This window comes from Haematobia irritans, chromosome 1 (genome assembly GCF_050003625.1).
Source record: "Haematobia irritans isolate KBUSLIRL chromosome 1, ASM5000362v1, whole genome shotgun sequence".
NCBI lineage: Eukaryota > Metazoa > Arthropoda > Insecta > Diptera > Muscidae > Haematobia > Haematobia irritans.
Window position 1 is genome coordinate 180,801,092 of NC_134397.1, and position 144,179 is coordinate 180,945,270.

General features: G+C 30.4%; 4 protein-coding genes and 4 long non-coding RNA genes across 13 annotated transcripts in view; 3 read left to right on the forward strand and 5 right to left on the reverse strand.

The window, feature by feature from the left end:
• The window catches only part of Hexim (Hexamethylene bisacetamide inducible), a 12,546-nt gene extending 290 nt beyond the window's left edge, over positions 1–12,256 (reverse strand). Inside the window, exons 1-3 of the mRNA XM_075292230.1 lie at positions 12,069–12,256; positions 7,782–8,486; positions 1–6,690 (exon numbers count right to left, since the gene is read on the reverse strand). The exon at positions 1–6,690 is cut by the window's left edge and continues 290 nt beyond it. Coding sequence (XP_075148345.1) covers positions 6,047–6,690; positions 7,782–8,486; positions 12,069–12,099 — 1,380 coding nt within the window. The 5' untranslated portion in view covers positions 12,100–12,256 and the 3' untranslated portion in view covers positions 1–6,046. The remainder of the gene's footprint in view (positions 6,691–7,781; positions 8,487–12,068) is intronic.
• A 989-nt stretch (positions 12,257–13,245) lies between these two features.
• LOC142222216 (uncharacterized) lies at positions 13,246–14,080 on the reverse strand. The gene is made up of 3 exons (XR_012718279.1): positions 14,025–14,080; positions 13,855–13,960; positions 13,246–13,789 (listed from the first exon to the last, which is right to left on the reverse strand). It is a non-coding gene; the product is annotated as an uncharacterized LOC142222216 (long non-coding RNA).
• A 9,718-nt stretch (positions 14,081–23,798) lies between these two features.
• On the forward strand, positions 23,799–24,307 carry LOC142242931 (uncharacterized). Its single transcript, XR_012724257.1, has 2 exons — positions 23,799–24,036; positions 24,105–24,307. It is a non-coding gene; the product is annotated as an uncharacterized LOC142242931 (long non-coding RNA).
• A 14,480-nt stretch (positions 24,308–38,787) lies between these two features.
• On the forward strand, positions 38,788–101,106 carry l(3)L1231 (zf-C3Hc3H domain-containing lethal (3) L1231). Of its 3 annotated transcripts, none has more exons than XM_075292231.1 (7): positions 38,788–39,196; positions 80,860–80,979; positions 81,040–81,502; positions 89,155–90,923; positions 93,598–94,742; positions 94,800–94,901; positions 99,993–101,106. In XM_075292231.1, exons 3-7 carry the CDS (start codon positions 81,314–81,316, stop codon positions 100,274–100,276), a joined length of 3,489 nt encoding a protein of 1,162 aa, XP_075148346.1. In that variant the 5' UTR covers positions 38,788–39,196; positions 80,860–80,979; positions 81,040–81,313; the 3' UTR covers positions 100,277–101,106. The 3 variants fall into 3 exon arrangements, with proteins under 3 accessions (XP_075148346.1, XP_075148348.1, XP_075148347.1); XM_075292233.1 differs by having other exon boundaries at positions 89,158–90,923; XM_075292232.1 differs by lacking the exon at positions 38,788–39,196 and adding an exon at positions 80,787–80,805 and having other exon boundaries at positions 80,877–80,979.
• On the reverse strand, positions 75,934–76,728 carry LOC142222219 (uncharacterized). Its single transcript, XR_012718280.1, has 2 exons — positions 76,602–76,728; positions 75,934–76,350 (listed from the first exon to the last, which is right to left on the reverse strand). It is a non-coding gene; the product is annotated as an uncharacterized LOC142222219 (long non-coding RNA).
• An 8,727-nt stretch (positions 101,107–109,833) lies between the features above and the next one.
• On the reverse strand, positions 109,834–115,516 carry Coq2 (ubiquinone biosynthesis protein COQ2, mitochondrial). Its single transcript, XM_075292234.1, has 3 exons — positions 115,236–115,516; positions 114,171–115,174; positions 109,834–110,414 (listed from the first exon to the last, which is right to left on the reverse strand). The coding sequence occupies exons 2-3, from the start codon at positions 115,146–115,148 to the stop codon at positions 110,187–110,189; spliced, it is 1,206 nt and encodes a 401-aa protein (XP_075148349.1). The 5' UTR covers positions 115,149–115,174; positions 115,236–115,516; the 3' UTR covers positions 109,834–110,186.
• Positions 115,517–116,940: 1,424 nt separating this feature from the next.
• LOC142242932 (RING finger protein narya-like) lies at positions 116,941–117,782 on the reverse strand. Its single transcript, XM_075314408.1, has one exon. The coding sequence runs from the start codon at positions 117,709–117,711 to the stop codon at positions 116,968–116,970; it is 744 nt and encodes a 247-aa protein (XP_075170523.1). The 5' UTR covers positions 117,712–117,782; the 3' UTR covers positions 116,941–116,967.
• Positions 117,783–119,965: 2,183 nt separating this feature from the next.
• On the forward strand, positions 119,966–123,485 carry LOC142222221 (uncharacterized). 4 transcript variants are annotated; one of them, XR_012718284.1, is made up of 4 exons: positions 119,966–120,483; positions 120,554–120,970; positions 122,394–123,237; positions 123,296–123,485. It is a non-coding gene; the product is annotated as an uncharacterized LOC142222221 (long non-coding RNA). The 4 variants fall into 4 exon arrangements; XR_012718281.1 differs by having other exon boundaries at positions 119,966–120,469; positions 120,531–120,970; XR_012718283.1 differs by having other exon boundaries at positions 119,966–120,469.
• The last annotated feature ends 20,694 nt before the right edge of the window (positions 123,486–144,179 follow it).

The window sequence follows — 144,179 nt, forward strand, 5'->3', positions numbered from 1 at the left end:
GTGAATATTTGGAAAATAAAAATTTCTATAAATTAAGAATATTTTTGGTGCAGTTGAAAAATCGAAATCTAATAATGATGAGAAATAGAAATCTAAAAAATATTTGTTTGGAATCTGGAATAGTCATTTACAGAGATTTATTTTATTCATTAGAAATTTTAATTAGTCAACAACAATTAGTCATGAAAAATTCTCAAAGTCAATAAATATATTGACTTTTAGGACTGAATAACAAATTACAAACCCAACCTGCGTAATACCTACACGCAGTAAAAGAATATTAACACCTCAAGCATGTTTCAAGAACATAATGGTATATTTGAACGGGGGCCATGGAACATTTTTATCGTTTCTCTCCAAGCAAAAAGATGCTTGCCCCAATTCAAATATAAAAATTCTGAAAAATGTCCTCAAATAACATTTTGTTCTTAAAACATATTTGGGGTGATCATATCCTTCTTTGTGTATACTCGATGGAGTTGCAATGAAGATTGCTTCTGAAGCTTCGATAGACTAGTTCCGTTTCGAATGTCAATATATGCAGTTGGTAAAACAATTCCCATTTCGCACTCAGTAAAAAGTAACGATTTCGAACAAGCCCTATTTTATAGATAACCCTATTAGGCAGTTTTGCCATGTTTGCCGAATTGTTCACAGTCATGCGATCTCCTATGCTTCTTGTAGTAAACAAATATTTCGTTAAAAATATATACAAACTATAAATTCATTAAAGTGAATTAGCATTCATTGTACAAGCCCATGGAAATATGGATTTCGGTAAAGGTATTCACCTTATAAATCTGCATCGTCTTATTATCCCATATTATGAAAGTATAGGGGATTTTCAACTATCTCTATTATGCGCTTTACAGACTATCAGTTATTCCGGACGGACGGATACGACTTGTCGGCGATGACTAAATAAGCGGTAAATGTATTATCGATCCCATAAACATGCAGCAGTATCGGTTATGCCTTCGGACTTAACTTATAATGTGCACAATATATATGAGATATGTTCGACACGAGCACTGTCGTCCGGAATAACCTGATAGTCTGTAAAGCGCATTAGGAATGCTTTGCTATGATGTCAGAGAGGCCTTGTTACTGTTTTTGCATTGCCTAGCCATAAGAAACACATGACCAAAGATTTATCATGATACGGGATATAAAAACACATCAAAAATTGTTTTATGGGCACCGTGTTATCGGGCAATGATGCTGTTTCATGGTTTGTGTGTTTCGAACACATAAGAATTTATACTGCATTATCGACAAGTACCAAAATCACGTTTTCATACGAAAAACTGTTAATACTCCATATAAAAAGGGTTCCCAAGGAATAATTACAAAATCTTTGTATTGAGCTTTATCGTACACATATTGAATATTATTTCACAGAAACGAACTTAGTACTAAGCCTTAACTGCAATACAACGTCCAAAGTTTTACGTGGCGTTATTTCATGCCCACTTCGGTTATTCACTTTTTTGGAAAACTATATTTTGTGAGCTTCTTTCTTATCAATGAGGGGCTGCCCTATAAACCTACCCTGAGAACCCTTTTTCTGTTCGTGGCCACCGTATGAATCGATGGCCACGTATGAAAGTCTAACGAAATTTCTGCTACCCATAAAAATACAAGACCGATTTATATTAACGATAATTCCGATACCTTTCGTTATCAATTGTTTAGAACCGTTCATGGGTCGATAACAACGTTAACAAGACCTTTTTTCTAGTATATATCCATATAAGTTTATAGCGTGTAAAGAAATGTGTAGTGATAGTTTGGTCATGCCTACTTTGCGGAATCTTAAATATTCCAAAAGCCCGGTATGCACCTCTAGAAAAAAAAGTTCATTTGAATATGACAATAAAGAGGGAAATTGGTGGAAATTACCACTGCAATAAAATATTCTTCAACATGAAAATGAAACATGTTCTTAAAAAATTTCGAAGAGTAGTTCAAGTCTAAGTTATATCCCATTGAGCTTAACATGGAATCGGGCAGCACTCAGTGATAAGAGAGAAGTTCACCAATGTGGTATCACAATGGACTGAATAGTCTAAGTGAGCCTGATACATCGGGCTGCCACGAGTGCGAACGGCGTTCCACATTGCAGTGAAACCACTTAGAGAAGCTTTGAAACCCTCAGAAAAGTCACCAGCATTACTGAGGTGGGATAATCCACCGCTGAAAAACTTGTTGGTGTTCGGTCGAAGTAGGAATCGAACCCACGACCTTGTATATGCTAGGCGGACATGCTAACCATTGCACCATGGTGGCTGTAAAATTATACGTCTTTGATGTAAATTTTGATATAACTTGATGGGTAATAAACCAAAGCAACTTTTTATTATTCTTTAAAATTGATTAATTAGGAAAAGTAATCGTGAAAAAGGAGGATTTTAGCGGCTAAACTCGAACTTAATACCCAAACAAAATTTAGAAAATTTTTAAACATTTTAAAAATTTTGCGAAAATACTTTCGATTTTTTGATTAATTTAATCAATTCAAATTCGACTATTTTTTTTTTTTTGCAAAACGTCAACGTTTCGATTTTGATTTCTAGACATTATAAAAATTTGTAAAAGTAAACTTTCGACTTTTTGCTAAAGTTCAGCATAAAAAGAGCTAAATTGCATTTCTACATCATTTCAAACTTCTGTAAATTTAAGTTCGACATTTCGATTAGTCGATTTTGACCAACATTAAAATTGAAAAGGCGATTTTTAAGATTCCAAAAAATCGCACTTTCAACTTTCTTATGGCAAAAATTTCGAGTAGTCGATTATCAACTTTTGTATTCAGCTCATATATTCGACAGAATTTCACCCATGTTCCGATATCCACTTCAATTCCACTTCCACTATTCACGTCAAATCCACGAACGTGAAAATTTGGTGTTCTTATTTCCACGTTCTTTTTTGAACTTTTCTGTAACCAGCTGGGTTGCACAAATTACCCAAAAATTCACTAAGGCGGAAATCAAAATAAGTGGAATCAATAGACTTATTATAATTTATTATTTTTTTTAATTAAAAATGACGCCGCTTTAATAAAACTCATGTATTAAATATAAAACATTTCAAATTTTTTACGCGAGTACTTTTTTTAACCGGAAATACACCCATCTTGGACATAATTCAACTTTCACCAAGTGAATTGATTTCACGAACAGAGAATGAAGCCGACCCATTTTTGTCGGCGGCGGCTTACACTAAATATTTGCCTCCGACGGCGGCGGCTTGACGGCTAAGCCGATAAAAAATTATCTATTCGGCGGCGCAAAATTATCTATTATAAAATCAATTTTAAGTTGTCCGAATTGTAATGAGATTAGTTGTACAACCAATCCTACAATCAAATTTACATTTCATTCCAATTTTTTGAAAACTATTATAGCAACTTGATGTAAAACTATTATAGCAACTTGATACTAATTCATTGAAGGTGGAAAGTTCAAAATTTTGGCAAAAACTATAACAAATATTATTAAATTTTTCTGATATAAATCAATATTTTAGATTAATTGGCGGCTAAATTTGAGTCGAGATGAGTCGACATATTCGGCGGCGTCTACTGCTAAAAACTGGTCGGCGACGGCTAAAATCGGCGGCGCGACTCGGCGGCTTCATTCTCTGTTCACGAAAATTCCGGTGAAAGTGGATTGTAGGACACGAAAATCGTGGAATCGATTCACATTCACCTGGAAGTGGATTTGGGAAAATGGGCATTTATGATGGAAAATTATAACTTCACGTACAGTTTTATCAACACCTATAGAAATTTTCTCTATCATATTTGTCATACAGATTCGAGTAGATCTAACCATAGACCCTATATTATATAGATGATCCACTTGTCTCCGGGGAAAAAAATGTCTCAGTTTCAAAAATTAATTTTCTGACATTTCGTTTTGATTTTTCCGGCATTTGCTTTTGTGTTGTTCGTAAAGAGCAATGCTGCTCAAAATTAAATTTCGTATTTTCGCGGTTTTGGTCACAATTTTTTTGTGCAAACATTGGCTTTTAATTTATTTATAAATCCTGTGGTGTATCGTCAACGTTCTTATTTTGTGTAAAATTGGCAAACTACAAAAAGTAAAACGAAAGAGAATGTAATTCTCCGGCATTTGCTGTTGTGTTGTTCGTAAAGAGCAATGGTGCTCAAAATTAAATTTCGTTTTTTGCGGTTTTGGTCACAATTTTTTTGTTCAAACATGAGCTTTTGAGTTTTTAATTTATTTATAAATCCTCTGGTGTATCGTTCTTATTTTGTGTAAAATTGGCAAACTACAACAAGTAAAACGAAAGAGAATATAAAGCGTGCTCTTATTTTCTTCGTTTATTCTTAATCTTTGGAACTGTCAAACATCGTTTGACACGGATGAACCATCTATATAATATAGGGTCTATGGATCTAACAAACTCCATTCAAGGGCATAACCATAAACCAAGAAATGTAGACATCTCAAATCAATTCAAAGTTTATGGCGATTTCGATTGGGAAAAAAGGTGCAACATTCTCGAAATTGATTGTAAAATATCAAGGACACTATCTTAGATTTTGGATCCGGTATCCCTCACAATATTAATATTATGCATTAACAATAACTTTAGAATGACAATATCATTTGGGCGAAAAAACAATGAGGGAAAAAGTAGTGTAACACCAAGGCAACATATTTTTTGCGAAACGAAAACGCCCTTAGTTCTTTGTCGGCGCACCGTAAATGGCGCTTTTCTTCTGTAAAATAATGATTTTTAATTTATCTATAAATTGTTTTTGTTCCTTTCTTAAAAAAAAAAAAACAAATACCAATATAAAATTCTGCATATCCACATCATTTTTAACTCAAATCTCTGTGAATTGACTTGAGACATCTATATATTTTTTAGTCTATAGTCATCTATATTTTCTTAGTCTATCTATCGATTCTCTCAATTTTTTTTTTTTTTTGAGAACAATAATTGATGTACAAATCAGTCAATTTGCATTTAAAAAAAAAATCGGATGTGAGGAATACTTTATTGGTTAATTTTTTTTTTTTTAATTAAAAAAAAATAAGAGCAGAAAAAATTAAGCAAAAATTAAAAAACGATAATTGATGTACAAATAATTCAATTTGCATTTAAAAAAAACGGATGTGAGGAATACTATATTGGTTAAAAAATTTTTTTTTTTAATTTAAAAAAAAAATAAAATAAAAGCAGAAAAAATTAAGGAAAATTTAAAAATAATTACAGAAGAAAAGGCACAAACAAAGGCCTTTTTTATATCGGTCTTTCTTGGTCTATGGTATAACTGAAACTGAAAATTTGTTGTTGTAACGAATGGTCACATTGGGCCAATATTTGACAGAAATCGAAAAAGATTTCGTTGCCACAGACAAACCATCGAACATTTTTAGCTCATATTGGATACATTACATCAAAATAGGAATATTTTCCAAAAGCAATATACAGATATTTCGAAAGTGCTTCAGAAAAAAAAGTTTGACACTCATTTTGGGCAAATATTTGCCTATAGTCTGACCATACCCTAATGAATATTTTTTTGTTTTTGTAAATGATTCCATTTTATGCACAAATATATTTTTTAAACAAATTTTTATACAAAAAAAAATATAAAATGCTTTTTAGGGATGTTTACGAAAATATAATAAGCTATATAATATTAAAAAAAAACACTTTTTTGTTCAATCATAAGGAAATAAAATCATATTTGGTTAGGTGGAGCTAGATGTTGGGTAAGGTGGTAAAATGACTGTCATTATCGATTGGTGAATATTCGAAATTAATAATTTCTTAAAAGCACTCAATCCATTTCTTTGTTAACATGACAATGAGCTATGATTAAATTCTAAATAGGATGTTTAGTAAACATTTTGCAGGATCACATATCAGTTAGATGAAAATCTTTTATTGGAAAGGTTTGAGGGTGGATGGGGGGAAGCAAACGATAATATAGCTTCTTCTTATTGGTGACTATGGATGTAGCTGTTAATTCTCTGAATGTAGGTCACCTTGAAAATATTTACTAATTTCCTCCACCATCATTACTATGGTCAACATTATGGTTTGATGCCTGAACCCCATTAACTTCGTGATTTACCCCATTAATAATCCTTGCATCCGCAATTGGAGATGAATTTACTCTTGGTGGTGAATGTGTTTCTTCGGCATGAAAACCATTTGTTAAATTTGATGGTTTTGGTTCATCACCTTCGACATCAGCCGCATCGTCATCATCATCCATATGATCGTCATGATTTAATAGTAAACCTTCTTGTTCATTGTCATGATTTAAAGGCATGACAGCTGCAGCAGGAGATGTAGGCTGCTGTGCGGCAGCAGCATTATTATTCCTTACAGCACCACCATTATGTATATAATTGTTTTCTACATAACCATCATTGTTACCATCATACTCACTTAAAGAACTTCGAGATGAGCTATTTCTCCTTCTTCGTGGTTGGCGATCATCTTCACATTCTTCATTATCACTGCTCGACGATGACGACGATGATGATGAACTTGAACTGGAATCACTTTCACTATCTTCACTTGAAGAGTCCATAGGGGTTGGTTGGCAAGCCGAACCTATGGGAGCAGCTGCTGAGGGTGGCGACGCCGATGCAGCGGCAGCAAAAGCTGCCGATCGCATAAGTTGAGAACGTAGATCTATGAAAAGAAAACAAAACGAAAACGTGTTTTTGATTATTCGCCCAATTTATATTTCAAAGTTTAATTAGAATAAGGGATGTATTTGTAACCATAAACGACTAACTAAAGTAACAGTTGAATGAGTAGGTCATCACAGTCACGATGTAGAACCAAAGATGCTCAAAAGCTTTTATCTCATGAGAAAAATTGTTTTGAAGATGCGTCGACTTTTTGATCGATTTTTCAAAATTTGGAAAACGTCCACTTATCAAGTTTTGGACTTTTTCGACTTTTGGAAAATCGAGTTATCGACATTTTCAAAATTTATAAAAATTGGCTTTCCGATTTTTTTTTAATTATGAGTTGCTGTTAAACCGCAAATTTAGATACAATTATTTTTAGTAAATAATATTCAGTGAAACCTTTTAGAATTGGACAACTATGGTCGTCCATATTTGGAACATGTCCACTTATTTTATTAGGGGTTAATTTTAAAACGAAAATATAGCAAAAGTGTCACGAGAATTACCCACTTTTGAGGGGTGTTGTAGTCTACAGATTTTCTCAGAGTAGCCATAGAAATATTTCCATAAATTTCCCCCCATTTAATTCAAAGTCAAATTCTCCACCACGTCGATTAGCCGATTTTTGCCTACATGAGAAGTCGATTTTAGTAAATTTTCAATTATATCAAATTTGGATTAGTCGAATTTAAAGATAAGAAAAAGTCGATTTCGAATCGTTTTGACAAAAATTCAATAAGTCGAAAAATCGATTTTTGACTTTTGTATCCCTAGTGGCGACTATGAGCGATACTCTTGTATCAGGTGATGATTTATTAAGTACTTTTTGGACCACCCACATATATAAAACATACTATGTATTGTGGGAACATATTAGTACTACATATATCTTTTTGGAGAACCAGCTTTTCAGGTTTAAAAAAACTAAAAAAATTGGAATTGAACTGTCAGCCTGGTATACTGTCGAGTAGCTGGGGTAACCCCTACCTACAATAACTTAGGACATGTCAAATTATGTCTCTTTTTTTATATAAACAAAAATACTATATTAAAATACTATACTATTATATAAACGAAAGTACTTACTATGATTTTCCCTTGTCAATTCCCGCACTTTTTCATCGAGCACTCGTATCTTAGCCATATATTCCGATGCCACACGTTGTATATTCAATTGTTGTTGCCTCTGATTACCCTGGTCCTTGGCATAACGATCTTCGATTTGCAGACATTCTTCAATTAATTCCTGTTTACTTAAATTCTCCAAACGTTCTACCCTGGCCTTTTCATAGACATTGGCAAATTCTTTTGTCAAAAACTCTTCTTCGTCTTCGGGTAATGAAAAGAAATAATTGTCTTCCGAATCCATGGAAAAACTGGAGTCACGTGTACGTCCAGATGGTGTAAAGAGAGCATTTGGGACATCAGCTAAATGTTCTTCCATAAGAAATTTATTTGTATTATATGGTACTAATGAACGAGAGCGTTGCAATTTATCGCGACGATTTCCAGCACCACCTCCAGACGAACCTCCACCTGGACCACATTTGCTATAGTTGAGACGTGGCATGGGAAATCTCCAATTATTTTTCTTGTAAGGCTTATTAATGTTCTTTGATTTTGGTTTGCCTCGACGATGTTTTCGTTTAGCTTTTTGTTGACCTTGAGGGAGTTGCTGCTGTTGTTGCTGCTGAACATTAACTGGAATTATTGAGCCATTTGACGGTCCATCCGCCTGCTGTAGCTTATCATTGGGCGATTTCGGTTGGACAGAAATTCCTGATGAACTTTCTAGAAATGTACAATACAATTAACAAATTATTCGAGATCTAAACGCAAGAAATGCATTTAAACAGTTGCTTTAATTGGATCATTTTAATCGAGGACACAAACAAATTTCCCTCAAGTCGGTTGAAAATTGCGCTTTCCTTGGCCCTAAGACGTCAAATTCTTGATACGATCGGTTTTTTTGGAAGATTTATGGTCATATTGACCGGCACGAATTTGGGCTATTCGCTCTTTAGATGACAAAAAGGAAGATCAAAGCGTGCTCTTTATGGGCGCAAAATGTTTCTAGATTCCCAAATTTCAAGCAAGTGGAATAAAAATTGCGGATTCAATGCCCCCAAGAATTAAAATCCGGAAACCAGTCTATATGGAGGCACGTGAACCGATACAATAAAATGTTGACAAAATTTTTTATAGAAATAAAATTTTGACAAAATTTTCTATAGATACAAAATTTTGACAAAATGTTCTATAGAAATAAAATTTTGACAGAATTTTCTATAGATATAAAATTTTGACAAAATTTTCTATAGAAATAAAATTTTGACAAAATTTTCTATAGAAATAAAATTTTGACAAAATTTTCTATAGAAATAAAATTTTGACAAAATTTTTTATAGAAATAAAATTTCGACAAAACTTTTCTATAGAACTAAAATTTTGACAAAATTTTCTATTATTGTTGGAATTTTTTCTATGACCAATTTATTTGTTTTAGTTTTGGATTTTTTTTTTCTAATAGGCTTTTTGGTCAGTAGTTTTTAATTTTTTAGTAAATAAAACGATGTGTTTTCATTTTCATTGACAAAATTTTCTATAGAAATAAAATTTTGGCAACATTTTCTATAGAAATAAAATTTTGACAAAATTTTCTATAGAAATAAAATTTTGACAAAATTTTCTATAGAAATGAAATTTTGACAAAATTTTCTATAGAAATAAAATTTTGACAAAATTTTCTATAGAAATAAAATTTTGACAAAATTTTCTATAGAAATAAAATTTTTGCAACATTTTCTATAGAAATAAAATTTTGACAAAATTTTCTATAGAAATAAAATTTTGACAAAATTTTCTATAGAAATAAAATTTTGACAAAATTTTCTATAGAAATAAAATTTTGACAAAATTTTCTATAGAAATAAAATTTTGACACAATTTTCTATAGAAATAAAATTTTGACAAAATTTTCTATAGAAATAAAATTTTGACAAAATTTTCTATAGAAATAAAATTTTGACAAAATTTTCTATAGAAATAAAATTTTGGCAACATTTTCTATAGAAATAAAATTTTGACAAAATTTTCTATAGAAATAAAATTTTGACAAAATTTTCTATAGAAATAAAATTTTGACAAAATTTTCTATAGAAATAAAATTTTGACAAAATTTTCTATAGAAATAAAATTTTGACAAAATTTTCTATAAAAATAAAATTTTGACAAAAGTTTCTATAGAAATAAAATTTTGACAAAATTTTCTATAGAAATAAAATTTTGCTAAAAAATTTCTATAGAAATACAATAATTGACAAAATTTTCTATAGAAATACAATAATTGACAAAATTTTCTATAGAAATAAAATTTTGACAAAATTTTCTATAGATATAAAATTTTGACAAAATTTTCTATAGATATAAAATTTTGACAAAATTTTTTATAGAAATAAAATTTTGACAAAAGTTTCTATAGAAATAAAATTTTGACAATATTTTCTATAGAAATAATATTTTGACAAAATTTTCTATAGAAATAAAATTTTGACAAAATTTTTATAGAAATAAAATTTTGACAAAATTTTCTATAGAAATAAAATTTTGACAAAATTTTCTATAGAAATAAAATTTTGACAAAATTTTCTATAGAAATAAAATTTTGACAAAATTTTCTATAGAAATAAAATTTTGACAAAATTTTCTATAGAAATAAAATTTTGACAAAATTTTCTATAGAAATAAAATTTTGACAAAATTTTCTACAGAAATAAAATTTTGACAAAATTTTCTATAGAAATAAAATTTTGACAAAATTTTCTATAGAAATAAAATTTTGGCAACATTTTCTATAGAAATAAAATTTTGACAAAATTTTCTATAGAAATAAAATTTTGGCAACATTTTCTATAGAAATAAAATTTTGACAAAATTTTCTATAGAAATAAAATTTTGGCAACATTTTCTATAGAAATAAAATTTTGACAAAATTTTCTATACAAATAAAATTTTGACAAAATTTTCTATAGAAATAAAATTTTGACAAAATTTTCTATAGAAATACAATTTTGGAAAAATTTTCTATAGAAATACAATTTTGACAAAATTTTATATATGTTATAAATAAAATTCTGACAATTTTTTTTATAGAAATACAATTTTGACAAAACTTTCTATAGAAATAAAATTTTAACATTTTCTATAGAAAAAAATGTCGACAAAATTTTCTATAGAAATAAAATTTCGACAAATTTTTCTATAGAAATATGGGGGCTATAAAAGAAACTGGACCAACATAAACGACATTTGGCAAAGCTCTTATTGACAAAAAATGTGTCTGGATTTTATGGCTTCCGGAATACGAATCGCGAGATCGATATACATTGAACGCCAAATTCTTATATTTAATTTAATACAAAGCGGAAAATGCGGAAAATCCCTAATTTATTATTAAATTTTAAAAATTATTTTCCACCTTTTTATATGAGTATATATCTAAACAAATTGCGCATTAAACGCAAAAAACGAATTAAGAATTCAAATACATTTTTTTTCTTATAAAACCGGTATATAGCTCTTACTAAAATTCTTACCATTCCGATAATGCAGTTTTGTAAATTTTTCGATGGGTGCAAATGCAAACAATCGTCTTGTAACTTTCGGTTAGTTTTATGGTGGTTTCTTTTCTTGTAAAAAAATGAGCACTTTTTTGCATTTTGCCCCTAAAATGTACTTTTTAAGATCTTTTCTAAAAAAAACAGACAAAAGTGCGAAAGGGCTTCGAATTCTATTGTGAAATTGGGCCACGCATAGTTGCGGGCTTTTTCAGCACTGCCGATAGACGAGAGTGCTGTGTTCTTTAAATTCTTTTCTGGCCCCTTAATAGATAGCATTTTTTGTTTGCTGGTAACGTTTTAACGTTTAAATGCGCATTCTGTACAGACATTTTCAAAATGCGCATTCTGCATTCCACTATACCGACAATTTTGATTACATATCGTTAAAACCGTTGTATGCCATGCTTCTTATGAAAGCAAAACGTAAAATACCAGTAACAATGTCTATAAGAAATGTCACTCCCAAAAAGATGGGTAAAACTCTCTTATCGATGTACGGCATGTTGAAGCAAACATTTACCATTAGTACGGTTTTAGACAACCATTAAAGAAATGTCAAAAGCACGACCTTCCCATATGGCAACCCCCCTAGAACAAAAATAAACTGACAGCTTAGCGACAAAACTACAGAAATATCGCACTATGGAAGCAAAACAAAAAAAGAAAACCATTTTTAACTGCAAATACTCGATTGTCGCCATTTGTATCAAACGGGGGTCTCATCTTCATTATCCTATTTTTTTGGTATATTTACCTGATTTTACTGCCACTGTTGTTGCATCCATTCTGAATTTATTGCAATTTTCTTTTTAGCACTTTGTAAATTCAATCAAATTTTTAACTTGCACAATTAATTTTTTTATTTATTCAGTTTACTACTTGAAATATTAATATCCAAAACTCCGCGACGGTTTGACTCTATTGCCATCATTTTTCTCAATAATAAAATGTTGTGTGAAAAGTTACAGTAAATAGGTAATCGGTTGCGATCGAAATTGATAATCAATTATCGATTTTCTAAAATCGAAAAATATCGATTGTTTTCGGTAGGTTAAATCAAAGCTCCAGCGTATACGTATTTAACAACGTAAAGAATTCAAAACACTTTTCCAGTTTTTGTTTTGTATCCTACTCGGACGAAAGCATTTGCTGCAATTTTGTGTATCACAAGTTCACTATTAAACAAAAATATCAAAATAGATCTCCCAACAATATTACAAAATTTATTATTTTTTGATTTATTTGCTTTTAATATTATCCCAATAAACACAAACGTTTGAAAAATGCAAAATTTCAACAATTTTTCAAACATTTTTTCAAAGGATTACGGTAATATTCAAGTTTAAAAATTGTTGAGAAAATCGCATTCTCAACAAAAAACAGACATTACACTCAACAGTGAAATTCAACACATTAGCAATAATATCTCAAGTGTTATCCTCAAATTGAAATGCATCGCTACTCAATAATTTGTCAAACAATTTTCGATGCGAGTCAAATTCAAAATTAACACCGTTGCAAATACTTTTCAACCTAAATTTGTATGAATGATGTCCCCACTTCAAATTGAAAGTCAAAGCCAAAATTCTATGAATTTTGTATAATCCCAATAAACACAAACGTTTGAAAAATGCTAAATTTCAACAATTTTTCAAACATTTTTTCAAAGGATTAGGATAATATTCAAGTTGAGAAATTGTTGAGAAAATCGCGTTCTCAACAAAAAACAGACATTACCCTCAACAGTGAAATTCAACACATTAGCAATAATATCTCAAGTGTTATCCTCAAATTGAAATGCATCGCTACTCAATAATTTTTCAAACAATTTTCGATGCGAGTCAAATTCAAATTAACATCGTTGCAAATACTTTTCAACCTAAACTTGTATGAATGATATCCCCACTTCAAATTGAAAGTCAAAGCCAAAATTCTATGAATTTTGTATAATTTATTAATTTTCATCAAAATAAAATATATAATAATACACTACACTACATAATACACTACAATACCAATTGATAAATAATAATCTTATTAAACATATCAACAAATAAGAACAAAAAAAAAAACAAATAACAAAACTTTAAATATCTTAAACATTATTAGTAAACACTTTTGCATTGATAATTCGATTTCCTTCCTTTTGGTGTCATAAAACAGCATTAACATTTATTAACATGCGGGCAATTTGAAATTAGGAACGTACTGGACCGCGTGTTAGAATTGATTTCCAGCAGAAGGAATTCACAAAATATCCATTTTAAACTGATAATAGCATATGAATTAAACTGACGATGTGATGCACATTTACATCCAGAAGTTGTTGATTTCAACAATTTGTTGCTTTTAACAATTTTAATAGCTTGCACTTGTAATGTTTCTGGAAACTTTTTCTTGTCGATAAGCCACTCATTTTTCATTGGTCAGCTTCTTAATGTTTGTAAGAATGTAGCATCCAAAGATTTTAGTTTTCTGCAAAGAGATTTAAATTTAGTGACTTCTCTAAAGTGTTGATTTAATTTTTCATATTGACGTACTAATTATTATAAACTATTTGAAGCAGTTCCAGTTAATTGTCCACAATTTTTTCATCGGCCAGCTTTTTAATGTTTTCAAGAACGTAGAATCCATAATTTCAGTTTTCTGCAAAGAGATATACATTTCGTGACTTCCTTAAAGTTTTATTTCATTTTTTATTTTCACTTACCTATTTTTATAAACTATTTGGTTATTTGTCTAAAATTTTCCATTTTTTTTTTTATTTCTTCCAATTGACCATGAACTTCGTTGCACAAAGAAGTATTAAAAACCACATGGTTTTTTCGTTGCATTTTAGGGTAGTGTTTTGTCAAAGTTTTCTCATATTATCTTCAACACCTTTTCAAAGATTTTGTCAACATTTTGGAAAATTTGAAGTAATTCGCAAACAATTTGAAGATGTATTGAAGATGAGCAGTTTTCAAGTCAAGTTGAATTTATGCTGAAAATTACATTTACCCTCATACTGAAAAGTTGTTGCATTTGAAAAACGCTCATCCTGTGTTTATTGGGGTGTAATATTTTTATTTTATTTATTTATATTTATTGTAAAAATAACCAAGCCTTTAGGCTAATATGAAGCCGAAATTCATAGAAACAGCTGATTTTTGGTTATAAATTAAGCTGTTTTTTCCCATTTCAGTCGATCGATTTAGCTCGATCTACAAACGGAAACAAGCTGTCAAGTTGAGAATATGTTGAGAAAATCGCGTTCTCAACGAAAAACAATTCAACACATTAGCAATAATTGGCTCAAATTGAAATGCATCGCTACTCAATAATTTCTCAAACAATTTTCGATGCGAGTCAAATTAAAATCGTGCCAAATACTTTTCAACCAAAATTTGTATAAATGATATCCCCACTTCTAATTAAAAGTCAAAGCCAAAATTCTATGAATTTGGTATAATTTATTCATTTTCGTCAAAATAAAATATATAATAATACCCCTGCCACCATTTCAAATTTCCATTTCATCCTCATCGCTACCACAGACTCGTGACACTACAACAATCGCCAACTGTGATGGGGGAAGCGTATGAAATGTACATGAATGTATTTGCCATCACTATTGTTACAAGAGCCATTTTATATTTTGAAAAATACCAAGCGCAACTAGCTTCTTATAATTTATTTAAATAAAAATGATAAAGAAGTGCTGAAAACATAGTTATTTCGCTTAAAATTGTGAATGGTGTATTGGTGAACAATTTTTGACTTTCAAAATGAAATAAAGTGATTGTTTTTTTCAGATATTTTAAAGACACGCTGCCTCCATAGAGAATAAAAACACTGGCTGATAGACGCTGCAACATGTATGTAACTTGTAAATCAACATCATTCTATCATTAATGAAAAAAATTATGTTAAATGTTTTGTGATAGTGGTATAAATGTTATATTTATAAGAATTTATAAATGTTTAATCAAATTAATAAACATCTAAACAATCGTGTTTTACTTTAGTGTTGGGAAAGTAACGAGTATTTGATTACAAGTACTCGTTACTGACTAATTTTTTGAGTACTCGTTACGAGAAAATGAGTACTCAATATCTTCAATGCCAGTTTTTTTCTTCTAACGGTAAGTAAGTTGGCGGTTTGGAAGTAAAATTCTTGACTTCTTGGAAAGTATTAATTGAAGTTTTCGAAAATCGTTTTATCAGTTAAAATGACACGAAAAGGATATATGGCTTCATATTTGAAGAAAGTGAAAAATTTATCTGATTTCTTAAAAACGTTTGCATTTGAAAAAAAAAAAATTGCATTGGGTGTAGGTGGGAGCTTTAATTTAAAGAATCACATGGATCACGTCTCATGCAAATAGTATGAATAATAATGTCGTTGATTTCAGCTGGTTCAATCCAATTGTTTTCAGAGAAGGGCCCAAGCTTATTCAAAAACCCATGGAAGATTTAAACATTGGGTCTCACGATAAAAATGATCGCTAAATATTTGTATCCACTGTCAATGGTGGATTTAAAAAGTTTGAAAATTGCAAGCATCAGTAATACACAATGCCATCTAGATATACCCTGACGAAAAAATACCGAATATTGAATACGAAGTTGTAATCTGCTTTTCTATACCGTTTTTAATTTTAAAAAGAAGAAAAAAAATTGCCCACAATGTCTTTTTTAATTTTTTTTTTAAAGTAACGAGTTGTAACGAGTACTCAATTCAAAAGTAACGAATAGTAACGAGTAGTCAAAAGTAATCAAAATTTACAACACTATTTTACTTGACCACAATGATTCTTTTACAACTATCTTAAAATGTACTTTTTCTGATTAATTGAAGGGGCTCTTATTGGCGTCATTCTAAATCTAGTAAAAAAGGCACCTAATGATTGCACTCATGCGATACTTTTTTGTAGTAACTTTGCGTGGTACAACTAGTCAATAGTGTCGGCGCTTTTCCGACGAGCTTTTGATGTCGTATATGATTGTTTTGGACGCGGTGGGGATTCTCAGAAGCGCTGTCAAATTCAAAAAAATGTTGGCAGGGACACTACACTATATAATAATTGAAAAATAAATATCTTATTAAACATATCAACAAATAAGAACAAACAACAAAACTTTAAATATCTTAAACATTATTTGTAAACACTTTTGCATACATAATTCGATTTCCTTCCTATTGGTGTCATAAAACTGCACTAAAATTAATTAATATGCGGGCAATTTGAAATTAGGAACGTGCTGGGCCGCGTATTAGAATAGATTTCCAGCAGAAGGAATTCACATAATATCCATTTTAAAGGTGGGTATTAAGTTCGAGTTTAGCCCCTAAAATCATTCATTTTTTCACTACAGTGAAAACTAAATCAGTAAAAAAGCATAAAATTATACATATTTGTTGCAGATTTCATTATAACTTGATGAGGAATAGCCCAAAGTAAATTTTCACAAAGTTTTTTCCCCCTTAAGGTGAGTATTAAGTTCGAGTTTAGCCGCTAAAATTGCTAAAGTGAAAACTAAATCAGTAAGAAAAATGCATGAAATTATACATATTTGTTGCAAATTTTATTATAACTTGATGGGGAAAAGCCCAAAGCAAATTTTCACAAAGTTTGTATTCCTTAAAATGGATTATTAAAGAAAAGTAATCGTGAAAAAATCATGTTTTTAGCGGCTAAACTCGAACTTAATACCCACCTTTAAAATGGATTATTAAAGAAAAGTAATCGTGAAAAAATTACGATATTAGCGGCTAAACTCGAACTTAATACCCACCTTAAGCTGATAATAGGATGTAAATTAAACTGACGATGTGATGCACATTTTCATCCAGAAGTTAATGATTTGGCATAATATCAAGTTTTTAACAATTTTAATTGGTTGCACTTTGAAATGTTTCTGGAAACTTTTTCTTGTCGATAAGCCACTCATTTTTCATCGGTCAGCTTCTTAATGTTTGCAAGAATGTAGCATCCAAAGATTTTAGTTTTCTGCAAAGAGATTTAAATTTAGTGACTTCTCTAAAATGTTGATTTAATTTTTCATATTGACTTATTAATTATTATAAACTATTTGAAGCAGTTTAAGTTAATTGTCCAACATTTTTTCATCGGTCAGATTTTTAATGTTTTCAAGAACGTAGAATCCATAATTTTAGTTTTCGGCAAAGAGATATACATTTGGTGACTTCCTAAAAATTTTAATTCATTTTTTATTTTCACTTACCTATTATTATAAACTATTTGGAGTAAATTCAGTTATTTGTCTAAAATTTTCCAATTTTTTTATTTCTTCCAATTGACCACAAACTTCGTTGCACAAAGCAGTATTAAAAACCACATTGTTGCATTTTAAGGCCGGTACTATGTTCATTCTTGCGAAAAATTTTTATGGAAACCATTATTTCGCACATAGAAAGCGGCGTTTTTTTAGGTAGCTTGGAGCGCTATTTTACAGAGAGCGATATTGGATTAAGTTGGTGGTTGTTGCTTGTTTTTACAAAATAACATTTTATTTTTCCTTGGGCAATTGATCTGCTATTCCTTTGATCCTTTGTTTAGTTTCGGAACAAAAATATGGTCCGTGTTTGATTTATAAACCCGCACAAATAGTTTTTAATAAATAAATTATTTCTTAATTCACATTGCAAATGGCGCCATGCTATAAACGTCAGTTTTTCAACACGAAAAAACAAAGTATCACAAATGGAAAAAATTTCGCAAATTTTTCGCATTTTTTGGTTTTGTATGGAGTTTCAACGCGAAAACCGAACAGAGTACCGGCCTTTAGGGTAGTGTTTTGTCAAAGTTTTCTCATATTATCTTCAGCACCTTTTCAAAGATTTCGTCAACATTTTGGCAAATTGGAAGTAATTCGCAAACAATTTGAAGATGTATTGAAGACGAGATGTTTCAAGTCAAGTTGAATATATGTTGAAAATTACATTTACTCTCAAACTGAAAAGTTGTTGCATTTGAAAAACGCTCATCCTGTGCAGAGAATGAAGCCGCCGAGTCGCGCCGCCGATTTTAGCCGCCGCCGACTAGTTTTTACCAGTCGAAGCCGTCGCCGAATTTGTCGACTCATCTCGACTCAAAGTTAGCCACCAATTAATCAAAAATATTGATTTGAATCAGAAAAAAATCATTAATAATGGTTGCATTTTTTGTCAAAATGTTTAACTTTCGACCCAAAATCCGTCAGTATCAAGTTGCTATAATAATTTTGCAAAAATTTGGCTCAGAACATTTGAATTATGTGTATATATGATTGTAAGATAAGTTGTACAACTAATCTCATTACCATTCGGATAACATCAAATTGATTTTATTATGGAAAATTGTCCGCCGTCGATAAGACAAATTTATATCGGCTTAGCCACCAAGCCGCCGCCGCCGGAGGCAAAAAATTAGTATTAGCCGCCGCCGATTAAAATGGGTCGGCTTCATTCTCTGATCCTGTGTTTATTGGGTTGTTGGACGATATATCGCACAGTGTGAGTAACCGCCATTTACTTTGTGACACACTTGGTCGACGGCACGATGATCATTAAAATATCGATAATTCCGTCCTATCGATTTTATCAATCGATACAAAATAAACAGGGTAACAATATTTATATATAACATTAGGGCAGGGTTGCCAATTTTGCCGATTTATCGGCATTTTGACGATTTTTTACTCAAAAAATAGCAAATGCCGATTTTCCGATTTTTGCCCCAAAAATGACGATATTAACTCGGTTCAAAAATTTGGACTAGAAACAGTTCGTTTACACATTTAGAGCCAGCAAAAGAGAGAATACATTTGACAATAGTCAGATAGAGACATTTCAAGTTTTTGCTAGAGTTCATACATGTAGGAGCTATACCTCATCTACAGTATTAGTATCACGGTTGCCACTCGTGCCAAAAAATTATCCACCAAAATTTGAAGAAAATTTTATCAAAAATCTACCAAATTACAAAAATATCTTGAAGTTAAAGATCAAGTTTGTGGTTAGTATATACAAAAATTTTGTTTTATTCGAAAGAAATGTTTTATATGGAATTTAATGACAATTTTGTTAAAATTTTATTTCTACAGAAAAAGTTGTCAAAATTTTATTTTTATAGAAAAATTCAGCAAAATTTTTTTTCTATAGAAAATTTTGTCAACATTTTATTTCTATAGAAATTTTTGTTAAAATTTTGTTTCTACAGAAAAAGTTGTAAAAATTTTATTTCTACAGAAAAAGTTGTAAAAATTTTATTTCCACAGAAAATTTTGTAAAAATTTTATTTCTATAAAAATCTTTGTTAAAAATTTATTTCTACAGAAAAAGGTGTTAAAATTTTATTTCTACAGGAAAAGGTGTTAAAATTTTATTTCTATACAAAATTTCGGCTATCATAAACCTTTTTTCGTAAGGTTCAAGTGTGGTTCACTTTGGGTTTAGCGAACTGCCTGAATTTATTCTGATAATTGGTTGATAGTTTTGCTGTAAGTAGAGGATGCTGATGAGGAATGTAGTAATTCCGAAACGTGCGTCCATCCAACCATCTTGCAGTCTATAGGGCTTTGTCCAAATAAATTTGATAAACATTCGTTTCCTCTGTTGGTTAAGCTACACTTGTAGTTTAGTCAATGCATGGTTTTAGGCTGAAATCAAAAACGACAACAATGATTAAAGAAACAACCAACAATAACAAAACAAAACGAATGGCAAAATTTTATTTCTATAGAAAATTTTGTCAAAATTTTATTTCTACAGAAAATTTTGTCACAATTTTATTTCTATAGAAAATTTTGTCAAAATTGTATTTCTATAAAAAAAATTGTCAACATTTTATTTCTGTAGAGAATTTTGAAAAATGTTTTTTTCTATAGAAAGCTTTCTCAAGCCTTTATATCTGTAGAAAATTTTTGCACATTTTTATTTCTATAGAATATTCTTGCAAACATTTATTTCTATAGAACATTTTTGGCAATTTTTTTCTATAGTTAATTCTTGCAAAATTGTTTTTCTTTGAACATTTTTGCAAAATTGTACTTCTAAGAAAATTTTGCAAAATTTTATTTTTAATAAAATTTTTGCAAATTGTCAAATTTTGAAAATCGGGCAACACATATATAAATATTAAAGATATTTATTTTTATTTTTAAATAAAAAACTTACTGAAGTAAAACTATATATTAAAAAAAAAATATTTTTTACATTATTATGCAAGACTGAATTCACTATGATTTTGTAGTTGAAATGCATAGTTGTGTTAATTTTCTGTTCTTTATATGGAATAAATATTTTTGTTTTTAACCAAAAAATTAGCTTGGTTTTAATATTATTAACATTGCAGATTTTTTTGACGATTTTTAAAATGGAAGTGACGATTTTTCTTGAAATTTTATTGGCAGCCCTGCATTAGGGCTGTTTTCTTTTAGCACTGGATGCAACATTTGTATGGGCTATCCAGAACTTCGTTGCACTGGAGTTCTATCCAGAACATCTCATTAGTACAAGTCGCGCCGATGTTGCCAAATTGTATTTTGATAAAGTGACCAGAGAATGAAGCCGCCAAGTCGCGCCGCCGATTTCAGTCGCCGCCGGCCATTTTTTGCCAGTCGACGCCGCCGCCGAATATGTCGGCTCATCTCGACTCAAATTTAGCCGCCAATTAATGAAAAATATTAGTTTAAATCAAAAAACTTTATTAATAATTGTAGTAATTTTAGTCAAAATTTTGACCCTTTCACCCCCAATCAATCTATTTCAAAGTGTTATAATAATTTTGCAAATATTTACCTCAGAAAATTTGAATGAAATGTAAATTTGATTGTAAGATTGGTTGTACAACTAATCTCATTACCATTCAAATAACTTCAAATTGATTTTATAATGGATAATTGTCCGCCGCCGAAGGGACTTATTTATATCGGCTTAGCCGTCAAGCCGCCGCCGCCGGATGTAAAAATTTAATGTCAGCCGCCGCCGACAAAAATGGGTCGGCTTCATTCTCTGAAAGTGACGCTTCTTCGATTCACAATAGCAATTTATTGTGACTAATTTATGGAAAAACATGAAATTCAAAGTGATACAATGTCATAAATAATCGCAGCAATAAATATTTATTAATAATTGGAGCATTTCATACATTAAAAATGCAAGATTTCACTTCTTTTCTGTGATTGTTTTTAAACAGCTGATGACAGTGTTGCATATTTTTGTAGATGTCCTGGTTTTCTTTTAGTCCTTCAAGGCTTAGAGTATCCAGTGCTAAAAGAAAACAGCCCTATTAAAAAATAAAAGTACACCAGCAGTGTGACCACATCTAAAATAGTTTAAAAGAGAACTCACGAAAATGACTGTATTTGGATCACTCCTAAAGAAGCAACGGCTGTTGAAATGGTGGACATCCGTCCTATGACAAGCCATGTTAAATTCATCGCTTCTGCACCAATTTTGCACCACTTCTGGATCCAAGAAGAACATTTTCACTACTTGTTTGGCGACGATTTTTTTCTCGATTAGTAGACATCATTGTGTTAACATAAACCCACACAAATAGTGTTAATAAATAAATTATTTCTTAATTCACTTTGCAAATGGGGCCATGATACAAATGCCAATTTTCAACTTGAAAAAAACAAAGTACCACAAGTGGAAAAAATTTCGCAAGTTTTTCGCATTTTTTGGTTTTGTATGGAGTTTCAACGCGAAAACCGAACAGAGTACCGGCCTTAAAGTCTTGAGTTTTTAAAAATATTCAATTAAAAATTTAATTGATTCAACAAATTTTTTAATTGAAACAAAAATTAATCACAAAAATTAATTTTTCAATTGGATCAATTATCTTTTAATTGGATCAATTAATTTTTTAATTGATACTATCATATCTGTGATTGAAGTCATTTCAATTAAAAAAATTAATTGGATCAATTATTTTCGTGACTCAATCAAAATTTTTTTGTGTGCAGTATTAAGCTGAGTACTATGTTCAGTTTTCAAGCTGGAAACCAGCTTGTTTTCACGGTTACTTTTTTAAATAAATTAAACTATAAAAATAAAATGGTTCACAATCAATTCCTTAGATCATTTCCTTTCATTATTTCACAAGGCAAGATAAAAATATAATCGTCTTCATATAGATTTTTGTACTTTTAATTTAGTGTTTTGGTGAAAAATACGAACATAGTACTCACCTTTACTGAGAGTTGATAAACCACCGCTGACAATCTTTTTGATGTTCGGTCGAAACGGTGCACAGTGGGCCAAATGACAGGTTTTTGACGTATTAAATCAACGGAAGCACCTAGAGCTCTGAAATTTTGTACATGTACCACTGGGGATGAGAATAAAGTATGATCAATATTTCGGACCGATCCGTCCACTGCCACGCCCACTTTCTATGTAGTAACATTGGGAACTGAAAATCTAGATTAGAACTGACGCACACTGTTACTCCATCTTGATCACTACCATAGAGTGTATATGATTTCAGCAATTGTAGTTCAATTCAAATTTAGTTCAATTGAATCTCTTACACTCTCATTTTAGCTAAAAGTTTTGAATACCATTACTTCTGCAACACTATGTAGAAATGGGAACATATTCGTAAAAAAATGTCCAGATTTTGCCAACCCTGTATGTATTTGTAGAAAACAAAAAAAAAAACATTTTTGCGTTCCCACTCCAAAAATAACATTTTGTTCTTGAAACATGTTTGAAGTGATCATATTACTTATATACCCTGCCAACATTTTTTGAGAAATCCCCACTACGTCGTAAACAGTCATATACGATATCCAAAACTCCTTGGAAAAGCGCCGTCACTTTTGAGAATTGTACCACGCCAAGTTACTACAAAAAATATCGCATGAGTGCAATTATTAGGTGCCCTTCTGGATACATTTAGAAGGACGCCAATAAGAGTCCCTTCAAATAATCAGACAAAGTTCATTTTAAGATAGTTGTAAAAGAAGCATTGTGGTCAAGTAACACACGATTTTTTAGATATTTATTAATTGTATTAAACATTTATAAATTCTCATAAATATAACATTTATACGACTATCACATCACATTTAACATATTTTTATGCATTAATAAAAGATTGATGTTGAGTTACAAGTTGCAAGTTACATGTTGTAGCGTCTATCAGCCAGTGCTTTTATTCCCAATGGAGACAGCGTGTCTGGAAAAATATTTGAAAAACTATCACTTTATTCCAATTGAAAAGTCAAAAATTGTTCACCAATATACCTTTTACAATTTTAAGGCCGGTACTATGTTCATTCTTGCGAAAAATTTTTATGGAAACCATTATTTCGCACATAGAAAGCGGCGTTTTTTTTAGGTAGCTTGGAGCGCTATTTTACAGGGAGCGATATTGGATTAAGTTGGTGGTTGTTGCTTGTTTTTACAAAATAACATTTTATTTTGCCTTGGGCAATTGATCTGCTATTCCTTTGATCCTTTGTATAGTTTCGGAACAAAAATAGCCCTGCCAGCATTTCAAAGTTCCATTTCAACCTCATCGTTACCACAGACTCGTAAATGTCACTTCAACCATCATGAAAAGGTACATCAAAAAGTACATGCAAGTAATTTGCCATCCCTACTGTTAAAAAAGCCATTTGTTTTTTTGTGAAACGCCAAGCGCAACCAGCTTGTTATATTTTAATTAAATAAAAACGAAAATATAGTTCTGAAAACATAGATTATACGCTTAAAATTGTGAAAGGTATATTGGTGAACAATTTGGTGATTTTCCAAATGGAATAAAGTGATTGTTTTTCGGATATTTTACAGACACGCTGCCTCCATGGAATAAAAACACTGGTTGATAGACGCAGCAACATGTAACTCGCTACTTGTAACTCAACATCATCATTAATGCCAAAAATTATGTTAAATGTAATGTGATAGTGGTATAAATGTTATATTTTTAAGAATTTGTAAATGTTTAATCAAATTAATAAATATCTAAACAAACGTGTTTTACTCGACCACAATGATTCTTTTACAACTATCTTAAAATTCACTTTTTCTGATTGTTTGGAGGGTCCCTTATTGGCGTCGTTCTAAATTGATCTATAAAGGCACCTAATAATTGCACTCATGCGAAACATTTTTGTAGTAACTTGGCGTGGTACAACTTCTCAATAGTGACGGCGCTTTTCCGACGAGTTTTTGATGTCGTATATGATTGTTTTCGACGTAGTGGGGATTCTCAAAAGAGTCCCCAAATTCAAAAAATGTTGGCAGGGAGGGTCCGTGTTTGATTTATAAACCCGCACAAATAGTTTTTAATAAATAAATTATTTCTTAATTCACATTGCAAATGGTGCCGTGCTATAAATGTCAGTTTTTCAACACGAAAAAACAAAGTATCACAAATGGAAAAAATTTCGCGAATTTTTCGCATTTTTTGGTTTTGTATGGAGTTTCAACGCGAAAACCGAACAGAGTACCGGCCTTTAAGCGAAATAACTATGTTTTCAGCACTTCATTATCATTTTTATTAAAATAAATTATAAGAAGCTAGTTGTGCTTGGTGTTTCATAAAACATAAAATGGCTCTTGTAACAATAGTGATGGCAAAATACTTTCATGCGAATTGTGATGGCAAAATACTATCACAGTTGGCGATTGTTGCAGTGTCACCTACGAGTCTGTGGTAGCGATGAGAATGAAATGGAACTTTGAAATGCTGGCAGGGTACGTGTCACTACCTTGACACTCTGCTATATGTAAGTCTATATTTAAATATTAGCTTTATGATTTAGCAAATTTTGTAACGGAACCTGTGTCGAAGAATCAGTTACAGTAAGAGACCGAGGAAACCATTTTATTTCATTTAGCTATTATTAATGATCCCTGCCAACATTTGGGGGCGCTTCTGAGAATCCCCACTACGTCGAAAACAATCATACAACATCAAAAACTCGTCGGAAAAGCGCCGTCACTATTGTGAAGTTGTACCACGCCAAGTTACTACGAAAAAGTTTCTCATCAGTGCAATTATTAGGTGCCTATTTAGATCAATTTCGAAGGACGCCAATAAGAACCCCTGCAAACTATCAGAAAAAGTGCATTTTAAGGTAATTGTAGAAGAATCATTGTGGTCAAGTAAAACACGATTGTGTAGATGTTTATTGATTTGATTAAACATTTATAATTTCTTATAAATATAACATTTTTCGGTTTATCTCATCACATTTTACATAATTTTTTGCATTAATAAAAGAATGATGTTAAGTTTTATGTATCAAGTTACATATTGCAGCGTCTATCAGCCAGTTTGTTTATTTTCAATGGAGACAGCGTGCCTGGAAAAATATTTGAAAAACGATCACTTTATTCTATTTGGAAAGTCGAAAATTGTTCACCATATACTTTTCACAATTTTAAGCGTAATATCTATGTTTTCAGAACTTTATTTTCGTTTTTATTTAAATAAAATATAACAAGCTGGTTGCGCTTGACGTTTCACAAAAAATAAAATGGCTCTTCTAACAGTAGAGATGGCAAAATACTTTCATGTACATTTTGTACTTTTTGATATGCTTCCCCCATCACAGTTCGCGATGGTTGTGGTGACATTTACGAGTCTGTGGTAGCGATGAGGATGAAATGGAACTTTGAAATGCTGGCAGGGGATATGGTAGATATTGCAGATTTACCCAAATTTCTCATTCGTTACTATTGTTTTGTCCAGATGTTTCAACTAAACAAAGTAATCTACTTCATTCTATTTCTCTGCACAATTATTTTACTTTTTTATTCAAGTTGTCATGGTAGACTTCTCTCTTTTTAATGTTTTTGCATTATTATTACAGCACTGGGAGTTGTTTTCTATCCAATATTTAATAATTTTTGCGTTTCGATTGTAACACCATAATTATAATGGGGTACCTTCAAGCAGACAAATTTACGTTTGCAAGAAACACAACATCTCAACCTTTCTAACGCAGTATAGAACTCTACCAGCCGTTCCAATATAGTAAGTTCTACTCCCGACAACATGGGACATATATTATATTATGTAAAGAAAAAATATGTTTTTGTCACACATTTTTCAAACAATATTTACAATCACTGTTAATTTTTACTAAAAGTACATACCTTGACTTAAATTTTACATTTCAAATTAACCTTAAGAACCTTTTTTTTACCAGCAACATCTCTAAAGCACCTTGCTAAACTATGAATTCAAGAAAAAAATCAATAACAAAGAGTTGCCACTTCGTCGGCCTGAAACTGCTAAACGGGTTGCCATATTGTTTTACCATTTTGGATTTGTTTTTGGTAATGTGTTGTCAACTTTTTCGTAGCACCAAATGTTTAATTTTCACAAATTCAAAAATTGATTTTATGCGTGAGATTTCGGTCATTTGGCCCAATGTGCGGTGATTGAACCCATAATACAAGGAGGACATACTAACCGTTGCACTACGTTAATTCCTATACTTCTATCCTATTTAGTCGATTCTTGTGAAACTATTGAATTTACTATATTGAATCTTTTCAATATAAATCATCTCTTATTACAAATTAGGGAAAATTCATGTAAAGCAAAACTATTATTGTCATTGTGGTACTCATATTTTCTTGTTTTGTGTTGTTGTTCAGTTGCTTTGCAAAACATTAGCGAAGTTTGCCAATTTGCAATCACTGATATCTCTGCCCTCGCCCCCTGTAGATAAACAGATAATGCCTCGGATCCACTATCTAACATTGATTACTCATTCATATGATTGTGGGATTTTTCTATTCCCTCCATATGTTCATATATATTTTGGCGCAAAACTGGTATAGTAGATCTACTATGCTTGCTAAACTATACGATATTTTAATTGGCTAATATATCGAGACAGCAAGCAATTGGACTAAGGATTCGAAGGGGCGGGGGGTGGTAGCAATGTGTTTACAATTTGCTAATTCTATTTAAAAAAAAGAGCTTTTTTCCGCATTCATAGTGGTTTATTTTGTCTGATTACTAGGAAGAGAAATAATTTTCGTTTATTACGCTGGATGGTATTTTAAATTGAAAATCTGGCATATACATCTACATTGGATTGTTGTCTATTGGAGAGCAGAAATTACCAGACCGCACTCATAGACATTGTTGCTAATTTTTAACTTTTCAGATCGTTTCTTTCGTTTTTTTTTGTATTCCGTTGATGTTTTCTACCTTTATTCGCTCACGTATCTACAAAATGCTGAGGGTATTGTTAAGATTTTTATGGCTGTATTTCTTTGTTTTGTTTTTGGAATATCGCACAGCGTTTTGCATTGTTAGCTGTGGACTTATTTCTGTTTTTTTTTTTTTTGCTACGTTATTTGGCAATATTTTCAGTTTGTGCTTGTCTGTTTTTTCCCTCTGTTTACAAGAGAAATGTAATGGCTTCGTTTCATTTTGGTTTTAAATTTACTTGGTGACTTAGTTCACAGCCTCAAAATGAATCGTCGAGTTTTGGGTGACTTGCGAGAGAACTTGAAACGTTCCGCTAGACCTATGAGTACATCTGATTGTTGATTGTTTACCGATATGTGAAGGTATATGCATACAAATTTGTATGGTCGTCGTTGTTGGATCGTTCATCGTTTTCGACTATCATTTAATTACTGTTCTTTATATTTTGCTGGCTTGTTTGTTTTCATTGTTATTTTCGAAAGTATACATCTATTAGACCATTTTGCAAACGGCTAGAAGTCATTGACCACAAGCAAAATAATAATGATCAAATAGTCGAAGAGAAAGAGTAAGAGAAAATATTCATAAATATGCGTTATTTTTTTCGTTATTATTATTTTTTGTTTTTTCAAAATAAGGCATTTGTTTTGGTGACATGTATTGTTTACACTTCTATTGAGATAATGTAGCTCGAAGATATACAGACATAGACAAAATGATAGGAGGGATTTTTAACCGATGGAGCCCAGTGAAAGAAAAATATTGTATGGTCCACGGTCCCCGATGGGTGCAGTTCATTGCCCATTCTCATTATACCCTTCACCACTACTGTGGTACAGGGTATAATAAGTTTGTGCATTTGTATGTAACGCCAAGAAGGAGTAATCATAGACCAACCTTTTAGTATACGGATCGGCTTAGAATTAAATTCTGAGTCGATTTATCGATGTCCGTCTGTCTGTTGGTGTATTTTTGTGTGCAAAGTACAGCTCGCAGTTTTAGTCCGATTGTCCTAAAATTTGGTATAGGGTCCTGTTTCGGCTCAAAGACGATCCCTATTGATTTTGGAAAAAATCGGTTCAGATTTAGATATAGCTGCCATATATATTTTTCACCGATCTGGTCATAATTGGCGTGTATATCAACCGATCTTCCTCAAATTCCGTACATCCGAATATTTTATGAGTCTCGAAAAACTTGCAAAATATCAGCCAAATCGGTTCAGATTTAGATATAGCTCCCATATATAGCTTTCGCCCGATTTACACTCATTTTCCCACAGAGGCCAATTTTTTGCTCCGGTTTAGTTGAAATTTTGCATAGGTAGTTGAATTAGCATTGTAACTATGCGTGCCAAATTTGGTTGAAATCGGTTCAGATTTAGATATAGCTCCCATATATAGCTTTCGCCCGATTTACACTCATATGACCACAGAGGAAAATTTTTTGCTCCGATTTAGTTGAAATTTTGCACAGGGAGTAGAATTAGCATTGTAGCTATGCGTGCCAAATTTGGTAGAAATCGGTTCAGATTTAGATATATCTCCCATATATAGCTTTCGCCCGATTTACACTCATATGACCGTAGAGGCCAAGTTTTAACTCCGATTTAGTTGAGATTTTGCACAGGGAGTAGATTTAGAATTGTAGCTATGTGTGCCAAATTTGGTAGAAATCGGTTCAGATTTAGATATAGCTCCCATATATAGCTTTCGCCCGATTTACACTCATATGACCACAGAGGCCAATTTTTAACTCCGATTTGGTTGAAATTTTGCACAGGGAGTAGATTTAGCATTGTAGCTATGCGTGCCAAATTTGGTTGAAATCGGTTCAGATTTAGATATATCTCCCATATATAGCTTTCGCCCGATTTACACTCATATGACCGTAGAGGCCAATTTTTAACTCCGATTTAGTTGAAATTTTACACAGGGAGTAGAATTAGCATTGTAGCTATGCGTGCCAAGTTTGGTTGAAATCGGTTCAGATTTAGATATAGCTCCCATATATATGTTTTTCTGATTTCGACAAAAATGGTCAAAATACCAACATTTTGCTTGTAAAATCGCCACTGCTTAGTCGAAAAGTTGTAAAAATGGCTCTAATTTTCCTAAACTTCTAATACATATATATCGAGCGATAAATCATAAATAAACTTTTGCGAAGTTTCCTTAAAATTATATATAGCTCCCATATATATGTTTTTCTGATTTCGAAAAAAAATGTCAAAATACCAACATTTTCCTTGCAAAATCGCCACTACCCCACCGACTTTAGACTTTCCTTACTTGTTTTTTACATGTTGCAGGAGGTAGAACCTCATCCGTAAGTTTCTGGTCCAAAGGGGGTAACAGAGAACCCCGGACAATAGCATGTTGTTGTTGTAGCCCTCGGAATTTACGTATGATAACAAATAGAAAGAATTAAAGACAAAACAAAACATATTATTAGGATTACACATTTATGTTTCTAAATCCCGTTCGAGCTGCCTCTACTGGATGAGTCCAGAGTGAAATCGTCACTACTTAGTCCAAAAGTTGTAAAAATGACTCTAATTTTCCTAAACTTCTAATATAATATAGTCGGCCCCACCGACTTTAGACTTTCCTTACTTGTTTTTTACATGTTACAGGAGGTAGAACCTCATCCGTAAGTTTCTGGTCCAAAGGGGGTAACAGAGAACCTCGGACAATAGCATGTTGTTGTTATAGCCCTCGGAATTTACGTATGATAACAAATAGAAAGAATTAAAGACAAAACAAAACATATTATTAGGTTTACACATTTATGTTTCTAAATCCCGTTCGAGCTGCCTCTACTGGATGAGTCCAGAGTGATGCCAGCCGCTTGTCCACAATTCGGGAAAATATCTGAAATTACCGGGTAACAGGGTGAGATAAGTGTTCAAGTATCTAGAGATACCTGATCTTAGCTGCGATAGAACCGACCTAGTCTCTGTATGCAGCCGTCTCTCGTCGTCGCTAAAAGGTGGTGTTCTGCCCCCCACCAGTACAACGCTGTGCTGGTAGCAATATATTATCTTCTGAACCGCTGCTGTGTGTACCGCCCTCAAAGCCGTCTTTATTCCCTCATGACTTTTATCGCCGATCAAATGGTTTATTAGCTGAATATCTTTCTTAAAATCGCAACGAATGGGCTTGCCCCTCTGCACTTTATCGCGTTCTGGTGGGTGAGGAGAGTGCAGTGTTGCCTCACCGATAGCATTTTGGACTCATGCTGTAGATGCTGTTATGGTGTTTTGAAGTGACAACCAACTAAGTATATTGCACCGAAGATTTCTCTATTGGGTATTGGGAATCCAAACGGGGGCAGCATAGTCGATAAGGGGACGACCAAGAGACTGATAGGTCCTTTGTATTGTCTCTATATCTTTCCGTCAGGTGCTGCCAGTCAAAGCCTTTAGGATCTTTTTTCTACTCCCAAAGTCTTAATTTTGAAGTGACAAACAGTGGCAATCCGCAACGAAGTATTTTGCACCGAAGATTTCTCCATTGGGTATTGGGAATCCAAACGGGGGCAACATAGTCGATAAGGGGACGACCAAGAGACTGATAGGTCCTTTGTATCGTCTTTATATCTTTCCGCCAGGTGCTACCAGTCAAAACCTTTAGGATCTTTTTTCTACTCCCAAAGTCTTAGGCTACCATTTCCGCATGCTTTCCAAAGAGGAACAGGCTATCAAATGTCACATCAAGAGCCTTGGGGTTTTTGCAAGTGGTGTTAGTCTGGCCACGGATGTTGATATGCACAAAGTCGTTTTAGTAGCAGAAAGTTTCAGATTCCTGCCGACATAAGCTCCCTGATTTCCCTTAGCTGGTGTGCCGAGTGATCTGGTGTTGAGCACCTAGGTTCAGTGCGTCATGTAGCCCTAGGATGTTGATATGTAAAAAGTCGCCGTCGATTTAGTGGCAGAGAGTTTCAGATTCCTGCCGACATGAGCACCCTGATTTCCCTTAGCTCGTGTCCAGAGTGATTTGGTGTTGAGCCAACTAGGTTCAGCTGAGCAAGTGCGTCATGTAACTCTAGATTACAGATGAGACACGCGTCATCTACGCTGCTAGCAATTATTGAAAAATAGGAATTGAGAGGGCTACACTCACCTGATCTTAGCTGGATCAAAATTACCCTTGTCTTCGGTGAGCGAACCCTTTCCTCTGGTGCTATGAGCGTTGATTGGACTCGGAGAATATGTTTAATCTTTTACTCTCTCACCGCTTCAATTAAAGAATCCTCATGAGTCTTATGTAGACCTGTTTTGTGAGCTGCCTGATCTATAGGATCTCGTTTGTAATGATGGATCTCGCGTTATAGATAATGTAGCTCAAACCTTTCATTCCTAGATGGAGGTTTGGATGATTACTGAGATAACAACCCAGAAGGTACTACTTTGACAGCTTATTATAGTGTCTACGCACTGGGATGATATTGATCTCCACCTAAAAATGATTCAGTATTGCGAAGACACACTCCCGCAGTTCTAGGAGCCACATTCTGACGGGTCTCTATGTTCTCTGCTAACTTTTCTCAATTGCTTTACAAGTAGTGAACAAGGGTTCTTTCTGCATATAGTAAATAATTTTGCTGAGGATTTGGTTGCAGATGTCCTTTCTCGTAGTGAAATAAGTTTTAAGTTCAGCAAGGTGGATGTTTTTAAACGGTCGCAGATGTTAGCAATATGGGACCCGGATGCCATGATTGTACAGTCGTAGGTAGAGGCTGAACATTGTCGAATAATTTACCCATCCTTGGGGAACTGTCTATTTCATACTAAGAGGACTTGAATTTGTATCTCTAAATTTCACATACGAATGGCGCCCGCATAAATAGTGAAGCACCCAACTTTTGATTCTGTCGGTGGAGAATGAATTCGATACGGTCAACCTACAACATTGGTGGTCCACAGTTTTGGATGAGATCACAACATGTCTGTGCCTTGTTTACATTGCTTCAGATGCTCCACATCCACTTCCCTGAGTTTAGGATCAGCGGGCTTCGCATGACGCTACTCATGATATGAAACAGAAAAAGTTGAGGCGTCGTCTGCGAGTCTCGCCTCTTCTACTGGGAAGTTGGGTCCAGCTGGGTATGAAGCAAACGGCTGCTGCGTTGATGATGTCCTGGAACACCATCCGGTGACGGGAGCTCACTGTAACGGCGATTGTTGTAGTCCCTGAAGCCGTACTAACCACGGTTGCCACTCGAGCCAAAATAAATCTACCCAAATTTGGAGAAAATTAACCAAACACAACCAAAAAATTATGCCAAAATTTTATTTCTATAAAAATTTTGGCAAAATCTTATTTCTATAGAAAATTTTGTTAAAATTTTATTTCTATAGAAAATTTTGTCAAATTTTTATTGCCATAGGGAAATTTTGCAAAATTTCATTTCTATAGAAAATTTTTTCAAAATTTTATTGCTATAGAGAAATTTTGCCAAATTTCATTTTTATAGAAAATTTGTCAACATTTTATTTCTATAGAAGTTTTATTTCTGTAAAAATTTTGGCAAAATCTTATTTCTATAGAAAATTTTGTTAAAATTTTATTTCTATAGAAAATTATTTGAAAATTTTACTTTTATTGCAAATTTTGTCAAAATTTTATTTCTATAGAAATTTTTTTTCTAAATTTTATTGCTATAGGGAAATTTTGCCAAATTTCATTTTTATAGAAAATTTGTCAAAATTTTATTTCTTAGAAAGTTTTGTCAAAACTTTATTTCTATAGATTTGCAAAATTTCATTTTTATAGAAAATTTGTCAAAATTTTATTTCTATAGAAAATTTTTTCAAAATTTTATTGCTATAGGGAAATTTTGCCAAATTTCATTTTTATAGAAAATTTGTCAAAATTTTATTTCTATAGAAAGTTTTGTCAAAACTTTATTTCTATAGAAATTTTTTTCAAAATTTTGTCAAAATTTTATTTCTATTGAATATGTTGTCAAAATTTTATTTCAATAGAAAATTTTCTCAAAATTATGTTTTCATAGAAAATTTTATTTCTATAGAAAATTTTTTCAAAATTTTATTTCTATAGAAAATTTTGTCAGAATTTTTTTTTTTCTAAAGAAAATATTGTGAGAATTTTATTTCAATAGAAAATTTTGTCAAAATTTTTTTCTTTAGAAAATTTTTATTATTTCTATAGAAAATGTTGTCAAAATTTTATTTCTATAGAAATTTTGTTCCAAAATTTTATTTGTATAGAAAATTTTTGTCAAAATTTTATTTCTATAGAAAATTTTGTCAAAATTTTATGTTTTATAGAAAATTTGTGAAGTACCTCTTAGTTGGAGAGGAATAATTGGGAAAATCTACCATAACATCAATAACATAATTATGCCAATCTATCAAACTGTAAAAAATCTACCATTTTTGATAGAATTCTACCAACTGTGGCAACCTTGGTACTAACCCGTACGTAACCAAACTAAGTCATGACTATAGTCAGTTTACTCAATTGATGCACCACGGTGGCGATATAGTTTTTTTTTTTAACAACGCAACTGAGAATAAATTCGGCGAGTAGCGCCGCAAGCCTCCCATTAAGAAGACTCATCTCGACTGAAATGTAGCCTGCAATCAACCAATATACATTTCTTAAAAGTTGAAAAAGCTTCAAAATGTTCCCATTTCCAGATGAAAAATTGTAATCTCTTACCCAGATTCATTTAATACTAAAATTCTACAATAATTTATTAAAAATCAAGACGTAGTTCTGAATTGTTCTCATAGCGGTTCGCATACTTTTAGTTTGATATTTTATTGTAAAGGGTGATTTGTTAAGAGCTTGATAACTTTTTTTTAAAAAAAACGCATAAAATTTGCAAAATCTCATCGGTTCTTTATTTGAAACGTTAGATTGGTCCATGACATTTACTTTTTGAAGATAATTTCATTTAAATGTTGACCGCGGCTGCGTCTTAGGTGGTCCATTCGGAAAGTCCAATTTTGGGCAACTTTTTCGAGCATTTCGGCCGGAATAGCCCGAATTTCTTCGGAAATGTTGTCTTCCAAAGCTGGAATAGTTGCTGGCTTATTTCTGTAGACTTTAGACTTGACGTAGCCCCACAAAAAATAGTCTAAAGGCGTCAAATCGCATGATCTTGGTGGCCAACTTACCGGTCCATTTCTTGAGATGAATTGTTCTCCGAAGTTTTCCCTCAAAATGGCCATAGAATCGCGAGCTGTGTGGCATGTAGCGCCATCTTGTTGAAACCACATGTCAACTAAGTTCAGTTCTTCCATTTTTGGCAACAAAAAGTTTGTTAGCATCGAACGATAGCGATCGCCATTCACCGTAACGTTGCGTCCAACAGCATTTTTGAAAAAATACGGTCCAATGATTCCACCAGCGTACAAACCACACCAAACAGTGCATTTTTCGGGATGCATGGGCAGTTCTTGAACGGCTTCTGGTTGCTCTTCACTCCAAATGCGGCAATTTTGCTTATTTACGTAGCCATTCAACCAGAAATGAGCCTCATCGCTGAACAAAATTTGTCGATAAAAAAGCGGATTTTCTGCCAACTTTTCTAGGGCCCATTCACTGAAAATTCGACGTTGTGGCAGATCGTAAGTCTATTCATGATGAAATGTCAAAGCATACTGAGCATCTTTCTCTTTGACACCATGTCTGAAATCCCACGTGATCTGTCAAATACTAATGCATGAAAATCCTAACCTCAAAAGAATCACCCTTTATAATCGAATTAGCCGTTCACCGACGAAAATGGTATTTCTTCGCTTCACAGAGCTTCTATTCGATTTCCCCATAATGTTCCCATAAAACAGTTAAATTCCCATAAGAATATCCATAGTACTGAAACCCCTATATGTATATTGCTTAAATGTACATAGAGAGGGTTTCATGTTGCTCTCTTTTGTTGTTGTTCTGTGCTTTAAACTTTTTGGAGAGAATTGCCTCTTCGGGTTTTTTGCTTGTTGTTGTCTCATTTGATTATATTTTTTGTGGATGGAGAAACACAATGAGGCTCGGGCGGCGAACACAATCGGACGATTGGCGTCGATGCCGCCAGAAAAAGTCACCAATATTTTCTAAAATCGATTTATCTTTATTTAAATTCGGAAAGACAACTTAATTTTTTTGGAGAAAAAACTTGAGAGTAAAAATTGTTTAGCTCTGTATGAAGTTCAAGACAGACACAATTTAATAAAAAAAATTTCATATTAGAAATTTTTGAAAAAATTAAAGTTTACACATTTTAGAAAAATGTGATTTTGTGTGAATTTTGAATTTAAAACATGTTTTCTAATTTTTAGTTCATCTCATTGAAGTATGCGAACAAAAAAAAATAAAATAATTAACAAAAATATATTAAAAAAATTCAAATGCAAATGACCCAATATTTATAAATTATGGTTTATACAAATCACAGTTATAAGTCAGGAGGAGAGGCCTTTCTTCAAAAAATTCTGAGAACCTAAAAGTCTGGGTTAGAAACCATTACTATTAAGTCGGATAAGGTAACCATTACTAAATTATTTTCCTCTACTATGTTTAAATCCATTTAATGGTAAACTAAAAACTAGATTTTTTAATATTGGTAGTAAAATTTTATCCAAGTATTGTGAAACTATTCCCGGGAAAGCTGGAGCGAAAAAATGGTAAAATACTGGGAATGCACGAGATCGTGTTCCAGAAAAAAACGTAGTATTTTTTATCAAAAGTCCAAAGAAATATAAAATTCCATAAAAAATTGAATTTGAAATTATCACTTCTCAATTTGTTTTAATGAAATAAAGTGATAGTTTTTCAATTATTTTTCCAGACACGCTGCCTCCATTGATGGCTGATAGACGCTGCAAAATCTAACTTGCTACTTGTAACCCAAAATCATTTTTTTTTATTAATGCAAAAAATTATGTTAAATGTGATGTGATAGTCGTGTAAATGTTATATTTATGAGAATTTATAAATGTTTAATCAAATTAATAAACATCTAAAAAATCGTGTTTTATGCGCTTTACAGACTATCAGTTATTCCGGAAGACAGTGCTCGTGTCGAACATATCCCACACATTATAATTTATGTTTGAAGGCATAATCGATACTGCTGAATGTTTTTTGGATCGATAACACATTTATCGATTATTTAGTCATCGCCGACAAGTCGTACCGATCCGACACATTGTAAGATTCTTTACAAACACCGACATTCCGTCCGGAATAACTGATAGTCTGTAAAGCGCATTACATGACCACAATGATTCTTGTACAACTATCTTAAAAATCACTTTTTGTGATAGGTTGAAGGGACTCTTATTGGCGTCGTTCTAAATTTATCTAAAAAGGCACTTGGCGTCAGTGATGCCAGGAAGATTTTTGAAAATTCCCTACGCGGCTCCATAAAATTCCCTTTTTTCCCCACAATTTCGAGTCAATCCTTTAATTCAACAGTGAGCCAATTTGCACAAAAAGGTTGTTTTCTAAATTTTGCTGGAATGGTTTTTGCAGATGACATTGTTTTAAAAAATTAAAAACTCTTATGAATGTAATTTGCCCATATGTAAACAGCGTAAAACAGTTATTTAAATATATTCCGGAATAAATATTCTACATTTATATAAGCGAACCGCAAATGCACTGCTGAAGTGATCTTTGTATTATGAGCTTTACAGACTATCATTTATTCCGGACGACAGTGCTCGTGTTGAACATATCCCATATATTTTGCACATTATAAGTTAAGTCCGAAGGCATAATCGATACTGCTGCATGTTTGTGGGATCGATAACACATTTACCGATCATTTAGTCATCGCCGACAAGTCGTATCCATCCGACATACTGTAAGATTCTTTACAAACACCGACATTCCGTCCGGAATAACTGATAGTCTGTAAAGCGCATTAGAAAATATTGGGAAACACCAAGTTGGGAAAGCCATCACCTGTTTATGTACCTAAATGGAAGCATAGACCAAGGAAGGTATAGACAACGAAAGTGAATTCACAGCGCTGTAGTTTGTCTGCACACAGTAGATGGCTCTTTTTCGTCTGCAATTGAGTGCATTTTAAATTTGGCTTTAATTTGTTTTCTTTCGTTTGTTCTTTTGATGAAACACCAAATATTGGAAAAACATGTAAAATTCTATACATCCACACCTTTTTTGTAATGCAAATTGACTGATTTGTACGGTAATTCTTGTTTTCCAAAAATAAATTGAGTCACTTGACTGCGCAATTGAGTGTAATGACTGCGCTCTGCAAATAAACAAAACCATGGTGAATTCACTTGAGATGTCTATACATTCCTTGGTCTATGATGGAAGCGTTCATTCCTGCAAAAGTAAATCTATTTCATATAATTAAATACCAATGCAAAAAAGTCTTGTAACGATACCGCAGACCTTTTCTAAATGAATTACGTATTAAATTAGTTGATGCCTTCACTACCATATATTTTGGATCTTATAATATTTGAAATATTAAGCAAGTACTCTTCTTGTTGCAAAATATAGTAAAATCTCAAAATTAGAAAATTTCCCTACATTTGTATAAAAAATGAAAAATCTGTCCTTATTTCCCTACACATGGCATCACTGCTTGGCGTGGTATAACTTCTCAATAGTAACGGCGCTTTTACGAGGAGTTTTGGATATCGTATACGACTGTTTTCGACGTGGTGGGGATTCTCAGAAACGCCGTCAAATTCAAAAAATGTTGGCAGGCTTCAAACACAGAAATGATAGATAGTATCAATTAAAATATTAATTGAAAGTCAATGAAAAAATTAAATGATATTATTTGCGATTGATTTTTGATTCGATTAAAAAAAATGTTGAATCAATTAAATTTTTAATTGAATATTTTTTAAAACTCAATTATGACTTTAATTGGAATTCTGTGTACCCAGTTTCACCGTGTATGTTTCATTTTCGAGTAAAACATAATTCAATATTTTTGTTCATAGTAACATTTTAAAGACTATTTTTATCTTTATTAATTTAATATTGTTATTCTCGTAAAAACAATGTTTACAAAATCAAGCCTATAAATTTTAATCGAATTCATTGATATCATTTCAAACCTTTCAAAAAAAATTAAAACGGATAGGTCTGACAACTGTTACCATTAATATTTTTTATTGGTTTGGTTCTCTTATTAGTTTGTAATTCATTCCAATTGGAATGCGTATCAATATCGAATATGTGAATCGCTAAACGACAAATACCTTCGTTGTGCCCAAACGCTTACTAATTAGTTATATACTTTTTGACTAGCGCCAAGTGACGCTCAGTCTTTCTTCAACCGTCAGTGAGTCTGGTATCTAAAACAGTGCTAACGCGTAATAGTGTTTGTGTCGTGTCCTCGGTCCGTGATATAAATATAAAGAGAGAATAAAAATAAAATCAATTAATGAAAAAAGAGAGAAATAATTGAAATTAATACAGAGAAGAAAATCAAATCAAATACCAACTGTATAAATAATAAATGTTAATTTATTAAACCATCCAGAAAAGCAAAGTGTGTTTTTTTTTCTAACAAAGAAGAAATTCAAAGTGAAGAAACCAGATATTCCAGACCGCAAATACATACACACACACTAGGAAGAAGTGGAGATTTGTCTGCAAAAAGTATATCGGATAGGAACGAGAAGAAAAATAGCAGAAAAACCTAAGGAATACCAGAAAATCGGAATACAAGCTAAAGGGTAAATAAAAACAATCATACATAACTACATCGTCCGTATATTACGTATAAACATACATAGATACAATGCAGACAGCCTTAAGTATGTATATTCGCGCCCAGGAAAACAAAAAAAGGGCGACGTCAATATCTCTATGTGTGTGTATGTATATTACCGAAAAAGAAAGGAAATCATCGACTCATATGAAGAGTAATGGGTTTTGCGCCGTTTTCAATGGGGCCATTGTGTTTGCACTCGAGAGAGAGAAAGATTGCATGTGAAATTGTGTGCGTGTATGTCCGTCGTATGATTGTTTGTTGTTTAGCTCTGACGGTGAATGACGACAAAAGGTCGGACCGGTCGTTGTTGTTTTTCTCTTTTTTTTTGCTGTTATATACATTGAGCTAAATGATGTTTTCTCTCCATACATATATACAATTGTGTTTATGTTAATTCATGGTTATAGACATACATACATATCTACATATTTACTGAACAAAAAATTTTTTTTCGTGAGAATTGAGAAAACTGCGGGCGTGAATTTTGTTTTTGGTTTATTTTGCTTCTTGGCGAAAAAGGGTGTTGTTGTTTGTTAGAGGGGGAGGGTGTTGGTGGCGTCAGTGATGTGTTCGAACAAATTTTATATGCATGTATACGGGGTTGTGTGTATGATTATCTTTTTTTTATTTTGGTAGGAATTGAATTTCTACTAAAAGCTGTTGTACAACACTTGCATGAAATTATCTTTTGCTTGTGGGATTCTCTCTCATCAGATACATTTGTCAGTATGTCGTAGTATGTTGTTTCGCTTCTTCCCGGGTGTGTATAAACATAATAGTTAAGTATGTATGCATGTGTATATATGTATATACATTAGGGCATACAACGTGTCGTGCATTCATAAAAAAAAGCATAGATATACCAGTCTTACTATGATTTTCCGTTGTTTTTGGCCACGAATTAAGTTATAAATGAATGAGTCAGAAGTTGTTATTTATGCATCTATGCAAGCAGCATAGTTTGAAAGTGTTTGTGTGTGTATCAATTTGGAAGAAGTTGATTTTGAAAGTTTGCATATTTTTAGAAAATAAATATTTTAATATTTTAGAAACAAATATATGTTTATAGCAGTACCAATAATATGAATATTATTCTTTATCTAATTTATTATTAATTTTATATATATTTTCAAATACACATTTGCAATGTTATAGTCATGGAAATGTAACGAAGTTCTTATGGAAGCTTATGTCGGGGGTTTTGACTAAATGCAATATTTAGATATAAAGACACATTAAGAGCCTCTGTTGATGGGTTGCAATATGTGCAATATAGGACACACAATATCGATAGTATTCAGAATTTTGCAATTTGTGTTCGTCTATCTCACACTCTGGCTCTTAAAAAAAAGAACAGAATTTTTGAAAATGCGTCTCTTTTTTTTCGACATCGAGTGACTTGTTCACCCAAAGTAATTTGTGGTAGACACAGCAGAAAATATTTTGGAAGAACTATATCGGTCTACAAAATGATGCACGGTATAATATAGTCGGCCCCGCTTGACTTTAGATTTTCTTTAGAGGGTGGTGATGGGGAAATATCGATTTCCGACTATGTATATTCTTGATCAGGGTTCTAAGACGATCTAACGATGTCCGTCTGCTTGTTGGTTGTAATCAAGACACAGCCTTCAATAATAAAGTTATCGTGCTGAAATTTGGCAAAAACTCGTCTTATGTCTGCAAACATGTAAATTTCGAAGATGGATGATGTTTCGATATAGCCCCTATATAGACCGATGTCCCAATTTAATTTCTTGACAGCATGGAAGCCTCAGTTTTCATATATGAAATTGGAGATCTAGAGGTATTTGAGATCCATAACAGTTGTGCTATGTTTGGTAATTATCGGTCCATGTTTTAATATATCCCACATATGGACCGAAGTGCAAATTTGGTTTCTTGTGAGCATGGAAGCCTCATTTTCGATTCAAGTTGCTTGAAATTTGAAATCTAGAGATATTTTAGGATCATTGCAAGCTGTACCAAGTTTGGTAACAAGTTGGCTGATAAGTCCCCGGTCTAACAAAGAAAAACAATTTTTTTTTTTGACAAAATTTGTTTTTATTATTCAACATAGTTCCCTTCAAGAGCGATACAACGATTATAACGACCTTCCAATTTTTTGATACCATTTTGGTAGTACTCCTTAGGTTTTGCCTCAAAATAGGCCTCAGTTTCAGCGATCATTTTTTCTCTGCGAGCATCCTTTTAAGGTCTGAGAACAAGAAAAAGTCGCTGGGGCCAGATCTGGAGAATACGGTGGGTGGGGCAATTCGAAGCCCAATCCATGAATTTTTGCCATCGTTCTCAATGACTTGTGGCACGGTGCGTTGTCTTGGTGGAACAACACTTTGTTTTCTTCATATGGGGCCGTTTTGCCGCTCCAATAACGCCATATAATCGTCACTATTGATGGTTTTTCCCTTCTCAAGATAATCGATAAAAATTATTCCATGCGCATCCCAAAAAACGTACTTTGCCAGCGGACTTTTGAGTCTTTCCACGCTTCGGAGACGGTTCGCCGGTCGCTGTCCACTCAGCCGACTGTCGATTGGACTCAGGAGTGTAGTGATGGAGCCATGTTTCATCCATTGTCACATATCGACGGAAAAACTCGGGTGTATTACGAGTTAACAGCTGCAAACACCGCTCAGAATCATCAACACGTTGATGTTTTTGGTCAACTGTGAGCTCGCGCGGCACCCATTTTGCACAGAGCATCCGCATATCCAAATATTGATGAATGATATGATCAACACGTTCCTTTGATATCTTTAAGGCCTCTGCTATCTCGATCAACTTCATTTTACGGTCATTCAAAATCATTTTGTGTTTTTTTTATGTTTTCATCGGTAACCACCTCTTTCGGGCGTCCACTGCGTTCACCGTCCTCCGTGCTCATTTCACCACGCTTGAATTTTGCATACCGATCAATTATTGTTGATTTCCCTGGGGCAGAGTCCGGAAACTCATTATCAAGCCAAGTTTTTGCTTCCACCGTATTTTTTTTTCCTTCAGAAAACAGTATTTTATCAAAACACGAAATTCCTTTTTTTTCCATTTTTTTCACAATAACAAAAGTTGCTTCACAAAAGACGCTCTATATCACAAACTAATTGACTTACATGCGTCAAATTTTGACACGAATCATTTGAAGGTTGGTACTATATAAAAATAATATGCATTTAATACTATCGACGCCATCTATGTGTCAGACCGGGGACTTATCAGCCAACCTGTTGTTGTGTATAACGGTCCATGTTTTGATATAGTCCCCATATAGACCTATGACCCAATGTGGTATCACAATGGACTGAATAGTCTAAGTGAGCCTGATACATCGGGCTGCCACCTAACCTAACCTAACCTATGACCCAATGGAAGCTGCCCTTGGAGGAGCAAAATTCATCCGAACCGGTTGAAATTTGGTACGTGGGACACGTATATAGTTTTAACATTCATGCAAAAATTGGTCCATATCGGTCCATAATTATATAGCCTCCCTATGAACCGATCCCCAGATTTAACCTACGCAGCCTCTTGGAGGAACAAAATTCATCTGATCCGGTTAAAATTTGGTATGTGGTGTTAGTATATGGTCTCTAACAACCATGCAAAAATTGGTCCACATCGGTCCATAATTATATATAGCCCCCAAATAAACCGATCCCCAGAGCCTCATGGAGGAGCAAATTTCATCCGATCCGGTTGAAATTTGGTACATCAAGCTAGTATATGGCCGCTAACAACCAATGCAAAATTGCTCCATATCGGTCTATAGTTATATATAGCCGATCCCCAATCACACAAAAATTGGTCCATATCGCCAAAAATAAACTAACAACATTTTATTTCTATAGAAAATTTTGTCAAAATGTTATTACGATACAAATTTTTTTCTAGATTTTATTTCTATAGAAAATTTTGTGAAAGGTTTATTTCTATAGGAAATTTTGTAAAAATTTTATTCCTTTATATAAGCTTTTTCAAAATTTTATTTCTTTAGAAAATTTCTCAACATTTTATTTCTATAGAAAATTTTGTCAAAACTTTATTTCTATAGAAAATTTTGCAAAATTTTATTTTACATATTTAATCGGCCTTTTTTATACCCTCCACCATAGGATGGGGGGTATATTAACTTTGTCATTCCGTTTGTAACACATCGAAATATTGCTCTAAGACCCCATAAACTATATATATTCTGGGTCGTGGTGAAATTCTGAGTCGATCTGAGCATGTCCGTCCGTCCGTCTGTTGAAATCACGCTACCTTCCGAACGAAACAAGCTATCGAATTGAAACTTGGCACAAGTAGTTGTTATTGATGTAGGTCGGATGGTATTGAAAATGGGCCATATCGGCCCACTTTTACGTATAGCCCCCATATAAACGGACCCCCAAATTTGGCTTGCGAGGCCTCTAAGAGAAGCAAATTTTATCCGATCCGGCTGAAATTTGGTACACGGTGTTAGTATATGGTCTCTAACAACCATGCAAAAATTGGTCCACATCGGTGCATAATTATATATAGCCCCCATATAAACCGATCCCCCGATTTGGCTTGCGGAGCCTCTAAGAGAAGCAAATTTCATCCGATCAGGCTGAAATTTGGTATATAATGTTAGTATATGGTCTCTAACAACCATGCAAAAATTGGTCCACATCGGGGTATAATTATATATAGCCCCCATATAAACCGATCCCCCGATTTGGCTTGCGAGGCCTCTAAGAGAAGCAAATTTCATCCGGTCCGGCTGAAATTTGGTACATGGTGTTAGTATATGGTCTCTAACAACCATGCAAAAATTGGTCCACATCGGTCCATAATTATATATAGCCCCCATATAAACCGATCCCCCGATTTGGCTTGCGAGGCCTCTAAGAGAAGCAAATTTCATCCGATCCGGCTGAAATTTGGTACATGGTGTTAGTATATGGTCTCTAACCATGCAAAAATTGGTCCACATCGGTCCATAATTATATATAGCCCCCATATAAACCGATCCCCAGATTTGACCTCCAGAGCCCTTGGAAAAGCAAAATTCTTCCCATTCGGTTGAAATTTGGTACGTGATGTTAGTATATGGTATCCAACAACCATGCAGGAATTGGTTCCTATCAGCCCATAATTATATATAGCTCCCATATAAACCGATCCCCAGCTTCGACCTCCGGTGCCTTTTGGAGAAGCAAAATTTATCCGATCTGCTTGAAATTTGATACGTGGTGATCGTATATGATATTTAACAACCATGCCAAAAGTGGTCCACAACCCAAGTATTTCGATTGTGGATGACAGTCTTTCGTAGAAGTTTCTACGCAATCCATGGTGGAGGGTACATAAGATTCGGCCTGGCCGAACTTACAGCCGTATATACTTGTTTTTGTTTAATATATACACCGTATGGACTAACTTACAATTTAGAAGACGGTGTTAATAAGTTTTAGGATACCTTGGCATCGGCAAGTGTTACCGCCACCGATTTCTACGCAATCCATGGTGCAGAGTACATAACATAAGATTCGACATGGCCGAACTTACGGCCGTATATACTTGTTTAACTTTCAATTAATTTTTTCTTCTATGAGAGGGTATTAAAGAATACGAGGTCTTTACTTTTTCTTAGTGTTGGACATTGTAGTTCAATGAGAATATCGCTCACTTTAGATATTTTCCAATCAGTTCGGGCAGTTAGTTCACTACTTAATTTTCTGTAAGAGACTGGTTCATTTCTAGTTCTTTTGTTGCTCTTGTCCAGTACATCATAAAATGCAATTATTAGTTTTGCGTTCATTTATTCATCCCACACACAAAAAAATTTCACGAAAATTTTTCCAATTAAAATTTTAATAGAGTTTTAAAAAATATTCAATTAAAAATTTAATTGCTTCAACAAATTTTTTAATTGAAACAAAAATCAATCATAAAAATTATAGCATCAATTAATTTTTAATTGGATCAATTAACTTTTTAATTGACCTTCAATTGATTTTTTAATTGATACTATCATTTCTGTGATTGAAGACATTTCAATTAAAAATTAATTGGATCAATTAATTTCGTGATTGAATCAGAATTTTTTTTTTTGTGTGCAGAAAAACATGTACGGAAATAATCCGGAATAATTAGATGCGGAAGCGATATGACTTAAAATGGCTCTGCAGATTGTGTCAGTGCCAAGGAAAGCGAACAAACTGATACAATGGGCTTATTTAGCTGAACTGAACTAGTTTACCCAGTTCATTTCAGTGATTCCTTCAGTTGAACTAGTTCCAACTCGTCCCCCATAGTTTTTATAGGCGTCTCTTCATGTCCTTGCTATTTCCCTTATTTTCCTTTTTATTCGGATAATTTGGCGGTTTTAATTTTCTAAAGTAGACAGTTTATAGTTTGCTGAAATAGCAAATATTGTTTTGGTAGAAACAATAGTAGTAAAATTGCTGTTTCAATAAAACAGCAGTTTTTACTAATTTTATTTCTTTTGATTGAAGCGAACTTAATTTTCACACTTCCCTTTGTTAGTCATAATCCTGCTGAAAACATCGTCTTCATCATTATCAATTTCAATTTTGTTTCGCGGTTTTATTTCATCGAGTACAAAGAGATATTATTTACAATGACGTTTACCTGGGATCCAGTCTCTTAAGCTTTGACTGGTTCTTGTGGTATAATTCAATAGCAGCTGTTATTTTGCTGCTTGTCTGTCTCTTGTATGTGGCAGCTGTATGGTGTGTTTTTTTCTGCCATTTTTACCCCAATCTCAAATGTGACTTGAAATATTAGTGGGTTTCGTTTAGCACTCGCTCCATGGCTGCTGTGGTGTAAGACTCAAACATACAAACATGTTAACACAACCTACGCTTTGGAAGCGAAAAATAAACAGAACGAAAGAAATAACAGAAGAGGCAAATTCAAGAAACCAAAACAAAAAAAAATGCTTGCCATATACCGTATCAACTTTTTTTTTGGGTCTCCGCTTACATACTTGTCGCCGTAATGGTATCCATAGAAGAGAATATAGAAACACATTTGCTAGCTAGTATGTGTCTGTGTGTGTGTGTGCATATAACGAAATACTCGAGTATTTCGTTATATGCACACACACACACAGATCATGTGACATATATACAAAGGTCTCTAGTTCTTAAACCCTTTCCGATGTTTGTCAGTTGAATGGTTTTAGTTTTAGTGTGTCATCATGATTTACACTAATGATTACCGTTGACTTTTCTATGAGCATGAGAAATATTTGTATATAAATTGGTTTTAGGTGTAAAAAGACAAAAACAAAATTGGGTATAGTAAATATATGTATGACACCTCGTCAAATTTCATGTCAATTGATTGTTTATTTTGGGGGAATTGCAACAATTTGATATAACAGAGGAATTTTAGTCATTAGCAGAAGAATCTAAAATTAAATAGATGATTTTTTGAAAAAAAGAACAATTTTATGATTTCCTATAGAAATGAAATGTTGAGAAAATTTCCTATAGAAATGAAATTTTGACAAAATTTCCTATAGAAATGAAATTTGGACAAAATTTCCTATAGAAATGAAATTTTGAAAAAAACCTATATAAATGAAATTTTGACAAAATTTCCTACAGAAATGAAATTTTGACAAAATTTCCAATAGAAATGGACTTTTAACAAAATTTCCTATAGAATAAAATTAAAAAAAAATGCTATAGAAATGAAATTTTGACAAAATTTCCTATAGAAATGAAATTTTGATAAAATATCCTATAGAATAAAAAATAAAAATCCTATAGAAATACAATTTTGACAAAATTTTTCATTGAAATGAAATTTTTAAAAATTTTCCTGTAGAAATGAAATTTTGACAAAATTTCCTATAGAAATGAAATTTTGACAAAATTTCCTATAGAAATGACATTTTAACAAAATTTCCTAAAGAAATGAAATTTTGACAAAATTTCTTATAGAAATGAAATTTTGACAAAATTTCTTATAGAAATGAAATTTTGACAAAATTTCCCATTGAAATGAAATTATGACAAAATTTCCTATAGAAATAAAATTTTGACAAAATTTTCTATAGAAATGAAATTATGACCAAATTTCCTATAGAAATGAAATTTTGACCAAATTTCCTATAGGAATAAAATTTTGACAAAATTTCCTATAGAAATGAAATTTTCACAAAATTTCCTATAGAAATGAAATTTTCACAAAATTTCCTATAGAAATGAAATTTTGACAAAATTTCCTATAGAAATGAAATTTTGACAAAATTTCCTATAGAAATGAAATTTTGACAAAATTTCCTATAGAAATTAAATGTTGGCAAAGTTTCCTATAGAAATTAAATGTTGACAAAGTTTCCTATAGAAATGAAATTGTGACAAAATTTCCTATTGAAATGAAATTTTGACAAAATTTCCTACTGAAATGAAATTTTCACAAAATTTCCTATAGAAATGAAATTTTGACAAAATTTCCTATAGAAATGGAAGTTTGAGAAAATTATCTTTAAAAATGAAATTTTGACAAAATTTCCTTTAGAAATAAAATATTTTGAAAAAAGTTTCCTATAGAAATACCATTTTGACAAAATTTCCCATAGAAATTAAATTTTGACAAAATTTCCTATAGAAATGAAATTTGACAAAATTTCCTATAGAAATAACATTTTGACAAAATTTCCCATAGAAATTAAATTTTGACAAAATTTCCTATAGAAATGAAATTTGACAAAATTTCCTATAGAAACGAAATTTTGACAAAATTTCCTATAGAAATGAAATTTTCACAAAATTTCCTATAGAAATTAAATTTTGACAAAATTTCCTATAGAAATAAAATATTTTGAAAAAAGTTTCCCATAGAAATGAAATTATGACAAAATTTCCTATAGAAATGAAATTTTGACAAAATTTCCTGCAGAAATGAAATTTTGACAAAATTTCCTATAGAAATGAAATTTTGACAAAATTTCCTATAGAAATTAAATTTTGAAAAAAATCCTATATAAATGAAATTTTGAAAAAAATCCTATATAAATGAAATTTTGACAAAATTTCCTGTAGAAATGAAATTTTTACAAAATTTCCTATAGGAATAAAATTTTGAAAAAATTTCCTATAGTAATAAAATTTTGGCAAAATTTCCCATTGAAATGAAATTTTGAAAAAATTTCCCATTGAAATGAAATTTTGAAAAAATTTCCTATACAAATGAAATTCTGACAAATTTTTCTATACAAATGAAATTCTGACAAATTTTTCTATAGAAATGAAATGTTGACAAAATTTCCTATAGAAATGAAATTTTGACAAAATTTCCTATAGAAATGAAATTTTGACAAAATTCCCTAGAGAAATGAAATTTTGACAAAATTTCCTATAGAAATGAAATTTTGACAAAATTTCCTATAGAAATGAAATTTTGACAAAATTTCTTATAGAAATGAAATGTTCACAAAATTTCCTATAGAAATGAAATTTTCACAAAATTTCCTATAGAAATGAAATTTTGACAAAATTTCCTAAAGAAATTAAATTTTGACAAAATTTCCTATAGAAATGAAATTTTGACAAAATTTCCTATAGAAATGAAATTTTTGACAAAATTTCCTATAGAAATGAAATTTTTGACAAAATTTCCTATAGAAATGAAATTTTGACAAAATTTCTTATAGAAATGAAATTTTGACAAAATTTCCTATAGAAATGAAATTTTCCCAAAATTTCCTATAGAAATGAAATTTTGACAAAATTTTTAATATAAATGAAATTTAAAACAAAAAATCCTATAGAAATGAAATTTTGAAAAAATCTACTATATAAAAATAAGTCGGGTTTTCCTTCCTGACGCAATAACTCCAGAACGCACGAACCGATTTCCACTGTTTTTCATTCGTTGGAAAGGTCTCGGGCTCCGTAAGATTTATAGTAAAGGAAATTCAAGATAACAGAAAAGCGGGAAAATCTTTTTGTATACAGCGCCATCTCTGAACGCACTAACCGATTTCCACGGTTTGGCATTCGTTTGAAAGATCTCGGGCTCTGTGAGGTTTAAAGTTGAAGAAAAGTTTCAACGGAAAAGCGGGAAAATCTTTTTTAACAAACAGCGCACATTACAAAAATTTATAATTTGAATTCATCGCAGATGTTTTTGTTATAAAATAATTTTGTGTTTTCACATGAAAAATGTTTGGAGAATGTAGAGGGTAATAATGTGGTGCAAAAAAGGGAACCACATTTTTTGATATCTGGTGGGGGGAGGGGACATCCCCCTTGCCCGACTTTTTCAAAATTGGGCCAAAGTTATCGAATTTGGATGAAATTTCCAAAGAAGGTGACGTCTAGACAAAGACCCCCTACTTCACACAAAAAAAAAATTCTGAATCAATCACGAAATTAATTGATCCAATTAATTTTTAATTGAAATGTCTTCAATCACAGAAATGATAGTATCAATTAAAAAATTAATTGAAGGTCAATTAAAAAGTTAATTGATCCAATTAAAAAATTAATTGATACTATTATTTTTGTGATTGATTTTTGTTTCAATTAAAAAATTTGTTGGATCAATTAAATTTTTAATTGAATATTTTTTAAAACTCAATTAAAATTTCAATTGGAAAAATTTTCGTGAAATTTTTTTGTGTGTTTAGTTTTCGATATTTGGTCGCGGAGCTGGGCCACCCCTTTATACGACTTTTGTTTACAACAAAAAACAAAAATTCTGGATATTTGATATTGTGATATTCGGAAGGGCTTATAATTTGCTTGAGATTTTCTGGGACGTCTAAACAATATACGCTATATTATTTTTCGATATTGGGACCTCCTCTAAAACTGAAAAAATAAAATTCTCAAGTTTATTTGAAATTTACACAGGCCGTAGGGGAAGGTTATGAAAACACTATGGTGTACTTGATTTTTGGGTATTTGGAAGGGAACCTTCTCTTTGCCCCACACTATGAAACTTGAAGGAAAGCTTACAGATTTTCTTGGAATTTGCAGATAAAGTGACGTCCCTTTACAAAAAATAGAGCAAAATCTAACCTTCTCCGACTTACTTGAAATTGGGAGAAGATGATTAAATTTATACAGGGTACATGATATTTCGATGACTGGTTGGGTAAGGGGAATAGTGATGTTTGGTAGTTTGTGAAATGAATATAGGGTACGTGAATTTTCGATATCTGGTCGGGGAGGAGCGAAGGTGGGAGGTTCCCTTTTGCCCGATTTTTTGAAAATAGAAAGTAGAGGATTGTCGATGAATGGGAACTTGTTTCCTATAGAAATGAAATTTTCTCAAAATTTCCTACACCCAGAGAAGGAATATGAACACCTCAAACATGTTTTAAGAGCAAAATGTTATTTTTGGGTGGTGACCATGTAACATGGTTTGCAACAATGTTATTGTCTCGGAAATCATGTATCTGATTTCGGCAAGCAGGTTATATTTGACGAGAAAATAACATTTTAGTGACAAACATGTTACATGGTCACCATACAAAAATAACATTTTGCTCTTGAAATATGTTTGAGGTGATCATATTCCTTCACTGCTTGTATAGAAATGAAATTTTGACAAAATTTGCCACACGCACAAAATTTTTTTCAGATTCAATCACGAAATTAATTAATCCAATTAATTTTTTAATTGAAATGTCTTCAATCACGAAATTGATAGTGTCAATATCACAGCCTTAATTGCGCATAAAAAATATTTGATTAAAAAGTTAATTGATTTGATTTGAAAATGTCCATTAATTATACCCTTCACCACTACTGTGGTACAGGGTATAATAAGTTTGTGCATTTGTATGTAACGCCAAGAAGGAGTAATCATAGACCAACCTTTTAGTATACGGATCGGCTTAGAATTAAATTCTGAGTCGATTTAGCGATGTCCGTCGGTCTGTCTGTCCGTCTGTCTGTCTGTTGATGTATTTTTGTGTGCAAAGTACAGCTCGCAGTTTTAGTCCGATTGTCCTAAAATTTGGTATAGGGTCCTGTTTCGGCTCAAAGACGATCCCTATTGATTTTGGAAAAAATCGGTTCAGATTTAGATATAGTTGCCATGTATATTTTTCACCGATCTAGTCATAATTGGCGTGTATATCAACCGATCTTCCTCAAATTCCGTACATCCGAATATTTTATGGGTCTCGAAAAACTTGCAAAATATCAGCCAAATCGGTTCAGATTTAGATATAGCTCCCATATATAGCTTTCGCCCGATTTACACTCATTTGCCCACAGAGGCCAAATTTTAACTCCGATTTAGTTGTAATTTGGCACAGGGAGTAGAATTAGCATTGTAACTATGCGTGCCAAATTTGGTTGAAATCGGTTCAGATTTGGATATATCTCCCATATATAGCTTTCGCCCGATTTACACTCATATGACCACAGAGGCCAATTTTTTGCTCCGATTTAGTTGAAATTTGGCACAGGGAGTAGAATTAGCATTGTAACTATGCGTGCCAAATTTGGTTGAAATCGGTTAAGATTTGGATATATCTCCCATATATAGCTTTCGCCCGATTTACACTCATATGACCACAGAGGCCAATTTTTAACTCCGATTTAGTTGAAATATTGCACAGGGAGTAGGATTAGCATTGTAACTATGCGTGCCAAATTTGGTTGAAATCGGTTCAGATTTAGATATAGCTCCCATATATATGTTTTTCTGATTTCGACAAAAGTGGTCAAAATACCAACATTTGCCTTGTAAAATCGCCACTGCTTAGTCCAAAAGTTGTAAAAATGACTCTAATTTTCCTAAACTTCTAATACATATATATCGAGCGATAAATCATAAACAAATTTTTGCGAAGTTTCCTTAAAATTGCTTCAGAGTTAAATGTTTCCCATATTTTTTTTTACTAACATTGTGTTCCACCCTAGTGCACTAGCCGACTTAAATTTTGAGTCTATAGATTTGTAGAAGTCTATCAAATTCTGTCCAAATCGAGTGATATTTGGGACAAACCTTTATATATAGCACCCAACACATTTGACGGATGTGATATGGTATCGAAAATTTAGATCTACAAAGTGGTGCAGGGTATAATATAGTCGGCCCCGCCCGACTTTAGACTTTCCTTACTTGTTTTTTAATTGATTCAATTAAAAATTTAATTGATGTCGATTGAAAAACTCAATTAATTTTAACTGTTTTCAATTATTTTCTTATATGGTTGGTACTATATAATATTCTATAGAACTAAATAACGGGCTGACCTAGACGATCTTTAGGTTTAACGTTGATTTCTTCCAAGTCGGCTCCTCTAGACTTTAGCTATTTCTTACTTGTTTTGTAGATTTAGGATCTCCTTTCATGGCTTTAGAAGGATTTTAATACATAAAATAAAGACTTAAATTACTTCTCTGATTTTGTTCAAAAAAATAAAACATTTTTTCTCTACTTAGCATAAAAATATGCCAGTCCTTCTTGTTAAATTCCTTTTCGCAATTGTCTCTTCTGGTTTGTGGTTACATGTTTTTTCTATGCTTTATCGCAGGTGTCATTAAGGAAGTGCTTGTTTGCTTTCTTAAAAAAAACGAATTCTTTTTCTCTTCTTTTTCATCCTCTTATCTTTTTTCTTGTGTTTTTTTTTAGAAAGAAACAAAAAACATTAATTTTAGGCCTTTGTATAGTTAAGCCTTCTTTCTCAATTTTTTTGCATCGTTGGCTTTAGGCTTAATAATGTTGGATGTTTTTTTCATTACAAATAAATATCTGGTTTCTTTAGTCATATAAATGTTAACTTACCTTTTATGGCATTGAGCAACAATGCTGAAGGTTAATCATAGTCCGGTCCATAGGCTGTTTTGTTTTTTACTTGTCTCTTATGCCAGACATCGTAGTTTCTTGTATAGTGGAAAAAGACAATGCGAACCTTAATTGTTATGAGGCGAGAGGAATAAGAATAAGATGGTGATTATGAGTGATGAGTTTGACGACTAAAAATTAAACTGAATTTTTTAAAGGAAAGGAAGTAAATTTTACCTCAGCCCCATAATGCAAGGGTTAGCCTAACCACATTGCTTCTCGGAAAAAATGTATTATTAACTAATATGAAGGATTATGCAAACTAAATTTTAGGACAACCGATTTACAGAATGTTGATGACAAATTTCAAATTTTTATTAAAATAATGATCAGAATATTTGCTTAATTTTTTTTAATTAAATTTGGGACTTTATGGAGTCTATATTTAAAGCCAGCTACACACAATTAAAATTTTAATTGAGTTTTAAAAAATATTCAATTAAAAATTTAATTGATTCGACAAATTTGTTTAATTGAAACAAAAATCAATCACAAAAATAACAGTATCAATTAATTTTTTAATTGGATCAATTAACTTTTTAATTGACCTTCAATTAATTTTTTAATTGATACTATCATTTCTGTGATTGAAGACATTTCAATTAAAAATTAATTGGATCAATTAATTTCGTGATTGAATCAGAAAAAAATTTTTTGTGTGTAGATAATTTCCTAGAAAGTGTTTTAATTAATATTTTTTTTTTTTTTTTTTGATCTAAGTAAACTTGTTTTGAAATACCGATTTTTTAGGTATCGATATTTTCGATATTTTTTAATATTAATTCACTTGAAATGCATATTCAAAGGTGGAAACGATTATTTTGATTACTCATCCATATCTCGTGATAATTAATTGGCCAGCATAATCAATTTAAAGGCCAATCCAGTGTTTTTTTCTTGGAATTTCTTGAAGATTTGTTTTGAAATTATGTTCTGATTACTTTTTAGGTCTTCACATCATCACTTTTTTTTGTTTAATTGAAGACTACCAAGTAGCTGTGAGAATTATTCTTTACGCTATTTAGATCTCAAAAACCGCAAAACAAACAATATTTTTGTTTGAGTGTATGTGTGTGTTTCTTTTAAGAATTCTACTTTAATATCCCATTCATTGCCATTAACCTCATTATTATGGACGATGATTAAGTGGAAGAAACCAAAAATGAAACCAGAATACGAATACGGCAAAGACAAGTCAGTGTTAACAAAAGAACAAATAATAAAAAAAAAAACAAATACAAAAACAAAAACAAAAACAAATGAATAACAAACAATTTTAAGATAATTATTCTACTTGAGAGAAACACAATGAAAATATATAGGCGGGCAATGATCAAACTTCATAATGAGCATTAAGTTCATACAATATCGGTTTTATCAGCAATGCCACCGGACAGAGAAACATGTAAATTACAAGTATATGACAATAGAAACAAGAGATGACCATGGGAACCACTGCGCAGAGAGGTACTAATAGATTCTAAAAAAATTGTAGTACAAATTTACTAAAAAGATGTTCTTAATGTCATGTTGCATCTACAGTTAGGCTACGAGAGCTATCGTTGTGGACGAAATACAAGCAAAGGCATAGTCAAATACTCAAACTGAAAACAATTTAAACACTAAAATTTTGAGAAAATCTTCTATAGAAATAAAATTTTCTATAGAAATAAACTTTTGACAAAGTTCTCTATAGAAATAAAATTTTGATAAAATTTCCTATACAAATACAAATTTTTGACAATATTTTCTATAGAAATAAAATTTTCGAAACATTTTCTATCGAAATAAAATGTTGACAAAACCTTCTTTAGAAAAAAATTTTCGACAAAATTTTCTATAGAAATAAACATTTGCAAAAATTTTCTACAGAAATCAATACTCAAATACTCAAACTAAAAACAATTTAAACACTAAAATTTTGAGAAAAGCTCCTATAGAAATAAAATTTTCTATAGAAATAAAATTTTGACAAAGTTTTCTATAGAAATAAAATTTTGATAAAAATTTCTATAGAAATAAATTTTTTGACAATATTTTCTATAGAAACACAATTTTGACAGAATTTTCTATAGAAATAAAATTTACGAAAAATTTTCTATCGAAATAAAATGTTGACAAAATTTTCTATAGAAATAAAGTTTTGACAAAATTTTCTATAGAAATAAAATTTTGACAAAATTTTCTTTAGAAATAAAATGTTGACCAAATTTCTATACAAATACAATTTTTAACAAAATTTATATAGATATACAATTTTTAACAAAATTTTCTATAGAAATACAATTTCGACAAAACTTTCTATAGAAATAAAATTTAAAAAAAAAAAAATTCTATAGAAATAAAATTTGACAAAATTTTCTCTAAAAATACAATTTTGACACAATTTTCTATAGAAATACAATTTTGACAAAATTATCTATAGAAATACAATTTTTAACAAAATTTTCTACAGAAATAAAATTTTGATGCAATTTTGACAACATTTTCTATAGAAATAAAATTTTGAAAAAAATTTCTATAAAAATTTGACGAAATTTTTTACAGAAATAAAATTTGGCAATATTATCTATAGAAATAAAATTTAAAAAAAAAAATTCTATAGAAATAAAACTTTGACAAATTTTCTATAGAAATAAAATTTTGACAGCCTTTTCTACAGGAATAAAATTTTTAAAAAAATTTTCTATAGAAATACAATTTTAACAAAATTTTCTATAGAAATAAAATTTTTCAAAAATTTTCTATAGAAATACAATTTTACAAAAATTTTCTATAGAAAAAAAATTTTTGATACAATTTTCTATAGAAATAAAATGTTGACAAAATTGTTAGAAATAAAATTTTGACATTGTTTTGTATAGAAAGAAAATTTTCAGTTAATTTTCTATAGAAATAAAATTTTGCAAACATTTTTGTAGAAATAAAGCTTTTCAAAAATTTTCTATAGAAATAAAGCAAAAATTTCTATAGAAATAAAATTTTGGAAAAAGTTTCTATAGTAATAAAATTTTGCAAAAATTTCCCATAGAAATAAAATATTGACAAAATTTACTATAAAAATACAATTTTTAACAAAATTTACTATAGAAATAAAATTTTTAACAAAATTTTCTATAGAAATAAAATTTTGAGAAAATTTTCATTATAAATACAATTGTGACAAAATTTTATATAAACATAAAATTTTGGCGAAATTTTCTGTAGAAATAAAATGTTTGACAAAATTTTCTTTAGAAATAAAATTTTTCAAAAATTTACCACAGAAATAAAATTTTGCAAAAATTTTCTAAAGAAATAAAACTAGGTAGACGGAGCTTTATGAAAATGGGGCTTAAGGAGTATAAAACGATGGCTGTAACAAAGTTCAAAATTCTGCTTTTCTGGTTAGTTTTAAGATTTTTTCACAATGAAAGCTTGTCTAGAATTAGGAGTTTATACACGACGGTTGCTCTAAAGTGGACGGTGTATTTCGGCGATTCGATTCTTTGTATAGAAATCGGGATAGCCTAGTTCGGAGCCACCATGGTGCAATGGTTAGCATGCCCGCCTTGCATACACAAGGTCGTGGGTTCGATTCGTGCTTCGACCGAACACCAAAACAGTTTTTCAGCGCTGGATTATCCCACCTCAGTAATGCTGGTGACATTTCTGAGGGTTTCAAAGCTTCTCTAAGTGGTTTCACAGCAATGTGGAACGCCGTTCGGACTCGGCTATAAAAAGGAGGTCCCTTGTCTTTGAGCCTAACATGGAATCGGGCAGCACTCAGTGATAAGAGAGAAGTTCACCAATGTGGTATCACAATGGACTGAATAGTCTAAGTGAGCCTGATACATCGGCAAGCCACCTAACCTAACCTAGTTCGTAAGTAAACTTCTATGTTTCGTACTACATTTCACTCTTTAACGAATAATTAGTTATGGATTTGTATTCATCTCAAAACTATCTTTAGCTTAGCTTTTCAGTCAAGTTGTTTGTTTGTTTTTTTTAGCCATTATTGTTGGATTCATTGGAATGACACTTTAACTAGTTGTGTCTTCCGTACTTCTTTGAAAAACAACTTTTTCTTGGCATTTACTTTTTTTCCTTTTAAAATTGCAGATCATATTGGTCTTTTTTTCTGTTTTGGCCATTGTAGAACTCAACTACGAAACATAGACCAATAGAGTTTGTTTTCTTCTTGTGTCTTCCGTGAGTTTGTCTGCCAGCAATTCCTTAGATTTACTAGAAGTTCTGGTTTCTACATAGTTTCGTGACTACGAGTTTTTAAACTCCATTCTTTGCCCATATTTTGAAATATGTGGGAATTTTTTATTTTTATGAACTTTCTTTAGGCATGATTACTATGGGGTGATTCAAGTGATGGTTAATATTTCCTGAATTGTATACATAACCAAAATAAAACAAAGCTAATTTGTTTATTGAGAAAAAAGAAAAAAAACAAGAGTAAGATATCTTTTATATTGGGTAGTCGAAAAAGTCATTTTGTATTTTCGTATCCATTGATCGAAACAAATGGTAGACCGATAGGTTAGGTTAGGTATGTATAGTAACAGCCCGTTATTTTTAAATACACTTGGACTATTCAGTCCATTATGGTACGACAATTGGTCTCAAAAAAAAGTTTACTTTGTTTCAAAGAGTCTGGCCCTGAAGGATTTTGGTATTCGTTCCGAGCCAAAGATGGAAATTCTTAAAAACAAAGACATTTTAGGGGGTTATATTATTTAAATCTGTTTTAAATCTAGCCTATATAATATTAAAATTGGAATACGGATCTCTTTTATCGAATTTTTATTCTGTTTTTGCGAATTTCTTTGGCTCGATACCAAAATCGTTAGTGTAAAAACAAAATCTTTGGAATCCAATAAGCCGTTTTTCACAGTAGCGATTGTTTGGTAGCACTGGTGGATAGGCGAATCCAACGACAGCTATTGTAAAAATACGAAAAAAGAAAATCAATTATCCAATATTAACTAAAATTACAAAATATTTTTTACTCTACGAGAGATTGATGTTTTGGACGTGTTTTTCTCATAAAACAAACCAAATAAATTTTAAAATAAAAATTTGACCGATTAACTTGGTTTAAATCAATTCAATTTTAAGTACTCTGACTCCAAATCAATTTACAATCATATGACTTTAATCATCACGTATTGATGACACAGCAGATACAATGGGTTGGACCGGCATTCTCACTCTTGGTTATTTCTGTAGAAAATTATATCAAAATTTTATTTTTGTAGAAAGTTTGGTCAAAATGTTATTTCTATAGAAAATTTTGTCAAAATTTCATTTCTATAGAAAATTTTGTCAAAATTTTATTTTTCAGAAAATTTTCTAAAAATTTTGTCAAAATTTTATTTCTATAGAAAATTTCAAAATTTTATTTCTATAGAAAATTTTTGCAAAACTTAATTCCTATAGAAATTTTTGTCAAAATTTTATTTTTATTGAAAATTTTTGCAAAATTTTGTCAAAATTTTATTTCTATAGAAAATTCTGTCAAAATTTGATTTCTATAGAAAATTTTTGCAAAATGTTATTTCTATAGAAAATTTTGTCAAAATTTCATTTCTATAGAAAACTTTTAAAAATTTTTATTTCTATAGAAAATTTTGTCAAAATTTTATTTCTAAAGAAATTTTTGTCAAAATCTTATTTCTATAGAAAATTTTGTCAAAATTTTATTTCTATAGAAAATTTTAACAAAATTTTATTTCTATAGAAAATTCTAACATTTTATTTCTATTGACAATTTTTGAAAATTTTATTTCTATAGAAAATTTTCTCAAAATTTTGTTTCTATAGAAATTTTTGTCAAAATTTTAATTCTATAGAAAATTTTGTTAAAATTTTAATTCTATAGAAAATTTTGTCAAAATTTTATTTCTATAGAAAATTTTGTCAAAATTTTATTTCTATAGAAAATTTTGTCAAAATTTTATTTCTATAGAAAATTTTGTCAAAATTTTATTTCTATAGAAAATTTTGTCAAAATTTTATTTCTATAGAAAATTTTGTCAAAATTTTATTTCTATAGAAAATTTTGTCAAAATTTTATTTCTATAGAAAATTTTGTCAAAATTTTATTTCTATAGAAAATTTTGTCAAAATTTTATTTCTATAGAAAATTTTGTCAAAATTTTATTTCTATAGAAAATTTTGTCAAAATTTTATTTCTATAGAAAATTTTGTCAAAATTTTATTTCTATAGAAAATTTTGTCAAAATTTTATTTCTATAGAAAATTTTGTCAAAATTTTATTTCTATAGAAAATTTTGTCAAAATTTTATTTCTATAGAAAATTTTGTCAAAATTTTATTTCTATAGAAACTTTTAGCAAAATTTTATTCCCATAGAAAACTTTATCAAACTTTTGTCATTTTATTTCTATAGAAAATTTTGTCAAGATTTTATTTCTATAGAAAATTTTGTCAAAATCTCATTTCTATGGAAAATTTTGTCACAATTTCATTTCTATACAAAATTTTTTAAAAATTTTATTTCTATAGAAAATTTTTGCAAAATTTTATTTCTATAGAAAATTTTTGCAAAATTTTATTGCTATAGAAAATTTTGTCAAAATATTATTTCTATAGAAAATTTTGTCAAAATTTCTTTTCTATAGAAAATTTTCCCCAAATTTTATCGCTATAGAAAATTTTTGCTAAATTTTATTTCAATAGAAAATTTTGCCAACATTTTATTTCTATAGTAAATTTTGTCAACATTTTATTTCTATAGACAATTTTGTCAAAATATTATTTCTATAGAAAATCTTGTCAAAATTTTGTCAAAATATTATTTTTATAGACAATTTTGTCAATATTTTATTTCCATAAAAAATTTTGTCAAAGTTTTATTTTTATAGAAAATGTTGCCAAAATTTTATTTCTATAGAAAATTTTGTCAAAATTTTTTTTCGGAGGGTTCAAGTGTGGTTTTTTGTTGGGTTTAAAAAACTGCCTGAATTTATTCTGATAATAGGTTGATAGTTTTGCTGCAAGTAGAGGATGCTGATGAGGAATGTGGTAATTCCGAAACGTGCGTCCATCCAACCATCTTGCAGTCTATAGGGCTTTGCCCAAATAAATTTGACAAACATTCTTTTCCTCTGTTGGTTAAGCTACACTTGTAGTTTAGTCAATGTATGGTTTTAAGCTGCAATAAAAAACAACAACAATGCTTAAAGAACAAAACGAACAATAACAAAACAAAACGAATGGAAAAAGAAGAGGAGGCACGCTCAAAATAAACCCAGCCAACTGAATTCAAATCGATGATTTGACAGTGGCATAGGAAAAGAGATATGTTTGTTTCGAATTTATTTCGGCATAAGCCGGCTATCAATGTAAGGCCTTTTTTCGGAGGGTTCAAGTGTGGTTTTTGTTGGATTTAAAAAAATTTTTTGCAAAATTTTATTTCTATAGAAAATTTTGTCAACATTTTTCTATAAAAATTTTCTACAAAATTTTATTTCTATAGAAAATTTTGTTAAAATTTTATTTCTATAGGAACTTTTGTCAAAATTTTATTTCTATAGAAAATTTTGTTAAAATTTTATTTCTATAGGAACTTTTGTCAAAATTTTATTTCTATAGAAAATTCTATGAAAATTTTATTTTTATATATAACATTTTTGCAAAATTTTATTTCTATAGAACATTTTTGCAAAATTTTATTTCTATAAAAAATTTCTGCAAAATTTTATTTCTGTAGAAAATTTTAACAAAATCTTATTTCTATAGAAAATGTTTGCAAAATTTTATTTCTATAGAAAATTTTATTTCTATAGAAAATTTTGCCAAAATTTTATTTTTATAGAAAATTTTATTTCTATAGAAAATTTTATCAAAATTTTATTTCTATAGAAAATTTTGTAAAATTTGTAAAATCTGCCAAAGGATCAAGAATTCGGTGAGGCTAAGTACTTACGAGTATTATTACTTTGACCCTATTTAAATAGTTCCCTACAATAAAACTAAAATATTGTGATGTATGTTTATTTCTTATTTAATAACCTTAAATTTTCGGGTTATGTGAGTAGCATAACCATAATATACTTAAATGTACATTTGGATATATCTTCATTCTCTTTTAAAGTTCTTCTTGTTTTGCCATTTCAGTTTCCGAAGAAAAAGTGCCTCTCTAATGATCTTGTGGTTAATGTTTTGTACATAAGAAAAAAAAACAAAAACAAAAAAAAATGGCCCAAGAATCAAGAAGCCTTAAGCAAGCAACATTAAAACCGCTAAAGACATTACGATGCCGACAAGTTGTGTGGAGTACACCATCATTATTATGGTTAATATAACGTGGAAAACGCAGTCTTGTTTGTTGTGCGTAAAGCGTATAGGGTCAATATACTCGGTGAAGATTTTTGTCTGGACGTTTTTCTATGGCTGCGTGCTAACCATTTCTTGAGCCGTGCTATGTTATTCGTTTCCTATGATGATGATGATAACAATGATGACGAACCAAAGAAGGGGGATTTTGATCGACATGAACATGACATTTTTATATTCTCTTTTATTCATGTTGTGCAGGAAATTGACCCCAACTTTCCAGTTAAAGAGAACTTAATCATTCCCCACAAGATTGTGTATCCCGTTAATGGAAATGTGATTTGAATTTTTGTACTCCAACAAAAAGAAGTAGACGTATGTTTGCTCCATGAGGCTAAATAAGAATCACTTTTACTTCCTGATTAAATTTGATCACTTCATTCGATCTGTTATTGACGATAGGTTGGAAGGTTAGTGACAAAAGGTTTGAAGGATCACTTGGACAAACCATGATAACAATGAATATAAAAGATCAGGGCCCTCCGATCCGGTTGAAATCAAGAACTACACTGTGGAACAGGGTATTATAAGTTAGTCCAATATGTTTGCAACAACCACAAGGAGACGAGATTGACACATGGTGTCTTTGGGCCGACCCCTGAGTTGATCTAGCCATATTCGTCCGACCTTTTTGTACCTCTGTCTGTGACCAAATTTTTTCTGATCAAAGTCTACGATGCAGTTTTATTTTAGTCCAATCGACTTCAAATTTGTTTTGGGCCAGAATAGAACCCTTTTGATTTTGAAAGAAATCGGTTCAGATTTAGATATAACTCCAAAAGTTTTAGATAAGGCAAAAGTTTTACTCCGATTTACCTGCAATTTTTCACAGGGAGTACACCTAATATTTTAGCAATGTATGGCAAATTTGGTAATAATCGGTCCTGATAAAGATACAGCTCCCAAATAAATCTTTCACGCGATTTAGATTCCAATTATAAAAATGACTTCAGATTGAAATATTTCCCATATTTATACCCTAAGCCTAGTGGTCAGTGTATAATAACTTTGATCTGCCAAAAAATGTGCCTGCCAGAAATATTGATTTTAGATCGCATAAAATATATATCGATCGACTCAGAATCACCGCCTTTGTCGATATAGTACTTGGTGTCCGTCCATCCATGTATTTGTTGTTCGCTTGTTGATACTATAGCCCATGCCGTTTGATTACTTCTGCGCCATTGGTTATGATTAAATGCCCAGCAATAAAATTTGGAAGTTGTTTTATTTTAACTACACTGGAAGTTCTTTTAATTCAATTTTTTTAATATTTTGTATAACCTTTTTTCATATTTTTAATGAGTAATTTTAACATTTTTGCCTCAAAATGGTTAAAAACAGATTACGATTATTGCCTAGGATAGGCGATAAGCTTTCGATCACTAAATTGACCTCTTGGTCTGGCCAGACCTCATGACTATAATAGACAGATTTTTGGCTATAAACATACTGTATACCTAATCATGGGGGCCCATTAGCTTGCAATTTTCAAAATTGTATTCGAGTCAAAATTGAATTCGTTCGATTCAGCATACTTCCCTTATAGATATCAACACCCTCAATTTTTTAATTTTTGCCTTTAAAAAAATCAGTCAAATTTGGTCTGGCCAGACCAAGTAGTCTATCCTATGGTTAATAAAATGCTACAAATTATTAAAATTTTGTCGAAAAAAATGCTAAATCCAGTGTAGAAAATTTGCGAATTTTTGAAAATATTTGAGATCAAACATTTCAGACAAGCATTAGAAAGAATTAAAAATCATAAAAAATTATAAAAAATATTTATTTGGCAAAATATTACAAATATTTGTGTGGGTTTATAACACAAACACGGATTATATTTTTGTTCCGAAACTATACAAAGGATCAAAGGAGTAGCAGATCAATTGCCCAAGGAAAATAAAATGTTAATTTTGTAATAATAAGCAGCAACCACCAACTTAATTCAATATCGCTCCCTGTAAAATAGCGCTCCAAGTTACCTAAATAAACACCGCTTTCTATGTGCGAAATAATGGTTTCTATAAAAATGTTTCACAAGAATGAACATAGTACCGGCCTTTAGATATTTGCTGGAGGTCATGAACGCGCTGAATAATCCATGCAGACGGCATTTCTCGGAATGCTTTGGCATTGGAATTATACCATCATACAAGTTAAACTTTGATTTGTAGGAAAATAGAACAAATTTCCACTGCTCCTCATACCATTTATGGTATTTTTGTGAAAATTGAAAGCTCTCTAGCCTATTTTTCTTGGAAATAAGTGGTTTTTTGACATTTTTGTATAATCGCACTCCGACTTCTAAAGCTCTACATCTTATCGCTATAATATAAAATAAATTTAGTGGCTTATATCAAAATTTTTTTCTTCAGTGTAGTCTGCCTATTTCAAGTTCATGAGCTTCGTATATAATATATCTTCCACAATATTAACATTAATTACCCTTTATGCTTATCTTTAATGCTTATTTTTTTTAATTTGAATTGAAAATTCTATATAGTATGTTGGGTGGGCATGCATCTATCGATAGATGTGAAAGTAGATTCACATTGAAAATGGTAACCTCCACACATACAATATAGCCTATATTTAATTTACTAGACATTGTCAGCCTTTGAGAGCATTTCTAAAAAAAATTAAACAAAAAATAATAAACAAACAAGTATCAACTTGTTGCAAGGTACGCGTGAGTAATGCTAACATCACTGTAAGAGGGCACATTATTAGGTATGGGTGGGAAAGGTATTTGCTACGAATATTTTTTGTTTTTGTATAAGACTAAAACTTTATTTATTTTTTATACAAATAAATATTGGTTTAAATTTTCAGAGACAATGACATTAATAAATACAATTTTCTTATTGCCTCTCTTCACTGTAGAAAACTGCTACACACAACTCATATCACAAAACAGGGATGATAAATGATGTTGACGAAAAAGTAGTAAAAATTTCTTAACAATGTACTTTTCGAAGCCAAAAGGTGCTAAAATTACATAATATCAATTTTAAAGAGTATTGTAAAAACCGTATACGCATACGTAAATCTAGACCGATTAGGATTTTTTTAGGTTTTCTAAAAAGATCCTATTTTGCAAAATTTTCTTTCTATAGAAAATTTTGTGAAAAGTTTATTTCTATAGTAAATTTTGTCAAAATTTTATTTCTATAGAAAATTTTGTGAAAATTTTGTTTCTATAGAACATTTTGTGAAAATTTTATTTCCATAGGAAATTTCGTCAACATTTTATTTCTATAGGAAATTTTGTCAAAATTTTATTTATATAGGAAATTTTGTCAAAATTTTATTTCTATAGGAAATTTTGTTAAAATTTTATTTCTATAGAAAATTTTGTTAAAATTTTATTTCTATAGAAAATTTTGTCAGAATTTTTATTTCTATTGGAAATTTTGTTAAAATTTTATTTCTGTAGAAAATTTTGTTAAAATTTTATTTCTATAGAAAATTTTGTTAAAATTTTATTTCTGTAGAAAATTTTGTTAAAATTTTATTTCTATAGAAAATTTTGTCAACATTTTATTTCTATAGGAAATTTTGTTACAATTTTATTTCTATTGGAAATTTTGTGAAAATTTTATTTCCATAGGAAATTTCGTCAAAATTGTATTTCTATAGGAAATATTGTCAAAATTTTATTTCTATAGGAAATTTTGTCAAAATTTTATTTCTATAGGAAGTTTTGTCATAATTTTATTTCTGTAGAAAATTTTGTTAAAATGTTATTTCTATTGAAAATTTTGTGAAAATTTTATTTCTATAGAAAATTTTGTGAAAATTGTATTTCTATAGAACATTTTGTCAACATTTTATTTCCATAGGAAATTTCGTCAAAATTTTATTTCTATAGGAAATTTTGTCAAAATTTTAATTCTATAGGAAATTTTGTCAAAATTTTATTTCTATAGAAAATTTTGTTAAAATTTTATTTCTGTAGAAAATTTTGTTAAAATTTTATTTCTATAGAAAATTTTGTCAACATTTTATTTCGATAGGACATTTTGTTACAATTTTATTTCTATAGAAAATTTTGTTAAAATTTTATTTCTATAGAAAATTTTGTTAAAATTTTATTTTTATAGAAAATTTTGTCAGAATTTTTATTTCTATTGGAAATTTTGTTAAAATTTTGTTAAAATTTTATTTCTACAGAAAATTTTGTTAAAATTTTATTTCTATAGAAAATTTTGTCAACATTTTATTTCTATAGAAAATTTTGTGAAAATTTTATTTTTATAGATAATTTTGTCAAAATTTTATTTCTATAGAAAATTTTGTCAACATTTTATTTCCATAGGAAATTTTGTCAAAATTTTATTTCTATAGGAAATTTTGTCAAAATTTTATTTCTATAGAAAATTTTGTTAAAATTTTATTTCTATAGAAAATTTTGTTAAAATTTTATTTCTATAGAAAATTTTGTTAAAATTTTATTTCTATAGAAAATTTTGTCAACATTTTATTTCGATAGGACATTTTGTTACAATTTTATTTCTATTGGAAATTTTGTTAAAATTTTATTTCCATAGGAAATTTTGTTAAAATTTTATTTCTATAGAAAATTTTGTTAAAATTTTATTTCTATAGAAAATTTTGTTAAAATTTTATTTCTATAGAAAATTTGGTCAAAATTTTATTTCTATAGAAAATTTTGTTAAAATTTTATTTCTATAGAAAATTTTGTGAAAATTTTATTTCTATAGAAAATTTTGTGAAAATTTTATTTCCATAGGAAATTTCGTCAAAATTGTGTTTCTATAGGAAATTTTGTCAAAATTTTATTTCTATAGGAAATTTTGTCAAAATTTTATTTGTATAGGAAGTTATGTCAAAATTTTATCTATAGTAAGTTTTGCCTTTTTTCTATAGAAAATTTTGTCAAAATTTTATTTCTATAGGAAATTTTGTCAACATTTCTATAGGAAATTTTGTCAAAATTTCATTTCTATAGAAGATTTTGTCAAAATTTTATTTCTATACGTACCTCTTTGCAAAATCTACCAAACTCAAGAATTCTACCAATCTACAAAACAGTAAAAAATTTACCTTTTTTTAGAATTATACCAACTGTGGCAACCGGCTCAGCCAACTCTAAGCATTATTGCTAAAGACACCATATGTGTATTTCGTCTCCTTCTTGGCGTTTCAAAAATATACACTATCTTATAATACTCTGCTCTTCAGGGTGACGGAAAAAAATCACATTTCACGTAACACATTTGCTGGCGAATGTGGTATTAGACAATATTCCCCTCAAAAATATTGAGATCCTGCACTCAAAAACAAAGTTTACTTGGATCCAAAGATTTTGACCTTCTCTGAAGGATTTTGGTATTGATTCCGAGCCAAAGATGCGGCTTCTTTAAAATAAAGAATTTTTTTGAGCGACCTATCTGGCTTTAAATCTAGGACCAATAAAATTAAAATTAGGATACAGATCTCATTTATCATATATTCATTCTCTTTTCGCGGTTTATTAATAAAGGTACTCACGTACTAACAAATGCCAGTTTAAAAATCCAAATTATAACGGATACTTCAAAGTAAAAAATGTTTTATTAATTAAAAAAAAATTTAAACCAAAGACGCTAAATCCTCAAAATAAGTCTTAGCCTATATTTGAAGCGCTATTATCATAAATCTAATGTTTCAATATTTCAGTTAATTTAAGGACAATTTCTTTAAATCAAAAACGTGTTTCTTTATTTTAAGGAAAATTACCATTAGTTCAAGGACATGCGACTTTAACGGAGGGACGAAAATTTACAAAATTTGTATCCTAAATTTAATGAAAAAAATTTGAAGGAAAGATTATAAACTTTATTTTAATTAAAATATCATTATTTTAAAGGAATTTGTCCTTAATATTTTGTAAATTTCGTATCCTAAATTTTAGGCTGCGTAATCTTTAATATCGCGTAAATATTTTTTCAATGTGTAATAAAAACTAAAATATCCTCATTTTGGAATATGTTTATTTCTTCAATGTCCGCTTTTTATAATTTTTAGAGTTGAGTTGATATCTGAGAAACGTTCTCATTAAAGGTGAGTATTAAGTTCGAGTTTAGCCTCTAAAATCGCTAAAGTGAAAACTAAATCAGTAAGAAAAATGCATGAAATTATACATATTTGTTGCAAATTTTATTATAACTTGATGGGGAAAAGCCCAAAGCAAATTTTCACAAAGTTTGTACTCCTTAAAATGGACTATTAAAGAAAAGTAATCGTGAAAAAATGACGATTTTAGCGGCTAAACTCGAACTTAATACCCACCTTAAGGGTAGAATAACTCTACATAGAGTAAGTGTGATGAAAAAGTACCAAATGGCTCGTGGTCGTGCTACGGTGCTTTTCGCAGTCGAAATGTATCAAAAAAAGCACAAAAGTGTCAACTTTATCAACCCTGTTACAAAGCAGCCATAGAAACTCTGCTGCATACTAAAAAGAATTGGTGTATAAATTTCAAAACCATGACGTGTACCCACCCCCACTTGCATATCTTTCATTTTTGATAAGATGGCTTTGCTAATCTAAAGTCGAAATCGTGATTTTTCCTTCCAAAAACAAAAAAAAAACGAAAACATTTATATGGTTACTTTCATATGAAAAATCCTGTATCTCTTCCTCTCTTTCTCTTTTGGTTACCCATGTGCATGTTCTTTGAATGAATAATGCAGCGCGATATGAAAGAAACAACGTTTGGTCGTCTTATCAATGGCGCAATAGCATTGTATTGCATTTTAATGTTTTTTTTTTTCATTTCATTTCATTGTTGTTTATTCTTGTGTTTTTACATATTTATCTTTGTTGTTACTTTTACTATGGTGTAGAGGGTATCACATTGAAATGCTTGTGATCTCAATAACAACGACCAACAACCACCACCACTCTCTTATGCTCTCGAGTTTCTCTTTGTTTTGTGTTTGTGTTTTCTTTATTTTGATTTTTGCAACGTGACAAATTTTGTTGTTTTTGTTGTTGCTTTATTTGTCTACTGTTAACTTTAGTTATGATAATGACAGGCTTCCAATTTCTATGTGTCATAGGATATTTTACTTTGAAACACTGAAAAAATATTTCAGTAATTATTAGGATTATTATATTGAGGACAAATACACTAAAAAAATTTAACTCTCTATTTCACTAAAGCCAATTTAACCTTTAACCCTTTCGACCCTTTTGCCTGTGGGCAACTTTTTGTATTTGGAGACTAACTGTCAGCGTTGTTTTTGTTCATACAACTGTAACGGTATCGAAAGCTACAAGTGTTCTCTTTAAGTTGAATTAAAAAAAACAGCTAATTTGGTTATCATTTAGCAAGTTTATTTTCATTAATACGCACATGTCTCAAGAAAAACAAGTAAGGAAAGTCTAAAGTCGGGCGGGGCCGACTATATTATACCGTACCCCACTTTGTAGATCTAAATTTTCGATACCATATCACATCCGTCAAATGTGTTGGGGGCTGTATATAAAGGTTTGTCCCAAATACATACATTTAAATATCACTCGATCTGGGCAGAATTTGATAGACTTCTACAAAATCTATAGACTCAAAATTTAAGTCGGCTAATGTACTAGGGTGGAACACAATGTTATTAAAAAAATATGGGAAACATTTAAATCTGAAGCAATTTTAAGGAAACTTCGCAACTAAATCGGAGCAAAAAATTGGCCTCTGTGGTCATATGAGTGTAAATCGGGCGAAAGCTATATATGGGAGCTATATCTAAATCTGAACCGATTTCAACATCGCACGCTTAGCTACAATGCTAATTCTACTCCCTGTGCAAAATTTCAACCAAATCGGGGTAAAACTCTGGCTTCTGGGACCGTATTAGTCCATATCGGGCGAAAGATATATATGGGAGCTATATATAAATCTGAACCGATTTCAACCAAATTTGACACACATGACTATAATACTAATTGTACTCCTAGTGCAAAATTTCAACCAAATTGGGCCAAAACTCTGGCTTCTGCGGCCATATAAGTCCATATCGGGCGAAAGATATATATGGAAGCTATATCTAAATCTGAACCGATTTCAATCAAATTTAGCACACATGACTTACTACTAATTGTACTTCTTGTGGAAAATTTCAAGCTAATCGGGATAAAACTCTGGCTTCTGGGTCCATGTAAGTGCATATCGGGCGAAATATATATATGGGAGCTATATCTAAATCTGAACCGATTTCAATCAAATTTGGCACTCTGGCTTCTGGGCCATATAAGTGCATGTCGGGCGAAAGATATATATGGGAGCTATATCTAAATCTGAACCGATTTCTTCCAAAATCAATACGGTTCTATTCTGACCCAAAAAAGGAACACGTGCCAAATTTGAAGGCGATTGGACTTAGATTGCGACCTAGACTTTGATCACAAAAATGTGTTCACAAACAGACGGACGGACGGACAGACAGACGGACATGGTTATATCGACTCAGGGAACCACCCTGAGCATTATTGCCAAAGACACCCTATGTCTACCTCGTCTCCTTCTTGGTGTTGCAAACATATGCACTAACTTATAATACCCTGTTCCACAGTGTGGCGCAGGCTATAAAAAGTATTCTTGGAGCTACAGTAACACAACAAAACCAAGAATGTATGTTTTGTACTAATAAAATCTATTGTTGGTGTTCCAAACATTTTTTCGGCTTACTCTAATGTCATCATTTGTTTGTTTTGGTTATTTTTAATGTTGTCATTTATTTTGCCTTTCTCCGGAAAAGACCAAATGGAAATGCTATTACTCATCATTGTTTTTATTTATTTAGGGAGATTTTTTGTTTTTATTATTTTTAAAGGGGCGGTGACCAGTCATTTGACATATATTGCAATATCTAAATATTAACATTTTATAGATACATTAACATACTTACATACATACTCTTTTATAGACTATATTTAAATGTAGTAAATAATTTAGTTAAGAAATTGATGTATTACATGCTACATATATTCCAAAACTCTTTAGAGGCATTACAGCCGGATCATCGAAGCCAATGCTTTGAAAAAAAAGTTAAAAATTCGATCGAGACGAAGTAGAAATTTTAAAATGTATTTATACATGAGTTGTGAATGTCTTTAATCATTAATTTTTAAATATTTTAAACAAAGCGGATTTTTTTTGTTCGAATTTCCTGGGATCCGACTTAAAGGGAAACTATCTTTGATATGGCATGCATATATTAGACATTCTAACAAATAAGAAATAGCCTAAAGCTAAGGTTCTAAGCACGGTTGTCACTCAAGTCAAAAAAAAAAAATTTAAAGAATGTTTTACCAAAAAAATTCTTTTTGCAAAATTTTATTTCTTAAAAAAAACACATTCCCGTGTAAAAATTGGGGGATCTGATTTGATATGGTTAGATCTGATCCAAGATATGGTCAGATCTGAGCAGATCCGAAAAATGGTTATATCTGGTCAGATATAAATACTATGAAATTGGATCTGATCAGATCTCAAAAATGAGACACATCTAATCAGATCTAATTTGATATAATTGTATATTATTTGATACAATCGTATCTTTCGAGATCTTTCAACACATAAAAGCCCATAATTTGTATATAAAATGAGATCAATTGTTTTATTTAATAACAATTGTATGTGCATAATAAATATGTTTAATTTAAATTGATCCATCAAAGCTATTTAAGAGTATTGACAGTTGAGTTAGAGTGTTGTCCAAGGGTTTTTCGTTTGTTTCTTCTGCTTTGGACTTAGACACGCGACTAAAGTATTACAGCGTTAAGGCAATCTGCAATGAAATTAAGTAAAAAAAAACAATTATTAAACAAATATAGGAATAAACAAATATGGGAATATATTGAACTATGTAAGCAAGTATTAGTATTGTTTTAGATCATTCTTCTTTAAGTTGCAATAAAAATTGCCATATAATTTTATGTTGCTTTTAATACTCACATTTAAAGTGTATTCGGGATTAGGTTAGGTATAGCGATAGGCTGTTATTTTAGGTTCATACATACTATTCAGACCATCATGACATCACAGTGATCAACATCTCACTTATCACTGACTGCTGCTCGATTCAATAATTAGCTCAATAACATGGGACCTCCTTGCTATAATCGAGTCCTATCGGCATTTCACGTTGCGCTGAAACAACTTAGAGAATCTTTGAAGCAGAAATGTCACCAACATTACTACGAGGAGATAATCCACCGCCGAAATAATTTTTGGTGTCTAGATAATGGCATTGAGGTTTAGACGTGTATTGCATAAAATCTTTTTAACTTGTTCATGATTTTTTTTCATATTTTGGACCGTATTTAACCCCATATATAGTCAGATATGATGTTATATCTACCATATCTTATTAGATATAGTGATATATATGGTCCTATCCAAGCATATATTATTAGATATGCCAGATATAATTAGATATTATACTATATATGATGAGATCTGCAATTATATCTAACCAGATCTAGCACCATATATAGCATATCTGTGCATATCTAATTATGTCTGAACCAATATCTGAACAGATCCAATTAGACCCAATTTGATATTATTAGATAGGATTGGATCCTCCAATTTTTACACGGGTTGTCAAATTTTCTTTAGAAAAAAAATGTTGAAAAAATTCTCTAGAGAAATAACATTTTGACAAAAAAAATCTATAGAAAAAAATTTTGAAAAGAATTTCTTTAGAAATAAAATGTTAAATTTTCTTTAGAAATACAATGTTCACAAAATTTTCTATAGAATTAATATTTTCACAAAATTTTCTATAGAGATCAAAATTTTGACAAAATTTTCTATAGAAATTATTTTTTTACTATAGAATTAAAATTTTGACAAAATTTTCTATAGAAACAAAATGTTGACAAAATTTTCTATAGAAATTAAATTTTGAGAAAATTTTCTATAGAAATTAAATTTTGCAAAAATTTTCTAAAGAAATAAAATGTTGCTAAAAATAAAACTTTGCAACAATTTTCTATAGAAATAAAATTTTGACAAAATTTGGTATATAAAGGGTGATTTGTTAAGAGCTTGATAACTTTTTTAAAAAAAAACGCATAAAATTTGCAAAATCTCATCGCTTCTTTATTTGAAACGTTAGATTGGTCCATGACATTTACTTTTTGAAGATAATTTCATTTAAATGTTGACCGCGGCTGCGTCTTAGGTGGTCCATTCGGAAAGTCCAATTTTGGGCAACTTTTTCGAGCATTTCGGCCGGAATAGCCCGAATTTCTTCGGAAATGTTGTCTTCCAAAGCTGGAATAGTTGCTGGCTTATTTCTGTAGACTTTAGACTTGACGTAGCCCCACAAAAAATAGTCTAAAGGCGTCAAATCGCATGATCTTGGTGGCCAACTTACCGGTCCATTTCTTGAGATGAATTGTTCTCCGAAGTTTTCCCTCAAAATGGCCATAGAATCGCGAGCTGTGTGGCATGTAGCGCCATCTTGTTGAAACCACATGTCAACCAAGTTCAGTTCTTCCATTTTTGGCAACAAAAAGTTTGTTAGCATCGAACGATAGCGATCGCCATTCACCGTAACGTTGCGTCCAACAGCATCTTTGAAAAAATACGGTCCAATGATTCCACCAGCGTACAAACCACACCAAACAGTGCATTTTTCGGGATGCATGGGCAGTCCTTGAACGGCTTCTGGTTGCTCTTCACTCCAAATGCGGCAATTTTGCTTATTTACGTAGCCATTCAACCAGAAATGAGCCTCATCGCTGAACAAAATTTGTCGATAAAAAAGCGGATTTTCTGCCAACTTTTCTAGGGCCCATTCACTGAAAATTCGACGTTGTGGCAGATCGTTCGGCTTCAGTTCTTGCACGAGCTGTATTTTATACGGTTTTACACCAAGATCTTTGCGTAAAATCTTCCATGTGGTCGAATAACACAAACCCAATTGCTGCGAACGGCGACGAATCGACATTTCACGGTCTTCAGCAACACTCTCAGAAACAGACGCAATATTCTCTTCTGTACGCACTGTACGCATTCGTGTGGTTGGTTTAATGTCCAATAAAGTAAACCGAGTGCGAAACTTGGTCACAATCGCATTAATTGTTTGCTCACTTGGTCGATTATGTAGACCATAAATCGGACGTAAAGCGCGAAACACATTTCGAACCGAACACTGATTTTGGTAATAAAATTCAATGATTTGCAAGCGTTGCTCGTTAGTAAGTCTATTCATGATGAAATGTCAAATCCTAACCTCAAAAGAATCACCCTTTAAATAAAATTTTCAAATAATTTTTTATAGAAATCAAATTTTGAGAAAATTTTCTAAAGAAATAAAATTTTCCATTCGTTTTGTTTTGTTATTGTTGGTTTTGTTCCTTACGCATTGTTGTTGTTTTTTATTTCAGCTTAAAACCATATATTGACTAAACTACAAGTGTAACTTAACCAACAGAGGAAAAGAATGTTTGTCAAATTTATTTGGGCAAAGCCCTATAGACTGCAAGATGGTTGGATGGACGCACGTTTCGGAATTACCACATTCCTCATCAACATCCTCTACTTGCAGCAAAACTATCAACCAATTATCAGAATAAATTCAGGCAGTTCATTAAACCCAACAATGAACCACACTTGAACCTTCCGAAAAAAGGTTTTGTATGATAGCCGGCTTATGCCGAAATAAAATCGAAACAAACATATCTCTTTTCCTATGCCACTGTCAAATCATCGATTTGAGTGCATTTGGCTGGGTTTATTTAATTTTTAATTTAATTAATTGATTATATTTTCATATGTAACTAAGCCTTACAAAGGCCTTATACAGTTACTTAAATCAACATTTTAAACATTTTGAGCGTGCTTCCCCTTCTTTTTCCATTCGTTTTGTTTTGTTATTGTTCGTTTTGTTCTTTAAGCATTGTTGTTGTTTTTTATTGCAGCTTAAAACCATACATTGACTAAACTACAAGTGTAGCTTAACCAACAGAGGAAAAGAATGTTTGTCAAATTTATTTGGGCAAAGCCCAAAGCTAAAATTTTCTGTAGAAATGAAACTGCAAGAATTTTCTATAGAAATATAATTTTGACAAAATTTTGTATAGAAATAAAATTTTCAAATAATTTTCTATAGAAATCAAACTTTGAGAAAATTTTCTTAGAAATAAAATGTTGACAAAATTTTCTATAGAAATAAAATTTCAGAAAATTTTCTAAAGAAATAAAATTTTGACAAAATTTTCTATAGAAATAAAATTTTGACAAAATTTTCTGTAGAAATAAAGTTTTGACAAAATTTCCTATAGAAAATAAATTTTGACAAAATTTCCTATAGAAATAAAATTTTGACAAAATTTCCTATAGAAATAAATTTTTGACAAAATTTCCTATAGAAATAAAATTTTGACAAAATTTTCTACAGAAATAAAATGTTAAAAAAATTCTTTAGAAATAAAATGTTGACAAAATTTTCTATAGAAATAAAATTTTGACAAAAAAATTCTATAGAAATAAAATTAAAAAAAAATCTTTAGAAATAAAATGCTCAAAAAAATTTTCTTTAGAAATAAAATTTTCACAAAATATTCTATAGAAATAAAATTTTCAAATAATTTTCTATAGAAATAAAATTTTGAGAAAATTTTCTTAGAAATAAAGTTTTCTGTAGAATAAAATTTCAGAAAATTTTCTAAAGAAATAAAATTTCAGAAAATTTTCTAAAGAAATAAAATTTTGACAAAATTTTCTATAGAAATAAATTTTCAGAAAATTTTTTAAAGAAATTAATATAGAAATATAGAAATAAAATTTTGACAAAAAAATTCTATAGAAATAAAATTTAAAAAAAATCTTTAGAAATAAAATGTTAAAAAAATTTTCTTTAGAAATAAAATTTTCACAAAATCTTCTATAGAAATAAAATTTTCAAATAATTTTCTATAGAAATAAAATTTTGAGAAAATTTTCTTAGAAATAAAATTTTCTATAGAATAAAATTTCAGAAAATTTTCTAAAGAAATAAAATTTCAGAAAATTTTCTAAAGAAATAAAATTTTGACAAAATTTTCTATAGAAATAAATTTTCAGAAAATTTTCTAAAGAAATAAAATTTTTCTATAGAAATTAAATGTTGACAAAATTTTCTAAAAATATTTTGGCAGACAGACGGACGGACAGACGGATATGGCTATATCGATATACTGAGCATTATTGCCAAAGACCCATGTGTCTATCGCGTCTCCTTCTGGGTGTTGCAAACATATGAATACCCTGTTCCTGTGTGGAATATGATTTGCATGCTTTGGAAATACCTCATTCGTAGTGGAAAAAGTGCTTCGAAAATTGTTTCAAATGCATCGAAAAATCTATAGATCTTAATTAATAGGGAATATTTTGAAAAACAAAGTGATTTTAATTAATTAATATTTGTTTCTGTTCTCTAATCCCGAAATATAAAAGGCAACCATCGCATATATTTATTACCAAATTACTTAATTGATTTTTTAAAACGTTACTAGCCGATTGTGAGCACTATATAAAGAGGGTTGTTTTATTTTAAGGAGATTGACAATTTCTAGTACACTTTATGAAGAATCAAATAGTCGAATTAGCTTTGGATTCATTTAAAAAAGGTCGATTATACCAAATACCATTTTGATACCACTACCTTAAATATGAAAGTTTTTTTTTTTTTTTAACGAAAACCTTGGATTTTATGAAAATAATATCACTTGTAATGTGAATATACACTACACTGTCTGCTCAAAACCATTGTAGCGATGAACAAAGACATCATCAGGCTTTTTTTACATATTTTTTATTCGCTTATTAACGCGATTGCTCATTTTATGCTTTCATATTTTTATTTGCTTGTTGCTGCTTCTGTTTTCATTTTGTACTTGAATTGCTATAAAACAATCTCCAGCCATCCATCAAGCACTGAAATAAAATATTTTGAACATTTAAAACAAATTGAATACACGTAAAAAAATACCATATATTTTGACCAAAATGAAATTTTTGCTTTCGTTTTGGTTACAAAAGTAATTTTTTGTAAGAGCCAGCTATGGTTACTTTAAATTTGGCCTTAATTGCCCTTAATTTATTGAAATGCAAACTAAATTGTATAGCCCCAAAATTTTCTATCAGTGAATATTGTTATTATTTATTTTTTTTATGTGTGCACTTACATTTTATATCTCTATGTACATTTGTATGTCAAAAAAAAAAAATAAACAAACACAAAAAAATATTTTTTGTAGGCGGTTTCTTTACACAAAACGTGTCTTGGAACATAGCTCTACAGTGTAGTGTATGTTGTAGCTTAATTAAATAACTGATTCGTTGTATTTACCTAGCCTTGTCATTTTGATTATCTCCTTACCTCTCAACAGCTTTTGTCCACATTAAGTTTTGTCATGCCACATAGTATTGTGAAGAGAAGGAGAAGAGTGTTGTCAATCTACTTGTTGATTATAAACCGGCGAATAGAATATGCTACACGCAGAGACACCGATAGATTTATATGGGGGCAATATATAATTTTTGACCGTTATGGACCAATTTTTGCATGTTTGTTAGGAGGCATATACTAACATCACGGACCAAATTTCAACTGATCGGATGAAGTTAGCTTCTCTAAGAGGCTCCGTAAGGCAAATCTGAGAATCGGTTTATATGGGGGCTGAATTGGGCTTCGAATTGCTTCCCCACCCACCGTATTTTCCAGATCTGGCCGACTTTTTCTTGTTCTCAGACCTCAAAAGGATGCTCGCAGGGAAAAAATTTGGCTGCAATGAAGAGGTGATCGCCGAAACTGAAGCCTATTTTGAGGCAAAACCGAAGGAGTACTACCAAAATGGTATCAAAAAATTGGAAGGTCGTTATAATCGTTGTATCGCTCTTGAAGGGAACTATGTTGAATAATAAAAACGAATTTTGACAAAAAAATGTGTTTTTCTTTGTTAGACCGGGGACTTATCAGCCAACCTGTTACATTGTACTGGTGCTTTGTTTGTTATCAACAACCAACTGGCAACGTGTGCTATTGTTTGCAAGATTTTACTGGGGAAAACCCTCTAGCAAAAACTTGCAATTTCTCTATCTAATAACTGTCAAATGTAGTCTCTCTCCGGACCTCTCTTTTGCTGGCTTTTTGCAGTAAACGAACGACATCCAGCAAAAATTTGTAATAGTTATCAAAAATTATCGGTTTCTCGAACGGAACTATTATCAAAAGTATGAATACTTTTAACAAAACATTCCAAAGCGAATCCTTCTAAATTTTTTATTTAATATATTTAACAAAAAATATTCTATTATAAATATAAATAAATTTTGTAAAAAAGTGATTTAGCAGATATCGACTATAAAACTTCTTTGTATGTTAAAGAAATTAAAAAAAATAGCTAGGTCACAAAACCAATTCACAAATTATTTCAGAAAATAACCTTGAAATTGATATTAATACAGTTTCAGCCAATATTCTGAAATTTTACCCGAAATTGTGGACAAATTCTATCATCACCCTTATTCCTGAAGTCACCCTCGCTCTCGTCGTCGTTTTTTGTGGTCTATCGCTTTTAAGTCGTCTCGTCATTCATTTGGTATTCCTGTAGAGTGCAGGGATGAAAAATACAATTTTTAAGAAAGTACAATAAAGGTATTTTTTTGAGCGAAAAAGTACTTTTCACTAAATTCAACAAAAATTCCATTGGAAGATTATTGTCAAGAGCACCCCTAATTTTATAGAATTAAAATTTTGACAACATTTTCTATAGAAATAAAGTTTTCACAAAAATGTCTATAGAAATAAAATTTTGACAAAATTTTCTATAAAAATAAAATTTTGACAACATTTTCTATAAAAATAAAATTTTCGATAAAAATAAAATTTTGACACAATTTTCGATAAAAATAAAATTTTGACAAAATTTTCTACAGAAATAAAATTTCGACAAAATTTTCTATAAAAATAAAATTTTGACATTTTTTTTTTATAAAAATAAAATTTTGACAAATTTTTTTATAAAAATCAAATTTTGACAAAATTTTCTATAGAAATAAAATTTTGACAAAATTTTCTATAAAAATAAAATTGATATTAATATAGTTTCAGCCAATATTCTGAAATATTACCCGAAAATTGTGGACAAATTCTATCATCACCCTTATTCCTCAAGTCACCCTCGCTCTCGCCGTCGCTTTTTGTGGTCTATCGCTTTTAAGTCGTCTCGTCATTCATTTGGTATTCCTGTAGAGTGCAGGGATGAAAAATACAATTTTTAAGAAAGTACAATAAAGGTATTTTTTTGAGCGAAAAAGTACTTTTCACTAAATTCAACAAAAATTCCATTGGAAGATTATTGTCAAGAGCACCCCTAATTTTATAGAAATAAAATTTTGACAACATTTTCTATAGAAATAAAGTTTTCACAAAAATGTCTATAGAAATAAAATTTTGACAAAATTTTCTATAAAATCAAATTTTGACAAAATTTTCTATAGAAATAAAATTTTGACAAAATTTTCGATAAAAATAAAATTTTGACAAAATTTTCTATAAAAATAAAATTTTCGATAAAAATAAAATTTTGACAAAATTTTCGATAAAAATTTTCTATAGAAATAAAATTTTGACAAAATTTTGTATAGAAACAAAATTTTCGATAAAAATTTTCTATAAAAATAAAATTTTGCCAATTTTTTTTTTATAAAAATAAAATTTTGACAAATTTTTTTTATAAAAATAAAATTTTGACAAAATTTTCGATAAAAATAAAATTTTCGATTAAAATACAATTTTGACAAAATTTTCTATAAAAATAAAATTTTCTATAGAAATAAAATTTTGACAATTTTTTTTATAAAAATAAAATTTTGACAATTTTTTTTTTATAAAAATAAAATTTTGACAAAATTTTCGATAAAAATAAAATTTGGACAAAATTTTCTATAGAAATAAAATTTCGACAAAATTTTCTATCGAAATAAAATTTCCAAATCTAGAATACCTCTAGATTCTAGGACCATAAAGACGTGTGTCGAAAATGGTGAGTACCTGTCCATGTTTTGATATAGCCCCCATATTGACCGGTCTCCCGATTTTACTTCTTGGGCTTCTAGAATCCGTAATGTTTACCCAATTTGCCTCAAATCGGAAATCTAGAGGTATTCTAGGAAAATAAAAAGATGTGCCTGAAAATTATGATTATCGGACCATGTTTCGATATAGCCCCCATATTGACCGGTCTCCCGATTTTACTTCTTGGGCTTCTAGAATCCGTCATTTTTACCCAATTTGCCTCAAATCGGAAATCTAGAGGTATTCTAGGAAAATAAAGAGATGTGCCGAAAATGGTGATTATCGGACCATGTATTGATATAGCCCCCATATTGACCGGTCTCCCGATTTTACTTCTTGGGCTTCTAGAATCCGTTGTTTTTACCCAATTTGCCTGAAATTTGGAATCTAGAAGTATTCTAGGACCATAAAGGGGTGTGCCGAATATATTGAGTATCGGTACAGTTTTTAATATAGGCCCCTTATAAACCGGCCCTCCGATTTGGGCTCTAGATTCTAGAACTCCAATTAAATGTGCTGAATACTGTGTGTATCCTTCCATGTTTTGGTATAGCCCCCATTACACCGAACTAACGATTTAACTCCTAGGGTTTCTAGAAATTGTAGTTTTTATCCGATTTGCCACAAATTGAAAATATACTGGCATTTTAGACCCATAACAAAGTGTATATGATTTAGTTTTATCGGTCCATTTGGTAAGGCCTCCATATAGACCAATTTCACTTATTGAGGGTATAGAAGACTGATCATGAAAATTACTTGACACTGAATGCAAAATTTCCAGATTTTACTTCTCGTAATCTTTTAAATAATTGGGATGAAAATCTACAAATTTTAGATTTCAAATCAAGGCGTTATTTCATAATTTTCTTGCACACTTACAAGAAATGTTTATGATTCCTCTAAAACTCAAACAAAAAATGGTTCTTATAAATTCAGAATCTGATCTAGTCTTAATAGGTAAAATCTTTACATTTATCTGTGGGAAGCGTACTGGTTGAACTGATCTGCTTGGGAAAATATCTGTCATCAAACCCCCTGAAATTTTCATAGGAAACTATTATATTTGATGCATGGTGGTGGGTATTTAAGATTCGGCCCGGCCGAACTTATACTTGTTTTTATCTTAGTTACCAGGGCATTTATCAAAAGTTGGCACTACTGGTGGCAACCGTTTACAATTACAATCGTCAATTTATTCATTTGTCCAAACTAAAAAGCAGAAAGATAGTTTAATATTATTTTGTCTTTGTTGAACGCTTACTGACTGACTGACTATTCATTGTATTTTACTTGTCTCATATGAAACTGTAAATATTCTCAATTATTTCAAGTAATTTAGTATTTTCTTTGTTCTATTACAGATTATATGAAATACTAGAAATTATCGTCAGTGAGAACTACAAAGAGAGAGAGAGAGAGAGGGAAACACAAATTTAAATATTCATTACGGAAATAACTTAAGATTTAAAACACAATTATTTGTAAGTATAAAGATTTCTTTTAATGGGATTTACTTTGATGTGATGATGCTATTGTTGTAGGTGGTGTATATTTGGAATTTCTGTTGCGTGAACTGAGAAAGGTAATTTGGCAAAGCGGCATTAAAGAACAACGACAACGACAACATTAAAAGCAACCAAATCCATCCATCCATACCACAAAGACTTGAGAATACCAACCGCAACTGGTTGGTTGACTGACTAAGCAGAACTGAATTGAAGAGAAGAAGAAGAAGAAGGTGTTATAAACAATAACAACAACAACAAAAACCCTAAACATACATATATTTATTATTTCCATTTGTCGTATACGGGAATGTCATGTCAGCAAGCATCAAGATTCATAGCAGTGAACAACAACTCGACCACCACCGCCGCCGCCATCAACGTTAGCAACAATAATCGCAGTTCACCCAATAGTATAAAAAGAATTGTTGCAACCGACGATCCGTATGTGTTCACAGAAACAGTGCCAACAACACCACCCATTTTATTCAATGCACAGGTAAAATTTTGAGTGAAATTGAAATGATGGAATCACTCTGTGCAATGCATCAGACTTTGAATGTTGACTTTCGCCCTATATATATTGCAAAAAATTCGGATGGAGTATGAGTTCCTAAGGCACAGTCCAATTAGGGATTGTAGTGAGAATCCAAAAGCCAACCTTTAGCCTTTTTGACAGATTTTTTTACATAAAAAAACAAGTATATACGGCCGTAAGTTCGGCCAGGCCGAAGCTTATGTACCCTCCACCATGGATTGCATAATAAAAATAATTCAGTTTGACAAAATTTTCTATAGAAATAAAATTTTGACAAAATTTTCTATTGCAATAAAATTTGACAAAATTTTCTATAGAAATAAAATTTTGACAACATTTTCTATAGAAATAAAATCTTGACAAAATTTTGTATAGTAATAAAATTTTCACCAATTTTTTTATAGAAGTAAAATTTTGACAAAATTTTCTATAGAAAAAAAAATTTACAAAATTTTCTATAGAAATAAAATGTTGACAAATTTTTCTATTGCAATAAAATTTGACAAAATTTTCTATAGAAATAAAATTTTGACAAAATTTTCTATTGCAATAAAATAAAATTTTGACAAAATTTTCTATAGAAATAAAATTTTGACAAAATTTTCTATAGAAATAAAATTTTGACAAAATTTTCTATAGAAATAAAATTTTGTCAAAATGTTCTATAGAAATAAAATCTTGACAAAATTTTGTATAGTAATAAAATTTTGACAAAATTTTCTATAGAAATAAAATCTTGACAAAATTTTGTATAGTAATAAAATTTTGACAACATTTTCTATTGAAATAAAATTTTGACAACATTTTCTATAGAAATAAAATTTTGGTAGATTATTTTTGGGGATCGGCTATATATAACTATAGACCGATATGGACCAATTTTGGCATGGTTGTAAGCGGCCATATACTAGCGCAATGTACAAATTTCAACCGGGTCGGATGATTTTTGCTCCTCCAATATCTCCGGAGGTCAAATCTGGGCATCGGTTTAAATGGGGTATATATATAATTAAGACCGGTATGGACCAATTTTTGCCTGATTGTTAGAGACCATATAATAACACCATGTACCAAATTTCAGCCGGATCGGATGAAATTTGCTTCTCTTAGCGTCTCTGCAAGCCAAATCGGGATCGGTTTATATGGGGACTATATATAATTATGGACCAATTTTTGCATAGTTGTTAGAGACCATATACTTAACAAATTTCAGCCGGATCGGATGTATATGATTATGGACCTATGTGGACCAATTTTTGCATAGTTGTTAGAGACCATATACTTACACCATGTACCAAATTTCAGCCGGATCGGATGAAATTTGCTTCTCTTAGAGGCTCCGCAAGCCAAATCTGGGGATCGGTTTATATGGGGGCTATATATGATTATGGACCGATGTGGACCAATTTTTGCATGTTTGTTAAAGACCATATACTAACACCATGTACCAAATTTCAGCCGGATCGAATGAAATTTGCTTCTCTTAGAGACTCCGCAAGCCAAATCTGAGGATCGGTTTATATGGGGGCTAATTACACTAGCCAACAACCATTTTGTGAATTGTTTCTAGCATATTTTTTCTTATTGATTATGACCTACTGAACACGAAAATGTTTTTTAAAAAATTTTCTGTCGATTGGTTTTCGAGATATAATTTTTTTAATTTTTTTTTTTAATTTTTGGATAGAAATAAAATTTTGACAAAATTTTCTATTGCAATAAAATTTGACAAAATTTTCTATAGAAATAAAATTTTGACAACATTTTCTATAGAAATAAAATCTTGACAAAATTTTGTATAGTAATAAAATTTTCACCAATTTTTTTATAGAAGTAAAATTTTGACAAAATTTTCTATAGAAAAAAAAATTTACAAAATTTTCTATAGAAATAAAATGTTGACAAATTTTTCTATTGCAATAAAATTTGACAAAATTTTCTATAGAAATAAAATTTTGACAAAATTTTCTATTGCAATAAAATAAAATTTTGACAAAATTTTCTATAGAAATAAAATTTTGACAAAATTTTCTATAGAAATAAAATTTTGACAAAATTTTCTATAGAAATAAAATTTTGTCAAAATGTTCTATAGAAATAAAATCTTGACAAAATTTTGTATAGTAATAAAATTTTGACAAAATTTTCTATAGAAATAAAATCTTGACAAAATTTTGTATAGTAATAAAATTTTGACAACATTTTCTATTGAAATAAAATTTTGACAACATTTTCTATAGAAATAAAATTTTGACAAAATTTTCTATAGTAATAAAATTTTGACAAACTTTTCTATAGAATTAAAATGTTGCCAACATTTTCTATAGAAATAAAATTTTGGTAGATTATTTTTGGGGATCGGCTATATATAACTATAGACCGATATGGACCAATTTTGGCATGGTTGTAAGCGGCCAATATCTCCGGAGGTCAAATCTGGGCATCGGTTTAAATGGGGTATATATATAATTAAGACCGGTATGGTTGTGGGAGACTATATACTAACACCATGTACCAAATTTCAACAAGATCGAATGAATTTTGCTTCTCTTAGAGACTCCGCTAGCCAAATCTGAGCGTCGGTTTATATGGGGGCTATTCTTAAAAGTGGTCCGATATGGCCCATTTGCAATACCATCCGACCTACATCAATAAGAACTACTTGTGCCAAGTTTCAAGTCGATAGCTTGTTTTGTTCGGAAGTTAGCGTGATTTCAACAGACGGACGGACATGCTTAGATCGACTCTGAATTTCACCACGACCCAGAATATATATACTTTATGGGGTCTTAGAGCAATATTTCGATGTGTTACAAACGGAATGAATCCTATGGTGGTGGGTATAAACACAATTCGTCCTTTCGAATGTGTTTAAAATCGACTTTTTAAATTTATTGGGCTGCGTTTAAACAATATAATTTTACACACTCATTTTCACCGCCTGTCTGAACATATGTTTAAAATACACCTGTCGCTTTGCGTCGCAGATACGTATCAAAAAAAAAAAAAACACGACGCAAAGTGAATTATGAGTTTCTATGGCAAACCATGCAAATATTGGAGACAGATAACAAAGCAACTTCGAAAATCTAACTACGCAAAGTGAAAATTAGTACTCGTACTAATTCAGCAGCGACGCAACTTCGAAACAACGCAAAACGAGGTCTAGATGTAGTTTAAAAAAATGATAGCATTCCCCTTTTCAACCAATATGGAATTTTGAGTTTTTTTATTAAAAGTTTTATTCGATTTTGGATCGATAGACTTTGACTTTAGGTTTTTTTTTTTTTTTGATAAAAAGTGGATTGTTCGAAAAGTCGATTTCCGAATTTTGTATTCTAAAACTATATTAGATAAAGACTTGGTAAAGTCTATTTTTCGACTGTTTTTTTTTTCAATTTTGGACATTTTGACATTTAGACCTTTCGACTTCGAATTCTGAAAACATCAAAATTTTGAAAAATCAAAATTTTTTGAATTGCATTTAAATGGAATTATTTTGCACACTCATACTCTCATAATTAAAAAGTAGCACCAACCCTCTGAGTTAACATAGAAATATTAACATTCCCCTTTTTCATACTATGCCGAATATTGACTATTTTAATAAAAGTCGATTACTCGATTTGAAAATCAAAACCCAATTAGGCGATCATACATAGAGTGCTACATAGAGTAATTGAAACCGGTGGGACGGTTTATCTTCTTACACTGTGATTGTCGGTGTTGATGAAAATCTCATTTTCGGTTAAAAGGTAGAATTGGTGTTTTCTCCTTTCCTCCTTTCGGGTTTTGTGACAATTGTCAATTTGATTCCAAATATTGATAAATACACCTAGGTATTTTAACATTAATCACATACTGTAATTTAAAAGATCTTTGTATATCTTGTGCTGTGTGAATGAATAAATAAAATAATAATAATAAATAGATGCATTACCGTCCACCGGCTTTGGATAATATTCTTTTTTTTAACCTAGAAAATCCGATTAAAAAAATATTTCAAACTGTGGATATAGACATATTTATAATTTTTGTTTAAACTATTTTCTGTTATGTACATGATTCAAGGGCATCGGATAGATGACTTAAAAAGATAAATCTGGGGATCGGTTAATACAGGGGCTGTAACAGATTTTAAAGCTTCTTATTTTGACGAGATATACAAACCAATTTCACAATACATCTTCTAGTTAATTGCTGCACCTCTTTAGACGGTCAAGAAGTTTGATTTGAATATATGGAACTATATTAGACTTAGCAGCTTTTTGTTTGCACAAAGACTCTCCTATGGAAATTTCATTTGTTATATCTCTTCATCGGCTTATATAAGCCGATGTATCCGAATTTAAATATTCGATGGCATATGGAAACTACACTTGCCAAATTTCTACCAAAAATGGTAGAATTCTACCAATTGTCTAGGAATATAATTTTGACAAAATTATCTATGGGAATACACTTTTGACCAAATTTTCTATAGAAATTAAATTTTGACAAATTTTCTATAGAAACAAAGTTTTGACAAAATTTTCTACATAAATAAAATTTTGACAAAATTTATGGGAATAAAAAATTCTATAGAAATAAAATTATGACAAAATTTTCTAAAGAAAGAACGTTTTGACAAAATGTTTTATATAAACAAAATTCAAGGGAATACAATTTTGACAAAATTTTCTGTAGAAATAAAATTTTGATAACATTTTCTACAGCAATAAAATTTGGACAAAATTTTCTGTAGAAGTAAAACTTTGACAAAATTTTCTACAGCAGTAAAATTTTGACAAAATGTTCAATAGAAATAAAATTTGGACAAATTTTCTATAGAAATAAAATTTTGGCACAATTTTCTATAGAAATAAAATTTTGACAAATTTCTATAGAAATAAAATTTTGACAAATTTTCTATAGAAATAAAATCTTGACAAAATTTTCTATAGAAATAAAATTTTGACAAAATTTTCTAAAGAAAGAACGTTTTGACAAAATTTTCTATAGAAATTAAATTTTGACAAAATTTTCTGTAGAAATTACATTTTGACAAAATTTTCTATAGAAATAAAATTTTGACAATATTTTCTATAGAAATAAAATGTTGACAAAATTTTCTATAGAAATACAATTTTGACAAAATTTTCTATAGAAATACAATTTTGATGAAATTTTTTTACAGAAATACAATTTTGACAAAATTTTCTACAGAACTAAAATTTCGACAAAATTTTTTATAGAAATATAATTTTGACACAATTTTCTATAGAAATTAAATTTTGACAAAATTTTCTCTAGTAATAAAATTTTGACAAAATTTTCTACAGAAATAAAATTTCGACAAAATTGTCTATAGAAATAAAATTTTGACAAAATTGTCTATAGAAATAAAATTTTGACAAAATTTTCTCTAGTAATGAAATTTTGACAAAATTTTCTATAGAAATAAAATTTTGACAATATTTTCTATAGAAATAAAGTTTTGAAAATATTTTCTATAGAAATAAAATTTTTTAAAAATTTTCTATAGAAATAAAATTTTGACAAAATTGTCTATAGAAATAAAATTTTGACAAAATTTTCTATAGAAATAAAATTTTGACAATATTTTCTATAGAAATAAAGTTTTGACAATATTTTCTATAGAAATAAAATTTTGATAAAATTGTCTATAGAAATAAAATTTTGACAAAATTGTCTATAGAAATAAAATTTTGACAAAATTTTCTATAGAAATAAAATTTTGACAAAATTTTCTATAGAAATAAAATTTTGACAAAATTTTCTATAGAAATAAAATTTTGACAAAATTTTCTATAGAAATAAAATTTTGACAATATTTTCTATAGAAATAAAATGTTGACAAAATTTTCTATAGAAATAAAATTTTGACAAAATTTTCTCTAGAAATAAAACTTTGACAAAATTTTCTATAGAAATAAAATTTTGACAAAATTTTCTATAGAAATAAAATTTTGACAATTTTTCAATAAAAATAACATTTTGACAAATTTTCTATAGAAATAAAATTTTGACAAAATTATCTATGGGAATAAAATTTGACCAAATTTTCTATAGAAATAAAATGTTGACAAAATGTTCTATAAAAATAAAATTTTGACAAATTTTCTACAGAAATAAAATTTATTTATTTATTTATTTAAATTATTTATTTAATAAAATTTTGACAAAATTTTCTTTAGAAGTAAAATTTTGACAAAATTTTCTATAGAAATAAAATTTTGATAAAATTTTCTATAGAAATAAAATTTTGATAAAATTTCTATAGAAATAAAATTTTGACAAAATTTTCTATATGAATAAAATTTTGATAAAATTTTCTACAGAAATAAAGTTTTGACAAAATTTTCTATAGAAATAAAATGTTGACAAAATTTTCTATAAAAATGAAATGTTGACAAAATTTTCTACAGAAGTAAAAATTTGATAAATTTTCTATAGGAACAAAATTTTTCTACAAATCGTCAATTTTTCTCATTCATAAAAATATGTTATTCTATCCATTTCTTGCCCTCTTCATCGTATTTTTCGAATCCTTGAAATAGATGGATACACACTTGTTGTTGGGCATGTACAACGGGCTGATGTTAACTTGTAAAAATGTGAACCTATCATACCATTGAGCAGCAGCTTTCAAAATATGTTCGCCTCTACATTCATACAAAATCGTCTACTAAAAACGGTGTTTGGTAATATATTTTTGTACTTTGTGGTGTAGTGGACAACAATTTTGCATATTCCTTTCTTAAAACGTCCTTAAAAGCTCCTAAAATGCAAAATAATGTTTAATTTGTTTGTTTCAGCCAAACTATACCATGTTCAAGGGTAATCGATTTAAAAAAATAACACACAATGTTTGCTATTTCCCCAAAATAGTGACTTTCTGCTGTTTTAGTATATTTTTCTGCTGTTGTCTATTACCGACAAACTTCTTTGGGTGTAAAAAGATTTACATTACAAGAAATCTAGCTTGACCTAATCATGTGAGATACCATTTATAGTAAAGTTTTTCAAGGCAGATATTCACAAATATCGTAATTTTTACTGAGCTTTCTCGATTATAAATTTGTTTGAACCTCTGTGTGCAAATTGTTGGTATTGCTCCATGGTGACACCCAAAGTTGCAAAAAATTTTTGAGTTTTTGTTTTTCCCCCAAAACCCCCAGGAAATTTCGACAATTGAAAATTTCGAATTTTCTATGTAGATTTTTGTTTCGTTGCTAAAAGGCATAGCTCGAATTTTTCGTGCGTCTTACACACACACATTTTCACAATATCTTTTGTATTCTTTTTTTCAAATTTTAGGATAATGAATTTGCATCTTGTAATCGTCGAGCCTGTTATGATTATTGTGTGAGTCATAATTTATAATCAATTGAGGTAAGGATCTCAATCCAAAAAAAAAAAAAAGTTTACACAAAGTTCAATGTACAGGATTAATGGAAATGTAGCATAAGTAATTCCAGATGACATCTCTGGAATTCCATATCACACTTTACTATAGTCAAGAATTGAATACCAAAAAGCAGATCAAGTCTTATGGCCTCAAAAATATGAATCAGTTATTAAATCTTTTTTTATTATTTGTTTCATTTTAGAAGGCTCGCCCCCGGTTAAATGAAATAATCGGTGGATCGAATACTTCAGCTATTGGCTTTACAAATACCAATGTCATACAGCCGCAGCAGCAACAGAAAATAACATCAACACAACAAACCAATGGCAAGTTAGCAACTATAAAGACGCAGGCGTCTTTAGAAACGGCATCATCGTCAGCCACATCATCATCATCACCATCATGTGTAGCTCCCACACTCAAGCATGTAACGACACAATCTCTGGCAGCATCGGCGGCAGCAATACAAAATAAGAAAGTAACCAATGTTTGTGTAGTAAGGCCACAATTGCAACAGCAACAGCAGCATGTGATATCTTCCTCTTGTTCGAGTATAGAAGGAGAACTCAAATCAATATCACCGCCACCGCTTTATACACCACCAACACCATCATTATGGCAAACACCATTATTGATAGAAACACCGCCACAAACTACGGTCAATCAGTCACCACCCGCTTCAACATTACCACCACCATCGATGACATATGGTGGAAATGGACTTGCTGCTGGACAAAATCTAGGCAGCACAACACTGTCTTCCATGTCTGGCACCACACCAACGGCAATGGCTAAAGTAGCTCCCATTGTTGTACATAGCCCACCTTCTCCAGCTCCTCCTTCATCATCATCGATGACACCTGTATCCTTAACTTCATGTTTGCCTCCATCGAAATTTCATAATACCACATTGGCTCAACATTTGCAGAAGGTGGAATGTTTAAAGAAACCAAAAAAGTCTGTACAACCTATGGCGCCTCCAGTGCCTTCACACTTTTATGATGATCTGAAGGCAAGAGAACTGGTGAAAAACTGTATTGACCCAACAATTCTGGATAATGATGACAATGCAACAAAGTCTTCTTGTAAACATTCCGATGGTGAAGAACTAAATGAAATTCCTGTGAATGTTATATTTCGCATGGCTCTAGTGCCACAGCAGCAGCAGCAGCAACACCAGGAAATCAAGAGCCCAAAACCAACGAATGGAAAAATCATAGCTACCATACCAGCGAACAAGACAATATCATTATCTCGGGCAGACTTGTTACCACAAACCAAATCAAATGTTATTAGGAGAGTTACAGCCAAAACCATACCCGCCTTGAAAACAAATCTTCATAACGGTCAGCAAATCAATACGTCTTCCTTTAAACAACAACAACAACGGCCAAGTTTGGCAAAACCATGTTTAGCAAATGGCCAAACACGTGTTGGAGATCCAACTAATGAAAGTGAAAATTCAGAATTTGTCTCACCGTCTAAAGGATTTAGGGCAATAAAAGATGATACGGTCCAGGTTAAGATCAAAAACTCGTGTGGAAAATCGCTAGCCACTAGCTGTCGCAAATATAATTCGAATAGGTCATCGAATGATTCTTTGGTTAATACTTGCGCTAGTACCTCTAAGGGCGCTGTGGCTGTTGTTAGACTATCACATCATCATGAAGATGAGGAATCATCGGTGGATTTGTCATATTTAGCCTCACCCATTACCCTGCCATATTGTCTACAGAATTATTGGTTTAATTCGTATGAATGGCGTAAACCTCTGGCTTCTGCCGATAAGGTATTGAATCGTACTGCTATGCGTGAAGAACGAATTGCATCGTATAAACAACAATTGAGTCGACAAGCAATGCAATTGCTTTCTACAAGATCTCTACAAAAATTGCCGTTCCATGCGGCACGCAGGCGTTTGATTTGTGTGGATCGTTTACTGAGGAAATACTACAAACAAAATGAAAAAGGGTAAGTTCGATATTTTCAGATCATAAAACTGCAGGGGTATAATAATTTCTAAATCGGGAAACTCTAATCTCCGAGAGCATATTCTATAGAAATAAAATTTTCTCAAAATTTTATTTCTACAGAAAATTTTGTCAAATTTTTTCCCAAAGAAAATTTTGCCAAAATTTTATTTCTATAGAAAATTTTGACAAAATTTATTTCTATACAAAATTTTCTCAAAATTGTATTTCTATAGAAAAGTTTGTCAAAATTTTATTTCTAAAGAAAATTTTGTCAAAATTTTTATTTCTATAGGAAATTTTGTCACAATTTTATTTCTATATAAAATTTTGTCAACAATTTATTTCTATAGAAAATGTTGACAAAATTTTATTTTTATAGAAAATTTTGTCAAAATGTTACTTCTATAGAAAATTTTGTCAAAATTTTATTTCTATAGAAAATTTTGTCAAAATTTTATTTCTATAGAAAATTTTGTCAAAATTTTATTTCTATAGAAAATTTTGTCAAAATTTTATTTCTATAGAAAATTTTGTCGAAATTTTATTTTTATAGAAAATTTTGTCAAAATTTTATTTCTATAGAAAATTTTGTCGAAAATTTATTTCTATAGAAAATTTTGTCAAAATTTTATTTCTATAGAACATTTTGTCAAAATTTTATTTCTATAGACAATTTTGTCAAAATTTTTTTCTATAAGAAATTTTTGTCAAAATTTTATTTCTATAGAAAATTTTGTCAAAATTGTATTTCTATAGGAAATTTTGTCACAATTTCTATATAAAATTTTGTCAACAATTTATTTCTATATAAAATTTTGTCAAAATTTTATTTCTATAGAAACTTTTGTCAAAATTTTATTTCTATAGAAAATTTTATCAAAATTTTATTTCTATAGAAAATTTTCCGAAAAAAATATTTCTATAGAAAATGTTGACAAAATTTTATTTCTATAGAAAATTTTGTCAAAATTTTATTTCTAAAGAAAATTTTGTCAAAATTTTTATTTCTATAGGAAATTTTGTCACAATTTTATTTCTATATAAAATTTTGTCAACAATTTATTTCTATATAAAATTTTGTCAAAATTTTATTTCTATAGAAAATTTTGTCAAAATTTTATTTCTATAGAAAATTTTATCAAAATTTTATTTCTATAGAAAATTTTCCGAAAACAATATTTCTATAGAAAATGTTGACAAAATTTTATTTCTATAGAAAATGTTGACAAAATTTTATTTTTATAGAAAATTTTGTCAAAATGTTACTTCTATAGAAAATTTTGTCAAAATTTTATTTCTATAGAAAATTTTGTCAAAATTTTATTTCTATAGAAAATTTTGTCAAAATTTTATTTCTATAGAAAATTTTGTCAAAATTTTATTTCTATAGAAAATTTTGTCGAAATTTTATTTTTATAGAAAATTTTGTCAGTAGAAAACCAGACAGCGAAGTAACAAGACATCGGATAAAATCCTTGAAAACGGTCTGACGAAGTCAACCGAAATATCGGAAAATAAAAAACTAGAAACCAACAATTTCGAGTTTAATTTATAGACCTACAGCCGAGATTATGAGATAAAAATCATAAAAATTAAAATAAAAGGTCAACAATATCAACAAAAAACATAAAAATTTTATTTCTATAGAAAATTTTGTCGAAAATTTATTTCTATAGAAAATTTTGTCAAAATTTTATTTCTATAGAACATTTTGTCAAAATTTTATTTCTATAGACAATTTTGTCAAAATTTTATTTCTATAATAAATTTTTGTCAAAATTTTATTTCTATAGAAAATTTTGTCAAAATTTTATTTCTATAGAAAATTTTGCCAAACTTTTATTTCTATAGAAAATTTTGTGAAAATTTTATTTCTATAGAAAATTTTGTCAAAATTTTATTTCTATAGAAAATATTGTCAAAATTTTGTTTCTATAGAATATTTTGTCAAAATTTTATTTCTATAGAAAATGTGGTCAAAATTGTATTTCTATAGAAAATTTTGTCAAAATTTTATTTCTATAGAAAATTTTGTCAAAATTTTATTTTTATAGAAAATTTTGTCAAAATTTTATTTCTATAGAAAATTTTGTCGAAAATTTATTTCTATAGAAAATTTTGTCAAAATTTTATTTCTATAGAAAATTTTGTCAAAATTTTATTTCTATAGAAAATTTTGTCAAAATTTTATTTCTATAGAAAATTTTGTCGAAAATTTATTTCTATAGAAAATTTTGTCGAAAATTTATTTCTATAGAAAATTTTGTCAAAATTTTATTTCTATAGAAAATTTTGTCAAAATTTTATTTCTATCGAAAATTTTGTCAAAATTTTATTTCTATAGAAAATTTTGTCAAAATTTTATTTCTATAGAAAATTTTGTCGACATTTTATTTCTATAGAAAATTTTATCAAAATTTTATTTCTATAGAAAATTTTATCAAAATTTTATTTCTATAGAAAATTTTGTCAAAATTTTATTTCTGTAGAAAAATTTGCCAAAATTTTATTTCAATAGAAAATCTTGTCAAAATTTTATTTCTATAGAAAATTTTGTCGAAATTTTATTTCTATAGAAAATTTTGTCAAGAAGCAGAATTTTTTTCTAAGGGATTAGATTTTCGATCGCTCTGTTTAATTGTTCTTCTCTTTCCATTCTTTACTTTTTTCAGTCTACCAGCTAATGTTAAACGTTGTTGTTTCAATGGCTGTGATGGCATCTCAATGGAAATGGCTTCACATTGCCCGAAACATATCATCTTAAGTGCTGGCAAAGAAATTTTCCTTCCATGCACTGCAAAATTTGCCGATAATACCCAATGCAGAGTACCAGTATTTGATATAACACATGATTTACCATTGTGTCTGGAACATGCCAGAAAGCGGGATGCGTACAATCGTTTGGTGTATGATCAGAAACCTCGTAAAATATTGAATGTAGCAAGTGCTGCATCCTCGATATTCAAAGTAGAAGGCGGAGCTAAAAAACAAAGAATACCTCCCTCCACATATAAACGAGGAATGGCAATAGCAAGTAATCAACAACAACAATTGTCTCGAAAACGAAAGTCTGGAACTGGAAATCCAGTAGGAAGACCATTGAAAAGACCTAAGAAGTTGTTGTTGTTGGAACAAACATCATCTAATACGCCCAAGGCAATGTCATCAACTGCAACTCATTTACAAAGTTTGTCATTATCATCGACAGGACTGAAGCGTAATGGAAGTACCACCTCATTAGAATCAATAGCTAGCAATTCGCAACATTCGTTAGCGTCGTCGCCCAGTACCTCGCAACAGCAAAACCAACAACCACAATTCTATGCCACCATAACCAATAACTCAACGTCAACGAACGCATCAGCGATTAATGCTGGAGGCCAAACTACATTGCCACCCCCGGCTTTGGCTCCTCTTAGTACAGGATTTATGGCTAATAATTCCTTGCCGCAACATCTGTTCAGTTTTGGTCATGATTATAACGATCAAATAAATAAACATTCCTCCTCCAACATTTCTCCCACAACAGAATTTAAAGATTTCATTTCCAATTTAACATTTGCACCTCAAAAAACATCCTCTACGTTATCAGCATCATCGTCCACATCCATCAAGCCCACAGTTGAATCTACAGATGCAAATTCCAATTCGAACTTTACATCGTCTGGAATGGGTTCTACAACATCTCTTCCAACGGCAGATGATTTTCTCACTCAGGATATGCTTAGCATATGTGAGAATAGTTCCGCTAGCTCAGTGGATACAGGTTTGGGAGGCCTAAGTGATCCCGAATTAATGTTAGGCGGTCCCGATGGAGGTAAGTTAAATGAATTTTATTTTGAATTCCTTTGATGTTTATCATGATTTTTTTTAGATGATATGCCTTTGGGTGATACACATTTGTTGGAAGAACATGATTTGGCCAATGTTTTGAATTCTTTGCCCGAAGATGCTTTTAAGGAGTTATTTGCAACAGGTAAATAGAAAGAACGAAGTTACTTCATTGCGGTTTTGGGATACGAACTCTGTGCAATGAGCCTTTTATTTATTACCAATCCAAAGTTAGTTTTGAGTTGGGTGTATTGGAAGACCATTGTGATGCCACCGTGATAAACTTCTGTCTTATCAATGAGTGCTGTTCGATTCAATGCTCATTCGGACTCTTATAGCCGAGTTCGAACGACGTTGGAACCACTTAGAGAAGCATTGATACACTCAGAATGTCACCAGCACAAGGGGATAATCCACCGCTGAAAAATCTTGTTTTTTATACTCAGTCGAAACTGGGGTTGAACCCTGTTCGGACATGTCTGAACAGGATTCATTAGGATACTGTAACTGAAGTGGTGAGAAGGTACAAGGTTAATCCTGTTCTCGGAGTTCGACCACCGCCCATGGCGTCGGAGGAATGAGACCTTCCACGGCAGACTAGGGTATTTTTGGCCCTATTAAGATCAGGCAAGTGCAGCCGCCTCAATTCTTATCTATCAGTGATTGATATCAGCGCGTGTCCAATCTGAAACCAAGGGCCACATGACACGCGTCATCTTTTCTCTTGCCCAGCTAAACCTACCCGACGCACCACCAGATCCCTCTGGACACATTCCATCTTTTTTAGGAATTTAGTTCCTTGATCTGGACATAACCTGAAATACCAAAGCGCATTACATAAAAATGGATGAAATCACAATAAACTGTTACAACAACCATGTCATACATACTTGAATTTCGTTTGGGGGAAAACTTCGAAGGTCGATATCCATTTAGCGAATGCTTTCTGAAGACAATTCGTCGAGCACACCCAGCAGTAGACCGAGCAAGCAGAAGGCGATTCTTCCGTGCACTCAGACAGGACAGCCTCCTATGGTCATCAGCCAGGAGTGTGTGCTCCAAGGGATAAAGGTCACAGCAATTGGTCTTGATGGTTGGCTAGAAGGATGTTGAAGCACATGTCGTTAGGTTCCTGGTGCTTACCTTCAATGTTTACTTCAGCACAGTCGAAATTAAAGAAATATGGAAGTTTGTTTCAGTTGTACAACCAGGGAAACATGCACATATTGGAGACTCGTATCGACCATTTGCCCTTCTTTCGCCCGACACGAAGATTCTGGAAGCTATTTTAAATCTAATGTTGACAGAGCGTCAGCATGGATTTTGCTCGGGCAGGAGTATGACCACTGCGTTGTGTGAATTAACAGCCAACATTGCAGAGAGATTGGATAGTTAGAGGCTGCATAAAACGTTCAATTCTCGTAGCATTGGACTTGTCCTAAGCGTTTAATACAGTGAACCACACCACCTTCTTAGGAGATAATATGGAAACTTGTCTCTGTAATAATTTTAAGAGATGGTTGCTTAACTATATCGAATACAGAGGAAGGGCATATTCGCCCAGGATGAATAAAGATGGGGTACCTTAAGGCAATATACTTTCGTGCTCTTCCTCAAGGAGCTCTTCTTCCAGGAGGGAGTGAATAGTAAGAGGCTGCATAAAACGTTCAATTCTCGTAGCATTGGACTTGTCTTAAGCGTTTAATACAGTGAACCACAGCACCTTCTTAGGAGATAATATGGAAACTTGCCTCTGTAATAATTTTAAGAGATGGTTGCTTAACTATATCGAATACAGAGGAAGGGCATATTCGCCCAGGATGAATAAAGATGGGGTACCTTAAGGCGATATACTTTCGTGCTCTTCCTCAAGGAGCTCTTCTTCCACCATCAGATGCTCCACAGTTACATAATATTCATAACTACCTCCCTACACTTCGGGATTTCTCAGCAGTATACTGAAACTTTCAGCACCTAATCGAATGCAACCTTGTGAACCTGGAGCTTGCTATCCATTCGTGCAAGAATCCCAAGCTTTTGTAGTGACGTTTGATAGTTTTTCCTTTTTGCCAAGCCCATCTGGTTCAATTTTAGGAGAGAAATACAATCGATTGAACACTTGACAGGCGATGTCAGCGATGAGGGAATAAGCATAGCATTGAGGGCGGCACACACAGCAGCGGTTCAGAAAGCAATAGCTTCCTACTAATGCAGCGTTATGCTGGGTGGAAGACCACAAACTGCTTGCGATAACGACAAACGGCTGCCTAGAGAGAACAGCTCGGAGCTATTTCAGCTAAGATCTGGTTTCTTGAACAGTTGCCTCTCCATTCTGGCAATTCAAATTGAAGGCATTTGCCTCACATCACGAGTCATCTCTTCGCGTTTCCTGCAAAACCTACAGTTCTGACACCAACTTACCCTGGACTAATCCAGTAGAGAAAGCTCACTTCCTACAACTGGAACTTTTTTGTCTTTTTATTTTCCTTATTTGTTTCATATACCAATTCCCAGGGGCTATAACAACAACCAAATATCTTGTGTATCGATCCATATTTTCGCCCCCCCATATAAACTGATCTTCTGATTTTACTTCTCTGGCTTCTACACCACAAAAGATCGATGTTGAATTTGGTTTATATTGATCCATGTTTTGGTATAGCCCCCTTACAGATCAATCCGCCGACTATTCTTCTTGGTAATCTAGGCACTACAATTTTGACTTCTTGCGCTTATAGATTCTGCCGATTTTGCTTAGATTGTTCATTCGAGTAATGGGGTAAATATCACTGAATTTAGATGTTAAATCGCCGAATGGCGTTATTTTATCGGATTTTCTTGCACGCTTAGACGAGATATTTACGATTCCTCTAAAACCCAAACAAAAATAGTTATTATATACCCAGAATCTAATGTAGTCTCCATATGTAAAATCTTTAAATTTAAATTCGGGAAGCGTACGATTTGAACCGATCTTCCGGAGGTGGTATATTTTTCTTCCAAAGTTCCCCCAAATTCTATATAATATTAAGAAAACCGCTATGACGACGGTTTTTTTTTCAAGAGATTCGACTTGCAACCACAGTTGCCACACAAGCCAATAATAATCTAATTTGGAGAAATTCTACCTAAAAAAAAATACCAAACAATCTACCAAATCAAAATTTTATTTTATAGAAATTTTTGTCAATATTTTATTTTATAGAACATTTTGTCAAAATTTTATTTCCATAGAAAATGTTGTCAAAACTCTATAGACATTTTTGTCGAAATTTTATTTCTATGGAAAATTTTATTTCTATAAAAATTTTTGTCAAAATTTAATTCTATAGAAAATTTTGTCAAAATTTAATTAACAAAAAAAAATTTTCAAAATTTTATTTCTATAGAAAATGTTCTGAAAATTTTATTTCTATAGAAAATTTTTTCAAGATTTTATTTCTGCAAGAAAATTTTATCAAAACTTTATTTCTATAGAATTTTTTTGTCAAAATTTTTATTTCTATAGAAAATTTTGTCAAAATTTTATTTCTATAGAAAATTTTTTCAAAATTTAATTTTAAAGAAAATTTTGTCAAAATTTAATTTTAAAGAAAATTTTGTCAAAATTTTATTTTATAGAAAATTTTGTCAAAATTATATTTCTATAGAAAATTTTGTCAAAATTTTATTTCTATAGAAAATTTTCTTTAAAATTTTATTTCTATGGACAATTTTTTCAAGATTTTATATCTACAAGAAAATTTTATCAAAACTTTATTTCTATAGAAATTATTTGTCAAAATTTTTATTTCTATAGAAAATTTTGTCAAAATTTTATTTCTATATTAAATTTTGTCAAAATTTTATTTCTATAGAAAATGTTGTCAAAATTTTATTTCTATAGAAAATTTTGTCAAAATTTTATTTTTGTAGGAAATTTTGTCAAAATTTTATTTCTGTAGGAAATTTTGTCAAAACTTTATTTCTATAGAAAATTTTGTCAAAATTTTATTTCTATAGAAAATTTTGTCAACATTTTTATTTCTATAGAAAATTTTGTCAAAATTTTATTTCCATAGAAAATTTGTCAAAATTTTATTTCTATAGAAAATTTTGTCAAAATTTTATTTCTATAGACAATTTTATTAAAATTTTATTTCTATAGAAAGTTTTGTCAAAAATTTATTTTTGTAGGAAATTTTGTCAAAATTTAATTTCTATAGAAAGTTTGGTCAAAATTTTATTTCTATAAAAAATTTGGTTAAAATTTTATTTTATAGAAAATTTTGCCAAAATGTAATTTTAAAGAAAATTTTGTCAAAATGTAATTTTAAAGAAAATTTTGTCAAAAATTTATTTCTCTAGAAAATTTTGTCAAAATTTTATTTTTATAGAAAATTTTGTCAAAATTTTATTTCTATAGAAAATTTTGTCGAAAATTTATTTCTATAGAAAATTTTTTCAAAATTTTATTTCTATAAAAAATTTTGTCAAAATTTTATTTCTATAGAAAGTTTTGTCATAAATTTTTTCTATAGAAAATTGTGTCAAACTTTTACTTATTTTATTTTCATCCTGTGATTTGAAACCACATAGCGGCCAATTTATATAAATTACAACGGACTACTAAAAAAATTTTGTCAAAATTTTATTTCTATAGAAAATTTTGTCAAAATTTTATTCCTATATAAAAATTTTGTCAAAATTTAATTTTAAAGAAAATTTTCTCAAATTTTTATTTTATAGAAAATTTTGTCAACATTTTATTTCTATAGAAAATTTTGTCAAAATTTTATTTCTATAGACATTTTTCTCAAAGTTTTATTTCTATAGATAATTGTCACAAAATTTTATTTCTATAAAAATTTTGGCAAAAATTTGTGAAATATCTCTTAGTTGGAGAGGAATATTTTGCAAAATCTACAAAAACATCAAGAATTCCACAAATCTACCAAACTATAAAAAATCTACCATTTTTGGTAGAATTCTACCAACTGTGGCAACCTTGCTAGCGACCCTATATACTGGTTTTATAGTCGGATTTTCCTGGTTTTAAAAAATTGTACTATACCGTTGGATAGTGTTTTTTACAGCAAATAATCGGCGTGATCAAGACACAGTCAAGTCAGGATATTGTCTTTGTCAAAAACGTTGCTAGGTTCCAAAATCCGAATACTTCATAATAATGAAAACCATTTAAAATTTCTCTTGATTATTAATTTGTTTTTCACTTCCATTTTTTTATATTTTTCAGTTCATCAAGATGAGAGTGATGAAATTGAACGAGCTATAGAACTTGCCGATAAACACTTGAAAACATTGCAACAAACGATTGGTTCCGAATTGGGAGATTTTTTGGACTTTAGTGATGACATGCTAATGGACAACAATGATATGTGTAATGCAACGGGAACTGCAGGCCCCAATGGAATTATAGACAATTCGATATCGTTGTTTAATGGATCAGCAATGGCCTCAGTTAATAGTGCAGGAGTAACTGCAACATCAAATGATACAAGAGGTTTGGTGCAAACATAAACCAATGGAAAAGAAGAAGAAGAAGAAAACAGAAAATAATAACAAGGATACGCTTGTTGTTGATAATAGCGTTAGGATGAAGTTTTGATTTTAATGTAATTTTCAAAATTCATTTTCAAATTATATTCAAATGTAAATGTATTTCCCTCCCTTCGCTATCCCTCTTTAATATACAGATGTCTGGAAATTTTCTAATTTTGATGTAAATTCACACAAAAGCAAAAAAAAAACTACCTAATTGTGAAAAGTTTGTGTATTCGCTTTTTTTTGTTTCAAAAGGTTAAGCAAAAAAATATTTTTCTGTTCAAAACGCTTATTTAAAAAAAAAATGTTTTTTTTTTTAATTATTATTATTTGTAATTATTCTAATTGTAGTTATTATTTATAAGACTATCGTATGTGAAGAGCTAAATATATATATAAATAATTTCGATAAAATAAAATTAAAAAAAATGAAATTTTAAATTTAAATGTCTTAAAGAAATTGATTGCTTTTAAATTTTAAAAGAATAATAAACAAAAACAAGAAAAAATATATGAAATTTAATTATTTTATTAAAAGAAATCCATACAAATAAACTAAAGGCCTTTGTTGTTGTTTTTTTTATTACATTGGAACAAACAAAATAAGGCTTTGCTCATAATAAAATTTATTTTTGTATTTTCAAATTTGTCTCTTTTTTATAATGATATTCTTAAAAGTTTTTAAAACGGTTTTGTTTTTTAAATCAGCAGAATCTAATGATAAATATAATTACACAAACAAGGCTATTTAAACAGACTAAACCACAATACATCAAATATTTAAAATTCCATAAACAAAAACAAAACCAAGAGGAAACCTATATAGATTATAACGATGAATGAGTATACAAGCGAGAAAGCAGTTTTTAAAAATGTGAAATTATATATTCGTTTGTGTTTTTTTATATCTATTATCCGTGTGGGGGTTTGAACTAAAGTATACTTATTTTATTATAGATTTTCCTTTAGTAAAATATAGCTTTGTGTTTCCAATAAATTAAAAAAATATATGTTTTTTCAAATATTTTTCATTTCAAACTCCTCATGTTTAACATAAATACATACATATATATATTTTTAATTTTAATTTTTTTTTTGTATTGTATTATTTGACATTATTTCATATTTTTAGTTTTAGCATTACAGATCAAATAGTACCACACATACTACTACTTACCAACCACACTATTTACAAGGGATTTATATTATATAATTTTTCGTAAAAATTACAAAAAAAAATTAAATAAATATGTTTAGATTATAATTTTGTGTGACACCGCTTATTGTATTAATTGGATTAAATCTAATTAAATTTAAATTTAATTACAAAAGAAAAAAAACAAAAAATATATATACTTTATTTTTTAGGAAAAAAATATATATTCGATTTCTTTTTATTTATTTTTTTCTAAGGGGTTTAAGCAAAAAAAAATGGAAGAAAGTTAGAACTGTGGTTCTGTTCAAAGTGGGAAAATAAAAACGGAAAATGAACAAAAAAAAAAATAAATAATTTCAGCTGCTTGCTTTGTTGTATGTGAAGATTACAGAGTTCTGTTGACAGGAAGAATTGTTAAAAAAAATCAGCTGCGCAGCGGGAAAATACATGACCATGTAATCACGGTTGTCACTAGAGCTCGACCGAAGCGGGTTTTTTGGCCGAAGCCGTAGCCGATGTTCGGCAAAAAAGGCAATAATCAGCCGACGCCGGTTATTTTCCTCAAATTTGTAATTAAAGAAATTTGATGTGTTTTAGTCCAATATTAGCACTTTTTTTCAACTAAGGCATAAAAAAAAACAATAAAAGGTAATTCAGTCAATGTCTTATAATATTCTTTTAGAACTAATATACTTTTTATACCCTCCATCATAGGATGGGGGTATATTAACTTTGTCATTCCGTTTGTAACACATCGAAATATTGCTCTAAGACCCCATAAAGTATATATATTCTGGGTCGTGGTGAAATTCTGAGTCGATCTAAGTATGTCCGTCCGTCCGTCCGTCTGTTGAAATCACGCTAACTTCCGAACGAAACAAGCTATCGACTTGAAACTTGGCACAAGTAGTTGTTATCGATGTAGGTCGGATGGTATTGAAAATGGGCCATATTGGTCCACTTTTATGTATAGCCCCCATATAAAGGGACCCTCAGATTTGGCTTGTGGAGCCTCTAACAGAAGCATATTTCATCCGATCCGGCTGAAATTTGGTACATGGTGTTGGTATATGGTCTCTAACAACCATGCAAAAATTGGTCCACATCGGTCCATAATTATATATAGCCCCCATATAAACCGATCCCCAGATTTGGCTTGTGGAGCCTCTAAGAGAAGCGTATTTCATCCGATCCGGCTGAAATTTGGTACATGGTGTTGGTATATGGTCTCTAACAATCGTGCAAAAATTGGTCCACATCGGTCCATAATTATATATAGCCCCCATATAAACAGATCCCCAGATTTGGCTTGCGAAGCCTCAAAGAGAAGCAAATTGCATTCGATCCGGCTGAAATTTGGTACATGGTATTGGTATATGGTCTCTAATAACCGTTCAAAAATTGGTCCACATCGGTTCATAATTACATATAGCGTCCATATAAACCGATCACCAGATTTGGGTTGCGGAGCCTCAAAGAGAAGCAAATTTCATCCGATCCGCCTGAAATTTGGTACATGATATTGGTATAAGGTCTCTAACAACCATGCAAAAATTGGTCCACATCGGTTCATAATTATATATAGCCCCCATATAAACCGATCCTCAGATTTGGCTTGCGAAGTCTCCAAGAGAAGCAAATTTCATCCAATCCGGTTGTAATTTGGAACATGGTGTTAGTATATGATCTTTAACAACCGTGCAAGAATTGGTCCATATCGGTCCATAATTATATATAGCCCCCATATAAAACGTTCTCCAGATTTGACCTCCGGAGCCTCTTGGAGGAGCAAAATTCATCCGATCCGGTTCAAATTAGGAACGTGGTGTTAGTATATGGTCGCTAACAACCATACCAAAATTGGTCCAATCACACAAAAATTGGTCCATATCGGTTCATAATCATGGTTGCCACTAGAGCCAAAAATAATCTACCAAAATTTTATTTCTATAGAAAATTTTGTCAAAATTTTATTTCTATAGAAAGTTTTGTTCAAATTTTATTCGGTTCATAATCATGGTGGCCACTCGAGCCAAAAATAATCTACCAAGATTTTATTTCTATAGAAAATTTTGTCAAAAGTTTATTCTATAAAAAATTTTGTTAAAATTTTATTTCTGTAGAAATTTTTGTCAAAATTTTCTTTCTATAGAAAATTTTGTCAAAATTTTTATTTCTATAGAAAATTTTGTGAAAATTTTATTTCTATAGAAATTTTGTTAAAATTTTATTTCTGTAGAAAATTTTGTCAAAATTTTATGTATACTTTGTCAAACTGAATTATATACGTATTGGATCGATCTTTTTTGATTTAATATATAGCACGTATGGACTTACATACAATTTAGAAGATGGTGTTAGGAGGTTTTAAGATACCTTGCCATCGGCAAGCTTTACCGCAACTTAAGTAATTCTATTCTGGATGGCAGTGTTTAGAAGAAGTTTCTACGCAATCCATGATGGAGGGTACATAAGCTTCGGCCTGGCCGAACTTACGGCCGTATATACTTGTTAGTATTCAAAATTCAATAGTTTAATATTATAATGACAAAAAATACTTTTTTATAATTTTTCTTATGTTTTATTTGTATTGGGTGTTTTGACAGAGACAAATTCAACACTGGGACAATTCAATATGACAAATTATTCAAAAAGCTTCGGCTTCGCTTAATCGGCCGATAATCGTGGCCGATTATCGATTTTTGGCCGAATGCCCAATCCGATGCTTCGGTCAGCTCTAGTTGTTGTTGTTGTTGTTGTTGTAACAGTTTTTAATGTAGTTTCATCCATTTTGTTCTATGCTTGTGTAGTTCAGCTGGTAGCCAGATCAAGGAACTCTGCGACAAGGATGGGGTATGTCCAAGGCCGTAGCCAGGATTTTAATTCGGGGGGGGTTCAACTTTAAAAAAAAATATTCATATAATCTCATGTGTAGAAAATTTTATTTATGCATAGGTATGCATACAATATTTTTATACCCACCACCATAGAATGGTGACGGGGGTATAATAAGTTTGTCATGTGTTACAAACACATCGAAATATCGATTTCCGACTATATAAAGTATATATATTATTGATCAGGGAGAAATTCTAAGACGATATAACGATGTCCGTCTGTCTGTCTGTTGTAATCACGCTACAGTATTCACTAATGAAGCAATCGTGCTGAAATTTAGCACGTCTTTTGTCTGCAGGCAGGTCAAGTTCGAAGATGGGCTATATCGGGCCAGGTTTTGATATAGTCCCCATATAAACCGACCTCCCGATTTGGGGTCTTGTGCTTATAGAAATCGTAGTTTTTATACAATTTGCCTGAAATTTGAAATCTAGAGGTATTTTATGACCATAAAGAGGTGTGCCAAAAATGGTGAGTATCGGTCCATGTTTTGGTATAGCCCCCATATAGACCGATCTTCGGATTTTACTCCTTGGGCTTATAGAAACCGCAGTTTTTATTCAATTTACCTGAAATTGGAAATCTAGAGGTATTGTAGGACCAAAAATACGTGTGCCAAAAATTGTGAGTATCGGTCCATGTTTTGGTATGGTCCCCATATAAAACGACCTCCCGATTTGGGGTCTTGGGCTTATAGAAACCGTAGTTTTTATCCAATTTGTCTGAAATGGGAATTCTAGAGGTATTTTAGGACTAAATGGTGAGTATCGGTGATTTGGTATAGCCCCCATATAGACCGATCTACCGATTTTACTTCTTGGGCTTATAGAAACCACAGTTTTTATTCAATTTACCTAAAATTGGAAATCTAGAGGTATTGTAGGACCACAAATACTTGTGCCAAAAATTGTGAGTATCGGTCCATATTTTGGTATAGCCCCCATATAGACCGATCTCCCGATTTTACTTCTTGGGCTTATAGAAACCGCAGTTTTTATTAAATTTACCGGAAATTGGAAATCTAGAGGTATTGTAAGACCACAAATACGTGTGCCAAAAATTGTGAGTATCGGTCCATGTTTTGGTATGGTCCCCATATAAAACGACCTCCCGATTTGGGGTCTTGGGCTTATAGCTAGAGGTATTTTCGGGTCATAAAGAGGTGTACCGAAAACGGTGAGTATCGGTCCATATTTTAGTATAGCCCCCATAAGAACGATCTCCCGATTTAACTCCTTGGGTTTCTAGAAACCGTAGTTTTTATCTGATTCGCCTTAAATTGTAAATATTCTGGTATTTTAGGTTCACAAAAACGTGTATCGGATTACGTTTTTATCGGTCCATTTGGTAATGCCTCCATATAGACCGACTTCACTTCTTGAGGGTGTAGAAGGCGCACTGATCATGAAAATTGCTCAATGTAAAATTTCCAGATTTTACTTCTACAGATTTAAGATTTCAAATCAAGACGTTATTTTATAATTTTCTTGCACACTTACAAGAGATGTTAATGATTTCTCTAAAACTCAAACAAAAATGGTTCTTATAAACCAGAATCTGATATAGTCCTCATAGGTGAAATCTTCAAATTTATTTTCCGGAAGTGTCCTCAAGCCCTCCTGAAATTTCAAAGGAAACCCTAATATTTGGTTCATGGTGGTGGGTATTTAAGATTCGGCCCGGCCGAACTTACTGCTATATATACTTGTTATAATATTAAATTGAGCCGACGGGCTTTTTGGGCAGCAAATAAATGAATGACTTCTTCAGTCGGCACATTTATTCGGCGATGAACCGACATTAATGCCAATCCTTTGAGTCTACTCTCGCTAGTTGAATTTCTAAGATACGTCTTTAATCTCTTCATTGTTGAAAATGAACGTTCGGATGAGCACGTAGTAACTGCAGGGATGGAAAATGCAGTTCTATAGTACTTTTTTCAAACCTTTTTCACCCCGTTCAGTACCATAGTACCCCCGCGAATGATTTAGTACCTTTTGTGTAGACATTTTTGAGTCGATATCAGATTTATGGTACAATAGCTTTGACAAAATATTTTAATATTTTGAGAAATTACAAATTACAAATATGGCAAAACAGACCATGTGGGAAAAAATCTATTTCGTAAAAGACATAGTCAAAAACAGGATTTTATTGAACTTCAAAAATGTTTTAGTCGAAAAAGGAATGCGATTCTACATTATCGATTTTTTATTTCGGTAGAAAATGTTGTCAAAATTTTATTTCTATATAGAATTTTTGCAAAATTTTATTTTTATAGAAAATTTTGTCAAAATTTTATTTCAATTGAAAATTTTGTAAAAGATTATTTCTATAGGAAATTTTTGCAAAATTTTATTTCTATAGAAAAAATTTTGCAAAATTTTTTTTCTATAGAATTTTTTTGCAAAATTTTATTTCTTTAGAAAATTTTTGCAAAATTTTATTTATATAAAAAATTTTGTCAAAATTTTATTTTCTTTAAAATTCAGTTTCTTGACAATAATATTCCAGTGAAATTTTTGTTGAAATTTAGTAAAAAGTACCTTTCCGATCAAAAAATACCTTTTTTGTACTTTCCTAAAAATTGTATTTTCCATCCCTGAGTAACTGGCAAAGTGACCAAAATTTTTAAAAGAATATGCACGTTTGGAAATATCTCTTTATTGCTTCCATCGCTAAATTAGGCAGGTTCTTTTGGCAGGTTTTGCGCCATTTCATTTACACATGTGTGTTTGGCTGTTTCGTTGTTGTTCTATGGCCAAACAAAGCGAGTCATGTTCACAAAAAGAACAACAAACACACATAAAAAGCAGAAATACATTTTCCAAAAATGAAATTTGTGGTGCGAAAACAAAAACAATTTGTTATTTTCGACCGTCGTTTGACGGACTTTTCAACTAGTATTCTATGATTTGTGCAAGTTTTATAGGTAAGCGTTTTTCAAAATAAAACCTCCAGCTTTTCTTCAACATCTTCGAAAAGATTTTTCTATGCAGCTAAAAATATATATTTATTTATATAAAAATATTCATTCATTTCGGGGGGGGGTTTGATCCCCCTCATCCCCCCCCCCTGAATACGGCCTTGGGTATGTCCAGAGTGATATGGTAGTGAGACGGGTAGGCTTAGCTGGGAAAAGCAAAAAGGTGACGAGTGTCATGTGGCCCTTGATTACATATGGGACACACGTCAGCTACGCTGCTATCAATCACTGATAAGTATGAATTGGGACGGCTGCACCTGCCTGATCTTAGTTGGGCCAAAACTACCCTTGTCTGCCGTGGGAGGTCTCTCTCCTCCGGTGCAATGGGCGGCGGTCGGACTCCGAGAACAGGATTAACCTTGTAGCTTCTCACCGCTTCAGCTACAGTATCCTCATGAATCCTGTTCAGACCTGTCTGGTATGCTGCCTGATCTAGAGGCTCTCTTTTGTAACGCTGGATCTCTGGCTCTAGAAGGTGAAGATCAACCCTTACATTCCTGGGTGGAGGTTGTCTATCCACAAGATGGTGATTCGGATGACAACTTCGATGGCAACCCAAGAGGTACTGCTTTGACAACATGTAGTTGTGTTGACGCACTGGGATGATCTTGGTCTCCGCATAAAGGTGATCCAGGGGTGTACTGCGGAGACATCCTGTTGCGGTTCTAAGGGCAGCGTTCTGACAGGTCTGTATGTTATTCCACTGCGTATCGCTCGTTTGAAGTGTCCACATTGGCGCTGCATAGTTTACCACTGACCGGCCAATTGCCTTATATGTAGTTAACAAGGTTTCTTTGTCCGCACCCCAAGTGCTGCCGGCAAGCGACTTGAGGACCTTGTTTCTACCGCGGAGCTTATCACAAATTGCAGTGGCATGGGCGGACGACTTATAAAGGCTGTCGAATGTGACCCCGAGAATCTTGGGGTAATTTGTTGTCGGAATTGTTTCGCCATCGACTCTGACACTCAACTGCCTGCGTACTTCCGCCGTCCATGTAGTGAATAGTGTGGCTGAGGATTTGGTGGGAGATATCCTCAAATTTCTTGCAGTGAAATAACTGGTAAGATCAGCGAGGTAGATCGCAAATGTCATCAACAATGGGCCCGGATGCCATGATTGTGCAATCGTCCGCATAAGACACAATCTCGACGCCGTCAGGAGGGGGTGGAATCGAGGACAGGTAGAGGTTAAACAGTGCCGGAGATATCACCCCACCCTGGGGAACATCCTGTTTAACTCTACGGGGTTTTGACTTCTTGTCCCTGAATTCCACGTACGACTGGCGTCCACACATATAATTCAGAACCCAAAGCTTCGCCCCTGCCGGTAGGGACGTGTTCTCGATGTCCTCGAATAATGTGGCATGGTTGACCGTATCGAACGCTTTCGATAGGTCAAGCGCCACGAGGACCGTCCTATGACACGGCTTGGGCTGGTTATGTCCCCTATTGATATGTGTCGAAATGGCCGTCGTCGTACTGTGTACCTTACGGAATCCATGTTGATGGTGGACATCTGGAAAATTCTCCACAAGGCTGGGGAGGAGTAGTGCCTCAAGTGTCTTGGCTACTGGCGAGAGAAGGGATATCGGTCTGTACGATTCACCTTTACTCGAATCTTTGCCTGGCTTCAGTAGTGGAATCAATCCCACGGCGGCGGGTTCTGTGTACCGGATTGACCCGATGGACCCCATCCATTGGCCAGCGGCTGCCACATCAGTGTACGTGTACGTATCAGAGGACTGAGTGTGCTAAGGCGTGCTGTTATAGTGCCAACAGACCCAGGTTCAACCCCCCTGTGAAAGTGAAGAAGTTGTTCAAATGAACTTCCAAGGCACAACTTCTAAAGCAATGCAAAGGATCCCAAAATGGAGTTCTTCCGTCCTATGGCAGGCCCATGTAAAATTCATTGGAGATGATCCAAGTTTGCACTACTTCCGGATCACAAATTGGGGATCCAAACTACTTTTTTGGAAGCACTTTTTTGCTGGTTATTTGGTTAGGAAAATTTTCATGAATGAAGATATGGTCCATTAACTATGGTTGGTATTTTCCTCAAAAAAGTAACTTTTTAACTTTTTTTTTTTTTGAAATTGCGATTTTTATAAAAAAGTTAATAAAAAAAAATTACAACAAAACTTTTTGAAAAATTTTTCAAAATTTATGCAAAATTAAAAAAAGTTGTTTTGTTTTGTAGAATACTTACATAGAAGAGGATTATATTCATATTATATATTACATTCTTGCTATTCCTTATATTTCGAAGCAAACTTGGATAAATTGCCAGATCTTTTGTTAACAGTTCCCACTCGTGGGTCTATTTGACTGACAATCAAAATGTCAATAAGGCGACAATGTGGAACAAAATTTATAAGTAAATGATAAGTAAGTACGCCCCCATTCAATGGCATTTTATTTTCTATGGTGCTATATTCCCATCTTTCTCTTCTATTCGTGTTGCTTTTGAGTCTGTAATAATTATACAATTAATGGTATTTTTCAGTATCCAACAAGTCTCATATTTATTTACAATTATTACCTGTATAGAATTTAAACAATAATGAAGGGTTTATTTTTTTTTTGTTGCATTTTAGTGTCTAAATTCAAAGTTATAACAGTTGTCAAAGCTGAAGTTAAAAAATCGCTTAAGACATATTAACAATAGGTTAATATATAAATTAAAACAATTTTTTTATGAATCGTGGTGGTTTTATAAAACAAACAAAAAACTATTACAATTATTTCATATAAAGTTATAAATAAATTATAACGTGTAAACTTTGTTCCATACTTTGGTAAAAAAAATGAATTTTTTAAACTAACTTAGAATAAAGTAAAGAATTAAACTACGTGGATTGTAGTGATGGTGGCGATGTAAAACCATTAATGGATTTTGTACTACTACTGCTACTAGCATTGTTAATTGGGCTATTAGATTTCGTTTCCTTTGGTTTATCTTCAGTTTTCATCAGAGTACCAAATACAATCCCCAGGAATAGGATTAAGCCAACTTGACTATTCGAAAAGAATTTTTTTGCACAATCCGTCGCATTGTCAATGTTGAGAGAATAGATCTGTTAAATTATAAAAAAAGAGAAAAGTTTAAATTATTTTATAGAGAATTTTATTGTTAATTTATTTAATTTAGCTTAGGTATAATGGCAGCTCATTATTTCAGGCTGACTTAGACTATTCAGTCCATTGTGATACAACATCTTTTAGACAATGATTGCTGCCCGATATAATAATTTTGACAAAATTTTCTATAGAAATAAAATTTTGACAAAATTTTCTATAGAAATAAAATTTTGACAAAATTTTCTATAGAAATAAAATTTTGACAAAATTTTCTATAGAAATAAAATTTTGACAAAATTTTCTATAGAAACAAAATTTTCTATAGAAATAAAATTTTGACAAAATTTTCTATAGAAATAAAATTTTGACAACATTTTCTATAGAAATAAAATTTTGACAAAATTTTCTATAGAATAAAAATTTTCTATAGAAATAAAATTTTGACAAAATTTTCTATAGAAATAAAATTTTTACAAAATTTTCTATAGAAATAAAATTTTTACGAAATTTTCTATAGAAATAAAATTTTGACAAAATTTTCTATAGAAATAAAATTTTGACAAAATTTTCTATAGAAATAAAATTTTGACAAAATTTTCTATAGAAATAAAATTTTGACAAAATTTTCTATAGAAATAAAATTTTGACAAAATTTTCTATAGAAATAAAATTTTGACAAAATTTTCTATAGAAATAAAATTTTGACAAAATTTTCTATAGAAACAAAATTTTCTATAGAAATAAAATTTTGACAAAATTTTCTATAGAAATAAAATTTTGACAACATTTTCTATAGAAATAAAATTTTGACAAAATTTTCTATAGAATAAAAATTTTCTATAGAAATAAAATTTTGACAAAATTTTCTATAGAAATAAAATTTTTACAAAATTTTCTATAGAAATAAAATTTTTACAAAATTTTCTATAGAAATAAAATTTTGACAAAATTTTCTATAGAAATAAAATTTTGACAAAATTTTCTATAGAAATAAAATTTTGACAAAATTTTCTATAGAAATAACATTTTCACAAAATTTTCTACAGAAATAACATTTTGACAAAATTTTCTATAGAAATAACATTTTGACAAAATTTTCTACAGAATAAAATTTTGGCAAAATTTTCTATAGAAATAAAATTTTGACAAGGTTAGGTTAGGTTATGTGGCAGCCCGTTGTATCAGACTCTCTCAGACTATTCAGTGCATTGTGATTCCACAGTGGTGAACTTCTCTCTTATCAATGAGTGCTGCCCGATTCAATGTTAAGCTCAATGACAAGGGACCTCCTTTTTATAGACGAGTCCGAACGGCGTTCCACATTGGAGTGAAACCACTTAGAGAAGCTTTGAAATGTCAGAAATGTCAGCATTACAAATGTGGGATAATCCACCGCTGAAAACCTTTTTGGTGTTCGGTCGAAGCAGGAATTGAACCCACGACCTTGTGTACGCAAGTCGGGCATGCTAACCATTGCACCACGGTGGCTCCCAAAATTTGTACAAAATTTTCTATAGAAACAAAAACTTTGACAAAAATTTTCTATAGAAACAAAAAATTTGACAAAAGTTTCTATAGAAACAAAAATTTTGACAAAATTTTCTATAGAAACAAAAATTTTGACAAAAATTTCTATAAAAATAAAATTTTGACAAAGCTTCTATAGAAATAAATTTTGACAAAATTTTCAATAGAAATAAAATTTTGACAAAATTTTCTATAGAAATAAAATTTTGACAAAATTTTCTATAGAAATAAAATTTTGACAAAATTTTCTATAGAAATAAAATTTTCTGTAAAAATAATATTTTGACAAAATTTTCTACAGAATAAGATTTTGGCAAAATTTTCTATAGATATTAAATTTTGGCAAAATTTTCTATAGAAATAAAATTTTGACTTTTTTTCTATAGAAATAAAATTTTGACTTTTTTTCTATAAAAATAAAATTTTGACAAAATTTTCTATAGAAATAAAATTTTGTTAGAAATAAAATTTTCTATTGAAATAATATTTTGACAAAATTTTCTATAGAAATAAAATTTTGACAAAATTTTCTATAGAAATAAAATTTTGACAAAATTTTCTATAGAAATAAAATTTTGACAAAATTTTCTATAGAAATAAAATTTTGACAAAATTTTCTATAGAAATAAAATTTTGACAAAATTTTCTATAGAAATAAAATTTTGACAAAATTTTCTATAGAAATAAAATTTCGACAAAATTTTCGATAAAAATAAAATTTTTACAAAATTTTCTATAGAAATAAAATTTTGACAAAATTTTCTATAGAAATAAAATTTTTCAAAAATTTTCTATAGAAATAAAAATTTTTAAAAAATTTCAATAGAAATAAATTTTTTTACAAAATTTTCTATAGAAATAAAATTTTGTTAGAAATAAAATTTTGACAAAATTTTCTATTGAAATAATATTGTGACAAGGAGCCACCGTGGTGCAATGGTTAGCATGCCCTCCTGCATACACAAGGTCGTGGGTTTGGTTCCTGCTTCGACCAAACACCAAAAAGTTTTTCAGCGGTGGATTAACCCACCTCAGTAATGCTGGTGACATTTCTGAGGGTTTCAAAGCTTCTCTAAGTGGTTTCACTGCAATGTGGAACGCCGTTCGGACTCGGCTATAAAAAGGAGGTCCCTTGTCATTGAGCTTAACATGGAATCGGGCAGCACTCAGTGATAAGAGAGAAGTTCACCAATGTGGTATCACAATGGAGTGAATAGTCTAAGTGAGCCTGATACATCGGGCTGCCACCTACCTAACCTAATATTGTGACAAAATTTTCGATAAAAATAAAATTTTTACAAAATTTTCTATAGAAATAAATTTTGACAAAATTTTCTATAGAAATAAAATTTTTCAACAATTTTCCATAGAAATAAAATTTTTCAAAAATTTTCTATAGAAACAAAATTTTTTAAAAATTTTCTATAGAAATAAAATTTAGTTTTGTTAGTTGACCTTTGTAATTTTACAATTTTGGGATTATTCGTTTGGCTTGAGGTCATAGACTAATGAAAAATGCTGGTGTTGTTGTTTTTCATTACTTTTTTATTGAAATGTTGCTGTTCTCGGATACACCATCGGCGATAATCTTCAGCGAGATATTATATTTTACAAAGGTATGGACTTTCTCCTTACAAAGAAATAAAATTTTGACAAAAATTTTCTGTAGAAACAAAATTTTTCAAAAATTTTCTATAGAAATAAAATCTTTTAAAAATTTTCTATAGAAATAAAATTTTTTAAAAATTTTCTATAGAAATAAAATTTTTTAAAAATTTTCTATAGAAATAAAATTTTTCAAAAATTTTCTATAGAAATAAAATTTTTCACAAATTTTCTATAGAAATAAAATTTTCTATATAAATAAAATTTTGACAAAATTTTCGATAGAAATAAAATTTTGAGGTCGGGGAAGGTTGGCACTAAGAAATGCCAAAGTGTCAATCAATACGGCGTGGAAAGGACCAAAATACCTCAGGCTCACTTTCGTGCAGCGAGTGATAGCCATGTCGGCGGTTTAAATGACATAATTCGTGCCAAAGGTAGATTTGGGATATACGAAACATATTAATTTACATGGGAAAACGAAACAGAATGGTCAATTTTCTATAGATGGGTCCATTTTTTGACGTTTATTAAATCACATTTGGATATTAACTTATTATATAATATGACTAAAAGCGCTTTAAAATGATGGATGTGTGGAATGAAAATATATTATTTACCTGTTGTACTAAATGACCTCCTACAATGCCAACAGAAGCATAATAAGGTAATGTTTGATCACATGCCACTCCCGCTGCAGTTAGACCAGCTAACATGGCAGCTGTAAATCCAGATAGCCAAACCTTTGTGTTCTCACCAAAACGTAATGCTGTCGATTTTACACCAATCTGTATATCGTCCTTTTTATCTTGATGTGCATATATAGTATCGTATACAATGGTCCAGCATATGCCGGAGAGGTAGAGTGGTAAGCAGGCAGACCAATCGACAGCACCTTTTGTGGCACACCAACCCAATAAAGCACCCCAATTGAAGGCCATACCCAAAACCAATTGTGGCCAATATGTGACGCGCTTCATAAGGGGATACGTGACAACTAGACCCAAAGAACAAGCTCCCAACATAATAGATTCCAAATTTAATTGTACCAAGACCAGTAGGCCCAAACTTAGTTGAGCAGCCAAAAATACTATGGCATCGAATTGGGAAATTTCTCCACTAGCTAGTGGTCTCGTTCGTGTTCTTTCCACTTTTTTGTCAATATCACGATCCCAGAGATCATTGATGGTACATCCGGCACCCCTCATTATAAGCGCCCCCGTGGCAAATAATCCCAGCATTTGAAAGTCAGGCCAGCATCCTGCATTTGCACTTAATGCTATACTCCAGCCACAAGGCCAGAAGAGTAAATAGGTACCAATGGGACGATCCATACGCATGAGACGAACATACGGTGAGACAGCCTGTGTAATTTGATTAGTAAGCCTTTTCGGTGGCGCTGATGTGACACTCTGATTTTCATCTCCACTGGGCACAGAGGATTTGTGCAAACATCGAGAATATGCATGCCACCTGCTGTTAGAGGATAGACCATATATTGAACTCTTTTTTGTATTACGAATATGCATTTTTGTATTAAAACAACTGATTGTGGTGGGTAGCCTCGTATTTGTTAGAAGACCTCGTAAATACAACATTTTTGGTGATCAATTTTTTTGGAGTTCTGAAAAACAGAAAATATATTTAAATACTACTTAACTGGTTTTTATAATTAATTATATTACCTTATAGGGCAAAAATGGCAAGAATATCTCGTAGAACAAGTTTTACTGAAGGTTCAAGGTTTTTCGCATTCAACTTTTTGCTAGGTAGAATGCTACTCTTTTCTTCCCTGGCTGTTGCATTACACGAACACTGAACTGTCAATTTTGTATAATTTAGCCTTTGTAAATCAGGCATAAACAATAAATATTATATAATTTAAACTTTTTTTCCGATAGAACCGCTAAATCCCATTGACCGACTAAACACATGAGACCAACAAGACATTTATTTACGAATATGAGGAAAAGAGGAAATATAAAAGAACCAGAATAAGAAAGTTGCCAACTACCAAAAAATCAATTTTAATAGTGGAGAGTGGAAAGAGAGAGGACAATTGCCGACAGATGTCGTTAGTGAGAATTGCCACTCATATGAAAACACAACCAGATCGAATTTCTATCAACGATTATACATAAGAAAGAGAATGTGAGGTAAAAACCCAAAGATTAGGTTCAAACACTTTTAAGCAGTATATTTTTTTAAATTTGATGACACTTCTTAGAATACCTACGGGATCCTAGGATTTTTTCGGGATCCGGAAATTTTCGGAATTCTTTAAATATTTTATGCAATAACAATCTACAGCGCCAAAAAATGATGTAATTCAATTTTATTAACAAAAATATTACAAAAGAACATAAGAGTCAATTCCCTGAAAACATTTTTTGAATTTGGGGCCCTTCTGAGAATCCCCACTACGTCGAAAACAGTCGTATACGATATCCAAAACTCCTCGGAAAAGCGCCGTCACTATTGAGAAGTTGTACCACGTCAAGTTACTACAAAAAGTATCGCATGAGTGCAATTATTAGGTGCCCCTCTGGATACATTTAGAAGGACGCCAATAAGAGCCCCTTAAAACAATCAGACAAAGTGCATTTTAAGATAGTTGTAAAAGAATCATAGTGGTCAAGTAAAACACGATTGTTTAGATCGTTTTTATTTAAATAAATCGTAAGAAGCTAGTTGTGTTTGGTGTTTCACAAAATATAAAATGGCTCTTCTAACAATAGTGATGGCAAAATACTTTCATGCGAATAGTGATGGCAAAATACTATCACAGTTGGCGATTGTTGCAGTGTCACTTACGAGTCTGTGGTAGCGATGAGGATGAAATGGAACTTTGAAATGCTGGCAGGGTAAGTCAATTAATTTTTTTAACCAAGTATTTTTTATACCCAATTACAACTGGGATTAACACTATCATCGTCGTGATTGAAGACATTTCAATTAAAAATTCAAAATTTTTTTCTGTGTATATGTGTGTATTTTTCTTTGTATTTGAATCAAAAATTTGTGGATTTATTAAAAAATAATTTTATTGAAAAAATACAAATAAAAGGAAAATTAAGTTGAAAGTACAACTCAATTGAGTTTTGGCATCAACAATTGAATTTTTAAATGTATTAAAAATTAAACGATTGAAACTAGTCGAAAAATCAATTAATTTTTTTATTCACAAACATTTATTAAACCTCTCATTGTAATTTTGTGAATAAATTTAAAGCTATTTTTTTTCAGTGTAGATTTAATAAAAATATGTTTGTCCTAAGCCTGAAGATTGCAAATCCTAAAATCGAAACTAAAAATATCAATTTCAATGAAAACTTAATTTTTTATTCATTACTAAAATTAAACTCTAAAAAATAGAACATAAGAAAATAAAATAAGAGATATACAAAAAGAAAATATTCAAAATTTTAGGTATGATACATCGGCTTTGCTTTTCTTCTTATGTTCCGTCATTGGTGGTAGCGGGGAAGGCTGTGAGCGCATCTTGTTCAAAGAAGAATGACCGATGGTTTTTTCGCTTTCCGAACTATTGGGATTGCTTAGTGTGGGGCTTCGGGGAGGCGCATAATGAGCTCTTATTGTTTGTGTCAGTTGTGGCATAAAATCTAGACACTCTCTAGATTTCGATTTTCCTTCATCTGAAGAAGTTTTATGACGTGACGATGGATAGCGAAATTTTGGTTGTGCTGTTATCGATGGTGTTGTAGGGGGAGCCATCTCCATACGTCTTTCATGGTAGGCTATATATTCCTTCAATTTTCTTATACGGTTTCTCTCCTGCTCCAGTTTATCATCTAGGGTCTTTTGGATTCTGGCGAATGCCTTCAGTTCACCCTCGAGCTTCTTGATTTGGGCATCTTGTGACGTTGTCATATGATCTGTTAGCATTGCTTCCTGCTCATAATGGAATTTCATAATATTTTGATAATGGCGATAATGCTTGATGGGATCATCGAAATATTGCACCATAGCAGGCGGCATATCTTTGCGGATTTCAATGGCATTGTATGGTTTAGAACATAATGGACAATTGGGCTGAAGACATTCCTTGCAGATAATGTGACCGCAACGCGATACATGAAATTTACGATTTGGTTCGAATTTTTGTCGACAAAAACACGAGTTGCAGTGCAAAGGAAACATTTTGCTTATATTGTTCTTCAAATGATTTTGCAAACAAATATGTACTTGTTTAATAACGGTAAAATAAATGTGGCGTCCCTGCTCTGTTAAATATCTTATATACAAACTGAACACAGCTTAATTGATGTGTGTCCAGTGTTGCCATTTTACGTCCATTATTGCTAAACATACTTGTTTAATAACGGTAAATTATATGTATGTTGTCGTTGCCAACGTTTGTTAACTATCATACACATAAGCTGAACGCAGCCAAATTGTCGTGTGAACAGTGTTGCCATTTTACTGTAAATGACATTTGAAATATGCTAACATTCAGCATGCATTCAAACATATTTTCAAGGGAGGCTAGAATCAAAGTAGATTTTAGGGCTGTCGCCCGGGATAAATCCCGTCCCGAAATCCCGGGATTTTCGGAACGGGATTAATCCCGAATACCGGGATTTTTATTTTGAATCCAGGGATTTTCCGGGATCCCGAAAAATTAATTGCTATTTATTAAATTGAGTTAATAAACATTTATGGTACACCTTGAGTAAGAATTTATTGTACATAAGGTTTACACAATTTCATCAAAATTCAATTTCAAAAAAAAAAGAAAAAAAATGCTTTTGAACAATGAGCACATGTGAAATGGAATTCGTTCCAAAAACAAAAAACCTAAAAAGCTATGATAGAAGGTTCTTTGATAATATGACAAGATTGCATTTATCTTATAAAAAATTTGGACGCCTTGATATTTTTAAGAATTTAAGTTAAAATTTTCTAAAAATAAACTAAATTTTCTAAAATTAATCAACATTTTTCTTCTTGGTGGGTTAACAGTTTTTTCAGTGTAGCTGTTTTACAGTTGGTATCACGGTTGCTACAGTTGGTAGAATTATACCAAAAATAGTAATTTTTGTACTGTTTGGTAGATTGGTAGAATCTAAGAGCTACTTCATAAAATTTCTATAGAAAAAAAATTTTGCAAAAATTTCCTATAAAATAAAAATTTTGACAAAATTTTCCATAGAAATAAAATTTTGACAATATTTTCTATAGAAATAATATTTTGCCAACATTTTCTATAGAAATAATATATTGACAATATTTTCTATAGAAATAAAATTTTGACAAAATTTTCTATAGCAATAAAATTATTATTATTAGTTTATTCAAAATCATAATAAATTATGAAAATAAATACAAAATAAAAAAAATAGAACATTTTTTTGAAAAAATTTTCTATAGAAATAAAATTTTGACAAAAATTTCTATAGAAATAAAATTTTGAGAACATTTTCTATACAAATAAAATGTTCAGAAAATTTTCTATAGAAATAAAATTTTAAGAAACTTTTGACAAAATGTTCAATGGAAATAAAATTTTGGCAAAATTTTCTATAGAAATACAATTTTGGCAAATTTTACTATGGAAATAAAATAATAAATTATGAAAATAAATACAAAATAAAAAAATAGAACATTTTTTTGAAAAAAATTTCTATAGAAATAAAATTTTGTTAAAATTTTCTATAGAAATAAAATTTTGATAAAAATTTCTATAGAAATAAAATTTTGACAAAAATTTCTATACAAATAAAATTTTGAGAATATTTTCTGTAGAAATAAAATTTTAAGAAACTTTTGACAAGATGTTCAATGGAAATAAAATTTTGGCAAAATTTTCTATAGAAATACAATTGTGGCAAATTTTACTATGGAAATAAAATTTTAACAAAAATTTTTATAGAAATAAAGTTTTGCTAAATTTTTAAAATTTTTCCAAAATAATATTTTTTTGGTTTGGTAGTTTTTGGTAACATTTTCTCCAAATTTTGGTAGATTATTTTTGCCTCAAGTGGTTGGTATACATAATGTCTACACTCTCTATATACTTTCTGCACTCTCTAAACAAACCATTTCTTGTTTGGAGAGTAAAGGAGGGTACTAAGTTCGAGTTTAGCCGCTAAAATAAAAAAAAAATGCAAAAACGGAATAAAATTATACCTCTTTGCTACCGAAAATCATCACAAGAGGTTCGTACTGGTGTTTAACATGTACAGATTTGTATTGCAAAATACAAGTTTATTCGATGCATTTGAATATTCGAAAGTAATTTAAAAATGCTTACGATCTGACTAAAGGTAAGTCGATTTCAAGTCATGTTGAATTTATGTTGGCAACAATGTTATCCTTAAGTAAGTAAGTATTTTTTTATTGAGTCTTCTTCTTATTTATGGTACAATGAGTAAGGAGCGAATGTATATTTGTAATACTTAGAACTATTGTTGTCTTATTCTAATACACGATGGTTAAGTACATTAGCTACTTGCTTGCAATGGCTACTAGTGAACGTATAAAGAAAATACATAGCAAAACAAAGGTAAGAAAAGGCTTGCTCGCGGCCTATAACGATTGATGGTAATGCAAGAGAGATTACCGATGATAAATAAAAAAATAACAAAACTAATTAAATAACTTAAAACGAGATAACAAATTAGACTGTTAAATAAATGACTAACAGTGTATAGAATAACTTCTAGTTATGCAGAATGCTATCACAGTGGTATTTATATTGGATGATTATAAAACGGATGCTCAGTTGAAGCTTTTATGAGTGGATAAGAATCACAGTTTCGAATGCAAGTGTAAATGGCTTGCTAACGAGAATATATCAGTTACATTTTGTGCGATTTTTGGTGAGGTGTGGATTATAATATTTACTTATAATAAATATGCTATAATATGTTGTATTGCTAATGACATAAGAATAAAGGTAATATGAATTATGTAGGTTAATTAAAAAAAAAAAAAAACAATTTAAAATTTAATGTTAGAATTTATCCTCTGTGCGTTCTAGGGATTTTGTGATAAAACCGCCGCGTATTGGAATGGTCTGGATTATCAGATGTGTTCTCATTAATTATGGCGATTGATGACAAGTAGGTCGAACCAGACCAGTATGTATGTTTTTCCAAGTCGTAGATTTCCTTTACAAGGTCATTTTCATGAGTGGCAAGTTTCTGCACGAACGTCATATGAAGGTTAAACGCATGTTCGCTGAAAGGCTTAACTTCCGAGACGTCGTAGATGTGTTTGTTGGAGAACTTTTTGTTCCTAGAAGCATAGTGCTTATTTATGCATTTCCGCAGTATTTTACGTTCAAAGATTTCCAATTCTTTGATCACTATCGGCGAGATGGAGAACCAAATTGGAAATCCATAAGTAAGCAGCGGTCTGATAGCCACTTTGTACAGCAGTAATTTAGTTTTTTGTGGTAAGTATCTGCTATTCATGATGTATGAAAATGATCCTAAAACTCGTTTTGCCTTTTGTAATGAATTCCGGCCGTGGTCATTGAATTTTAGAAGATAATTGAAATTGACCCCAAGATATTTGATAGTCTCCATAAAAGGGATTTCTGTGTCCTCGAGAAACAATTGCAGTATTTTACTTTGCGGGACGACTGATCTATGATATTTTCCTGAGGCATTCCTGATACAGATAGCTTGTGATTTGGCTGCGTTTATTTTGATGCCCCATGTTTGGTAGAATTCATTTATGAGGCTAAGGTGTGACTCAGCTTTTTGTAAGGCGTCAATCGGTGACAGACTGTGCGCGTATATCAGGCAATCGTCGGCGTAAAGAATAGCCTGAGAGTCAGCTGTGGTATGAGGGAAGTCATTGAGGAAAATGTTGAATAGATAGGGAGCTAGAACACTGCCCTGGGGGACTCCACTATTGATAGAACCCATTGAGGATGATTCATTTTCGATGAATACTGAAAATTGGCGATTTGTTAGAAAGCTGTCAATTAATTTAACCAGGTGAGGTGGTGTCCCCAGTTCTACCAGTTTATACAGGATGCCTTTATGGCATGCTGAGTCGAAAGCCTTTTCAATATCCAAGGATATTGCTACAGTGCAAGTTTTGTTTCGCAAGTTCGCGATAATGTCGTTATGAAACTTGATGAGTGCGTGTTGCGTTCCATGGGACTTTTTGAAACCAAATTGGAAATCAGAAATGGGTTCCACAATGAAGTTATTTTCCAGTTTTTCTTTTATGACATTTTCAAAAATTTTTCCCACATTAGACAGTAAGGATATTGGACGGAAATCAGAAAGGTTGGTACTATCTGATTTTTTCTTTATCGGTAGAATTTTAGCTTTTTTCCAGTCATTAGGAAAATAGCAATTATTTATGCAGTTGTTGAAAATAGCCGCCATCAGTTTTGCTGTCGATTCGGGAAATTTTTTAAGAATGAAATTGGAAATTCCATCCATGCCGGATGATTTTTTGTTGTTTATGAATTGGATAATGATTTTAATTTTTTCAGTAGTAGTAAAATTTTGGGAATCCGTATTGGAAAGTGCTGTAAAGCTTTCATTGAACGAGTAAATATGACGTAGAATGGGCTCGATGCAAGAAGTCACTCTTGAGACAAGATCAGGAACCGGGTGTTGCGGAATTGTTTCCCTGAAAACTTCGGTATAAAAATTTTTGAAGTGATCAGCTATATCAGTGGCATTGGTAATGGTACAATTATTGTGCGTTATTTTATTGCAGAAGGGGTGTTTGTTTTTCCCAATTACTTGGTAAATTTGTTTGAAGGCGGAAGGACCAGGATTTATTTTTCCCAATTTATTTTTGAATTTATTAGCTTGTTCAATAGCTACTGACTCTTTTATTATTATTTTTAGTAGTTGAATTTGTTTGGACAAAATTTTATACTCACTGGATGTCCTGTTTCCAGCACGGTGAAATATTTTTTTAAGATCTTTCTGCCAGGAGTACTTCAATCTAAAGAGTTTTTTTGTCCTTTCGGAGAGGGGAAATTTTCCATCCTTAATTTCAATTTGCTGTGAGTGGGTATTATGGATTGCGCTGAAAGATGAGTTGAAATCAGATATTAGTTCATCAATTTCATGATTTTGAAGATTATTATTTGTTATAGGAAGTAGCCTACAGATGGCGTCATCAATATCATGCCGAAAATTGTCCCAATTTGTGGCAGCGTATGAGGTAAAGATTCTAGGAGATATCATAAGCGGTCCGTCCAGATGAAGCTGCAGGTCCATTTTGATCGGAAAATGATCTGAAAATGTTGGGAGAGTTTGAATTTTATAGTTTTGATTTACGGTGTCTATTAGCTGAGTGCTGACAAGGAAATGATCAAGAAATGAACTGCCATTTGGATAAGATGGAGCTCTATCACAAATACGTATAATATCGAGCAGATTGCTACCAAGCCAAGAATGAAGAGTCCTGCCGTTTGAGTTCTCATTAGAGTCACCCCAGGATGTATCTTTTGAGTTTAAGTCACCCCCAAGAACAAAAGCATCAAAGGTTTTGCAAAATTGTAAGAGTTTATCAAGATCAGATTCTAATGTTTGTGTGGGATGGTTGCATGGGATATAAACGGAGCCAAAGAGATATCGCTTGCGTATTCCAGATGCTATGAAGTCAATTTATTCATTCCAATGTTGTTGAGATATACTCTTCTGAAGTTAATGCAATTTTTGATAACAACAGCTGTACCAACAGGTGAGTTATCGGTTATTATATTATATCCATTGATTCTAATTTTTCTATTTCTTCGCAGGTGACACTCCTGGATGAATCCGATGTCTATCTTGTTATGGGACAACAAGCTTGCTAGATCTAACTGTCTGCTAGTATCATTAAGAGACCTTACGTTGAATGTTATTAATTTAATGTGTCTATGGATCATTGTTAATATGTTTAATTTTATTAAATAGACGCTTGAATTCAGATTTTGCGTCAGACTTTGACATACTTTTGTAGTTTGCTAAGAATATGTTTATTTCCTGTTCCAACGTAAGTTCTTCAGGTTCCATAAAAAAACTTGCTAGCTCCATGAATTGATCTATTATGCTTTTTGGTGCATATTGGATAGGGTTCATTTTTGTGGATTGATGTTGAAAAAGGTTAGAAAAAGTTCGTCCTGGAGATACTAGTGACGAGGTTATGACACGATTTACGTTGTTTCTGGCAACTGCCTTTTCTTCTATGGCTTTGTTTATTCTTTGCTTTCGTATGGCCACGTACTTTTTGTAAGTAGGACAGCCTCTCCAATTGGCTGGGTGACCAGTTTCACCGCAGTTATTACAGAAAGGTTCCGTCTGATCCTCTTTGGTACGGAGACACTCACCTGGTTCATGATCGAGATTGCATTTGACACACCTGTAAGGGGAATTGCAATTTTTCGAGATATGACCCCACCTTTGGCATCTACGGCATTGAATGTCCGTTTCTTTTTTCTTGGGGACTTCCCATTTAATAATTTGATTTAGGATACCTCTGATGTTAGAAACATGAGAAATGTCTTTTCCTGGAAGCAAGGTTACCAAAAATAGTCCAGTGTCTATATTTTTTTTGATGGAACTAGATGTCTTAAATTTTGTGACATCTGAAATTGTGTTTGGAGCCTCTTTATTTAATTCAGCTTTAATATCGTCTATCACAGTATTGGCAAATAGTCCCCTTAGAACTACAGAAGTTTGTTTAAATTCCTTTGGCGTAAATGAGTGAGAATGTATTTTCTTCTCACGTAAAATTGACATCATAGATGCGTGAACTGTTGGGTCAGAAAAATAGATTTTGCTCTTATTTTTATTTATATTTTTTACTTTGAATGAGAAAGTGGGGATTGTCGCTTTCAGCTTGTCAACAAGTGTGGCAATGTTCACATTATAAAGGAAAATTGGAGGACACCATTTTACTTTAGAATTGTTTTTGTTCTCGTTACTTTGTTGAGGTTTTTGTTTTTTTTCTGGCTCACAGCGGCCAATGTCAATATCTGCCAGTACACCTAGTATGCCGAATCTGTTCTGGTCTGCGGGGTTATGATTCGCCAATCTCTCAGTAAGGTCAGGAATTGAAATGTTTATCGGTGATAGTGCACTTTCAAGTCGCTGACGCTTGCGGTCATTAGGATTAATTATTGTTTTTGTTTTGGAAACATCTTTGTCATTGTTCACAGCCGGTGAGTGATGATGAGAAGTTGAAGCTTCAACCTCTGCGACATCAAATTCCATATCTTGGGGTAAAGGACCAGGCATCATAGATGCAGTTGTATGCAAATAGGATGCCTGAGATGTTATTTGTTATGTATTAAATACAATTAAACTTGGAATGAAAATTTCGCACAAAAATACACGTCTGATTAGTACTGTTATCCTTAAGCTGAAAACGTGTTGCATTTAAAAAATGTACGACTTTACTGGGAATACTTATTTAATAACGGTAAAATATGTTACACACATATTGAACACAGCTCAGTTGAGGTATAATCAGTGTTGCCAATTTACACAAATTAACATGATATGCATTTATTTTGAAAAATGCTGCTAATGGTATTGGTAATTTAACCCTTTGTATCGGTATGTCTGCTTACAGTCACCAACACACAAAAGAAGAATTTTTTCCTCCGAACAACAAAAATTTAAATCAACAAAGATTTCTTTTCTTGTTAAAGTCAGTGACAAAAAATCATTATTTATGACACCTTCTGCAAATTTTGTACCCAATGAACTTTTTTTTAACTTGAAAGAAACCTTATTAACAACAAAAGGAGTCTTCGTGGGTATAAATTTTTTATTCTATTGATTTAAAAGCAAAGAATGAGTCTTTGATATAGTATAAAATCAAGTAAAGAAAATTGAAGTATTGAAGTATATTTGGAAAATTGAAAACTTAAAAGTTAAGAAAGAAGAAATTTAAATGAACATGTAAAAAAATCCCCGAAATTTTTTAAATTAAAAATTTTATTGATATAGGTTTACTTTAGAAAAATTTAACTAAAATATGCTTCAAATGACGACTTGATCCAAAATGAGATAATACTTTTTGTTTTTCGAAGAAAAAATGGAGTCCAAACAAATTGTCCTTAACGACATTCAAGGTTCAAGAAGAACACAATTAACTCATATTAGAAAATTATGAACTAGTTTGTGACACATTCGAATTTAGTAAAATTATGCACTCTGTTTGGGTAACATTTTTTTCCTCATTTTCTTGATTATTTGAAATAAAGGAACTTTTCGCACATTGTCGATTAGCTTTTGAAAACTTTTTTGACTTTTTAAAGGTAGCTTTTGTTTTTACCAATTTGTGGCATCATAAATATAAATTTTTCAGTTTACTGGATTGTCTGGACCATCTTGTTCATTCACAATAAACTATGGAGTACAATAAACTGGAGTACATAACCATTTAAAATTACAATTCAATGGACATTTCATAAACAAATAGAGAACCGTTAATTAAAATACCACACTGTAAATGACATAGTAATCCCCGATGGCAAAATCGAGTTTGTATTTTACTCTACACTCACTCTAGAAATTGTTTGTGACATTGAATTTGTTACATTTCAAAAGTTTAAACAAACATTGAAAATTGTGGTAGATCTACTATTACGGCTGCATTTGAGATTTTGCCCCGAGCAAAGTTTGGCAGACGACATAGATTAAAGAGATACAAAACATATTGAAATTCTTTCAAAACTGCAAATGACACAATGAAGTAAAAGGGGATGTTTTTTTAGATAATAAACCAGAGACTAAACAAATTGTTGTTAATAAGTATTGTGTTTAATAGCTAAACCAGTCTTTAGGGGTTTTCAAATATATTGGAAATAATTCAATCGGGAATGATTTTTTTTAAGTTGAGAATTATGTAAGCAAAATTTTAGGACACAAAATTTAAATAATTTTCGGAAATATTTCTTATAAAACAAAAAAAAAATGCATTGGTTCTTCAATTTAGGATACATACTGGTAGGCCTGTAGACCACGGTGGCCACGGTTGCTCGATAATCTACCAAAATTTGAAGACAATTTTAATAAACTACTACCAAATAAATTTTTGAAAACAATGTTTCTTCAAAAGAAGTGGTTTATTATTTTTAATAATAGCCACAATTTATTCGAGCGTATAGATATTTAGAGAAAATTTTTATATTTACAGAAAATTTAGTCAACATTTTATTTTTATGAAAAATTTTGTCAACATTTTATTTGTAATGAAAATTTTGTCAAGATTTTATTTCTAACGAAAATTTTGTCAAAATTTTATTTCTACAGAAAATTTTATTTCTACAGAAAATTTTGTCAAAATTTTATTTCTAAAGAAAATTTTGTCAAAATTTTATTTCTAAAGAATATTTTGTCAAATTTATTTTCTAAAATTTCAATAAAATTGTTGTGGTTATTATGTTTCTTCAAAAGAAGTGGTTTATTATTTTATTTTAATAATAGCGACAATTAATTTGATATCCCTTGAGAAAAAAGCAAACCTTGATATTGTGACCGAAAACTAAAATTAAAATTTTTAAAGTTATTTACAGAAAATTTATATATTTATGGAAAATTTTGTTAAAATTTTATTTCTATATATTGATTTGCGAAAATTTTATTTCTAAAGAAACTTTTGTCCAAATTTTATTTCCATAGAAAATGTTGTCAAAATTTTATTTCTATAGAAAGACTTGCAAAAATTTTATTTCTAAAGAAACTTTTGTCCAAATTTTATTTCCATAGAAAATTTTCTCAAAATTTTATTTCTATAGAAAATTTTGTCAACATTTTATTTCTATAGAAAATTTTGTCAAAATTTTATTTCTAAAGAAAATTTTGTCAAAACTTTATTTCTAAAGAAAATTTTGTCAAAATTTTATTTCTATACAAAATTTTGTCAAAATGTTATTTCTATACATTTCTATAGAAAGATTTGCTAAAATTTTATTTCTATAGAAAATTTTGTCAAAATTTGTTTTCTATAGAAAAATTTGTCAAAATGTTATTTCTATATATTTCTATAGAAAATTTTGTCAAAATTTTATTTCTATAGAAAGTTTTGTTAAAATTTTATTTCTATACAAAATTTTGTCAAAATTTTATTTCTATACAAAATTTTGTCAAAATTTTATTTCTATACAAAATTTTGTCAAAATTTTATTTCTATACAAAATTTTGTCAAAATTGTATTTCTAAAGAAAATGTTCTCAAAATTTTATTTCTATAAAAAATTTCCTCAATATTTTATTTCTATAAAAAATTTTGTCAACATTTTATTTCAATAGAAAATTTTCTCAAAATTTTATTTCTGTAGAAAATTTTGTCAAAATTTTATTTCTATATAAATTTTTTTCAAAATTTTATTTCTATAAAAAATTTTGTCAAAATGTTATTTCTAAAGAAAATTTTATCAAAATTTTATTTCTAAAGAAAATTTTGTCGAAATTTTATTTCTATGAAAAATTTTGTCAAAATGTTATTTCTATACATGTCTATAGAAAGATTTGCTAAAATTTTATTTCTATAGAAAATTTTGTCAAAATTTTATTTCTATAGAAAATTTTGTTCAAATTTTATTTCTACAGAAAATGTTGTCAAAATTTTATTTCCATAGAAAATTTTGTCAAAATTTTATTTCTAAAGAAAATTTTGTCAAAATATTATTTCTATACATTTCTATACAAAATTTTGTCAAAATTGTATTTCTAAAGAAAATGTTCTCAAAATTTTATTTCTATAAAAAATTTCCTCAATATTTTATTTCTATAAAAAAATTTCTCAAAATTTTATTTCTATAGAAAATTTTCTCAAAATTTTATTTCTATAGAAAATTTTCTCAAAATTTTATTTCTATAAAAAATTTTGTCAAAATGTTATTTCTAAAGAAAATTTTATCAAAATTTTATTTCTAAAGAAAATTTTGTCGAAATTTTATTTCTATGAAAAATTTTGTCAAAATGTTATTTCTATACATGTCTATAGAAAGATTTGCTAAAATTTTATTTCTATAGAAAATTTTGTCAAAATTTTATTTCTAAAGAAAATTTTGTCAAAATATTATTTCTATACATTTCTATAGAAAATTTTGTCAAAATTTTATTTCTATAAAAAATTTTCTCAAATTTTATTTTTATAGAAAATTTTCTCCAAATTTTATTTCTATAGAAAATTTTCTCAAAATTTTATTTCTCTAGAAAATTTAGTCAAAATTTTATTTCTATAAGAAATTTTGTTAAAATTTTATTTCTAAAGAAAGTTTTGTTAAAATTTTATTTCTAAAGAAAATTTTGTCAAAATGTTATTTCTATATATTTCTATAGAAAGATTTGCTAAAATTTTATTTCTATAGAAAATGTTGTCAAAATTTTATTTCTATAGAAAATTTTCTCAAAATTTTATTTCTATAGAAAATTTTCTCAAAATTTTATTTCTATAAAAAATTTTGTCAAAACTTTATTTCCGTAGAAAATTTTGTCAAAATGTTATTTCTATAGAAAATTTTGTCAAAATTTTATTTCTATAAAAAATTTTGTCAAAATTTTATTTTTAAAGAAAATCTTGTCAAAATATTATTTCTATACATTTCTATAGACACAAAATTTACAAAATTTTCGGAAATATTTCTTATAAAATAAAAAAATGCATTGGTTCTTCAATTTAGGATACATACTGGTAGGCCTGTAGACCACGGTGGCCACGCTTGCTCGATAATCTACCAAAATTTGAAGACAATTTTAGTAAACCACTACCAAATAAATTTTTGGAAAAAAAATATTTCTTCAAAAGAAGTGGTTTATTATTTTTAGTAATAGCGACAATTTATTTGAGCGTATAAATATCCCTTGAGAAAAAAGAAAGCCTTGACCGAAAACAAAAATTAAAAATTTTAAAGTTTTTAAACATTTTATTTTTATGGAAAATTTTGTCAACATTTTATTTGTAATGAAAATTTTGTCAAAATTTTATTTCTACAGAAAATTTTGTCAAAATTTTATTTCTAAAGAAAATTTGGTCAAATATATTTTTTAAAATTTCAATCAAATTGTTGTGGTTATTATGTTTCTTCAAAAGAAGTGGTTCATTATTTTATTTTAATAATAGCGACAATTAATTTGAGCGTATAAATATCCCTTGAGAAAAAAGAAAACCTTGATATTGTGACCGAAAACAAAAATTAAAATGTTTAAAGTTATTTACAGAAAATTTATATATTTATAGAAAATTTTGTCAAAATTTTATTTCTATAGAATGATTTGCGAAAATTTTATTTCTAAAGAAACTTTTGTCCAAATTGTATTTCCATAGAAAATGTTGTCAAAATTTTATTTCTATAGAAAGATTTGCTAAAATTTTATTTCTATAAAAAATTTTGTCAAAATTTTATTTCTACAGAAAATTTTGTCACAATTTTATTTCTATAGAAAATTTTGTCAAAATTTTATTTCTACAGAAAATTTTGTCAAAATTTTATTTCTACAGAAAATGTTGTCAAAATTTTATTTCTAAAGAAAATTTTGTCAAAATTTTATTTCTATAGAGAATTTTCTCAATATTTTATTTCTATAGAAAATTTTGTCAAAATTTTATTTCTATAGAAAATTTTCTCAAAATTTTATTTCTATTGAAATTTTTTTAAAATTTTATTTCTATAGAAAATTTTCTCAAAATTTTATTTCTATAAAAAATTTTTTCAAAATTTTATTTCTATACATTTCTATAGAAAATTTTGTCAAAATTTTATTTCTAAAGAAAATTTTGTCAAAATTTTATTTCTAAAGAAAATTTTGTCAAAATTTTGTCAAAATGTTATTTCTATAGAAAATTTTCTCAAAATGTTATTTCTATAGAAAATTTTCTCAAAATGTTATTTCTATAGAAAATTTTCTCAAAATTTTATTTCTGTAGAAAATTTTCTCAAAATTTTATTTCTATAAAAAATTTTGTCAAAATTTTATTTCTTTAGAAAATTTTGTCAAAATTTTATTTCTATAGAAAATTTTGTCAAAATTTTATTTCTAAAGAAAATGTTGTCAAAATTTTATTTCTATGAAAAATTTTGTCCAAATTTTATTTCTATAAAAAATTTTGTCAAAATTTTATTTCTATAGAAAATTTTGACAAAATTTTATTTCTATAGAAAATTTTGTCAAAATTTTATTTCTATAGAAAATTTTGTCAAAATTTTATTTCTGTAGAAAATTTTCTCAAATTTTATTTCTATAGAAAATTTTGTCAATTTTTTTTCTATAAAAAATGTTGTCAAAATTTTATTTCTATAGAAAATTTGTGAAGTAGCTCTTTTATGGACATGTTGATCGCAAATCCAGATTACGGATATCACTGGTGTCTTAACAAATAATCGAGTTTACGAGTGGAATACTATACTTGTGTGTTATTTTCCCTGGTTTAGCGTAATGTTTTCAGTGTATACAGGTATCGCCTAGTAGTATGCAACTATTGTAAATACCAGTTTATTTGTTATTAATATCCTAAATATAGAATTTCAAGCAATGGTTTTCAATTAGATGGAGATAAAATGATTGGCCGATTAGTTAAGATCTAATTAAAAAAATATTTCTCAATTCTATTTAAAAAAGGTATAAATATTTTTTTCTTTATGAAAAAGTGTACCACTTTATAAAAATGTGTCATCTTCACCATATGGTGATTGTCCAGTTTCTAGAAATTATTAATGACAGGGCGATATGAGCTAGGACGCTAAGGGAAAGGCATGGATGAGTTGGTTAAATGAAAACGGGAGACACATAGAGCGATGTGGATCAGTATAGTGGTCGCAAGATCGAATAGGTCACATCTGTGTCAAATAGGAACAGCAGATGTAGTAAGTACGTGTTGTGAGGGGAAGATAAGCATTTGCTTAAACAAGTTTTTTAATTGAAACACATAAAATCACAAAGTTAATAGTAAAAAATAATTTTTAAATGGATCATTTAATTTTTTAATTAACTTTCAATTAATTTTTTAATTAATACTATTATTTCTGTGATTGAAGATATTTCAATTAAAATTAATTTCAATGAAATTAATTTCGTGATTGAAGAAAAAAATATATTTTTTTTGTGGATGTTCTTTTCAACATAACCTAACATGGGATACTTATCAGTGAAAGTATCGAGGTTATTTTTAAATTAAGAGAGGTCATGAATTAAAGATAAAATATAGATTTGTTTTAGAAAATGTGTTAGCATCATTTACACTGAGTGCGGTTTGCCATTAAAATCAATACCAAATACTCCTACTATCATTATTTGTAATAAAAAACCAATAAAAAATACTGAATTGATAACATTACGTTTACATATTTAATATATACTAAATTAGTTTCTTTTTTAATTTTCCAGTCCCGTCAAGATTTAAAGAATATAATGGAAATTCGGCTATAATTCCTCTCATAGAGGTCATATTCCTGAATATTCTGCCTAAAAGTATGCTATATATTTATTCTTAATAACTTACTTTATCTAATACTCAAACCATAACCACCACCACTTACCATCATAGTGTACTTAACTTTTGCACACCATTTACCAAAATTTCCATACAAAAATCACACGACACCTAAAATTCGAAATTCAAAAACTTACCTTCTTTACTTCATATAATTGGACGTGTGAATTTGCACACGACACTCCATCAATAAAAGTTCGAGCAAATAAACTTAAGCAGTCGTCTGCAGGTAACAAACAGGTGAAGGTACTTATGAGTCCAGTGCTATCGTCGGAAGAATTATAAACGTGGCGTTAGAAACAGCATGATTTGTGAGAGCTCGTCATCATGTATCAAAATCCACAATACATGATATTAGACAAAGGCTGGCTAGAGTACGCCAAAGCACATACGTACATACACACATGCACTTTTGTTGTACACTTATAAATTGATTTATAAAACTTATCTACTCGCAAAAAAAAAAAAGAAATTAGAACAATGTTGCGGAGTATTTATTAATGTGGTTTTAACTAAATGACCGATCGGTATTTTTTTTTTCATATCATTATTTGTATTGGATGATAATGTTTTTTATTTTCAACATTTTTTATGGTTGCAGGGTATGCTGGTTGTGCTCTTAGGAGTGATGTGTAATGAGATGCATCTCGCTTTAGTTTTTGTCCATCACTTCTCTCTTTTCGTTATTTACCAACTCTCTCTCTCTTTTAACCGTAACATTATTATTACTACTCTTTAATTACCAGTAATGGGGTTGGCAAGCTTTTCATATTAGTAAACATAGCTTAAAAACCCCAGCCTCTCTCCAAAGTCTTTATATGAAAAAAAAAATGAAATAGGGATACAAAAGTCGAATCGACTTTCGACTAAGGTTGAAGAGACTTTTTTTTAAATCGAGTCAAATAAAGTTTTGATGTGGGTCAAAACGAAATTTAACGAAAAATTTTAATTTCTATCGCAAGGGGAATTTGGGTGTAACATAACATAAAATAAAGTCGAAAAATCAACATTTTCAAATTTGGATAAAAATGAATGTCGTCTTTTGCAAATGTTGCATGTTGTTTTTGTCGACAAGTTTTAATTGACTTCAAAATCGACTTTAGAATCTTTTGAAAATTGAGTTTTAATGTTGGTCAAATATGTATGTACGTATTTTAGAGGGCAGGAATCTATAGATACGAGTATAGAGCACAATCTAATGGTCAAAAGATGCACTGAAAAAAAAAAATGTCGTGAGGTCAAAGATTTCATGTCTTTAAAATACGAATACAAATTTTGCTTAGCATAGAAGACGCATTTCTCTAAAATAAAGTTATTTTCCTTGTCCAAAAGTCGATAAACTTTTCAATGAAGTCGTATTGTCCTTATAATTAAGTGATTTGACTTAAAAATGGGTATCTTAACATGAAAGAAAAAATTTATATGCTAAGGTCAACTTGACTTTAATAATGCAGAAAAATTCTTTAAATTTAATGAAATTGTCTTTAAATTTGTTGTCTTTTTGCATCTTGACTACAAAGCAAAAAATCGTTCAAATATAGGACATGTTTTTCAAAACTTTATTTTAAAGAAGTTTTTTACTTCAAACATAGCATAATTTCTACTGGAAGTCGAGTCTTAATTTGGAAAATAAAGTTGCCGTTAACTCGTTTTTAAAGGACTTTGATAGCATATGAAGAAAAAAAGCTGAGAAAGCGAAAAATTAAAATTTGCTTCCTAATGCTAATTTTCCGGTATGTTGAGGAGAAGGATACCTTTCATTGACAAACCACACTTAAAATTAACGGGAAATGTAGAAGATTGTTCAACTACTTGAATACTGAACATAATTAAAAACAAGTATATACGGCCGTAAGTTCGGCCAGGCCGAATCTTATGTACCCTCCACCATGGATTGCGTAGAAACTTCTGGAGCCTTCCTCCAAGAGGCTCCAAAACCAAATCTCGGGATCGGTTTATATGGGGGCTATAAATGATTATGGACTGATATGGACCACTTTTGGCATGGTTGTTAAATATCATATACTACCACCACGTACCAAATTTCAACCAGATCGGATGAATTTTGCTTCTCCAAAAGGCACCGGAGGTCAAATCTGGCGATCGGTTTATATGGGAGCTATATATAATTATCGACTGATAGGAACCAATTCCTGCATGGTTGTTGGATACCATATACTGACATCACGTACCAAATTTCAACAGAATGGGAAGAATTTTGCCCTTCCAAGGTGCTCCGGAGGTCAAATCTTGGTATCGGTTTATATGTGGCCTATATATAATTATGGACCGATATCGACCAATTTTTGCATGGGTGTTTGAGGCCTCTTGGAAGACCAAAATTCATCATTATATGGTCTTCCAAGAGGCTCCGGAGGTCAAATCTAGTGATCGGTTTATATGGGGGCTATATATAATTATGGACCGATATGGACCAATTTTTGCATGGTCATTAGAGACCATATACTAACATCATGTACCAAATTTCAGCCGGATCGGATGAAATTTGTTTCTCTTAGAGGCTCTGCAAGCCAAATCGGGGGATCGGTTTATATGGGGGCTATATATAATTATGGACCGATGTGGACTAATTTTTGCATGATTGTTAGAGACCATATACTAACACCATGTACCAAATTCCAGCCGGATCGGATGAAATTTGCTTCTCTTAGAGGCATCGCAAGCCAAATTTGGGGGTCCGTTTATATGGGGGCTATACGTAAATATGGCCCATTTGCAATACCATCCGACCTGCATCAATAACAACTACTTGTGCCAAGTTTCAAGTCGATAACTTGTTTCGTTCGGAAGTTAGCGTGATTTCAACAGACGGACGGACATGCTCAGATCGACTCAGAATTTCACCACGACCCAGAATATATATACTTTATGGGGTCTTAGATCAATATTTCGATGTGTTACAAACGGAATGACAAAGTTAATATACCCCCCATCCTATGGTGGAGGGTATAAAAATCAGTTTTTATATCCACCACCATAGAATGGTGATGGGGGTATAATAAGTTTGTCATTCCGTTTGTAACACATCGAAATATCGATTTCCGACTATATAAAATGTATATATTCTTGATCAGGGAGAAATTCTAAGACGATATAAGCATGTCCGTCTGTCCGTCTGTCTGTCTGTTGTAATCACGCTACAGCCTTCAATAATCGTCGTGAAATTTGGCATAGATTCGTGTTTTGTGTGCAGGCAGGTAAAGTCCAAAGTTGGGCTATATCGGTCCAAGTTTTGATATAGTCCCCATATAAATCGACCTCCCGATTTGGGGTCTTGGGCTTATAGAAATCGTAGTTTTTATCCAATTTGCCTGAAATTTGAAATCTAGAGGTATTTTATGACCATAAAGAGGTGTGCCAAAAATGGTGAGTATAGGTTCATGTTTTGATATACCCATCAGATAGACCGATCTCCCGATTTTACTTCTTGGGCTTATAGAAACCGCAGTTTTTATTCAATTTACCTGAAATTGGAAATCTAGAGGTATTGTAGGACCACAAATACGTGTGCCAAAAATTGTGAGTATCGGTCTATGTTTTGGTATGATCCCCATATAAAACGACTTCCCGATTTGGGGTCTTGGGCTTATAGAAATCGTAGTTTTTATCCAATATGTCTGAAATTGGAAATCTAGAGGTATTTTAGGATCATAAAGAGGTGTGCCGAAAATGGTGAGTATCGGTCCATATTTTGGTATAGCCCCCATATAGACCGATTTCCCGATTTTACTTCTTGGGCTTCTAGAATCCGAAGTTTTTATCCTATTTGCCTGAAATTGGAAATCTAGATGTATTTTCGGGTCATAAAGAGGTGTGCCGAAAACGGTGAGTATCGGTCCATATTTTAGTATAGCCCCCATAAGAACGATCTCCCGATTTAACTCCTTGGGTTTCTAGAAACCGTAGTTTTTATCTGATTTGCCTGAAATTGAAAATATTCTGGTATTTTAGGCTCACAAAAACGTGTATCGGATTAAGTTTTTATCGGTCCATTTGGTAATGCCTCCATATAGACCGACTTCACTTCTTGAGGGTGTAGAAGGCGCACTGATCATGAAAATTGCTTGAAACTCAATGTAAAATTTCCAGATTTTACTTCTACAGATTTAAGATTTCAAATAAAGACGTTATTTTATAATTTTCTTGCACACTTACAAGAGATGTTAATGATTCCTGTAAAACTCAAACAAAAATGGTTCTTATAAATCCAGAATCTGATATAGTCCTCATAGGTGAAATCTTTAAATTTATCTTCGGGAAGTGTCCTCAAGTCCTCAATCCCTCCTGAAATTTCAAAGGAAACCCTAATTTTTGGTTCATGGTGGTGGGTATTTAAGATTCGGCCCGGCCGAACTTAGTGCTGTATATACTTGTTTGGTTATAAATTCAGCTGTTTGTTTCCATTTTAGTCGATCGACAGAGCTCTTTCGACATACAGAAACAGGCTGTAAATCTCCTTTATTATATTGTTTAGTCTGGTTTAGTCATCTTAATTAAAACAAGTATATACAGCAGTAAATTCGGCCGGGCCGAATTTTAAATACCCACCACCATGAATCAAATATGATAGTTTTCTTTGAAAACTCTTCGTCGTAGTGGGTACCATTTGCTACTCACGTATTTGTTATCTTAAATACCTCCAGAATTTCCAACAAATCGGCTAGAAAACATAGTCTCTAGACGCCCAAGAAGAAAAAATCGAGAGATCAGTTTATATGAGGGTTATACCAAAAAATGGACCGATATACCTAAATTTCGAATTTCAGGCAAATCGGGTAATAAATACAGTTTATAGAAGCTCAAGAAATTCAGGCAAAGCGGATGGTAAATATAGTTTCTAGAAGCCCGAGAAGCAAAATCGGGAGATCGGTCTATATGGGGGCTATACCAAAAAATTGACCAATGGGCACCATTTTCGGCACACCTTTTTATGGTCCCAAAAGAACTGTAGATTTTCAATTTCAGGAAAATAGGACAGAAAATATAGTTTCTAGAAGCCCAAGAAGCAAAATTGGGAGATCAGTCTCTATGGGGGCTATATCAAAACATGGACCGATGAGCACCATTTTCGGCACACCTTTTTATGGTCCTCTAATACCTCTACATTTCCAATTTCAGGCAAATCGGATGGTAAATATAGTTTCTAGAAGCCCTAGAAGCAAAATCGGGATATCGGTCTATATGGGGGCTATACCAAAACATGGACCGATGGGCACCATTTTCGGCACACCTTTTTATGGTCCTCAAATACCTCTATATTTCCAATTTCAGGCAAATTGGATAAAAACTACGGTTTTTATAGGCCCAAGACTCCAAATCGGAAGGTTGGTTTATATGGGGGTTATATCAAAACATGGACCGATACGGACCATTTTCGACTCACCTCTTTATGGTCCCAAAATACCTCTAGATTTTCAATTTCATACAAATCGGATAGAAAATACTGTTTCTAGACGCGCAAGAAGCAAAATCGGGAGACCATTTTCGACTCACCTCTTTATGGTCCCAAAATACCTCTAGATTTTCAATTTCATACAAATCGGATAGAAAATACTGTTTCTAGACGCGCAAGAAGCAAAATCGGGAGATCGGTCTATATGGGGGCTATACCAAAACATGGACCGATACGGACCATCTTCAACACACCTCCTTATGGTCCTAAAATACCTCTAGATTTTCAATTTCAGACAAATCGGCTAGAAAATACTGTTTCTAGACCCCTAAGAAGCAAAATCGGGAGATCGGTCTATATTGGGGCTATACCAAAACATGGACCGATACGGACCATTTTCGACACACCTCTTCATGGTCCCAAAATACCTCTAGATTTCCAATTTGAGGTAAATGGGATGGTAAATATAGTTTCTAGACGCCCAAGAAGCAAAATCGGGAGATCGGTCTATATGGGGGCTATACCAAAACATGGACCGATACGGACCATTTTCGACACACCTCTTCATGGTCCAAAAATACCTCTGGATTTCCAATTTCAGGCAAATCTGATAAAAACTACGGTTTTTATAGGCCCAAGACCCTAAATCGGGAGGTCGTTTTATATGGGGACTATATGAAAACTTGGACCGATATAGCCCATCTTCGAACTTGACCTGCCTGCAAACAAAAAACTAATCTGTGCCAAATTTGGGGACGATAGCGCCATTATTGAAGGCTGTAGCGTGATTACAACAGACAGACAGACAGACAGACAGACAGACAGACGGACAGACGGACATGCTTATATCGTCTTAGAATTTCTCCCTGATCAAGAATATATATACTTTATATAGTCGGAAATCGATATTTCGATGTGTTACAAACGGAATGACAAACTTATTATACCCCCGTCACCATTTTATGGTGGTGGGTATAAAAATAGTAATTGATATTAAAACTATTCCTTCACAAATTAATATCTTAATAATGCTGCAAAAAAGCGTCGCCAAAAAAGAAGTGAAAATGTTCTTTTTGGGTCCGGAAGTGGTGCAAAATTGGCGGAGAAGCGATGAATGTAATAGGAACTCGTCATAGAACGAATGTCCACCGTTTCAACAGCCGCTGTAATAAATTTGCATCACTTCTTACGGTGTGATCCGAATTCAGACTTTTGAATGTGAATTAAAAAATTGTTTGATATTTTCTCAAATAAATAATTTTTATTTATTCTTTTTTTATTTGTTTTTTGGTCGACCTTTTGTTAGAATTATATAAATATTTGTAAAGACCTCGAGCTTCAAGAAACATTAATTTATAATAATTTTTATATGTTTTTATGATTTTTAATGCATTCTAACGCTAGTTTGAATATTTTCAAAAATTATCGATTTTTCTATAATGGATTTAGCATTTTTGTGGCAAAATTTGAATAATTTTTACCATTTTATTTATCCTTACTCTTTTTTTAAACTATTTGAAAAAAGAAAACAAAAATTACGCATTAAAATATGAAAAAAACTGAAGTAAAAAACTTCCTGTGTAGTTAATATAATTAACTTCTTTGTGAGGACAGTTTTGGAAGTGCTTTTAAAGTTGTGCCTTTAAAACAAATCCCAATTTTTTTGCTGGGAAAAGTGTGGAACTACTTTTAGTTGCTTTATTATATATTATTTTGATGTCTATTTTTTTATTCTTTTTTATGAAATAAAACAATAATTGAACCTATAAATTCAGTCCCTAGGAAAATTTTCTAGCTACGCTAATGCCGATATACAGATTACGTGAAGTGAGGAAAACACCTCAGCTTTAACACCAAAAAATTATGTTGATATCTTTATCCGTTCAAAAGTTGCAGAATTATTTGCACAAAAAAAACGATTTGGAACTACTGTGTAGCGGCGGGATTGATTGTTAATGTTTGAATTGAGCTTAGAAATAACTCAAAAAAATGCATATTTTTCCCGCCAAATGACTTTAAAAAGACCAGATCTAGCAGAAAAAAACCAAATTTGAAACGCCAATTTTAAGAGAATAGCATGAGAATAAAATAAATTGAAGAATGATAGTTATGATTAAGGAAATACATGACAGTGTCGTTAGAAATATCGACCCCAAACTCTCTGTCATTGGTAAAAAATTACTACGCTTAGCCGAAAACAAAAGCATTACTATTGGAATTTTTTTATGAATAGTTTAGGACATCACCACTCAATGCAAATGTTGTCACCATGTGAAGTTAATCGTAATAATCGTGTGAACTGAATTCTAACTCCGCCATTCTAAACCAACCTGTAATCTTCATGGCTTTTGGTTGATACCATGGGAATTAAGGACTATTTATATGGTCATTACTCAAAGACCATGAACCGTTATAGCCTTTTTTCATTCTATTCTGATAGCCTAGAAAAGAACATTTCGTTTCGAAAAAAAAAAAAATTATTCACATGCAACAATCTAACATACGAAGTTATACGTATGGCGATATCTATGAATTCTCTAAGGTCACCCCCCATTTCTCCCATTTTCCCATACGCTGAAATGAATGACAAAATAAAATAAAAAAATAATAAAACCCAAAACAGACCGAATTTCCATCTCTAATCGTATCAATGTGAATTTTTTTAATTTATTGTTTACCTCTCTTGTTGCTTTTCCGGAAATGAAATTTGGGGAAACCTTTTTTTCATTCTATTTTGTTAACACTAATTATAATTATGCTCTTAAACGCACATACACACACACATACACACATGTGTGAGGGAAATTTTATAAAATAGTTAATTTTCTTATACATATTTACCTGTCGATTATAAAAATGTCATTTTAATAACATATGGCTAAAATAGCGAGTTGAATAGACTACCACCGGACAGACGGTCATATAAACAAAGTCGCCAGCTCAGACAACAGTAATAAAAGCAACAACAATTGAGCATTGCTTGTGAAAAGGGAGTTAGCATTTTTTGTATGTTTGTATGTGTTTGGGGTGAAAATGTAACGAATCTAAATGATCGACTGTTGCTTTAGAAGACATTATGCACATTCTCTGCACAATGGGGTAATATTTTCTCCACTACAAATAAAATAAAATTACACAGAAAAAAAATTTTGCGAAAGCATGAAAATTTTATGTTCATTTGAATTCCATTTTTATATAGCATAGAAGACAAAGTTTTTTACTTGATCAAATATTTATAAACTTTTATTTGCTGTTCCCAAGAAGAACAAGATCAAACTCTATTGAATTTCGAAAGAATTGATTTTTATAGAAACAACTTTTTAAAAATGTATTTTAGTAGGTTAGGTTACGTTCTAAAGACATAAAATTTTGACAAAATTGTCGATAGAAATATAATTTTGACAAACTTTTCTATAGAAATAAATTTTTGATAAAATTTTGACAAAATTTTCTATAGAAATAAAATTTTCTAATGAAATAAAATTTTGACGAAATTTTCTATAGAAATAAAATTTTCTAAAGAAATAAAATTTTGAAAAATTTCCGGTAGAAATAAACTTTTGACAAAATTTTCTATAGAAATAAATTATGACGAAATTTTCTTTAGAACTAAAATATTGACAAAATTTTCTATAGAAATAAAATTATGACGAAATTATCGTTAGAACTAAAATATTGACAAAATTTTCTATAGAAATAAAATTATGACGAAATTTTCTTTAGAAATAAAATTTTGACAACATTTTCTATAGAAATACAAATTTTGACATAATTTTCTAAAGAAATCAAATTTTGAATAAAAAAATTTGCAATAAAAAAATTGTGGCAATTTTTTTTAGAAATAAAATTTTGACAAAATTTGATATAGAAAAAAATTGTGGCAAATTTTTTTATAGAAATAAAATTATAACGAAATTTTCTTTAGAAAAAAAAATTTTGAAAAATTTTCTGTAGAAATAAAATTTTAACAACATTTTCTATAGAAATAAAAATTTTGACAAAATTTTCTATAGAAATAAAATGTTGACAAAATTTATTATAAAAAATTAAATTTTGACAAAATTTACTAAAGAAATAAATTTTTTCAAAAATTTTCTATAAAAATTAAATGTTGAAAAATTTTTCTTTTGACATAATTTTCTAAAGAAATAAAATTTTACAAAATTTGCTATAGAAAAAAATTATGGCAAATTTTTTTAGAAATAAAATTTTGACAAAATTTTCTATAGAAAAAAATTGGGGCAAAATTTTTTATAGAAATAAAATTAGGACGAAATTTTCTTTAGAAATAAAATTTTGAAAAATTTTCTGTAGAAATAAAATTATGACGAAATTTTCTTTAGAAATAGAATTTTGTCAACATTTTCTATTGAAATAAAAATGTTGACAAATTTTTCTATAGAAATAAAATTTTGACATAATTTTCTAAAGAAATAAAATTTTAACAAAATTTGTTATAGAAATAAAATTGTGCCAAATTTTCTATAGAAATAAAATTTTGACAAAATTTTCTATAGAAATAAAATTTTGACAAAAGTTATTATAAAAAATCAAATTTTGACAAACATTACTAAAGAATTAAATTTTTTCAAAGATTTTCTATAAAAATAAAATGTTGACAAATTTTTCTATAGAAATTTTCCATAGAAATAAAATTATGACGAAATTTTCTTTAGAAATAAAATTTTGACAACATTTTCTAGAGAAATACACATTTTGACATAATTTTCTAAAGAAATAAAATTTTGACAAAATTTGCAATAGAAAAAAATTGTGGCAAATTTTTTTTTAAATAAAATTTTGACAAAATTTTCTATAGAAAAAAAAGTGGCAAAATTTTTTATAGAAATAAAATTATGACGAAATTTTCTTTAGAAATAAAATTTTGAAAAATTTTCTTTAGAAATAAAATTTTGAAAAATTTTCTGTAGAAATAAAATTATGACGAAATTTTCTTTGGAAACAAAATTTTGACAACATTTTCTATAGAAATAAAAATGTTGAAAATTTTTTCTATAGAAATAAAATTTTGACATAATTTTTAAAGAAATAAAATTTTGACAAAATTAATTATAAAAAAAATCAAATTTTGACAAATATTACTAAAGAATTAAATTTTTTCAAAGATTTTCTATAAAAATAAAATGTTGACAAATTTTTCTATAGACATAAAATTTTGACAAAATTTTCTATAGAAATAAAATTTTCATAAAATTTTCTAAAGAAATCAAATTTTGACAAAAAAAAAAATTGACAAAATGTTCTATAGAAATAAATTTTTGATAAAATTTTCTATAGAAATAAAATTTTGACACAATTTTCTACAGAAATAACATTTTGACAAAATTTCCTATAGAAATCAAATTTTGGCACAATTTTATAACAAATACAGTTTTGACAAATGTTCTCTAAAAATCAAATTTTCACAAATTTTTCTATAGAAATCAAATTTTGACAAAATTTTCTATAGAAATAAAAATTTGACAAAATTTTCTATAGAAATAAAATTATGACGAAATTTTCTTTAGAAGTAAAATTTTGACAACATTTTCTATAGAAATAAACATTTTGACAAAATTTTCTTTAGTAATAAAATTTTGACATAATTTTCTAAAGAAATAAAATGTTGAAAAAATTTTTTTTTAGAAATAAAATTTTGACAACATTTTCTATAGAAATAAACATTTTGACAAAATTTTCTTTAGTAATAAAATTTTGACATAATTTTCTAAAGAAATAAAATTTTGCCAAAATTTGTTATAGAAATAAAAATGTGGCAACATTTTCTATAGAAATAAACTTTTGACAAAATTTTCTATGGAAAAAAAATTTTGACAAAATTTATTATACAAAATCAAATTTTGACAAAATTTACTGAAGAAATAAATTTTTTTTCAAAATATTTTCTATAAAAATAAAATGTTGTCAAATTTTTCTTTTGACAAAATTTTCTATAGAAATAAAATTCTGACAAAATTTGCTATACAAATAAAAGTTTGACAAAATTTGCTATAGAAATAAAATTATGACGAAATTTTCTTTAGAAATAAAATATTGACAAAATTTTTTATAGAAATAAAATTATGACGAAATTTTCTTTAGAAATAAAATTATGACGAAATTTTCTTTAGAAATAAAATTTTGACAAATTTTTCTATAGAAATAAAATTTTGACATAATTTTCTAAACAAATAAAATGTTGACAAAATTTTCTATAGAAATAAAATTTTGACGTTATTTTCTAAAGAAATAAAATTTTGACAAAATTTGTTTAGAAATAAAATTTTGACAAATTTTGTTTAGAAATAAAATTTTGACAAAATTTGGTATAGAAAAAAATTGTGGCAAAATTTTTTATAGCACTAAAATTATGACGAAATTTTCTGTAGAAATAAAATTATGACGAAATTTTCTTTAAAAATACAATTTTGACAATATTTTCTATAGAAAAAAAAGTGTGGCAAAATTTTCTAAAGAAATACATTTTTTATAAAATTTTCTATAAAAATAAAATTTTGACACAATTTTCTATGGAAATAACATTTTGACACAATTTTCTATAGAAATAAAATTTTGATAAATTTTCTTTAAAAATCAAATTTTGAAAAATTTTTCTATAGAAATCAAATTTTGACAACATTTCCTATAGAAATAAAAATTTGACAAAATGTTCTATAGAAATAAAATTATGACGAAAGTTTCTTTAGAAATAAATATTTTGACAAAATCTTCTTTAGTAATAAAATTTTCACATAATTTTCTAAAAAAATAAAAATTTTACAAAA

Coding starts and splice junctions, on each gene's coding strand:
- Coq2 (XM_075292234.1), bottom strand. CDS start 115,148: ATGTTGTATTTACGAGGTCTTCTAACAAATACGAGGCTACCCACCACA. Junction 110,415..114,170: donor GAGGTCATTTAGTACAACAG/GTAAATAATATA, acceptor ATAATTTAACAG/ATCTATTCTCTCAACATTGA.
- LOC142242932 (XM_075314408.1), bottom strand. CDS start 117,711: ATGTTTCCTTTGCACTGCAACTCGTGTTTTTGTCGACAAAAATTCGAA.